Source organism: Cajanus cajan, chromosome 4 (assembly GCF_000230855.2).
Source record: "Cajanus cajan strain Asha chromosome 4, NIPB_CcT2T_4, whole genome shotgun sequence".
In the NCBI taxonomy this organism is placed as follows: Eukaryota; Viridiplantae; Streptophyta; class Magnoliopsida; order Fabales; family Fabaceae; genus Cajanus; species Cajanus cajan.
In genome coordinates this window covers 65399149-65543327 of record NC_138520.1, presented here as the reverse complement: position 1 = coordinate 65543327, position 144179 = coordinate 65399149, and the positions used below count along the sequence as shown (strand labels likewise).

General features: G+C 31.4%; 11 protein-coding genes, 1 non-coding gene and 1 pseudogene across 21 annotated transcripts in view; 10 read left to right on the top strand and 3 right to left on the bottom strand.

Annotated features, from left to right (window-relative positions):
- Positions 1 to 2603, bottom strand: part of LOC109815411 (protein trichome birefringence-like 3) — a 2883-nt gene extending 280 nt beyond the window's left edge. Inside the window, exons 1-6 of one of the 2 annotated variants that reach the window (XM_020380131.3) lie at positions 2247 to 2603; positions 1898 to 2162; positions 1600 to 1771; positions 994 to 1190; positions 566 to 724; positions 1 to 214 (exon numbers count right to left, since the gene is read on the bottom strand). The exon at positions 1 to 214 is cut by the window's left edge and continues 280 nt beyond it. In XM_020380131.3, the coding sequence (XP_020235720.1) occupies positions 1 to 214; positions 566 to 724; positions 994 to 1190; positions 1600 to 1771; positions 1898 to 2162; positions 2247 to 2427 (1188 nt within the window). In that variant the 5' untranslated portion in view covers positions 2428 to 2603. The remainder of the gene's footprint in view (positions 215 to 565; positions 725 to 993; positions 1191 to 1599; positions 1772 to 1897; positions 2163 to 2246) is intronic. The other variant, XM_020380132.3, reaches the window with a different exon arrangement.
- A 3995-nt stretch (positions 2604 to 6598) lies between these two features.
- On the top strand, positions 6599 to 11178 carry LOC109815400 (beta-glucosidase 11-like; annotated as a pseudogene). The gene is made up of 11 exons (XR_014433310.1): positions 6599 to 6892; positions 7062 to 7131; positions 7618 to 7689; positions 7779 to 7866; positions 7991 to 8246; positions 8363 to 8478; positions 8835 to 9054; positions 9943 to 9974; positions 10078 to 10165; positions 10554 to 10644; positions 10775 to 11178. The product of XR_014433310.1 is annotated as a beta-glucosidase 11-like (transcript).
- A 23117-nt stretch (positions 11179 to 34295) lies between these two features.
- On the top strand, positions 34296 to 42227 carry LOC109815391 (beta-glucosidase 11). The gene is made up of 13 exons (XM_020380105.3): positions 34296 to 34472; positions 34616 to 34685; positions 34806 to 34861; positions 35203 to 35278; positions 35457 to 35528; positions 35642 to 35729; positions 35859 to 36114; positions 36288 to 36403; positions 40407 to 40627; positions 41143 to 41171; positions 41386 to 41473; positions 41593 to 41683; positions 41812 to 42227. The coding sequence occupies exons 1-13, from the start codon at positions 34353 to 34355 to the stop codon at positions 42062 to 42064; spliced, it is 1536 nt and encodes a 511-aa protein (XP_020235694.1). The 5' UTR covers positions 34296 to 34352; the 3' UTR covers positions 42065 to 42227.
- A 4100-nt stretch (positions 42228 to 46327) lies between these two features.
- On the top strand, positions 46328 to 51667 carry LOC109815409 (beta-glucosidase 11). 3 transcript variants are annotated; one of them, XM_020380127.3, is made up of 13 exons: positions 46343 to 46807; positions 47092 to 47161; positions 47254 to 47309; positions 47432 to 47507; positions 47683 to 47754; positions 47868 to 47955; positions 48703 to 48958; positions 49143 to 49258; positions 49672 to 49892; positions 50549 to 50580; positions 50684 to 50771; positions 50910 to 51000; positions 51199 to 51339. In XM_020380127.3, the coding sequence occupies exons 1-13, from the start codon at positions 46673 to 46675 to the stop codon at positions 51203 to 51205; spliced, it is 1308 nt and encodes a 435-aa protein (XP_020235716.1). In that variant the 5' UTR covers positions 46343 to 46672; the 3' UTR covers positions 51206 to 51339. The 3 variants fall into 3 exon arrangements, with proteins under 3 accessions (XP_082928957.1, XP_020235716.1, XP_020235715.1); XM_020380126.3 differs by having other exon boundaries at positions 46363 to 46807; positions 51134 to 51667; XM_083072831.1 differs by lacking the exon at positions 51199 to 51339 and having other exon boundaries at positions 46328 to 46807; positions 50902 to 50993.
- Positions 51668 to 52873: 1206 nt separating this feature from the next.
- Positions 52874 to 64168, top strand: SAC8 (SAC domain-containing protein 8). Of its 2 annotated transcripts, XM_020380117.3 has the most exons (20): positions 52874 to 53177; positions 53657 to 53731; positions 54335 to 54462; positions 54566 to 54657; positions 54857 to 54914; positions 55320 to 55376; positions 55567 to 55600; positions 55773 to 55853; positions 55938 to 56044; positions 60263 to 60349; positions 60460 to 60540; positions 60958 to 61022; positions 61121 to 61219; positions 61310 to 61409; positions 61551 to 61659; positions 61739 to 61811; positions 61894 to 61987; positions 63107 to 63193; positions 63755 to 63821; positions 63926 to 64168. In XM_020380117.3, the coding sequence occupies exons 1-20, from the start codon at positions 53018 to 53020 to the stop codon at positions 64051 to 64053; spliced, it is 1782 nt and encodes a 593-aa protein (XP_020235706.1). In that variant the 5' UTR covers positions 52874 to 53017; the 3' UTR covers positions 64054 to 64168. The 2 variants fall into 2 exon arrangements, with proteins under 2 accessions (XP_020235706.1, XP_020235707.1); XM_020380118.2 differs by lacking the exon at positions 52874 to 53177 and having other exon boundaries at positions 53657 to 53727.
- Positions 64169 to 70931: 6763 nt separating this feature from the next.
- On the top strand, positions 70932 to 72287 carry LOC109815415 (protein ZW2). The gene has a single exon (XM_083072830.1). It carries the CDS (start codon positions 71106 to 71108, stop codon positions 71805 to 71807), a length of 702 nt encoding a protein of 233 aa, XP_082928956.1. The 5' UTR covers positions 70932 to 71105; the 3' UTR covers positions 71808 to 72287.
- A 687-nt stretch (positions 72288 to 72974) lies between these two features.
- Positions 72975 to 77589, bottom strand: ACX4 (acyl-CoA oxidase 4). The gene is made up of 13 exons (XM_020380111.3): positions 77430 to 77589; positions 77101 to 77202; positions 76692 to 76798; positions 76246 to 76323; positions 76020 to 76143; positions 75830 to 75903; positions 75696 to 75755; positions 75457 to 75566; positions 74918 to 75077; positions 74265 to 74341; positions 74016 to 74187; positions 73763 to 73855; positions 72975 to 73266 (listed from the first exon to the last, which is right to left on the bottom strand). Exons 1-13 carry the CDS (start codon positions 77446 to 77448, stop codon positions 73141 to 73143), a joined length of 1302 nt encoding a protein of 433 aa, XP_020235700.1. The 5' UTR covers positions 77449 to 77589; the 3' UTR covers positions 72975 to 73140.
- Positions 77590 to 95912: 18323 nt separating this feature from the next.
- Positions 95913 to 95985, bottom strand: TRNAA-AGC (transfer RNA alanine (anticodon AGC)). The gene has a single exon. It is a non-coding gene; the product is annotated as a tRNA-Ala (tRNA).
- A 97-nt stretch (positions 95986 to 96082) lies between these two features.
- On the top strand, positions 96083 to 105302 carry LOC109815404 (uncharacterized). 4 transcript variants are annotated; one of them, XM_020380121.3, is made up of 24 exons: positions 96087 to 96271; positions 96378 to 96508; positions 97249 to 97333; positions 97472 to 97525; positions 97943 to 98034; positions 98171 to 98274; positions 98991 to 99066; positions 99678 to 100131; positions 100638 to 100976; positions 101070 to 101273; positions 101391 to 101489; positions 101579 to 101651; positions 101789 to 101916; positions 102028 to 102305; positions 102396 to 102648; positions 102738 to 102862; positions 103008 to 103125; positions 103302 to 103357; positions 103447 to 103540; positions 103629 to 103818; positions 103928 to 104008; positions 104206 to 104318; positions 104400 to 104462; positions 104957 to 105302. In XM_020380121.3, the coding sequence occupies exons 1-24, from the start codon at positions 96224 to 96226 to the stop codon at positions 105062 to 105064; spliced, it is 3366 nt and encodes a 1121-aa protein (XP_020235710.1). In that variant the 5' UTR covers positions 96087 to 96223; the 3' UTR covers positions 105065 to 105302. The 4 variants fall into 4 exon arrangements, with proteins under 4 accessions (XP_029130610.1, XP_020235710.1, XP_020235711.1 ...); XM_020380122.3 differs by having other exon boundaries at positions 96088 to 96271; positions 102028 to 102316; positions 102410 to 102648; XM_083072829.1 differs by lacking the exons at positions 96087 to 96271; positions 96378 to 96508; positions 97249 to 97333; positions 97472 to 97525 and having other exon boundaries at positions 98158 to 98274.
- A 4054-nt stretch (positions 105303 to 109356) lies between these two features.
- Positions 109357 to 112125, top strand: LOC109815393 (omega-3 fatty acid desaturase, chloroplastic). Its single transcript, XM_083072828.1, has 8 exons — positions 109357 to 110017; positions 110137 to 110226; positions 110516 to 110582; positions 110692 to 110784; positions 110886 to 111071; positions 111168 to 111248; positions 111482 to 111619; positions 111706 to 112125. The coding sequence occupies exons 1-8, from the start codon at positions 109509 to 109511 to the stop codon at positions 111889 to 111891; spliced, it is 1350 nt and encodes a 449-aa protein (XP_082928954.1). The 5' UTR covers positions 109357 to 109508; the 3' UTR covers positions 111892 to 112125.
- Positions 112126 to 124293: 12168 nt separating this feature from the next.
- Positions 124294 to 126228, top strand: LOC109791850 (uncharacterized). Its single transcript, XM_020351201.3, has 2 exons — positions 124294 to 125526; positions 125887 to 126228. Exons 1-2 carry the CDS (start codon positions 124647 to 124649, stop codon positions 126183 to 126185), a joined length of 1179 nt encoding a protein of 392 aa, XP_020206790.1. The 5' UTR covers positions 124294 to 124646; the 3' UTR covers positions 126186 to 126228.
- Positions 126229 to 127813: 1585 nt separating this feature from the next.
- LOC109791855 (uncharacterized) lies at positions 127814 to 130749 on the top strand. 2 transcript variants are annotated; one of them, XM_020351205.3, is made up of 2 exons: positions 127814 to 127983; positions 129730 to 130749. In XM_020351205.3, the coding sequence occupies exon 2, from the start codon at positions 129855 to 129857 to the stop codon at positions 130500 to 130502; it is 648 nt and encodes a 215-aa protein (XP_020206794.1). In that variant the 5' UTR covers positions 127814 to 127983; positions 129730 to 129854; the 3' UTR covers positions 130503 to 130749. The 2 variants fall into 2 exon arrangements, with proteins under 2 accessions (XP_020206794.1, XP_020206795.1); XM_020351206.3 differs by having other exon boundaries at positions 129715 to 130749.
- Positions 130750 to 131859: 1110 nt separating this feature from the next.
- LOC145957463 (uncharacterized) lies at positions 131860 to 133617 on the top strand. The gene is made up of 6 exons (XM_083073725.1): positions 131860 to 132171; positions 132343 to 132403; positions 132498 to 132696; positions 132780 to 132967; positions 133067 to 133453; positions 133538 to 133617. Exons 1-6 carry the CDS (start codon positions 131860 to 131862, stop codon positions 133615 to 133617), a joined length of 1227 nt encoding a protein of 408 aa, XP_082929851.1.
- The last annotated feature ends 10562 nt before the right edge of the window (positions 133618 to 144179 follow it).

The following is a 144179-nucleotide window of genomic DNA, read 5'->3' as shown; positions in this document are numbered from 1 at the left end:
AGTTTCAGTGTAAACTGAGGAGTGTCCATCAATTCTGTATTCTGATATCTGTGTTATGTTGATGAATGTCACTGGAACTTTCATTTTCTTCACCACTTTGGCCACCACACTCATTATTCTCTTGTCAGAGCCAGTTCCCCAGTGCTTCTTTTTCCTCACTGGCTTTGTCTCATTGAAGCATTTCACTCCTTCCATGTTGCCCCAGTCTTGGCTTCTGAAGAATAACACACTTCATTTGTTACAATCTTAACCATTTTAGTCTTTTAGCTCTCGTCAGATAAATTTCTCAATAAATACTTACAGGTCTTTTTCAGATAAACTTTTCATTAAAACTCACAGAAGAAGAAAATAAGAAGGTAAAATGAATTATGTTTCTCCCATAAGTAAAAAATTTAACTTATATAGAAGAAACTTAATTCTTATTTTCTTCTCATTTAAGTGCTTGTTGAGAAGTTTTATATGTGCAAACAAGGCCTTACTGACGTAAAACTACTTGACTTAGCTTATAGCTTAAGTTGTTGCTATAAAAAGTTGAACTTGATTGAAGTTTTCTTAAGCTGGAGACCTTGTGTGTGTTGGTGACATAGTGGTGAAAAAGACCCGGGTTTTGTTTGGATTGATGGTTGAGTCGATCCAGTTGGCCCACGTTTTGAAAGCCAACTTGTAAGCAATTGGGGTGTCAAATTCTTCATACCCTTCTTGTCCATTGGCAAATGAACCCCATCTGAAATTCATAAACTACAAGTTAAGCACTGTATTTTTGCTTCTGGTTTAAGATCAAATGCTGCAAGAGACCATTCAATATTTGTCATGAACAACAGAAGAAGATCAATGACACATTTTACGCTGATTTAGAGCCTATTTAAATACAAGTTTAAAAAAGTTTTTGATAGCTTTAATAGATAGAGTTTTTTCCTTCAGAAAATCTCTCAAAAGTTATTCTAAGCTTATAGCCAAACAAATTCTTAGTAATGAGTATCAGAGAAAGCTTACAGTGTTTTAATCCTAACACCACTCATCCACCATACGTATGTGTTGAAAACAAGGATGTCCACTCCAGTCCAGTTTTTGGCTCTTTCAGCTATAGCATCCACTTTTATTATCCTTTTCTTTACATCTATGATGTTAATGTCACTGTTGGACTCCACAAGATAGGGGGCCCAGTAGAATTCTATAGTAGCATTGTATTCCTGTGAAAGCACAGATACAAAAAGAATGAGTTCGAGTTTTCAAGTGGGCAGCTTGATGTCTAAGAGTTGGTGTTGGTGTGTTTATTTGAAACAATTCCTAATAATAATAGCTTTTATTGTGTGTTAATTACATAATTGAGAGTTAGAGGAGCCTCTAATCAAATTAAGCACAAAACTTAGATGCAATTTCATATGTGCTTTTGGTGTTATTCTATAATTAGAATTGGAGTTTTAACTCACTTTAAAATTTAATAAAATCATTTATTACATATATTATTGAGTCAAAACTCCAATGTTGATCAAAGAATAAAAAAAAAACACTTGAAATTGCATCTCTAGTCTTGTTCTTAAGTTAATAGCTGATTGAGTCGAGTCAACATCTTTGGCCATGTACTCAATGTATCAATACCTTGGCTTCGAAGACTGAATGAACTCTCCCTAGTCTCATAGATTTCTGCTTATGAGGTATGACCCATTGTACCAAGCAGACAAAAGATTCCCACTGGTTTCGTTGCAGTGAATCCCCCACAAATAGAAGCCTTTTCCCTTGAAGCTTTCTGAGGGCTAGCTCTGGGTTGAAACTGCAAAATATGGTCATTTTGGAATGTGGGTTACATAAACTAGTCATACATATCTATGACCTAAAAGTAGACACACGTAAAACAAGTTCTACAATTACAATTGGCATGATGGGGTGTGAAACTTACCGTGGTAAGGTGCAATCCTCTGGCTGCCACTCCCAATGGAGATAGTCAGAATCATTCCTCCCATTCGTAACACAAGAAAATTGTCTATCTACATAGGGGCAGCTTATATCAGAGTAGAGAGGCCTTATTGAATTGTTAAAAACCCATTTTCCATTGGCAACATTGCACTCCTCGGGGTCAAAATCAAACCTGTCATCAATCCATGATGATGCATTTGCATTTGCATTCACAACCACAACTTCCTCAGCTGCTTTTCTATCACCTGCTAGAACAATCGCGATATGATATATCATTGCATTAGAATATAACAAAGATGAGATAAGGCATATAGTTGTGGCACTTGACTTACTAGACTTTTGTTTGGTGGTTTTTCTAGGACATTGTTTGAACTTGAAAATGGACTTGGAAGAGAGGAAACTGAGTCTCTCTGCATACAAGATAGCCACAAAAACAAGAATACAGGTCGTGATGATAAGGATGGGGAGAGGAAGCTTTCCTCTGTGAGGCTTCATTATTCCTGAAGGGAGCATGGAGCTTAACGGTGGGAAGAAAGAGTTAATGCACAACAGAATGATGAGGACATTGTAGAAAGGGTTTAGAGGGGGAGGTTTTATGCATTTTTGAGTAGGAGTGAAGTTAAAGCATAGTATACTTTGGCATGACTAAATAATGCTAAAAGATACTGGAGGTTAAGGAATGAGTTGAAAGGCTAACATCTTTGGCACCTCATACTTTGGCCATGTAGAGTAAGCTATGAATTTAGCCACACATCATGCTTTCTAGTTTCTACATCATTCAGTAGACCCTGTAGAATATTCATTGGGTGGGAAATATACTATTATTGTCAAGTTTCTGTTGAATATTCAATAGATCTGTTTGCACCATCAGGTAGATGCTGGTCCCAATTGATTATTATACTAAATTGTGTCTTACTCCACTTTTTTGCACTACTTTTTCATGTACATAATAAGCACTGTGTATAGATCTATTGAGCAGGAGTTGATGAATCCAGTTCCCTTAGTAGTATTTGTAATGTACTTATTTTGTGCTACAAAATATCAGGATTCGTGAAAGTTAAAACTTGAACTAAGAAGGTCTGATGTGGTTAATAAGGGATTCCGACCCAGATCTATGTTAATAGAAGAATCTCTAATAGGAAAAACCTATTGGGTCTCAATATCTTGATAAATTAGTCTTTAATTTTTGACTATAGAATTCTCCGATCTATAAAAGTGACAACTTGAGTTAGATTTATAAAATAATTAGTTTTGAAATTTTGAATTTTTTCAAGTATTAAAAAAGAGTAATTATGCTGATATTTTATAAAAAGTCATTGTCTAAGATTTTATATTATTAATGACATTATATCAAGTCGTTAAGAGAAATTTGCGTAAATTATACACCTAATAAATCATGATTCTACATTACTCTCCATTTAAAACGAAGAATCATGTTCGGCAATTGAATGTTGTTCTCTAATCAAACAGCTACCAAACAGGAATGTTAAGATCACAAACCACGTTTGAATGGGATTCCTCTTTACCCAAACATGCCGTTCTCTCTAGCACAGAATAAGTCCAGCAATGTTGTTCTTCCTCAATACACACTATGTGTAATTTATGCAAGGTTGATTCCAATATTGAGTGGGACATGATATCTTCCAATATGTTATTATTTCAACATTTACCTTATCCTTTTCTTTTTGATAGCAACTATATATTAGTTGCATGGACAACTTTCTTTCTTTCTTTCTATCCTCCCTCCATGTCCATTTGTCATTTTGTGTTTCTAGAGGAATCTTGAAAAATTGTTCCTTCTCACTTTTTTGCCGTTGTACTAATTTCTTCCAAACCCTAGCAAGCTAGATTTGGACATCAACATATAAATGCTAGAAACTTCGGGTAGAAAAGGCCATGTGTTTGTTTTCTTGGAGTCAAAATTGATATTTATGTTACTCTAATTTTAGTATTGTATGATTTCTTAAGAACTTTTGCACTTATGCAAACAAAGGAGAGGAGATGGTTCAAGTGTACTTAATTGGTCCGATTTAAGACGAAGTGAGAAACAAAGAGAAAAGAGTATAAAAATAAAACAGAGAAGCAAAGTGGGAATTCAATTAATTAAGTCAAGTTCTAAAAAAGAAATAGATGGTTAAGGGTTGAATTGCGTATGAGACTGAAAGTAGGTGAGATACATGGTTTGAATGTACTTGAAACTTAGTATGAGAGGGAAACATAGCTGAATTTGATCGTACTAGAATAGGATTTTGTTTCTATACATGATTTAGTGATTTGTCAAATAACTCTCCTTGGATAATTTTTTTCACTTGAGGGTGAGGGATGACTAAATTATTTCACCATATCTAAAAATAATAATCAATTATCTTATTATATATCTTTATATTTTTTATGAGTACTCAATATTTACATATTTAATACTCAGACTCGATATTATTTATTGAGCTGGAACAGTCTTGTAATTTATATATTAAATTTTGATATTACAATGTATTTTTTTTTTCAATTATAAATAATACACCATACCCCATCATTTGTTTACATGTGCTAATCTTAGTAATTTCAACACGTGCCAAATCCAATTGAATATAAGGGTGAAGTCATTGGCAAGAAACATCAAACATGAACCCTTTTAATAAATGCCCTCCAACACATAAGCAGTAGTAATATGCATGCTAGCCAATTCTATAAGGCTAATAAAGCAAACACCACTAAGTAGTCACATACAAAATTATTAATTTTCAAGAGCAGGTAATTATGAAGATCATGGTTTAACAAAGTGGGGTGTGAAGGGTGAGCTGTTTTTGTGGGAAAGTTGGAGAGAAAAACTTGAGAATAACTTACAAAGAAGTAGCAATGCAGCAATGAACCAACCCTATTGGAGCCTCTAACAGATTCGGAATTAATTTCATATGGTGAAAGCCAACCATGATCTTGGCTTTGAAAAAGTTTCCAAATAAGAAATTGACATTACAACTTAATACAAACAGTGGTTGTACTAGCCTAATCAGACCGTACAACTGAAAATTGACCTCAGCAACATCCTTAAATTAATGACAATCAAAGTGTTGAATCAAATTATCATGTACAATCCTTAATCAACTCAACAAATCCTTAAGGGTGACCCTAGAGCATTGAAATTGAAAATACACCAAGCCAATCACTAATAATCATTAAGCAATAGAAACCTCCACTGTAATCCAGCATGTATCAACATCAAACTCATTACTAAAATTGGGTGTGATGGGAAAAAAAAATACACCACTTGCATTTCGAGGGAATTTTGATTAAGCTGTTGCTTGAAAAATGGATTTGACCTAAAGCCATTACGTCAATTTTCCAATTGTAGGTAACAAAAATTTCCCTCTAACTTTCTTTGCTTACAATCTTAATCTTATTTAGAAGGTAGAAAAATAGAAACATTTTTTTTTTGGTCAATGAAGAAGGTATAATAGTGAGTTTTCTTTTGGGAAGAAAAAATATTTATTTTTGTCAGATTCAGAAGAAGAAACTGAGTTGCCCACTTTTGTTCTTTTCTTGCTGGACCAATGTGAGCCTTGAACAAATTAAAACCCACTTGTAGGGCCCAAAAAGATTGGGTTTACGTTGCATTTATTTGTTCAAGAAAAAAAAAAAGTGGAACAAAAACTCATGGTAACTGGGTTATTTAGATTCGTCCAATGCATAGGTTTCACTTTTTTTTTAATTTCTCATTTATATTTTTTATATAGACCATATACATTCATCATAGGATACAAATATATTCTAATCGAATAGGATGAATAGCAATTTTTTTTCTGAATATTTAACTCAAATAACTTTTCTATGTCTACATTAGATAGACTATTTTGTATGCAAATATTTTTAGTAACTATTTTTGGACACGATTGTTTTTAGTTGATTTTCTTTGACAAGTGTGTGAAAGATTTTGTTTTAAAGTTTTTATCTCATCCAACTTACTTTTTTATATTTAATTTAAAATTAAAATTTAATATTTTAAAACTTATTAATAATTAAAAATGTTTATTACACGTGAATAATGATATGTAATAATAATCTAATATAATTGTTTAGATATAAAAATATAAAAAAATATTTTATGAATTTTATAAATTGTAAATAAATTTATTATTCTAGAGACTAAATTAAAAAAAAGATTAAATATTTAATTACTTTTTAATTTAAGAACTTAATTAAAATTTCTCAAAAATTTATAGATGAAATGATGTATTAAACTAATAACTTATAACTAATGGTATCATATACACCATTAATGAGCATTTACATTTGGAACACTACTAGATGTTTGTGAGAGTCCTTTGACCCATCATAGGCCAAAGTCATGTTTGGTGTTTAAATTTTTTTTTTGTTATTTTTCTTTTTTTAAAAGTGCTCAAGTTTATCTACATATTAGTCTTTTCAATTTCTTTAGATAGCCGTATCATCTTATCTCCACGTGACCTTGGAAAAAAAAAATTGTGGAACAGAATTTTACACAAGTGAATTTAAACAAAAAAAAAATATCAATAAAAGAATAATATAGTTCCATGTTTCAACATCCATCCAAACCTGTCTAGTCATTTCAAGATGTTGCGTCACACTCACACAATACCTAGTTTCAAATCCAACGTGTAAAATTTTTCAACTCACATTTTATTTCTTAATATGTAAACTTTATTTTTAATACATTTGTGCGATAGGAAATTCAACTGCAGCAGTCAGCAGAACCTACCCATGACACCTATCAATGTACTTTACCTGAATAAAATAAAGTAGTAGCATAAAGGAAAACACACAGATTGTTAAACCTTATATAGAATTGGCTAAAACAGAACACTGCAGAACTATGCTTTTAATGTTGAAGGTTTTTGGTCTTTTACAATTACTGTTAGTAGCATTCATCCCTTCTGTTAACACCTTGCACAGAGATGAGTTCCCTCCTGACTTTGTGTTTGGTGCCTCAACCTCAGCTTATCAGGTTCTCTCTCTCTCTCTCTCTCTCTCTCTCAATTCCCAATGCTTTTGCACTTCCTTTCTTTTCATGTGAGTATGACCATTCACTGATAAGCACTTCATTGTTCTATTCTTTTGTTTCTGTTTCTGATTAAGTCTTAAACCACATATATTGAAAATGGGGTGATGTAAAGGTTGAAGGTGCAGCAAATGTGGATGGCAGGAAGCCAAGTATATGGGATACCTTCGCCCATGCTGGAAATGGTACCATCCTCTACTCACTTTAATAATGTTTTATTTTTGGCTAAATTGCATCTTTTGCCGTGTTTCATTATTTGGCGAATTTTATCATTTACAAATTGCTTATTTTCCTAGCCAATTTTTACAACTTACCATATTTTGTCACATTGATCATTTGTTGTCATTAGTTAACAGTAAATGTGACATATTGATTGTTAGCTTGAATTGTTAATATAACATATAAATGATGATGTAATTTAATATGTCATATCATCAGCTAATGTACCATGTCAATAGTCAATGTGTTATATCAGCAAACAACATAATGTGTCAACAACTACCGAATAACATTAGACTATCTATCAAAAAACAGAATATGAAATTTTTTAAAAATTGAATGGCAAAATTTGTGAAATCTTGAAATATAGATGTAAAAAGGTATATGTATTAGACACACACTTGGTTTTATTACCATGCTTTACTGACCATCTTGTTATCATGTATTGCCAGATGGTAGAGGACAAGTGAATCCCAAGGGACAAAATTATTACAACAACCTTATCAATGAACTCATAAGCCATGGTTCTTGTGAAGACTAGATTAAAGTTTGATTGACACCTTAGAGAGGTTCTTCCAAGTCATATGCTGATATATATTTATTTCTGTTGTAGGAATCCAACCACATGTTACATTACACCATTTAGACTTACGACAACCACTGGAGGATGAATATGGAGGATGGGTTAGTCGAAAAATTGTGTATGGTTCCCAAATTTCAAGTCTCTTGTTGTGTTACTTGTGCTAGATTGGAGATCATAGGTAATGCATAAAATTGAGAAATTATTATATTTTGATTGGCATATTTTTATGTGATTGGTTGTAGGAAAGACTTCACATCATATGCCGACGTGTGCTTCAGAGAATTTGGTGACAGAGTGAAGTATTGGACCACAATGAATGAGGCGAATGTGTTTGCAGTGACAGGCTATGACTTTGGAGCAACACCACCTCAGAGGTGTTCTCCTTCCTATAAAACTAACTGTTCTAGGGGCAATTCCTCAACTGAGCCATATTTGGTAGACCATCACTTGTTGTTGGCACATGCCTCAGCTGTTAGATTGTACAGGAAGAAATACAAGGTAAAATGATTTATGAAGTAGAGTATACAAGTTGATCATGATGGTGTGATTTTGCTAGTTGATAGATTGATAGGCATTATTTAGTTTGTTCAGAAAACAATCTATGTCAAATGCAGGACATGCAGCATGGCTTTATTGGCTTTAATGTACTTACTTTTGGTCTTATTCCTTGGAGAAATACTAGTGAAGACATAAGTGCCACTCAAAGGGTTCTAGACTTCAGTATCGGATGGTGAGTAATAAGTTGGTGATGATATATCTTTGTAATGTTTATTGACAGTGCCTGATTTGGCATTCTTGGATTGGAACTGACCAACTCTACAAAAAAATTAAACTGTCAAGTGAAGACATATAAGTGGCACTCAAAGGGTTCTACTTGATTGCACAGCCAATCTGTTACACTAATCACTCAATTATTTCCTAACATATTAACGTAACAAATTGCATGTGCTGCAATCAAGAATAGAATCTGTTTGATACAAGTTAAAAGTGCTTTTGAAAACTTTTCTACTAAAAAGACTCTTTATTTTTAGTAGACCTTATTAGTTGGTGGTTTCCTATTGGTTTCTCAATGATTTGTTGTGACAGGTTTCTAAATCCCTTCAATTTTGGAGATTACCCTGATATAATGAAAAAAAATGCTGGCTCAAGGCTTCCTTCCTTCACCCAAAAGGAATCAAATCTTGTCAAGAGCTCAATTGACTTCTTAGGAATAAACTTTTACTTCACAATTATGTTAAGAACAATCCTGACAGCCTCCAGATAGAGGATAGACATTACTCCACAGATATGGCTGTGGAACTTGAAAGTATGTGAGACAATTCCTGCAGTTTTGATTATATAACCAATGCTTTGTTGAGCTTTAACATGTCTCTTATATATAAATGTCTCTTTACTTGTTGGACTGATTTTTTTAATGAAGAGACACTTCTTGTCCATGGTTAGGCTGATTTTTGTGCTATTTTACTTGATGCAACAGTGGCTTTAATGAGATTGTCGTTCAACATTTGTATTATTTGTTTTCTATTTTTAGGATCACAAAATTTATGGTTTTTAATTATTTAGCACATATGATTTAAATATTCAATGTATCTTGTCCTTGCTGACACTTGCAAGTTGCCTATACTTTCTATGGATCTTCTTTTGCATCTAATCTTGTTAATTTCAGACAAACATAAACGCCTATATACAAGTTTCACTTGTTCTTGATATTCACTTACCAAATTTTCTTTTCACTCCTCTGCTAGTTCTCATTTTCCTTTAAGAGCCTATTTGAGTAACTTCTCTAGAATAACTTTTAGGAGAGAAAATTAGGAAGAAAAAAATGAAATTGACTTTTTCATAAACTAAAATTAACTTATATATAAGTTAATCTTAGAGATTCTCTTATTAGTTTCTCCAAAATTTTATTTTTAACTTATGTATAAGTTAGTTTTAACTTATGGAAAAACTTATTTCAATTTTTTGTCCTACTTTTTTGTTTGTAGAAGTGATTCTAGAGAAATTTATCTAAACAGATCCTAATCCTTCTCATCAAATGTTACCAAATCCAGTCTAAATTTAAAACTCTGTCCTGTTATTAATGAAGACTTTAGTTAGTATACTCTTGCAGGTGAAATCAGTCTATGGTGTTTACCACCTTCCTCTAATAACATTAAGGTCTGAGACAGTTAAATATTGTTCTTGTTGGTTGTAGGACTCCATCAAAATGATACATCTACTTATGAGGTAACATAAAGCCTGAACAAGGAGCTGCTCCTCTTTTCTTTATTTATTTTTTGTCAATTTTTGGGAGCTTCACAGCTTTCAACTAACAACCTGGATGATTTAGTTCCCAATCACAACCTGGAGTTTGTTATGGGTGCTAAACTCATTGAAGAATGCCTATGGAAATATTCCAATTTACATACAAGAAAATGGTATGGCTCTCTCAATTTCATCTCCTTCAAACTAATATATGCAAACCTTTTATGATGACAGTTTATTTAGGTAAACTTATCTAAAAACACTTATATAAGAGAAGAAAAAAAAATGGAAATTTTTTTTTATAAGCTAAAATTAGCTTATGAATAAATTAATTTGTAGAAGTTTTCTCCTATTTATTTTTTCAAAATCTTATTTTTAACTTATGCATTCAATTTTAACTTATGGAAAAGCTTACATCAATTTTCTTTCCTATTTTTTTTCTCTTAAAAAAGTGCTTTTGTATCCCAACATGTTCGACATAATCTACATCTGCCCCTTAAATCTTCATTTGAATTCAACCTTCTATCATATAGTTGTATAGTAAGTCTCTGAGCTTTGCAGGGCAACAAACTCCTCGAAATTCATCATTAGATGACTGGCCAAGGGTGAAGTACTTGCATGCATATGTTGGGAGCATGCTTGATGCATTGAGGTACTATGATGTCACAACATGACACATCTCCACTTCATTTACAGTAGTTGTCAATTTTTTGTGATTTTAATTGATTTTTTATTTTGTTTCTCTCATTAAGTTCCTTTTTTTTCCCTTCCCATCTTTGGAGCGGATTTAATGTAAAAGGTTATTTTGTATGGTCCTTCTTGGATTTATTCGAGTTACTGAGTGGATACGAATTAAGTTTTGGCCTATATTACATTGACGTAAATGATCCAAGCTTAAGGAGACAGCCTAAACTTTCTGCTCAATGGTACTCAAATTTTCTGAATGGGAGGTCTATGGATCCAATGCTCACTTCAGAAATTGAGAAGAAAGCAACTGTGCTATCACCTGCTCCCTTACTGCATAATGCTGCATAAATTATTCCAGACAAGTTAAAATTCATGATATTTTTGTTTTATGTTCTTAATTTGTTCCATTGTTCCACCACATGGATGAATAAGGACATGTTTTATAATGTCAAATTATGAAACTTTGATGTCATAATATGAACAAGGACATATTCCGGAACTACGAGTTCTTTCCCTTGACTGGACTAGTTTTAGTAGTTTACATGTTTCAAAGTTCAACCTAGGTCACCATTTTTATGGAAGGAAAAATTTATTGCAGTTGGGTATAATGATAGCAGTATAAGTTCGGCAATTCCTGTAGTCACATAACCAAAGAACATAATTTCTTAAGTAATAAAAGCAAAAGTGGCAAACTTAACCATTCTAGAATAGATTTTGATATGACTTGAGACAAACATAATAAATTAGTAATTTTGAACTCTTTTATTGATTCAAATGTTTAATTAATCCCTTTTTCTCAAAAATAGGTATTAACCAAACATCAGAAGATGTTTCATAGATTTCTTTGCAGAAATTTGCTCTGAAGGTTCATTTGTGTGATATTCACGGAAAAAGAAATAGAGAAATAAGATTAATATTGACATATCCAAGTGTAATTTGTGTGTTAATCCCACTTGTGTAGACTAATATTGATATACTTTACCACCCTTTCTCCATCTTTTTCTAGCTTGTTTTTACTTATCGAAAAAAAAAACACTCATGTTGTGAGACCCGAAGCCCTTGTCTCATTGTTTCTTTTCTTTCCCTCTTCACTCTCATTTTTTCCTGAAGCTCCTTCATTGTGCTTTGCTTTCTCAAGGCTGAAGTGGTGGAGCTTAGGCTGTGAAGAAAGATTTTCTTCCTCCATCCTTTTCTTCCTCTCTGTTCTCTTCTTCTTCGTTCTTCTCTTCTTCTTCCTTGTGGAGCTTGAGATTGAGGTAATGGAAGCTAGAATTCGAATTTGTTACACATTTTGGGTTGCATGTAGTTGGATCTTCATCTAAGATGTGATTTAGGGGCTGATTAATTGAGCTGGGTTGGTTGCATGTTGAAAAGCTGAAACCTTGTGGTTGTTCTTGATGATCTCTTGAATCTTGGTGCATGCATGTTGTGATTCTTGATGTTTTTGGGTTGCATGTGGTTGATAGTGTTGCATTTGAGTTGTAGCATGGATTGGGTCTCTTTGGATTGCAGGTTCATGGAGGATTTGAGTGAAAACGAAGGTGAAATCCATGGAATTTTAGAAACTCAAAAACCCACAGCTATAGTTGTGGATTCACAGCTATAGCCTTGGAGGAAATATGAACTTTCAGAAACCCACAGCTATAACCATGGAGGAAAAATGAATTTTTAGAAACCCACAGCCATAGTCGTGGGAGGGAAAAACGTGATGATAGAGACTTGCAGCCATGGCTGTGATTTTGCAGCCATGACTGTGGGGGAGAAAAATTGGAGTGGCAGAAACTTGCAGCCATGGCCGTGGATTTGCAGCCATGACCGTGGAAAGGAAACTGAGCTGACAGAAATCTAAAGCTAAAGCGCTGAATTGAGCGCTGCAACGGTGAGTGTAGATGACATAATTTTGTCTTGAAGTATTCATGAAAGTTGTAGCCTTGGATGTTAACTTTCCAATGGAGCTGGAATCACCTAAAAAGGATGTCTAGAACTCCAGTTATAACCTTTTTAGTGAGCAAAGGTCAATCTGTCAGCATTTAGGAGAATGTTGCGGTTTTTACAATTTTTAACAAGGTAGGTGATGGAATTAGGACTGAGTGTCTTCATGAGAGTTGTAGGAAATCTTCTTATCTTTCATATGAGATAAGGATGAGCATGATAGGAGTATTATAACTCCCGATATGCTATTTTATGTGAAGGTTGTCATTTCACAAGGAGTGATTTGGTTAAGTTGAAAGTTGTTTTGGGTGCTTAAGTTGATTTATGTTGTTTATGTTGTGTAAGTTGGAATGATAGAGGAATTTTAAAAATGTTGATTCATTTGTATTGAATATTGAATATGTTGTATATTGTTGAAGTTGTTTATAAGGTTGTAATGTTGCTAAGTTGCCTAATAAAGATGAGTTGAGTAGTTGTTGGCGTAAGTTATTTACATGCTGTGTATTTGATGAAACTAAGTTGTTTACATGTTGTCTATTGTTGAATTATTAATAATTCGAGATGTATATGTTGAAGTAGTTTATTGTTGTAAAGTTGTTTAAAGTTGTTTAGTTGCATTTAGTTGATTTAAAGTTATCAAGATAACTATTATTGTAAAGCTGAATGAAGGATGTCTATAGTTGTGAAGTCGTAACGTGGATATTGGGATGACTTTGTTTATTCAAGTTGAGATTATGATGCCTATTATTGTAAAGTTGTGTAAAGATGTCTATTGTTGTAAAGTTGGAGACATATGGTGAAGATATATGTCCTATGTTGAGATACATAGTACTAAGGCGATAAGTTGAAAGTTGTTTTAAAATTGAATTTCCTAGTACTGTATGGACGACATGGAAGTAGTCGATCCATGTCATGGTTGAATGACTAATTTGAGTAAGGTATCTAGGTAGAGATGTAGTCTTTGACTAGGTACTAGAGGGTGCGTGGTACTTGGAGGACAGTGGGTGGGCTAACTCCATATATGAATTGATGATGCAAGCCAAGGCTGTGGTAGGCCCATACCCAAACCCTTTTGTCCTAACAGTAGTACTGGACCTCCGAGTCTGAGTGGCACACCTGAGCAATCGCCTATTATTGTTTATACTTGGTTCTCTTCGGAGTTCCTAACGATGCCCTATACCTGACCTGGTTAAGATAGGTCAACTGTTGGATTCGGTAGGGTTTATGCCACCTAGACTGCTTAACCACAATTGTTGGAGATCTTCTAGTTGTATATGCGTGACGACGCATTAGTTGATGTTGCATGTGTTGTTGCATTCAAGTTGCATATAATGTTATATGAATGAGTTGATAGTTGAATTATTGTGTTAAAAACTATGTGATTGTGTTGTGATGATAAATTGTTGATCACTAGGACTAGAGGAGAAGTTTTTGAAGTTACTCATTTCATTGTGCGGATTGAGATAGTAATGGTGCTATGAGAGCCCAATTTGTTGAAAAACCCTCATTGGAAAGTTGTCCCTTGGAGTGGATGATGTGTTGTTCTCCTCTAGGATTTAGTCAGTCCCGTGTGTGGGCAAGGTCGAGGCACACGTGTATGAAGCGACCATAGTATAGGGACCAGGCCGAGCTATACCGATTACAAATGGCCAATTTAAGTAAAGTACAATGTGTCGAAAATATTGTTGCTATTATGATGAGTGGTTTAGTAGTTTGCGTTGAGGTGTTCATACTGTGTTGATCAGTGTTGATGTGTTGAATAAAGTTTGAAATGATGTTCAAATGTGTAGATGATTATATAGTTGATTGTATTGCATGTTTAATTATTATGAGTTGTTTATTGTTTCTAGCTTACCGTTGCATGTTTTCATGTGATTTGGACTGCGATAATCATACAATGTATGGGAGCAGGGCAGGAATAGGTTGGAGATAGCTGCTAGAGGCCACAAGAGGTGCCTGGAGTGGATTTTTTTTGTAGGCTATCATATAGTAGCATATTTTGTTGTATATTGTTGGTTGTTGTTGGTTGGTTGCTTGACAACTTGTGTTGTAAATATTTTATTATACTATTTTAGTATATGTTCCAGTAGTGTGTAATGTTCTGTAGTGTAACAGCCATAGCGGGTCGTAAACATGTCTTTTCATTTGTTTTATATTGTATTTTAGATTTTAATAATAATATCACTCATTTATAATATATAATCTACCTATATCTATGATCTATAATATATATATATATATATATATATATATATATAGGAGGGTTCAAACGATACTAGTGTAACTTTTACTAAGTGTTACACCGCTCAATAACTTTATATTAAATGTGAATTTTACAAATCCAACCGTTAGATTGAAAGTTCATATCTCTTAGATCATATATACAAAATTTTATGGTAATTCAAGATTATTTGATACTTCATTTTTATAAAACAAAATTGACGTAATATATTTATTTCAAAATATACTAAAATATGAACACTTTGATTACCCTCAAGTTCAATTTTAATAAAATTTGACATACACATATAAATTGATATAAACTTTTAATTTAACGGTTAGATTTATAAAATTCATATTTAATATAAAGTTATTGAGCGGTGTAAGGTATCTAGTTAGAGATGTAGTCTTTGACTAGGTACTGGAAGGTGCGTGGTACTTGGAGGACAGTGGGTGGGCTAACTCCATATGTGGATTGGTGATGCTAGCCTGATAGTAGTACTGGACCTCCGAGTCTAAGTGGCAAACTTGAGCAATCGCCTATTGTTGTCTATACCTGGTTCTCTTCGGAGTTCCTAACGCTGTTCTATACCTGACCTGGTTGAGATAGGTCAAACGCTGGATTCGGTAGGGTTTATGCCACCTAGACTGCTCAACCTCAGTTGTTGGAGATCTCCCAATTGTATATGCGTGACGACGCATTAAATATTAAGTTGTATATTGTTGTTGTTGTTGTATTAAAGTTGCTTCTAAGTTGTATGAATGAGTTGAGGTTTTTATGTTGAACTGTATGGTCGTTTGTGATGATGATTGAATGAATGAGTAGTATAGTATTTTCCCTATACTTGTATGGTTGTTTATTAAACTCTAGCTTACCCTTCTGTTTCCATGTGGATGGACTGCTATGATCATACGATGTATGGGAGCAGATCATGGCTAGGTTGGAGCTATTGGATGAGTCCGCTGCTAGAAGTGGAATTTTTTTTTGTTCCTAGTGTCAGAGATACCACCTTGGATAACAGTTTTGTGCTTGACCGGCACTAGGAGATAATAGTTTTGGATAACTGTACAAATACCTAATACTTAAAAACTTGATGATTCTTATATATTTTTCATGTTTTTGTATTTATAAGTTATCCAATTTTATTATTTATCTTAGTTCACTATTTTTAGTGCGATTCCACTAAGTGTAGGGACCACGGCGGGTCGTTACAGACATCTAACTTAAAATGATAAACTTACAAATACGAAAAATATGTACTAGATTGCTTGCAAATAAAGATAAACAACTACATAAATATGTGTAATATATATAAATCCAGTAATTGGGTAAATGTAAACTATACCGGTCAAGTAACTACTATTGACCAAGCTCAAGATGAAGACTTTAGTGTTTAATATTTTAATCATTACAAAAAATGTCTCTCATGTTTTAAGAGAGTGCAAATTATATTGATGTGTGTTTATGATTTTTTAGGCATGTTTACTTTATGCATTATGAGTAACTTAGTCAAATATTTCTTGTTAGATGATGTTTGATGGTGAAAATGATTTTAAACTTGAAAATTTGAGAATTTGAGTCTATCACTCAAAATAATCGATTATCCACTTAAAATAATCAATTATTTACATTGTGTTTTTTGATTTTGAGAAGTTCACTATAATAATCAATTATCATTATGCAATAATCGATTATTTTAGAGATAGTTTTTTGTAATAATCAATTATTCTAGCAAATAATCGATTATAGTGTTCTTGACTGATTTTTAAATTCACCAAGAACAAAATAATCGATTATCTATGAAAATAATCAATTATTTCAGTCAGGGCCGGCCCAACATATTTTGAGACCTAAAACAAGTTTTGAAGTTGAGCCTTTTTTAAGATGAGAGAGTTTTGAAGTTAGGTCTTTTAAAGATGAGAGAGGGTGACAAAAAAATCAACAATCACTCATAAAAAAAGGAACTTTTAGCAAAAAGTTACAATACTAGGATTGAATCCCAATCCTTACAAAGCTAGGCTTAGATAATGACCAACAAGCCAAAATTAGTACTGATATAACCGATTCATTAAGTCCTATAAGTTAAAAAAATATTGTGGGGGCCTAAAGCTAGGGTTTGTGCAGCCTTATGCTTGGGCCGGTCCTGATTTCAGTTAAAGAGTTCTATATATCAATTTTTGAGCTTAGAACTAATCATTTTGAAAAGGATGTAACTTTGTGAAATCTATTGTGAAAAAGGCTCTTCGAAGTTATTTGTTTTCTCTGTGAAAGAATCCTTTGATCCTTTATGAGTAATTTCAAGAAAGGGTTCAAGACTCATCATCATCTAACTAAGAAAGAAAGGCTAAGCTACTTCGAATTTGATTCACCTTTTTAATTGATTCTGGTTCAAGATGCATTCATTCTATAACTTTTTTTATCATTGTTCTTGAGTAAGTTTCTCAAGATGAAAGGTTTTGTAGTGGGTGACTACAAGAAAGATTTCTTGAGGTTCAAGAAATTGGTTTATCTTTAGGATTCTAGAAGTTTATTACATGTTAGTGTGATTATAATACTCTGAATATAAAGATAGTGAAAAATCTCAATCAGATTTATTAAAGACTAGGTATAAGTCAAAGTGGTGGTTCCTGAACCAATATAAATCCTTATGTCATTTCTCTCTATCTCTATACTCTTTATTTGAGTTTTTGTCAACACATCCTATACTATCTAAATCAATAGACTTTTTCTGGAAAGATTTTAGAAAAGTTTTTGAAAATTTAAAGATCATAAAATAAACTTTAAATATCCAATTTACTTCCTATTAGATAAAGTCGTATTTTCTAACAATTGTCACTATCTATACAAATCTACCACCATCAGATAATCAACAAACATATCCATCTCCAATGCCATTGTATGGCACCCACCGCTACACTTCAGACCTATCCTTGCTGCTCTCATACCACATATGATCATCGCAGTCCAAACCATATGAAACATACAAGGGTAAGCTAGAGAAAAAAAATAACATAAGGATATCACATCATCATCTCATTTTCAACAACACAACACAAGACATCACATTATACAACACATATCATCACAACAACAACTTAGTTTCAACACAGGAACACAACTTAGTTTCAACACAACAACACATTTCATTACAAATCAACACATCATATGAACAAAACAATCATATCAACACAACTATACGCATCGTCACCTATTTTAACTAGGAGATTTCCTACAACACAAGATAAGGAATTTAAGTGACTTGACTTTATCAAATTGACAACACAAGGTGATTTTTTTGGGCTTATTAGATCAACAACAATTTGGATATATATCCACAACACAACAACTCAGTTTCTTGGATGTTGCCACTTAAATAAGGAAGCCTACCTTGACATTTAGATAGCTTAACCAAGCCTCCTATGAGATTAGCCCATAAAATACCCTCCAAATACTATACCCTTCCGATACTTAGTTAGGAACTAAGTTTTCGACTTCATACTTTACTTGATTGGTCACTTGTAATCAATATAGTTCAACCTAACCCATATACTATGGTCAGTTCATACACATGCACCTCAACCTTGCCCACAAACGGTACCAACAAAGTCCTAAAGGAGAAATAACACAATTATCCTCTTCAAGGTTTAACTTCTCAAGAAGGGTTTTCTACAAATTGGACTCTCGGAGCACCACAACACAATATCTATACAATAGGATATACAACTTTTGAAAACCTCTCCTTTAGTCCTAAGTGGTCAACACAACTCAACAACACGACAACTTTTACATATTCAACACAACAATGAAATCAACAAACTACTTTACATCTCACAACTCAATCATCACTACTCATATTCAACTTTTTAATCAACATATGCCTCAACATCACATCATGTATTCAACACAATTACACATTCAATATACAACTTTGTTGACAACACACAACTTACATCTCATATCTATTTCTCAACTAATGGCTCATAACACAATCATCACATGCTACTTTATCTCTACAACTCATTCATCATATTTTCACTTAGTACCTAAATCAACAAGTATTCACACACTCCATCAAATATAACATATTATTTTCTTCAACAACTAGCGCCCGATGCTACACACCCTCCTCCTGGTGCCATTCAAGTATGGAGTTCTTTACCTCACCCACATCTAATGCTACACAATCCGTGCTTGGCATGACTAAGGCATAGGTTCCTAAGACCTCGCACCTGGTGTGGTAAACTACCACGTCCGACCCCATCTTAGGTAAAGAGTTTTTACTTGGTTCTCGCTTTGCGTCACCACATCAGCAGTCGACAAAATCCAGATAGAGCTCTGAGTTGGTCACATTTGGCACCACTCAACCTTGGACCTAACATCACTAAGTCAGAGAGCTCTCAAGGTTCCCACGCTCAACACCATTCAAACCTCGCCCAACTATGCTAGCCTAAGACAAGTCTCTCTCCTCACTCTTAGTGCCACCAATCCTATACCTTGCGTGATTGAGACAGAAAGCCTTAAGTTAGAACAACGACTAGAGCCATGAAGACATGCTCAACGCTACATTAGAATTCTACATATGTAGAACCCGATCTTGAGCCACAACCTAAAATTTAACAAAGATTCAACACATGCAACATCAAAAAACACTTACATACATCACAACCAACACATATCTGCACTCAAAATCAACATGCAACCACAATCAATTCAAATTACCATATTCTTCCTCAAGAACACAACCCTAACTTTAGTCATGCAACCCACTCTAATTTAATCAACAACAACCGCAAATTGTAAGGAATTCACACAGCATTTAGCAACAAAATCATCCTACAACTCCAACATGTAGTAATGAGAACATAAATTCAATTTTCCTTACCTCGAGGTAACTCAAGACCAAGGTAGAAGAGAAGAAAGATTGAGTCTCCACACGAAATCAGTGAGTTGATTTAAGATTTCCACTACCTAAATCACAAATAACATAGCTTAGATAAGGATGTTAAGTCTCATTTCTACTTACTTTTTGATACAAATTATTGAGCAATTTTAACTCATTCATTCAATCTTGCAATATAATTGTTCTTTTTTAATTTAATTTTTGTGCAAATATAGCTAACCCAAAAATCATCTAACAATACCCTGATACACCTCATTTTTTTGTGCAGGTATTAAGTAGAAGAGTTAATGTTGAGGACCCATGGGATTGGAATCTTAAAGAGCTAAGGAGTAGGAAAAAAATAACTCACGCCCAACGCACAAGCACTTGCGCTAAGTGTGCTCAAGGCAGAGACTAACATTTTCTGTATTCCATTATTGTGCCGGGTGTGTAGGCATCTGTGTCAGGCGCTATTCGAGGTGGAGAACAATTACTCTCTGGAAGACATTACGTGGAGCGCGAAGTATAATGTGTCGGGCGTGTAAACCCTATCCTAACTCGTCTAGCTTGTATTTGAACACATTTTTTAGGTTTTCTTCCTCATTCACACATAGGGCGACTTTTGAGAGTTGTGGAAGGGATTCCCAGTGCTTAGGATCGTGCTGTGTGTGGGTCTTTCATTCAGTTCTTCCATCTCTATTTTTGATTTGCCCTCATTGTTTTGAGTGGTTATACCCATTTTTGTGGGGTTAGATGTAACCAACTAAACTCTTATGTATTACTTATCCTATCAATGATAAATACTTGTTTCATTCATTATTGTATTATGTTTCTATTCTTAATGCTTGCTTTGGATTGATCTCCCATTGTTTGATATAGGGTCCATTGGGTATTGGAAAATAACCATTGAAACTAGCTCTGAAACAAAATACCTAGTAGGAAATGTATCTAGGAATGGAGCTTGACCCATTAGTAGTCTCAAACCCTATCCATTAATGCAGGTTCATATATTAGATACTCAAGGGATTGATATTCTATATATATTCCTTGGCTCTTTCTATAAGGGATTAGGTTTAAGTATACTTGTGGGTTGACTAAACAATGTTTGCAATAAGAGAATAATTAATTCATAAGAGTGTAGTTCGGTGACATCTAACCCTTCACAATCTCACAATCTCACAATTCCACAATATCATTTCTCATCCCTTCCACACACAAAGACTATCTTCTAAATTTAGTTTTACAGTAGTTTATAACATTTACTTTTACATGCATCACAAATTACAATATGGAATTATTCTTTAGTCAATAATAGTCACTAAATGCTTATTTTACCTTATCTAGTCCATGTGGATACGATCTTTAATATATTACTTGTACGACTGGTATACCTGCCGTGTTTTGAGTTCGTGGTTAGAATTATAATTACATTTAACAAAAGGATAAACTAACCTCAAACGAAACATCAACAAAGGATTAGAGAAAGAATAAAAGAAGATTGAGAGAAAATAGCTCACAAGCTAAAAATCTTCTCTATATAATCCTCTCTATACTTTTGAGAAAAATGAGTTTTTGAGGCTTTATTCAAAATAGAAACCTTATATACCCTTTCCTCTTAGGGCCTAACTAGATCCTTGCCTAGAGAAACCCCCTCCCAACACCACTAAAACTCCTAAAGATCCTGAGACACTATAGTATCTCAACACTTATTAACAACTCACTCAACAATATAAAATAACTAAAAATAATCTAACATTATCACAACTTACATTGTTACATCAAACTTCATTCTTGAAAATATCGATTGAAGATTAAATATATGTGTCATTCGTGTTTGGAATGTATGAGCTCAATAATAATAAAAATATGTTATCGAATATGAAAATTATTCTTCACGATCAAAAGATAACAAGTATTATACTTTATATGCATTGTTGTCATCAATATTTTTAATGATATAATCAATTAAATATCAAATCACCTAACTTACAAAAAAAAAAAATCGTGCATTGCATGATGAATCTAGTAGTAATTGTTTCCCTCCAACATAAGGAGAACAATTTCTTCCCTCTAAAAATTGAGTAATTTCTATTTTTAAATTTTTTTCTTAAAAAATTTCTTTAGAATTGTATGTTAATTAAATCATATTCCTCCAAAATATTTATATTTTTATATATCTATTTTAAAATATATATGATTTCAAAAAATGTAAATAAGAAATTTTATATACAAATTATTATGAGTTTATATTCCAAAATACTATATTTACTATTTTTAACATGTAAATTATTATAGATTTATACAATAAATCAATATATTTACTATATTCGATATCATTTTTAAAAATGTAAAACGAATAATTTTGTTACATTTTTTTTTCTCACCATAACTTTCCGTGAAAACAAATAAAAATAAACATTTTATTCTAAAAAAGTAAATAACTAAAGAATTAGATAAAAAAAATATGCATTTAATATTTTTAAAGTAATTAAATATTAATGAATGTTACATTAGCGTTTCATTATTAATTACTAATTATACAAATTTATTAATCATTAATACTATTTGATTTAAAATTCTAATAAAAATTAAGTTTTAAAAAAAATGGAACCATAATAAAACTTTTTACAAAATTAACTATAAAACATGATGTGATATTAATAATAAAAATTTGAACAGAAAATACATAAATATTTTTTAATGTAATTCATTAGTAATGATTATTCCATTTAAATTCAAATAATAATATGATGAAATAAATATATACAATTTTTTGAAACTACTTTTCTCTAAATTTTCATAAAATATATAATCATAAAATAAAATAAAAATATTTTAAAAGTTACACACACAATATTTTAAAAGTTACACACACACACGCCAAATATGTAAATAATTTTTAATATAATTCATTATCGATCCATTTAAAATTCAAATAACAATATGATGTAATAAATATATAATGGGGGAAATTTTTAAAACTATTTTTTATAAAATTTTTCATCATAAAATTATATATAATTTATAAAATAAATTTTTTTTGCAAAATTATCTTTCAACTAAAAAAATAAAAATATTGAAGTAAAAAAAAACTCCACCAAATTTACATAAAAAAGTTATATATATATATATATATATATATATATATATATATATATATATATATATATAAGAAAGTTTTATAAGGTAATATTAACAATATTTATATAAAATATTAAAATTGTTAATAAAATTAATAATAATATTTTTTAATATAAATATTGTTATAATATTAAAAAAGGTTCACCCAAAAAAATGTTTTAATGACGTTTTGGTACCAGTTTTTATTACTTTTTTCATCTTCCTTAAATTAAGACTTAATTGTATTAAATTATAAAATAGGAGAGATTTAATGAGATTTTATTGCTCATTATTAATGTTTTATTGTAATCCTAAACTTTATTGTATTAAAGTATAAAATGGGGGAGATTTAATGAGATTTTATTGGTCATTATTAATGTTTTATTTTAATCCTAAACGTTGTAGAAAGATGAATCGATAAGGGGTATGAGTCATATGATTGTGTTAGCTGTTCCTAAAAAAAATTTTATTTAAAAGAGAAAGTTGATTGAATTTTCTTTGGTAATTTTTTCATATTTTTTTCAATTTACTTGGAAAGTGAGTGAGGGCACATGTTATTATTTTCTTTTCTTTTTCTTTTATCTTCTAATTCTTTTATGCTTTATGTAACGTAGTAAGTTAAAGGTTTAGTGAATACTAGAAGGAAGAGTATATATATAAAATTTTCTCTGAGAACAGAGTTTCATAAGCTCATTCTCAAAAAAACTTAGAGAGAAGTTTTAGAGAGAAGGACTTTGGTCCATGAGCTTCTTTCTCTCCCAAACTTCTCTGTTTGGTTCTTCTTCTTCTCTAGATCATTAATTTCTTCTATCTTCTCTTGAAATTTAGGCTAAGAAGCTTGTTTTGGAGGATTAAAGTCTATGGGTTGAGCTCTGGGGGAAAATCTTCTTCTTCTTCCTATTCTTGGCCATTTTGAGCCAATCTTCAAGTGAAGGAAGCTAGAATGTAGATTGTTTGATTGTATGTGAGTTTAGAAACTCAATTGGTGCAAGAATTGTGAGAATAAATAGTCAAATTGGATGATTCCTCATTTTTGGAGTTTTGAGAAACAATGGAGTTTTTGGGTGATTTTGATGTTTGAGTGATTGCATGTTGAGTATGAGCTTGTTTTTGAGTTGCATGGAACCTATGTACTTCATTTCATGGATTGCATGTGGTTGGATTTGCTGATTTTCAGGTTTTGAATGAATTTTTGAGGTTTTTGAAAGCTACTGCTTGAATTTGTGTCGGGCGCATGTTCTTAGCGCCGGACGTACATTCATTAAAGACCACCATTTCTAGATCACGTCGGGTGCAAAGTTGATCGCGCCAAACGCGATTTGAAATGGGAGTCTTTGGATGAATCACGTCGGATGTGATATCAGATAGTGGCCTTGAAGTTGGTTTACTGATGTGGCATCGGGCGCAATTGCGCAAGGTGGGTGCGCCGGGTGTGGAGACCCTTTTCAGGTTTTTGTCTGAGTTGGCGCCGGGAGCAAGATGGTTGCACCGGGCGTGGAGACTCTTGGGAGTCTCTGTTTGAATGATGCTGGGCACAAGTTGAATGCGTCGGGCGTGGGAGAGTCTTAGAAATCTCGAGTCAGGTTCAGGCCGGGCACGAACTGACTCGTGCCGGGCATGAGTATGTTTTATAAAATGTTGATAATTGTGTTGTGGAGTTGCATGATTATATTTGCCATAGTATATGAATAATGTTGATTAAGTTGTGAGATGTTGAGAGGCATGTTGATCACAGTGGTGTAAGCAAGTTGTGAAGTCAAGTAGTTGTATAGATATGATATATGAGTTGAAAAGTTGTGTGTCATCTGAGTTGTTGAGCTGAATTGAGCTGTGGTGTTGTTATTTCGAGTTGTTGAGTTGCATTGTGTTGTTGAGTTGTATGCTAATTGTGTTGTGATGATAAGTTGTTGATCACTAGGACTAGAGGAGAAGTTTTTGAAGTTGTTCATCCTATTGTGTGGATTGAGATAGTTGTGGTGCTCTAAGAGCCCAGTTTGTTGAAAACCCTCCTTGGAAAGTTGCCCATTGGAGTGGATTGTGTGTTCTTCTCTTCTAAGACTTAGTTGGTCCCGTGTGTGGGCAAGGTCGAGGCACACGTGTATGAAGCGACCACGGTATAGGGGCCAGGTCGAGTTATACCGATTACAAGTGGTCAAATTCGAGTAAAGTACGAAGTCGGGAACTTAGTTCCTAACCGACTATCGGAAGGTTGTAGCATTTGGAGGATAGTCAGTAGGTTAATCCCATAAGTGGCTTAGTTAAGCTAGCTAATGTCGTCGTAGGCCTAAACCCAACTATTCTGTCCTGACATAGTACTATACTTTCTTGTTTAAGTGGCAAAGTCTGAGAAACCGTTATCGTGTTGTGGATTGTTATCCAAATTTTTTGTTTACCTAGTAAGCCCAAAAAGGTTCTGTGTTGTCGGTTCGATAGGACCTAGCCACTTAGACTGCTCACCCATGTTGTAGGAGATCTTCAAGTTGAAATGAGTGACGACGCCTAAGTTTTTGATGAGTTGATTTTGTGTCGATGCAAGTTGAATATATGTTGTTGAGTTATGAAGTTGTGGTTTGAATTGTGTGTTGTTATGTGTTGTATGTCAAACTATTAAGGATGATGTTTCTGTTGTTGTGTTGTAAGTTATTTATATATATATATATATATATATATATATATATATGTTGATTATTTTCACTAGCTTATGTAATAGCCCAAAATCGCTAGGCCAGAGGCCCAATTGATTGCCCGGAACGGGCCGTTTCAAAAGTGAAACGGGTCGTTCCAGAATAAGAAAAATGCCCAAAATTGGAGAAGCAGAACAGGCCGTTCTGGTTGGGAGAACGGGCCGTTCTGCTAGTTTTGAGAACGGGCCGTTCTAGTTTTGGAACGGGTCGTTCTAGTTGAGAATTTTGCGTAGTTTCGAAGGGTCTAGAACGGCCGTTCCACTTTTGGAATGGGCCGTTCCGGTAAGTGAGTCTGAAATCCTATAAATAGCGCCCCTCACCTCTCATTTTCACACATTTTCTCGTTCTCTCTTCCTATTCTCTTCTATTCTCTCTTCTTTCCCTCTTCTTCTTCTCTCTAAAGACCAAGGGACACTTAGAGGAGGAGACCAAAAGATCCCTGTTTGAGTTCAACTGCTGTTTATCCAGGTACGGGGGAAAATGATATTATTTATATGTAAAGTTACATGAGGGAATTGGGTAGAGATAGAGCCCTTAGGATTACGAGTAATTTTATGATTATTTCTGTTTGAGGAATTAATGATACCATTAGATTTTGTATGTTTTGAGGATTAGAAATATATATTTAATTTGTAAGAATGATGATTTGGGAGAGAGAACGAAATTATAGAAAAGTGCCTATGAGTTAGATTTTGAAACAATTGGGGGTTTTACTATTTATGTTAAGATTATATTAAATGTGTAATTCTATTGATTATTATATTAATTGATAAAAATTGATGATCTAGATGTGAATTGCTTGAGGGATGTGTAAACCCTTATTTTGTTAGACTTATCTGTTGAGTATGTGATATGGAATCGTGATATGAGATGAGATGTTGTATGGACATGATTATGAATGTGATTGCGATGTGTTTCCTCACACTAATGACTAGGGATGGCACGGCTCCTGGGTAAGTGGTGCTACAGGGAAGGCGAGACCCTAGCATGGTGTGGGATGAGTGAGACAATTGACACGTATCACTTATGTCAAATATGACAGCCCTGACATAGGGTTAATTACAAGAGATTGTGTGGATTGTGATGTGATTGTGGTTCCTCACACTAATGACTAGGGATGACACGACCCCTGGGTAAGTGATGCTACAGGGAGGGCGTGACCCTGGTATGGTGTGGGTTGAGTGAGGCAATTAACCCGTATCACTTGTGTCAGATGTGGCGAGGTCTTGACATAGTGTTAATTGTAAGATTGGCGTGAATTATGGATGTGGAAATGATATTGTTAATTGTAAGATTTATGTGGATTGTGATAGATTGATGTGATTATGATTGTGATGTGATTGTGGTTCCTCACACTCATGCTTCAGGGACGAGCGTACTCCTGGATGATCAGGGATGATACGAACCCTAGGTAGGTGATGCTTCAGGGACGAGCGTACTCCTGGATGATCAGGGATGATACGAACCCTAGGTAGGTGATGCTTCAGGGACGAGCGTACTCCTGGATGATCAGGGATGATACGAACCCTGGGTAGGTGATGCTTCAGGGACGAGTGTACCCCTGGATGATTAGGGATGATACGAACCCTGGGTAGGTGATATTTCAGGGACGAGTGTACCCTTGGCATAGGGTGGGATGTGTGAGACAATTAATACTTATGTCGGGGGTGGCACGACCTTGAGTAGGAGATGCTATAGGCGTGACCTTGGCATAAGGTTGATTGCAAGATTTGTAATGATTGTTGTGATTGCGAATTGTGACGTGATGATGATGCGCAATTGATAAAATTATGATACATTGAAATGTTTATGAATATTTTGTTAAGTATCGAGTTATAATGAGATGACATGTTGTGTGTTTGTATGTACTTTACATATAGATGTTTTCTTTTCTCACCGTACAATTTTGTAGATGTTTTAGGTGAAGAAGATCCGACTGCGAGTGGCATCTTGAATGCCAACAGTTAAATTAGGGGTATGCTCTGATATTGTGACATCGGGGCAGAGGACTTTTAGGACAAAATTTTTATATGGATTTGAAATTGTAAATATCATTTTGAAAACAATTTGTAAACTCTTGTGTTTTATTTTCTAAATCTTTATTATTGTGGTTATTGAAGAACGACTTTTGAAGTTTCTCATGTGAACCCTTTTATTGAAATTTAAAACATTTGTATGCAAAGTTACAATATATCTGTTGGGGTAGTAAGGGTGTCACAGCTTACCCTTCTGTTTCCATGTGGTGTGGACTGCGATGATCATACTATGTATGGGAGCAGAGCAAAGATATGCTAGAGAGTAGCAATAAAGCCACAGGTGGTGCTCGGAGTTGGACTTAATTTTATTTTGTAGCTTACTGGCTGTTGTTAGATACTTTTGAAGTAGATATTTGTATATAGTTCCTGGACAAACAACATAATTGTACATATTCATGAGATGTAGAATGCTTATATTATACTACTACTTTAGTATATATATATTGCACAGCTAGTCGTGTGTTGCATAGTATGATAGTCATGGCAAGTCGTTACACTTATATATATATATATATATATATATATATATATATATATATATATATATATAATATATGATTTTTTTAAAAGAGTTCCCATGCTATAAAATTCAATTAATAGACAAGATACAAAAATCTTCTTTAACAAGTAAATATTTTTTGAGAAAGATGTAAGGTTTTGAATTTGAGGGTAAACTATGCTTGAAGCTATTCAAATAGCTTTCAAAATGATTTTATTTTTTTAATCAATTATCACAATTTTATGTACTTCTAGAAGAATAAAAAGTTAGGTTAAAATTATAATAAATATAAATATTTTTTATATATTAATTATTTACACATCTTTTTCATATTCTTTTAAATAAATTATAATGAAAACATAAATAACAATACGAACCTGTTGACGACAACATCCATCGCTAGGTTGGAGGCACCTCAAAGAGTACATCCATCGCTAGGTTGGAGGCACCTCAAAGGGTAAGATAGTTAACCCCAAGATTTAACGTGGCTGCATACACAAGACAGGATTCGAACGTCTGACCTTACTTAAGTGTGGATCAACCCCTATCGCTGAATCACACGCTTATAATTACACTTAAATTAAAAGATGTCAAAATTGAAACATTTTAATAATGAAACATATAAGTGAAGATTTTAGTAACAAAAGATAGGCTTGCAGTAAAAAAAAAAAAAAAACTTTCAAATTTAAATTAAGCGAATTAACTTATCAAGTATCACATACAATCTTTGCTCATCTATCAATTTTTCCTTAAGATTCTAAAAATAATCAAAGTGTAAAAGATAAAAATTAAATCCTCATCCTTTACCTACAATTATAAAACTTATTTATATACAAATAAATTTCTTAAAAGTCGAAATGAAAGTTAATATATATATATATATATAATAAAATCTAAATTGCACATATATATATTATAATTAAATAAAAACTATATTTACACACACTTATTATTACTTTAATATATTATTACTTTTAAAACTATATAATTTTTTAACTTATTTAAGATATATTTACTATTACTAAATAAAAAATAAATATATTATTAGTATTAATAATAATATTATTAATAAATTAGTATTAATAATATTATTGTGTATTTATAGACAAACTAATATATATATATATATATATATATTAGAAGAGAGTTTAGAAATATATGATATGAGCTTTTCAGAGAGAGAAATATATGACATAACCATAAATTTTAGTAACTAAAATATACAAATTATTATATATTCAAAACTTATATTGTATATTTATATTATTTTAAAGCATATTGATAAATAAAATATATTTATAAATGTAATTAGTATATATTAATATATTTTAAATAAAATATAAATATATAAATACTTTGAAAGAGTGCACCAAAATTTATTTCTCTAAATTTTCTCTAATTTTTCATAAGATATGATTTATACAGTTCACGTCTTAAAAAAAATTCTTATATATTTTTCTTTAAGCTGAGTCAACTTAATTTTAATGGAGACTAACTTAAAACCAACTTAATTCTCAAGAAACTTTCAACTCTAAAGTTTCAAAACACCAACAATTACAACAAATAACAATTAATCATATATAATATATAATTAATTAAAACACCATAAATATACTATGTTATGGTTCATTTTATTATAGGTAAGAAAAAATGAAAAATTATATAATAAAGAATTTATGAAAAAATTGTTTGGTATATTATAAGTAACATAAAATGTTAAGCTAATTAAATTTTTTTGTTGATATAACTTTTAAAATAATTATTATAAGAAAAATTTCATTCGCCTTTCATAAGGTCTATTTGAAAGACATACACCTACCCTCTAATTTCTAAAAATCATTTATAATATTATTAGTTAACTTGAGATAAAGAGACAAAATAAAAGTCTTATTGGTGTTGATTGTCTCAATTTGGGCTCCGTGCTTGACTATAGTGGTGATCTTTTCTATGACTGTTTCTTTGGACAAATTGTTTGATTCGGATGAGTTCTTTAATTTTATAACAAAGTGTCTGTTATGTGACTGATGGTCTTGTGGTATTGGTAGTTCTTGCTTCAATTGAAATTCATATTTTATTAATTATATACATGTCAATAATTTGTTTCTAAATTATGTATAATGTTTAATATTTTCTTTATGAAAATTTTTATTGTTTTTCAATTTTTAAAATAATAATTTTTCAGCTTGTTTTTTGAAATTATTCCTTAAAATTAGTAAATTTTTTAAATTACAACACACATAATATTATAACATGGAAGTTAAAATTAAGTAAAAGATGAAGCTTCATTTCATTATTTACACTTGCATTTGCTCTCTCTTAGTAGTGTACAAATAAATGAAATAATGTTATCTTATATTAAGTATTATATGTATCATTTAAATAAATAAATAAATAAAAAAGATTGATATTCACTTAATAATTAAAGAAGAGATGTGTGTCATTTAAAAAAACATCATAGAGATCGATATAATTTTCCACTATTATATCAATTAAACAAGTTTATCATGCATATTATTTTATAATTAAATAATTAATATTCTAAAAGTATTTTATATTATAAAATAAATACTATATATATATATTAAATAAGTTAAGAGTTTAAGAATTATGTATCATTAATATAAATGTTTTTGTACAATACTTAATAAAAATATTATTAATATAATCTTATAATAATTATTATTAAAATCAATAAATTTAATAATTTGTTACTGTACAGAGTTTTTTTTTCTGGTAAGTTATGTTCACCTCTGAACATAGTGCACGTAGGTGTTTAAATCCCACCTACTACAATAAATTAGATGGCTATATCATGGCCACCTTGTCTTAAAAAAAAAAAAAAAGTCTAGAATAAATTTTTAATTAGATTATTTTAATAATCAATTATAATCAGAATAAATTTTTCTTGGTTAAATTTGTTGAAAGATATTAAAAGTTATCAATACAAATGTTTTGATATTTGTATTTTTTAATAAAAAATTTGGATTTGATTTCTTTTTTAAATATGAAATTAGAATTGAAAATATTACTTTCTTTTATAAGCACGAATGTGATGATATATATATATATATATATATATATATATATATTTTTTTTTTTTAAAGTAATGTTGAGATATTTAATTTTATTTGGTACAATAAAAAATTAGTTTTTACGTGCTAAATTAATTTTAGAGAAAAAACCATGTAAAAAATAATTATAAAATTCAAATTTTCAGATTTTTGAAAATAACTTATTTTTCAAAAAAAAAAACACTACTAATACATTTAATTTAAATTATAATTTTTCAAACATATAATTAAAAATAACTTTTTCCATGAAAACAATTGAAAATATAAGAAATCATATTTTCCAAACATGCACTAAATTAAGTTAACTCTTTGTTTGAGAAAGATGATTTAAGAGAAATTTGAAAAGAAAAAAAATGAATTAACCTATGTTTGGTAAAGGTGATTTAATAGGGAAATGAATGAGTTAAAGTAAATTTAAAAAAGAAAACTGTGTTTAATAAAAGGTATTGAAGGAGAATTTTGAGAAATTAGAAGTGAGTCTCATATATTTTATATATTTTTTATATCTTCTCAAATGAGAAGAATTGTGTGAAATTTTAATACTTACATATTTAATTACAAATTCAACCCCCACTCACAAGTATAGTATGATTTTTCTGTCCAAACTGGGAGACATAGTGGACTGTGGTTCTGTGTCAAAGTAACCATATCAGATTATTGTATGTCTCTAAATATTTGTAAAATACAATTATGAAATTTGGATGGCTTTTCCGTCTACAAGAAATTGCTTGTCAATGTTGTACTTGCCCACAAATAAAGGTCCACATTATTTATAGCATCTACATTGTTGTTTCCATGCATATAAACACTTACTACAATGTGCAAATATAAATATAAGAGTAAATTAATAATTAATATATATATATATATATATATTATATTTTAATAAAAATTAAATTATAAAATATAATTTTAAATATATATATTTTTATTTAATTCTACTCTATTAAATAATTATTAATTTTTAAATTTTTTTTTTGATTAAATTAGTACAGGACGGTTCGAACACCCGCCCAAACATGTCTGGTCCATAAAAGTGGCATGTATTTTCCAATTCAACATTTTGCATTACACAACGACATGTTTGGTAAGCTGTCGATGTCGGAAACTTACATCGCATTTTAATATAATAATTCTGCTATTAAATTATTTTTACATATAAAAAATTAATAAATAAACAGATAACAATAAAGATTATAAAAAATTAATTTTATTATTAAATTTTTTACTAGAAATTGATAACATAATAATTACTTTTTAAAAATATTATAAAAAATAATTAGTATTATACTAAAATAATAGAGGAAACAAAAGGTCAAACAATGAGATACATTTTAAATATGTGGGACTAAATTGCTTTCATTAATTAAAATGAGACTAAATTGACACTATTAAAAAATATAAGGGACAAAAAATGTATTTTTACCTTTTTTTAATTAATCCTAAACCCTAAAGGAAAAATAATTTTTACCATGAATATTATAATTCCATGTATATAATACATATATATATATATAATTAAAGTGATAAAAAATATTATAATTTCATCATGAATTTCAAATGATGTTTTAACATAATACTTAAGAAAATCCAAAACATAATTCACATATATAAAATATATAATTTGTTAATATATCACCAAATATTTGTTAGTGCATATAATTTTTTTTATATTAGCTAGATATAATTAAAAGATATTAAATAATTAGTTTTTAGGTTAAATAGTATAGTAGTATAATTTAACTAATTGAAATCTAATTATACAGTATAATTAATTGTCATTAAATGTGAATTTAATACCAATTAAGATATAACTGGTGTTCTTGTAATCAAATTTTATCGAATCAATTAAGCGTGATTGGTTGTATTAATTATGTAACATTAGTTTGAATTTGTTACAAATATGTTAGATAAAAAAATTAAAGCCATAAAAAATATTATAATTTCACCATAGATTTCAAATGATAAATTTTAATATACTACTTAAAAAACAAAAATAATACTCAATTCACATATAAAAAAGTATAAATAATTTATTAACATATCACTCATTATTTTTGCAATATAAGAGACATATATGGGTACTAAAAAATGATTCTTTCCTCCCTCTTTAACCTTTAAACCATTTTATGCTGACATTTTTTATGTGGTTGTGATAACATATAAGAATAATAAATCAGATAATTAATGAAAAAGAAGAAAGAATGTCATCTTGATAATTTAATTTTTTTAAAATAATAAAAAAAATATAAATTATCTTTAATTTATAATGAGAATCATGAAGATGGGAAATCCAATTTAGATTTTCACGAGAGAAAGAAAATTAATACTACGTGCAAGAGTGATTAAAATTATAACAATAGATAAAAACTGTAATTCAAAGCATTCATGAAAAGGAAGAACCAATATCATCTTTGACAATTTAATTTTTTAAAATAATAAAAATAATGAAAATTATCTTTAATTTTTTTTTTTATGAGAATTGCATCATAAGAATTGCGATTTAGAATTAAAAATGAATAAAAATAAAAAAATTAGACAAAAACAATAACACTTGTTATCCATTTAATTTTCCTCTCTTGTAACATTAGATGAGAATTAGAGTTTAAAGTTAAAAATGGAGAAAAATGAAGAATTAGAGAAAAACAATAACACATGCTATCCCTTCAGTTTTTCTCTCTTTTATTTTATTAGTTGATGTTTTGGGATTTTCAAACTAAAATTATATTTTACTTTTATAACAATTTTTTGATTTCTTCAATAAATTATATATTTTGCTTTCATGATAATTTTTTTTTCCTTATATGCAAATAAAATGATGGAAGGAAATAGATAAACAAATAAACAGAAAATAAAATTATGCATAAGAATAAAAAAAAGATAATTATAAAGTAAGAATGAAATATCTATTAGTTATAGAATTTACATTAGAATATAAATAGATAAGAATAAGTTAACAAAAGCAAATACAGTGATATAACGTGTAAGATTAGTTTAGGTTTTTAGTGAAACGACTAATTCCTAGATACCCCTATTCCATTTTAAATGAATATATGTATTTGTTCTAAATATTTAAATAACATATTTTTGTCTTTATTAAAAAAAACGAAAAAGTCTTATCCGAATCTACGCGAAATTGGTAGGCCAGTTTTTATATTATAAATAGATGATACGTAGAGACACATGCACAACCGTTGAATTTGATTGTGGCAGAGACAAAGACTGAGTTTAATGCTGAAGTTTGGTCTTTTTCAATTACTGTTGGTAGCACTCATCTCTTCTTCTCATGCCTTGAGCAAAGATGAGTTTCCTCCTGAGTTTTTGTTTGGTGCATCAACTTCAGCTTACCAGGTTCTTCTCTCTCTCTAAACTCCCACAATTCAGTTCTTGTAGTTTCTAGCTTTTCAATAATATGATACAATTCACTGTTCTGTTCTTTTGTTTCTGTTTCTGACTAAGTCTTAAAATATATTGGAAACGGGGTGATGTGAAAGGTTGAAGGTGCAGCAAACGAGGATGGAAGGAAGCCAAGCATATGGGATACCTTCGCACATAATGGAAATGGTACTATCCTCTACTTACTTTATGATATACTTCATTATTAGGCATGAAGTTTTTTTCGTTTTTTAAAGGTTTAGTGTTGTTATTTTGTTAAAAGAATTGAATTCCAAATTATATTTTCAGGGAATAGGTATGAAGGGAATGGAGATGTTGCTTGTGATCAATATCACAAATATAAGGTTTGGGCCTTAAGTATATATATAGAGAACAAAAAGAAATTGTTGTATATTATATATGGATTAAACTTACATTCAATACCATAGGTAGTGTTCGTACTATTCTCTGATTAGATTCGGAGTTTCTTCTTGATAGTATATGTAATAAATGATGATATTACTTATATAAAAATTCAATTCTAATCGAAGAATATTTGTCTTTAGCATTGTATCTAAGTTTTGTCCATTATATATATATATATATGCATTAATGCAAACAAGATGCATGTTATATACTCCTTTGGCTTTAGATTGATGATTTTGCAGTTTGTTCTGAAAAAATATCAAACCTTGATTTCCTGCAGGAAGATGTCCAGCTCATGGCCAACATGGGGTTAGACGTCTATAGATTTTCCATATCATGGTCAAGGCTAATTCCAGGTAAGACCACCAAAATGTTGTTAGGGATATTCTTAAATCAATGTCTAAAATAATGTGAAAAGTAATTTGTATTAGACACACATTTGGTTTGATTTAGGTGCAATGAATCTCTGGTTCCAGTTTAATATAGTTGCCTAGATCAAACTGTTCTGACCATCTTGTTACCATGTATTATCAGATGGAAGAGGACAAGTGAATTCCAAGGGACTGCAGTATTACAACAACCTAATCAATGAACTCATAAGCCATGGTTCTTGTGCAGACTATATTTTCCTCTTGAAATTTGATTAATATCCAAGAAAGGTTCTTCCGAGTTACATGCTAGTATATATTTAATTTTGTTGATGATTCCTTGTCTTGTAGGAATCCAACCACATGTTACATTATACCATTGGGACCTACCCCAAACACTTGACGATAAATATGGAGGATGGGTTAGTCGAAGAATTGTGTATGGTTTCCCGTTTCCAAGCTTCTGTTGCCATCTTTTCATAGATAAGAAATCATAGTAAATGCACCCTGCACAAATTTGTGAAATGATTTTATCGTGAGTAACTGATTTTATTATGAATGCTTGTAGGAAAGACTTCACAGCATACGCGGATGTGTGTTTTAGAGAATTTGGTGACAGAGTTAAGTATTGGACCACTGTGAATGAGGCCAATGCGTGTGCACTAGGAGGCTATGAACAAGGATCCTTGCCACCTCAGAGGTGTTCTCCTTCCTTTAAAAATAACTGCTCCAGGGGAAATTCCTCAACTGAACCATATTTGGCAGCACATCATATGTTATTAGCTCATGCATCAGCTTTTAGATTGTATGAGAAAAAATACAAGGTAAAATAATGTATGGCATATGCACCACTATATGTTGTCAGTTGTTAGACTTTCCATTTGCATTTGGTAACGTAGTTATGCTGGATAGCATATAAGTTGACCATGATGGTGTCATTTTGATTGGCGATAGGTAATTTTTAATTTGTTTAGAAAACAATCCATCTTAAATGCAGGACATGCAGCATGGCTTTATTGGGTTTAATCTTATTACTTATGGTCTTCTTCCTCTATCAAATACTAGTGAAGACATAAGTGCCACTAAAAGGGCCCAAGAGTTTTATATTGGATGGTAAGTAATGATCTGGTGATGATATCTCTATTGACAATACACTGATTGACATTCTGAGATTGCAAAGGACCAACTAAAATTTCTACATTTTGTTTGTTACATCAAAAGACATTTACAAATCGTCCTTGCCTTTTTGCTAAAGATATGATTGTTAGATTTTTCCAAGTTGTCCACTGTCTTTGATGAGATGGCTTGATGCCACATAGGAAAAGATGTTTCATAACTTGGCAAAATCTAACACTTAGTAAATGGTAGGGATCTATTTGTTAACATTTTATCCATGTAGAGACCAAAATATAGAGTTTTTCATGTAGGGATAGGGACCAAATATAATTTAACCTTGTAACTTTAAATTGTCCTTATATACTAGAGTCCCTTTGAACTTGAAGCATGAACAACAAACAGGATACTTCCCCTTGAAAGTAAGTTAAATTAAACAGAACTAGATATAGACCCGCCCGATCCGCATATAAAAAAAAAATATTTAAATTGGAAAATATATTATTTTATTAGTTAATAATATAATTTTTTAATTATATAATATAAAACTTTTATTGATTTTTTTTACAAAAAATAAATTTACTATTGTCTGTAAAGAAAAAATATTATTACAAATATTTTTGGTATTTATATTTATAAAATTTATATAAATAATCTATCATTAATCTCATTAAAATTTATTTTAAAATGAATATTAAAAAATTTATACATTAATACTAAAATTAAAAAAATATAATAACAATAATAAGATTAAATGAGTAAGAAAAATAATAAATCTATATTTACTATTCAGAGTAAAAAAATAATACTAAAATTAGTTAATTTGACTTATTTGTGGCAGAAAATATATTAGTTCCATGATAGATTTTTTAACACTTACTTTTAGTAGTTTGTGGTATAATCTTAATTAGAAAAAAAATTTATTTCTCTTTTTTTTTTTTATGTGAATTTGTTTGTAAATATATCTATATTTATGTAATTCAGAATAAGAAAAATTTAACTCAATAAAATATTAAAAATAAAAAATTCATACTTGAATAAATGAGTTCATTTAACACAACTTTTTTCTCTAATTTTTTACTTGTTGTGTGATTATACATTTATTATTACTAAAACTATATATATATATATATATATATATATATATATATATATTAATGTATTTGTCAATCATCATTATGCATTGCGAATTAACTTTTTTTTATCATTTGTAAATCAAATTTAAAGATGTATTATATGTTATCATATTTTAGCTACATATGCAAAATATTGTAATGCAATTTTATTTAATTTTTTAAAATGTTTTGTTTGACTATTTCACTGAAATAATAGATTATTATATGCCCCATATTTTTTTTTTAATATTTATTGAAAAGGTAGAGTTACACCAAAAATCAAAATGAAATGGATAAAATGAGAAGAAAAAAAATTGTATAAATTAAGTACTGTCTTATAATTTTAAACAAAATATTATTTGAAATTATTGTATTGTTTTGTAATATATTAATAATAATTGGAATGAAATCTTTCATAATTTAATTTTAAATTATAAACTTTTATTTCCATCCTTTTTTTGTTAGATTCAAATTCAAAATTACAAGAATTAGGTAAATAAATCTTTTTAAAGAAGTTAATAGCTAAAGATAATATATTCAAATAAATATTTTTTATAACTAAATTATAAAACACTGTTTTAATATTTTATCAAATTAATAAATTGTCAATAAAGAATATATATATATATATATATATATATATATATATATATATATATATATATATATATATATGAGGAGGGTTCAAACGACACCGGTGTAACTTTTACTAAGTGTTACACTGCTCAATAACTTTATATTAAATGTAAATTTTGAAAATCCAACCGTTAGATTGAAAGTTCATATCTCTTAGATCATATATGTCAAATTTTGTTAAAATTGAACAACAACTTGAAGGTAATCAAAGTGTTCATATTTTAGTATATTTTGAAATGTATATATTACGTTAATTTTGTTTTATAAGAATGAAGTATCAAATCATCTTAGATTAATGTAAAATTTGATATATATGATCTAAGAGATATGAACTTTCAATTTAACGGTTGGATTTACAAAATTCACATTTAATATAAAGTTATTGAGCGGTGTAATACTTAGTTAAAGTTACATCGGTGTCGTTTGAACCCCCGTATATATATATATATATATATATATATATATATATATATATATATATATTATTTTCAAATATGTAACTCCTTATATACAAATTTAATTTTTAAGAGAATATTGTTTCTAAAAAATATTCTTTATTGTTATTTAAAATTAATATTAATAAAAAAATTATTATTTTTCTGATTAATGAACATAAATGTCAATCAATAATAAGTTAAAAGTATCAGTTACTCTATATTAATTATAACAATATTATAGTATTTTAATTTATAATTATTAGGTTTCAACAAAAGCAATTTTTTTAATGATGATTTATAATTAACACTAATATTAATATTAATTACTATAATATTTTATTTTATTTTTAAATGAATCATCTAATTAAATTAAATTTCTTAAATAGTAAATTAATGATCGAATATTTTAATCTATAACTAATATTAATTAATATTACTTCATTGTTATTTATAATTAATATTAAATTATTTGCAGCTGAAAATGTAACAAAATTTAATCTATTAATTAATAAAATCATTAATTTATATATAAGGTAATTTTAAATCATTATACATTATAGTTTTGACGACAAAAAAAATTATGTTGCTCATAATTAATAATAATTGCATATTTTTTTATATTTTATTTTATTTGTTACTGAATACAAATTGTGACTATATTTTATACTTTATTACAATTATTAATATTCATTGGTAATAATATAGAAGGAAAATAAAACTAAGTTGATTTATTTAGTTAAGAAATTTAAAATGTATTATCCCTTGAAGAGAAAAAAGTGAGAGACATGAGAAGTAAATAGAAGAAAAATAAAAAAATAAAAAAATAAAATTCACAAAAATATTGAATGATTTGATATAGAAGGATAATAAAAATAATATTATAGAAAGTGCTATATAAATAATATATCATTGTCACTTTTAATTTTTAATAAAAATAAAATAAATAAATAAATTATATTAAGTCATTGACAATGAACATACAAGTGATGATCCACAATTTTAAAATATTTAATTTATGATTCTTCCTCTTCCGTAAGACTGTGTATCAAATCTCATATTATGTATGATAAATTGCAAATAGTAAAAAAAAAAAGGTGAAAAACATTGTACCTTGTATTTCCGACAAAAATTGTCATGTAAGATGAAAATTAAACAAAGATAATATGAGATAAATGAGATAAAATGTAAATATGTAATATAGAGGGTAGAGGAGAAAAAAAAGGAAGAAAAAGTAGTATTTTTCATTTCTGATAAAGATTGGCATATAAGATGAAAATTAAACAAAGAGAATGAGAGATGAATTAGATAGAACGTAAATGTGTAATATAAAGAGTAGAGGAGAAAGAGAAAAAAGTAGTACCTTTTTTGATGATGATGATTGTAGTGATATAAAAATTAAACAATAGAAAAATGAGAATTAGATTAAATAGAATGTGGAGAGATATAATATATAGAAGGTAAAAGAAAAATATGATAGAAGATAGAAACTTAGAAAATTTATTACAGACAAATATGCTAACATGACTACATATAAAATTAGTTTTAGAATCACATGTCAACGTAATAGAGTGTAACCCAGCTTTTATATTATAAATAGATTGGTGTGTTGATAATGATCAAATTCTTTATACTTGATGTTTTAACCAATACCATATTGATGAAAGTTGGAGAATGATATTATAGCTCTAATTCTGCTCCAGTACAGGATATTGTCATAAGAATCAAACACTATTCATTCAGTCAAATAAACGGAGTTATCTTTGAATTATGATTTATAAATTAATTACTGCTCTTGTTTTGTGATTTTCTTTGTAGGTTTCTAAATCCTTTTACTTTTGGAGATTACCCGGATATAATGAAAAAGAATGCTGGCTGGAGGCTTCCTTCCTTCACTCAAAAGGATTCAAATCTTGTCAAGGGCTCAATTGACTTCGTAGGAATAAATTTTTACTACACACATTATGTTAAGAACAGTCCTGGCAGCCTGGGGATGGAGGATGCGAGTTTCTCGACAGATATGGCGGCAGAACTTCTAAGTATGTTATAAGACATTTCCTATGGTTTTTATTACATAACCAATTTTATATTGAGCGTTAACAAGTTACTCATATAAATTTCTCTTTATTCTGTGATATCTTTTCCCCTCAGCTTATGATTCTTAGATACTTCTTGTACTTGATGAGATCATGACTTAACATTTGCGGTTTTTGTGTCCTTTTCTTAGGATCATGAAATTATGATTTTTAGTTTTATGTAAATTTTCTAGTTCTTGGAGACACCACATCTGATTTTGACAATCAATGTTTCTTGCCCTTGCTGACACGTGCTAATACTCTGTTTTAATTTCTTGCCATTATGTGTTCACATCTTCCTCTAATCCATGTCACCCTATGTTACCAAATCCTGTCTTAATTTTACAATGGTATCCTGTCATTGCTGAAGACTTGATTAGTTGCTAAACTCTAATTGGTGATATCAGTCTTTGGTGTCATCCACCTTCCTTCAATTTTGAGGATCTGAGACAGCTAATTAATGTTCATTCTGTTTATAGGCTTCCCTCTAAATGATACATATACCGAGGTAAGAGCAAAGTAAGAGTTTGTTTGAATACAAACTTAAAAATGTTTTTTGAGAGCTTTTTTACTAAAAACAAAACTTATTTCCAATAGAGATGTTCTCAAAAGTACTTTTAAGATTGTATCCAAATATGCTCTAAGAACATGTTGTTCTTCTTTTCTTTCATTTTTTGGTGTTGGAGCTTCAATGCTTTCAACTAACCTGCTGGATGGTTTAGATCCCAATTACAACATGGAGTTTGCAAGCGGTGTTAGACTTGTTGGAGAATTCTTATGGAAATATTCCAATTTTCATACACGAAAATGGTATGGCTCTTAGCCCCTTGCCTCCCTTTAAATTACATGATCTATGCATCTCCCTAGAATCATCATTTCAATTCAACCTTCTATTATACAGTTGTATAGTAAGTCTTTGAACTTTACAGGGCAAAAAACACCTCAAAATTCATCATTAGAGGACTGGCCAAGGGTGAAGTACTTGCATGCATATGTTGGGAGCATGCTTGATGCATTGAGGTACTATGATATCTTAACATGACACTTCTTCACTTTTTGTCAATTGATTCTTTTGTTTTTCTCTTTTTTCTCATTCCTTTATTTTCTAATCCTTCATATCTTTTGCTATATTTATGACACATATAAAGGAGTGGATCACATGTAAAAGGTTATTTTGTATGGTCCTTATTGGATTCATTCGAGTTACTGAGCGGATATGAATCAACTTTTGGCCTATATCACGTAGATATGAATGATCCAAGTTTGAGGAGACAACCTAAACTTTCTGCTCAATGGTACTCAAATTTTCTGAACGGGAGGTCTTTGGATCCAATGGTCACCACAGAAATTGAGATAAAACCAATGTTATCACACACTCGCTTGCTGCATCATGCTGCTTAAGGTAATATGGACAAGTAGAACTTTCAGATCTTGGACTTTTGGGGGGTGACAATTTTTGCTAATTTGTGTTGGTGTATTACAGAATAAAAATGACAAGGTTTGTGGTGTTTATTGGATTATGGGCTATGCTATGCTATGGAAATAAATTCGCAATTATATCAAATCTCACAAGTAATTTAATAATGAGTATGAGTATCGTCTTGTAAGAAACTTGCGTAATGCTTGACAAATATTACTAATTGTACTAAACTAAATTATCAAGAATGAAATTTTTTATTAATTGTGAAAATAAAGAAAGTGCATAAATAAAGATAAATATTATAAAAAAATCTTTTTGTTATTTTTACGAATACTTAGAATACAAAAACTAATTTTAAAACAATAATGAAATATGCTGGGGATTAATTTTACTAAACCATCTTTTAAATGCTTACAATAAACTTTAATTTAGTTACAAATTCATAAATTATCATTCAATTTACAAATATATTCAAACCTTAAATCCTTACAAGTTAGAGTTTAAAGTTCTTAACTAAGTTATTAATTATTGCATGACTTAACAATAATCCAACTTTAAAAACAATAATCTATGAATGATTAATAGTATTTACTTCATTCTTAGAGACAAACACTATTAGTTATTCTACTTCAATTCAAAGGTTCACAAGTGTTTTTTATTCACTTTAAACTCAAAAAATAAAGTTAAAGGAGGTCAAACCATAACAAACATTAAGGGAAGAAGAGAACAATAATATTGAATAATAATAAAGATTAATAACTTAGAATATGAACATGAGAATAGGTATAATTACATCAAATCTCAACAAGGGTGAACTTAGTTATATATATGGAACATAAAAAAAATGATGAAGAAATGAAGAAATTTGATCTTGAAGTCATGAGAGCTCTTTTAACAACACATACTTTGAGAAATGTTCTTTAATGACGTGTCTTCTAATCCATCAATTTTAGGTCATAAACCCTTCTCTCTTCTCATTGATGACAAATCAATATTTTGGCTCTAAGGATGAAATAGTAAAAATTGACTATAAAACTATGGTGATAAGGATGAAATTCCATGCTTAGCATGGAAAAACGAATCACTCTTTGGAAGGTTGGCAATAAGTGTGGGATGTCATGGTCAATGCCAAAACAACAATTTTTTTTTCTTTTTTGATGCTACACCAAGCCTTTCACTTGCTTTTTCAATCTTTTCCATCATTTTCCTTATCATCTACAAATTAATATTAAAATGCTAGTAAATTATCTAAAAGATTAAGTTATAAACTTGATCTTGAAGTCATGAGAGCTCTTTTAACTGCAACATGAGAAATGTTCCTTAATGATAAATCTCCGAATCCTTCAATTTTAGGTCATAAACCTTTGTCTCTTCTCATTAATAACAAATCAACATTTTAACGTTAAGCATGAAATTTTACGTTTATCGTGAGATAGATAATAGAAAAAATTGACTCTAGAGTTAAGACAATAAGTATGAAATTTCACGTTTAATGTGACAAAACAAATCACTATGTAGAGTGTGGGAAGTCATGATTAGTGTTAAAACATAATTAAATTTATTTTCCTCTTTTTATGCTATACCAAGCCTTCCATTTACTTCTTTCAATATTTTCCATCCTTTTTCTTCTTATATGTAAATTAACATTAAAAAACTAGTAAATTATCTAAAAGCTTAAATTATAAAGTAAAGTTAACTTTCTACAAATTAAAATAAATTTGGATCAAATCAAAAATTAAGATAATTATTTCAATTTATACTATAAAATGAAAGCAAATATGACACTCATCACATGTTAACAACATTAAATTTTCTCCCATGACTACACCATCAATGGTGCTAATATGTTGACTCTTCGTTCAATTCCTTATGTTTTCTTAGCCACGCTACCAAATGTTTAGTGCATTTGATAGAGTTGTTACCCGTTGAGTGTAATAGTTTCAATATGTATCATTTCAATTTTTCTAGCTTTTTACATTCTTTTGACTTTTGAGCAAAGGTGGGTAGATTGTTACATTCTTTTGACTCTTGATTAAAGGGGGGTACATGGACTGAATCGGTTTGTAACCCAACATACCTCAAAGATAATGGAATTTTAAAAAAAATATGTATAATAATGTTTAATTTTTGAACTTCGATCGGTAAAATTTATAGATCTTGTAAACTTAATCTACAAGTTTACGGGCTAGTCCACATATTTTATTAATTAATTTTTCATATATTAAGATCGTAATATTTGGTTGTGTATTTAAACTTTTAAATTATCATGACATTAAAATTATATTTAATTTATGTGTATTTGTCATAATGTTATTTGAATTATTTTTAAAATATTTTGATATTTTTATCATTGAAAATTTGATACTAATGTATAATAAGTATTAGTAATGTTTTCACTCTTAAAAATTGTAATATTTAACTTTTAAGAACATTATAAATATTGATAAATTTTAGTGTGATAGATTTTAACTTAAAAATAAAAAATATTTTTTGTTCTTTTAATTTTGTGTATTTTTTATTTTTAAAATATTTTTTAAAATAATTATTTAGACTCGTGGATCAGTCAATTTATTTATGAATTTTGGCAAATTAAATACAAACTTGAAAAAAAAATCTATTTATTTTATAGACCAGATTTATTTGAATTTTATAAATTGTAAATTTTGTGGATTAGAGCTTAAATGGATCACATATTCATATGCCTACACTCACTTTTGAGTAATTAAAATCAACAAAATGAATCCATTCTAATAATATTTATTTGTCTTTATTATAATATTTCTTTTTCTAATAATAAACAAATATGACATCTTATATTATTTACACCGATAGCACTATTTTTTCTCTCTCAAAAACTCACTTCCAGTTCCCAGGACCTTACTTCCCTCTTGATTTTTTTTTCTCCAACCTGTTAACTTGACTTAAGGGTTTTAATTTTTTTTCTTCATTTTTCTGATTTTAAAAATTAACAATGATTCATTATCAATTATTTATATTTATTTTATGAATTAATTAGCAGTAAGTTACTACTTTGAATAAAAGTGGAATGTACAAATATTAATTAAAATAGTTAAATTTTATTAATTGAAAAAATATAACCAAAGTATGGTTAATTATTATCCGTAGTGGTGCCTAGTTTCCATTGATGACCGAAAAGAAAACACAGTGATAAATGATTATTGAACACGAAATTTTTGTTAAGTTAATTATCTTCACAACATGAGAATGTAAGGGTCAGATATTATATTTAATTTAATTCTTTCTTAAAATATATGATATAATTAGTTTCTCTTAATAAAGATTTGATCCTACGAAGATATGTTAAATATCTATCGAATGAAAAAGTTTATTTTCTCTTGTTATCTTTTTGTTTATGTAAATGAAATAAAAACACGTAATCAATTGAAAGATACATTTTAACAGGAAATACACAATCAACATCAACGATCAGCAGTCTAATTTTTTCCTCATTTTTTTTTTGAGCAAATTATTTTTCTCATTGATTACACTAAACGACAAATGGTATAAATAAACTATCTACAAATTATTCAATATTTTTTTATTATTAATTAAAATTTATAAGAGACTCGTCTTTACTAGAATGAAATCCGTTAAACAATAATTGAGACACATATTATTCAATAAACTTAAATGTACTCAAAGAGTTATTAAAACAATGTAAGTAAAACACTAGATTTTTTTTTGGTAAAGAAAACACTAGATTTAAAGACCGTGTAGAAATGTAGGAGAAAAGAAGAGAAATATATTTTATTTTGATAACATAAACCAAAGATAACAAAAATTGAAAATTTCTTTTTCAACCAATATTTACCATATCTTCTTAATATCAAATCCTTATCAAAAGAAACTAATTATATCACATTCTTATTGAAAGGAATCAAATTAAATATAATAAATGATGAATATTTTTTTCTTGTATGTCCTATTCGTTGTACTAGAGTGAGGTGTTGGATTTATGTCGTTCCAATAGTTTTTTTTTTAGTTATAATTCTCTTCGTCTGATATAGAGTGTTATATTTAAAAATTAAAATAAAATAAATGTTATATTAATTTTTTAATATAATATTAATTACATCATTTTTTATTTATATCTCTTATAATATTTCTTAAAAAAAATTATTATGTTCATTATTTCTAAGAAATTATAAAATTAATTTTATAGAATAATTATTTTTTATTTATAATAAATACTTTAAAACAACTGTTGTTATGAGATGAGACAAAAGAATATAGTAAACGACCAAAGTTAATAGCGAGAGTATCTTGAGAGGGAACAAAAAGTGGCTTGGGATATATAAATATCAAAAGCGGCCTTAATTTTAGACTTTGGAGTCACCGTTTTAACTACGATCTTCCTCACATGAAGACACTTTTGATTAATTAATTAATTAAATCCTCTGTGCCTTTTCGATGGACCCAACATCAATTATTTTACTTGTCAAAGTTGAATAATCTAGACACCTATGTTCTTCCACGCATCAAAAACAACAAAGAAAGTAACAACATGTGTTATAAGGTTGATTGTCTAAACTTACAATAGAACACAGGAGAAAGAAGGAGCACAGGGTATGCTTTCTTTGATGTTAAAGGTTTTTGCAGTTATAGAATTAGTATTGGTGATACTTCACCATGGTGCTCATGCCTTGAGCAGAGATGATTTCCCTCCTGAATTTGTGTTTGGTGCATCAACCGCAGCTTACCAGGTTCTCTCTCTCTCAATTTCTATTATTCTACTCCTTTTTCTTCCTTTTCAAACCAGGATAGAAAAGTAGGATTAGTTTATAAAAAATTAAAAATAAGATTTTTAAAAGTGATAGAAATTTACAAATCAACTCTGTACAAACTAATTTTAATTTATGGAGAATCTCATTTTATTTTTTCTTTTTATTTTTCTGTCCTAAATATGCTTATGATAAGTTTACCTGAACATGTTTTAATTCTTAAAACCATATTATATTATAAATTTGTAATTGGGGTGGTGTGAAAGGTTGAAGGTGCAGCAAATGAAGATGGCAGGAAGCCAAGCATATGGGATACCTTCTCCCTTGCTGGAAATGGTACTATCTCAGTTTTATAATATATTCCAATTTTTATAAGGTTTAATGTCATTATTTTGTTAAAATGTCTGAATGCCAAAATATGGTTTCAGGGAATATGTATAAAGGTGATGGAAATGTAGCATGTGATCAATATCACAAATATAAGGTCTGTGGCCCAGGAGTATACATGCATGTGCACAAGATGCATCATCTTATATACGCCACTGGCTTTAAATTGATGATTTTAAAGTTTGTTCTGAGCAAATGTCAGTCCTTGATTTCCTGCAGGAAGATGTCCAGCTCATGGCCAACATGGGCTTAGAAGCCTATAGATTTTCCATATCATGGTCAAGGCTTATTCCAGGTGAGATAACCAAAATTGTTGGGGAGATTCTTAAATCAATGTCTAAAATAATGTCAAAAGTTATATGTATCAGACACACACTTGGTTTGATTTAGGCACAGCAATCTCGGACTCCAATTGAATATAGTTGAGTACATCAAACTGTTCTGACCATCTTGTTACCATGTATTACCAGATGGAAGAGGACAAGTGAATCCCAAGGGACTACAGTACTATGACAACCTTATCAATGAACTCATAAGCCATGGTTCTTGTGAAAACTAGATTTCCCTCTTGAAGTTTGATTAACACCTAAGAGAGGTTATGTTAAGTTATATGCTGATATATATTTCTTTTTGTTGATGATTCCTCGTCTTGTAGGAATCCAACCACATGTTACATTACACCATTGGGACATACCACAAACACTAGAGGATGAATATGGAGGATGGGTTAGTCGAACAGTTGTGTATGGTTCCCATACTTAAGAGTCTTTAACTGTGTTACCATATTATCCTAGATTGAGATCATATTAATTACATTTGGCATAAAATTGAGAAATGGTATCTGTTGTGATTAACATATTTTTCGAAAAACAATTCAAATTTTCAAATTCAAGTCTTTAAAATACTGTTTAGATTTTAAAAAATATTGATTTTTTTAAGATATTATTTAGAATTGAAATATATTATTTATTTGTATATATTTTAGATATTTGTTTTCTCTTTTAAGATTAAAATATTAGGTCAATAAATAGAAATTTTTAAGATAAGAAAAATCACTTAACCTGTAATGGGGTCACTGCCTTAATGAAAGAATAAGTCATATGAAAGAAGCTTTCCAAGTTTCGTTAGAAAAATTGTAAGTGAGGGATTTCCAAGTTTCTCATAAAACTTGTGAGAAAAGGGTTTCTAAGTTTCATCCATAGAACTTGTGAGGGAGGGATTTCTAAGTTTCACCCATAAAATTTATTTAAAAGGTTTTCAAGTTTCACCCACAAAACTTGAAGGAGAATTTTTCAGGAACATACATATAATACATTTTGAGATAATAAACATCCTTGTGGACGTAAGCATGAAGAGTCGAATCACCGTTAAATAAATTTTGTGATTTCATATCTATTTATGGTCTTATTTTTAATATGTTTCTCATCATTGTTACACGTAAAAGAAGTTGTTTTTTTGTTTTCAAGACATTTATATATATGTGCTTGTAGGAAAGACTTCACAGCGTTTGCGGATGTGTGTTTTAGAGAATTTGGTGACAGGGTCAAGTATTGGACCACTATTAATGAGGCCAATGTGCAAGCAATTTTTGGCTATGATATAGGAATGTTACCACCTCAACGATGCTCTCCGGGGCCTTTAATTAATTGCACCAGAGGAAATTCCTCAACTGAGGCATATTTGGCGACCCATTATATGCTGTTGGCACATGCTTCAGCTGCTAGGTTGTATAGGAAGAAATATCAGGTAAAAATTATCTAACAAATGCACCACTCTATTATGTCATTCATTAGGTCTTCTATTTGCATTTTGAACCATAATCTGGTAGGATAGCATTAGAGGTGTTGCCTTGTTGTTCATCATGATTATATCATTTTGAAATGGTGATAATCAATTGATTTGTTCAGAAAACAATCACTTTTGGATGCAGGGCATTCAGCATGGCTTAATTGGTTTTAATCTCCTTCCTTTTGGTCTTCTTCCACTAACAAATTCGATTGATGATGTAAGGGCCACTCAAAGGGCCCAAGACTTCTTAATTGGGTGGTAAGTAACAATCTAGGGTGATGATATATCCTTATAATTCCTGTTGATATTTAACAAATTTGCATCTTGGAATGGCAAAGGACCAAATCTTCAAAAAATAAATAAACTGTTATGCGAAGAAACAATATTTTCATATATCTACTGACTCATGTGTTCCTTCATTTAAGAGCCCTTGATGCTTAAAGCATGACAATGCACACACCACTGTACCTTGCAAGTTAGTTAAATTATAAAGAATGTGATGACACTTTACAATGTCGTGAATGATTTTATATCTCATACAACCTTTTAGTAAAGGATTTTCATAAAAATCCAAGTGTCCAACATTATTTTCCTAATAAAATAAATAATATAACTTTCAATTACACATCAATTACTACAGTGTGCTTTTTGTCTAAGATTTGTTATTGCAGGTTTATGAATCCCTTTACATTTGGAGATTACCCTGATGTAATGAAAAAGAATGCTGGCTCAAGGCTTCCTTCCTTTACTCAAAAGGAATCAAATATGGTCAGGGGCTCAATAGACTTCATAGGAATAAACTTTTACTACTCATTTTATGTTAAGAACAGTCATAGCAGCCTGCACAAGGAGAATGGTGATTACATAACAGATATGTCTGTGGAAATGCAAAGTACGTTATAAACTGTTTCCCTGACCTTTTCTTATTGCATAACCAATTCTATATGGAGGTTCAACAAGTTACTTTTTATTGTGAGAGGTCTCTTCCTTTACCTTATTAATCAATATACTTCTTATGCATGGAATTTGACTTATTTACTTACTATTTTATTTCAGCAGATGTACCTTTAAAGGGATCATGTCTCAATTTGTGATTTTTGTTAAACTTTGGATCATGGAATTTATGTTTTTAATTAAATATTTAAATTTTTTAATTCTTTGGGACAGAAAATCTGATTCACGATCATTGTCTCTTGCTGTTGATGACATTTGTTAATACTTTTTATAGACCTTTTGTGGCTCCATTGCACATCCTGATGGAATTTCTTCTATATGCAATCTTGTCTCACACAAACACAAATATATATATATATATATATGATCCACAACATTTTCTTTTCTTACCTATATCAATTCAAGTCTTCTTCTAAACTACCATAATACATGTCATTAAACACTAACAAATCCCGTCTAAATTTTACCATTCTGTCTGCCATTGCTAAAGGCTTGTTTAGTTGGTAAACTCCAGTAGGTGAAATCAGTCTGGTTTGTTCCACTCTTCAATTTTGTAGATCTGAAACAGCTAATTAATGTTATTTCTGGTTGTAGGATATACTTCAAATGATAATTCTACATATCAGGTAACATAGCAGGAACATGGTGCTATTTCTGTCTATAAATCTGTTTTTTTAAGGATGGACCTTCAATACTTTCCAGTTTCCACTAAGTAGTTGGTTGTTTTAGGTTCCAATTACTCCCGAGATTTTCCTAGGGATGCTTGACTCACTAAAGAAAGCTTACGGAAATATTCCAATTTACATACACGAAAACGGTTTGTCTCTTTTCCATGTCATGACATGATCATTATATCTCCCTTGAAATGGACATTCAATAGTCCCATGATACATTTTTTCAAGATATCCAATGTCATATTATTTTGTTGTGTGGTAAAGTCTTTTTAGTTTTGCAGGCCAACAAACACCTCATAATTCATCATTAGATGACTGGCCGAGGGTAAAGTACTTGCAAGAATACATTAGATGCTTGGCTGATGCACTGAGGTACTTCTACTTTGATTTTCATTTTCAAGTGGTGAAGTTAAAGGGTGTATAATGTCTTCAACATGACACCTCAATTTTTTCATTAAAGCTGAATTTTGTTTATTCTGTTTTTTTCTTGTTGGCACATTGAAAGGAGTGGAGCAAATGTAAAAGGTTATTTTGTATGGTCCTTCATGGATGTATTTGAGTTACTTGTAGGATATGAATCAAGTTTTGGCCTATATTACGTAGATAGGAATGATCCAAGCTTAAGGAGGCAGCCTAAGCTCTCTGCTGAATGGTACTCGAATTTTCTAAAAGGGAAGTCTATGGATCCAAAGATCACCAAGGAAATTGAGAAGAATGCAACTGTGCTTTCACAGAATCCCTCACTGCATAATGCCACATAAAATAATTAGGACAAGTTAAAATAAAGGACATTGGTTTATGATGTCAAATATTATGAAACTTTCTTCATTTTGGTCAATGTAACTACCTGTCCTTTTACAGAAAGCAAATGTTATGGAGTATTAATTCATGATTGAAAATCAGACTAGTTTTGGCTCTTACCACCGTTGGTGGAATAAATAGAAAGTACCTCTCAATATTCGCTACCAATTCAAGATGGAATGAATAATGTATAAAGACTAAATTTGTGATTTATTTATTTATTTTTGTCAATTAAGAAGGTATAACTTTTTTCCATTGTGTTAATATTTCCATCTTAAAGAACACAAGTATGATCTAACAACTTTTAATTTTCTCTAAAAGCTTGAACTTTAAAAGAAAAAGAGACTGCATATTTTTTTCTAAATTAAATTAAACTAATAATACTATCATTTTTCTCTTGCCTCTTATTTCGTACATTTTGCTTCATGCAACTGTTACTAAAAAGTGCCATTCTTTACTGTTTTTTTATCTGCATGTTACTTCGTAAATTTTATGGGACAAAATTAAGTTCTTAAGATTTGTTTATTTCCTAGTTTTGAGAATTTTTTTTTATTTTAAAAAACAAAAAATCATTTTTTAAGAAATCAGTAGAACAGAGAGTCACGTCCTATAATTTTTGTTTTGAAATTTTATCACAGTTTAACTAAATTTCTAAATCCTAAGCTTTTAAAATTGTTTTTTTTGGTGAATTTTAAAATTGATTCAATGCAAATTAATATAGTTCTTTTGAATTTCAAATAACAATTATTATCATTATTATATTTTAAATGTGGGAGATATATAAGGACTAATTCAATGCAAATTTAAATAATTTTTAACTTTACACACCATATTAATTATATTACTCTCTTATATTAATGAAAATTTAAATAAATTGTCAAACCTTATGGAATATAATAAGGGAGTAGAATTAATGCAAATGATGATAAATAATGCCATAAGATTTCTTAAATTATAAATTAAACATGCTTGTATACATATGTAGAAAAATGAGGTCACAAAAGTTATCATGAGAGTTATGATTTTATAAGTAGAAAATTGAATTTATTTATACATTGAAAATTAAATTAAATAGAATTACCTTGCACATTATTTTTGTGGTGTACTGTATGAAAATTATTAATTTTAATGGTTTGAAACTGCATTAAATTAATTTTTAAGACCTACTTTTTTAATTTAAGAACCCAATTAAAATATAATTTAAAAAGCATTTAAAAGCTGTTAAATAATTAAAGAACTTATTTAATTGATTTCATTTGTAGATAAAATAAATCAAACACTTATAATGTTTGACTAGAAAAATTATATTTTGTTAAAATAAATTAATACTTAGTCGTCAATTTTTGAAATACTTATGTCTACACATTTTGTTGATTTGGTTTATAAATAAGAGAGGGTACTATCGTAACTTCCTTCAGAAAGTCACTGATGTTGTGCTTCGCTGTCTGGCTGGCTGGGTTGGATGTTCGTTCCTTAAGACTTTCTCGTTATTAATGTGATATAAAAAAATAAAAATAAAAAAATTGCGTCTTAATGTTGTCCTGTTAAATTCCTTCGAGGGTTGTTTTGTTTTTGCAATTATTTGATAATGGATGCTGAACCCCCTTCGAGTTCACCTCAAAGATTCAAGCTTTACGATGAGCTGGAGCTGCAAGAGTTTAAGGACAAGTTCGTGATCAAATCCCATCAATCCCCCAACCATGGCTTTTGGATTAACCGTCTCGATGGAAAATTCAATCTACTTGATGGTAATCTTCTTTTCTGAATTTTGGTTTCTTCATTTCGTGAATGGTTGCACTTGCGTAGAGAATGTTCTGTCAAATTTGTAACTTGTTAAAAAGAGAAAATAAAGTTGAAAAGTTCATTTATTTACTAAGTGGGAATACTTTTCGGGGGGTCTTAGAGTTTTAAGAATAGATCGTTCAGTTGTGGATATGATGTTTTATTTAGTGATGATGTTGGCTTTGGCTGGTTGTTATTATGGGGATAAAGGGAGATCGTCTGTAATGTTATATACTGAGTATTTCCATTTACACATTATGAATCAGTTATAGCTGAAGGTTACTGTTTATTACATTTTGAGGTTTGGTTGGATCTTACTTGGTTATTTAGCTTCTATTCTATATATGTTAGACTAAATTGTTAATTATGAATAAGTCTTTGAAATTGACCATTTCATTGTAAATTTGTAATTATCTCCTTATGTGTTTTTTTTTTTTTTTTTCAGATGACACATTCTCTGGAAGTCCGTTGAAGACATCTACAATTTATGGTGTGGTGGGAACAATAAGATTGATTGTAGGTAGATATGCTTTATATATCTTAAGTTGTCTACATATATAATAAAACTATCCATGGCAACAAATTATCCTGCGCGATGGCACTGCAGTAAATTTTTTGCAAAACATGGTTTTGAATTGGAGATCGTATTTTGTCTTTTGCGTGCATTTACATAGGTTACCAAGTCTAATTATTATATACTTGCATATGCATTTTTTCATATTGACTCATTTGTTTGTTTGGATATGAACATGCTAGATTGGATGGTATTAACATCTAATCTTGTCTTGATCCTGATCCTACTTGAGGATCTTCGTTTGGTTGAGATGTTTGTTGGCCAGTGAAGAAGTAAATCTAATCCTGTTGACACGTCAATATTTGTGCATACTAAATGGTCATGGTTTTTGGGTAAATCATGGCATTGACTAATTGTACAATTATTATTCTTTCTCCTTTCCTAAGGATGTATGCCTAATATGTTGACTGTGTCTGCTTTAGCATAAAGAAGTTGAGCAAGCTAAAAGAATTGAAATGAACTCAATTTTTTTTCTTAAATAACCACCTAGTCTAACGACATAACTTCCTTTATACTCATTAAGGCTCAATGTTGTGTGCGTGGGCATAGGAACTTATGCTATTGTAATAACCTCTCGGAAGGAAGTTGGGAGTTTCCTTGGCTTTCCAGTATATCGCTTGATGTCCATGAGAGTACTTGCATGTAATGAAGCTTTGAAGTTTTCAACTGCTCAAGAAGTAAGGATTTATATAGCCAACAGTCATTCAGGCCTCATTAAAATGCTATACATGTGATCCACATTTAATTTAATACATTTCTGTGTACTATATATTTTTGTAGAAAAAGGATGAGGCTTACTTCATGAACCTATTAAAAGTAGTGGAGTCGATGCCAGGCTTGTACTATTCATATGAAACAGATATTACATTAAAGTAAGACTAAATTTCTGGTTTATTATCATCTTAGAGTTTGTTTGGATCAAGTTATAAGTGTTTTTGAGAACTCCTCTACCGAAAATAAAAGAGTTATTTCCAGTAAAAAAACTCTTAAAAACACTTGTAAGCTTGTATCCAAACAAATTCTTAGCCTTCTGAGGTTGATATTCATAAATGTAATTCATCATGTCCTCAGCTTGCAGAGAAGAAGCAAGTTAGTAGAAGGGTGGATGAGTAAGCCAATTTGGAAGCAGGTTAGTGGTCATAATTATTGATCTTCTGGGAATAATTATCGTCAAATCTGATCATTAAGTGATTTGAAATTTACTTCATACCTCCATTGAAATTGGAGCTTTCCTTCACCAGCATTCTGCTCATGCATAATTGAATAGTTTCTTATGTTACAGCTAAAATTTCGGGTATATCTTGTTTCATTCTACTTATGTTTCTTCATTTTGATTATTTTATTGATTAGTTCTGTCATAATGCTATAGAAATGAAATATATTATGTCCTTTTTGGGCCATTTCTATGATGCATTTAATTGCAGAATGGGAAAAATAAAATAAAGGTTTCTTGATCCCATTGGCACCATTTAATGCTATTATCAATAAAAATTTGATGAAAGCTTTAGGTTTCCTTTTTCTGTTTGTATTTCAGGCTGACCCTCGATTTGTGTGGAACAAACATCTTTTGGAGGAGCTAATTGAGTTTAAGGTTAGATCATTTGGCAGTTCTTCCTGCTTGCTGAAGTAAAAGAGCTTTTTGTTTCACTAATAAAAGGAATATTAGTTTAGGGAAAAAAATGGTTCAAAGTTTGAATGAACTCCATCTTGTCATTCTTCTTAGTTCTTAGTATGATCATAAAGGTTGTCACCTTAACTAACAACTATCTTTATGTTGGCAGCTTGACAGATTCATTGTGCCTTTAGTACAAGGGAATATCCTGAACTTTAAAATCCCTTTTTCCCCGCCCCACCCCCCTCCCTGCATTTTTTTGTTTGTGTGTGTGCATGCTCTCCACATAATGTCAGTACAAAGAAAATGATGAAAATGAAGTAAGTATGTTGTCACTTTAAGAAGCCACTTATGTTCTCCCTTAACTGGGCTTAAGCTTCCAAGTAGCAGAGCTGAAGCTAAAAGACTCAAATGCTACAGTAACATTATTTTCAAGGAGATGTACGCGGCGTTTAGGTACAATCTCCGAAAATGCTTCTTAGCATTATAAATTTATATGCCTGCAATAGCTCATTATAATATGGCAATATAATGACATAGGAACAAGAATGTGGAGAAGAGGAGCTAACCTTGAAGGTGATGTTGCTAATTTCATTGAAACTGAACAGTTGCTTGAAACTGGAGAATTCAAGTTCTCCCTTTTGCAGGTATTATTTTACATTAATTAGTACCAACTTCCAGTCATTCCTTTCAATAATTTCTCCACTCTATATTGGTTACTAGCTTGCTGTCCATGTTTCTGAGAATTGGTACTGTTGTCAAACATGCTGAAGGGCTTTGATTGCTGTATTTTCCCAAGGTTTCAAAATTTTGAATACAGATAATATAATGCAGAATATATAGGATTCACTATTTTATTTGAGGTACAAACTGAGTTTTGTGTATTTGGAGATTTTTTTAATTTTCTTAGTTTCAACTAGAAGTAATTATTCCCTACTTCTTCTAGGTATTGTTATCCAATGGAATTTAATGTCAAGGAAATGCTGGAATTTAACAATGTTTTTGTTTACTTACCAGTTGAAGTAAAGAAATTTTATATATATAGCAGCTAGTTCTGAAAATGCCATAGCAGGAAGCAGGATGGATGTTATTTCTAATATTATAACTAGATATTGTAACATCCTTTACCCCGTATGCATAGTATAATAATTATAAAAAAGAAAATATTGTACTTGAATAACCTCAAACAAAGGTAAAGAGTATCACATTCAAAATTCAAATAAACTAAACCAATGCCTAACTATTACAAACTTTAAGGAAAGTACGTTTTAAGGAAAGTAAACTATAATTCCTAAAACAAAAAACATGAAACATAATTCAATATCCTGTTAGCACAGGTATCAAAGCTCTCCTTTCAATCAACTAGACTCCTTCAAAAAGGAAGTCTCCTGCAACCACATAGACATCCACAAGGAAAAATAGGGAGTGAGAACATATCCCAGTCCGGCTACTAATGTAGAATAAGGTCAGATAGCACACACAAACATTATATATAAAACCAATAATTAAATTCCTCATCAATTTATACAATAATTTCAACTGAATTTATATCTCATTCCATCACGATATCAATCAAAATACGGTTTAAACACAAGCAAAATGTCATGATCTTACATAGACTAGACTAGACTAGACTCTCCTAATCTATATGCTTGTGATGCCAATAAAAACACTTTTCCTTGTCCAAAGGCTGAGTAGTCTGCGAATACATATCAGGTCAAGTCATCACAACACTCTCACCAGAAGAATATATTACTAAGGTCTTATCGGGATAGCTGAGTCGTGCAAGATACGTCACATGCACACAATGGAGGAGATTGGGGCTTCTCAAGTCAAACTATCCCCAAGGACTAATCTCCAAGCTTTTACACAAGGGGACTTTTCCTAACGGTGTATTCCGCATCATACCCATCACAAAACACAAATGCATGTTATGCATGACATTCAAAACTCAATGCATTATTACACAAATTCACTTACCACATATCATTCATAACACATCACGTTTTATCACTTATCACTTATCACTTCGCAATTCACCGCATATCACTTTCACTTATATACACAAACCACCCACACATACATGTATATAAGAAGTAGGTTTAAACAAAGAATTGTGCTTGGCAAAACACACCCTACGCTCGATGCGTGCAAGGCCGTGAGCCTTTGGAAGGAAATCATGCTCGATGTGATCCTCCTGCATCCGACGAGATGCAACTAGAGGATCTTTGGAGCTTTTGTGCTTGGCATAACTACCCTTACGCTTGGTGTTAATAGTGCTACAAGTATTTTGAACTTTCACAGCCGACGAGGCCAAGCCCATGGTTGACATGATTGAGGTTGCAAGCATTCTAGTTTACCCATGCCTGGAGAGACCAAGTTGTTGCCTGACACGACATCAATAAAACTTAATCTGCATAATTCACAATTTTTTTTTCAATATGTAGCTTCTATGATATCTACGATTTTAATTTGTTAAAGCGATTTTCATAGTCTAATTAATTCACATTTTAGTCATGCAATTTACAATTATTATGAATTAGCTCCAATCTAAGGGTTTAGATACATCCTTAAGATTCTCCAGAAACCCACAAGCACTCATAAATTCATGATTACATACAATTCTTATAACCAATACATCAATACACACATCTATCATATACAAAACATTCAATTTCATACAAGTTCACAAAAAGCTTCTCCAATATACATACACATCTAGGGATTGGGGTTAATCCTGCTAACCAACAATTATCCTACACCCCAGAGTGAGGTTCTCACTCCTCCTTACGTTAGCTCTACTCTCTAAGTTCCTTTCTGGTTGCTAGTTCGCTTTCGTCTTCAGATCACAATGTACGGTTAGATCACATGTGTGGTAGATCTAACATTACTAATGTTTTTAAACAAAACCCTAACTCTCACCGCACGCGTAGCCCATCAGTAAAAAGTTTAGGTAGTTAACCTCACATATTTGAATTTAAATAGATAATTAACAACTCAATATTAATTGTAACATTATATAATATAATTGATATTAATTACTACACAGGTTAATTAATTTTTAAAATTCAAAATAATAAAAAGGTGTATATCTTAACCCTCAAACGGAAATGAAATATACAAAATACAAGTGTCGCGAGGAGAAAAAAAAAAGATAAAATAAGAAATTGAAGAAAAAAAGAGAAGGAAGAAAAAATAATGACTAATATGATATATTGATAAAGACAAACAAAATATTATTGAAAGTGTTGTATATGAGTGACATATAAAAGAGAAGAGAAAAAATATTTACAAATATGAATGATACAAAAAGAGAAGAAAAAAAAAGAAAAATATAGATTAATAAAATAATGGTTATGAATTAAAAGTATAACAACTCAAAAATAAAACATAACCATCGTTGGAGGTGAATGAACATTGGAGAGGAATGTTTTAAACTCTTTTATCTAAAATTGGATGAAACATATCAAGTTCTATTATATGTTATTACCTTTTTTAAAAGCCTAAAAAACATAACCAACAAAATTGAAGCAAAGCACAATAATTAAAACATATTTGTAGATTTTTATTTGAATTAAAATGGGCGTAATTTATAAAACTCAAGAACATATATGAACTTGCATAAGTTTACCAAAAAAAACATTAAAAAGTTCTAGATATCTTCTTCCATTTGGATAACTATTATTAGAAATATCCAACCGCAATATCCTTCTCACGATGTGATAAATTGAAATACTTGTTTCTCAATCCATTTAGTTATGTACTCCAACAGCCAACCCTTGATGTAAAGTTGGACTTAGCCTCATAGCAAATGAAATGATTAAAGAGTAAAAATAGAGAGAAAAAGAAGAAGTGATGAATAAAATGGAAGAGAAATGTATGGCTCACATGTGAGATGATTGGATAAGGAGAAAGAGATACGGGATAGAATATAGGAGGTGATTGGATAAAGAGAAAAACTATTCATTGAATACTATAAATAGTTTTAATGAGAGTTTAATAACGAATAAAACACATTCATTTCCATTGTTTTTGAAAAGTATTAACCTCTATATAATAAAAAAAACAAGTGTAGTAAATTGTGAAATGAGAGAAACATTATAGCAACATTATATAGCCCGTGGCATAAGCAAAAATGCTTATGTGGAAGAACCTAAAATCTTTAGAAATCTGAGATGGCAACATTATAACCTGCAATTGAGTCTTTATATAATAAATAGATATGAACTAAATAATTTATACTACACATAAATACTCAAACATTTAAAAAGAAAGAAGTTCATAATATATAATTTTTGAAAAGGAAGTTCGTAATAAATAATAAGTCACAGCTTACGCGCACAATCACCAAAATCTAAGAGCATAGTAATAAGTTCAAAAATGAAAGATGTGGGTAAGTTAATAAAAAAAAGAACATAACATATTTGATAAAGATTAGCAGAATGTGAACTAGGAAGTCTACGAGAAGAAAGACCAGAATACAAGAAAAAAGATAGTCCAGGAAAAGAGTTTGAAACATAGGAAGTCTACGAGAAGAAAGACCAGAATGTCAAGAAAGAAGGGTTTCAAATCCTATAATGTTGTTGAAGCAAAAAGTTCATCAGAAAATGGGAGTAAAGTCACAAGTTTACCCAAAAAAATCCCAAAACGATGCTATTTCAAGGCAAAGAATGGATTTTGAAGCCTACACCATGGTAGCACCACTATAGCGTGCTGTTGACTACTATTATATATTCATATATATACAAAGAGATAATAGTTAATGAGCATTAGGCATCCTAGTAGCATAGAACATCTTTTATGTGCAAATGTCAATATTTTGGTCTGCCGATTTGTGATTTGTACTCCAATTGGTTTTTTAACAGGTTCGAGGTTCAATTCCTCTTCTATGGGAGCAGATTGTTGATCTAAGCTATAAACCGCACCTTAGGGTTATTAGTCATGAGGAAACAGTATACTTCTATGATTCTATCTCTCAATTCTGCCTGCACTTTAATGGTATTATCATGAGATTCATATTAATCCATGTTTCTTTTGTTTTTCCCCCCGACTCCTATACCAGCCCAAAATTGTGGAGCGTCATTTCCATGACCTCATTCAAAGATACGGAGAGATAGTAGTAGCACTTGATCTTACTGATAAAGTATGGCTTCTTTCTCCTCTCTTTCAACTTTAAGCAATTAATTTGTCACAAATTTATTTTTAAGATTTATTGCAAGTCCAAATGTATATAGCATCTTCTTGATGCTTTGGAGGCAAGGATATTCATGAATCATGATTGAGTAAAAATGTGTTTGGTTTTCAGTTTGGCCTCATGTGACCAGATGCAATAGGGACTTTTTGCATTTTATCATATTAAGGATATTTTTCTTTTTCAGCATCCTTTTTCTAATCCCCAGAATTTTAAGTGGGGAAATTGAGCCTATGGTTGAGTTTGGTTAGCATGTCCTCGACGATATAATAATCATCAGCTGGTCTCCACTGCCAATGTTCCCTTTTAAGTGCTTGTTACTTTGTGTGTATTATTTTAAGCAATTTCTTTTAAATTTTACTGTTGTAGCATGGTGAAGAAGGACAATTAAGTGCAGCATATGCTGCGGAAATGCAAAATCAGCAAAATGGGAGGTGATAATTTAAACATTTTTTCTTTATGCACTTATTTTACATCAATATAATTATGAAGTTTTGGTTTGGCTGTATTATATGACAATGGATTACGGCAGATATGTGCCTTTTGATTTTCATCACCACTGTGGGAGCTCAAACTTTGATAATCTGGAAATCCTATATGATCAAATCTCAGAGGATTTTGAAAAACAAAGGTAATGAAAATAATTTGTTGCCACAATCCAGGTATACTGGCTAAAATCTATAATTCAGATATTTTAATTATTGCTATTTCAGTGGAGCAGATACTTCTTGATAGATAGACAAGGAAATGTACTAGAGGAGCAGAGAGGACTTATGAGAGCAAACTGCATTGATTCCCTTGATCGAACAAATGTTACTCAGGTTTGTTTGATATGGGATTAATTGAATGCTAGTACTTCTTTTTTTTTTTTTTTTTTCTTAATCCTTGTCTTGTTGTCCTCCTGTTTTGAAATGCGTAACATGACGATTTTTATGAGAGGGCTATCTTTATGTTTTTTGTAGTGTTATCTGGCCCAGAAGTCATTAAATCTGCAGTTGCAGAGGATTGGAGTTCTGACTTCCTCTGAGTGCATTTCAATGTTCGGAGAGGAATATGGAAAATTTAGAATATGTATGCAATTTCTGGATAATTCCTTCCATTTTTTATGAATTTTTTCCCTGCTTATTTGAGCTCTATTTATGTTATTTAGCATGGGCAGAGCAAGGGGATGAGTTAAGCCTCGAGTATGCCGGCACTCATGCCCTCAAAGGAGACTTAGTTAGGTAAGAAATCTTTTATCCTGAAAGTCCTGTGTTGATATGTTTCCCTTCTGTGGTACTGTTACAATTTGGAAATATGGTGCAGATATGGGAAACAAACACTAACTGGAATGATTAAAGATGGGGTTAGTGCACTTTCCCGATATTACTTGAATAACTTCCATGATGGAATTCGGCAGGCAAGTTCATCTATATGCATTATTCTTACCCCTCACTTAAATAAGGATAAAATACTTTTTTTGTTCGTATAATTTTGTTGAGAAATTACGCAAAATTTCTTATAATTAGATTTGCAAAAAACAAAATAAATGTGGAATAATAACACACAATATTAATAACGGAGTTCAGCTAATTGTGCCTACGTCCGAGCTATGGCAAATATATTATTGAAAAAGAAGAAAATATAAACTGTTTACAAACATTCAACTCACAACCCAAAACACCCAAAAATTAAAATATTTTCTAAGTTTTTTATTTTCTCTCTTTTTCTTTCTCGTAGTAGGAATGATTGTTTCATAGCTATAGCATGATGTTATTTATAATGTATGCAAAGTTTCATTTATTTTTCCTTTTTTTATGCATTCTTTTATTTTATTGGTTTTCCTCATTTTTCTCTTTAAGTAAAATAACACCCTACGCTCCTTTTATTTGGTGTTGTTGTTGACCATTTCCAACAAGTTTCACTTACTTTACCTTTTAGTTCCTATAGTTTAAAATAGATCTTTTAAATCTCTATATTTATCTTTTTTAATCCTTTTAGTACCACTACCTGTAGTTTAAGATATAGATCTTTTTAATCCTTGTCGTTATTTTTTTTTTTTAAGACAGTCTCTTTTGTGCTGACGTGACAAAGATATTAATTAAACTTTGGGTGTCTTACATCAAGTTTAATTTGTTGGAGTTATTCTAAATTAGGTCTTTGGATGTCTTATATCAAGTTTATTTTGTACCCCCATATGCAACCGTCATTGTTGAGACACCTTTTTTAACTTTCACAAAATTGAAGATTTTTATCATGTCAACACAAAACACACAACGTTACAACAAAAAAAAAAAAAAAGTTAAGAATGAGGACTAAAAAGATTAAAAGCTGTAAGTATAGAGACTACAAAGATCTATATGAAACTATGGAGACTAAAAATGATTAAAAAAAGATAAGAATAAGAACTAAAAAAGCCTATTTTAAACTATAGGGACTAAAAGATAAAGTGAAACTATAGGGATTAAAAAAATATTTTAACCTTAAAATAAAGAGCACTCAATTTTAAAGTATTTATTAACTTTCGTGTCTTTTTCAGGATGCCCTGGATCTGATAAGTGGTCACTATAATGTCAGCAGAAACGTTCCTTCTCCTTTCCAGTCGAATAACTTCGAACCTCTAACAGTAAGTAGCTTCCGGGCCTCGTCTTTCTATTTTCTTCCTCCCCCAATCCTGAAAAGTTGTAATGCATTGAAATATGAAATGAACCACCCCCAATTGATCAATGAATCCTATCATATCAATTAGATAAGACATTGTTATCTAGAATGTCCAAGTTAATCTATCCTTGTACCCAAATGAAGTAGGGGATGGAATAATGTAGAAGTTGTTTGTTTCTGGATGTCACGGTTGCCTTAAATGGATTGCACATCATTTGATCCAGCAGCTGCTTCTACCTAGTTAAAAAAGACATGTTTATTGTTGTAGTATTTGTATGGTTGGCATAAATGGGATGCTCATATGTATACCCTAGGACCAGTCCTGATTTGATGACAATATAAGTTGTTACATTATGCATTCTGGTGTATGATTAAGAATACACAACCAATTCTTGACTAGCCACACATGTAAATTTAAATTCTTTTTGTGGACATAGATAATTGCATTAAACTTCATCTTTTAAAACCGCTTATGAAACAAATTCAGTGGTGTTGACATGTTTTATGAAAAACTGTAAACATGCAGTATCTCCCTGTGGCGTCTGCTTTGATAATTGGTGGTTTGACAGCAACAACTTTCACTATACAGCAAGGTATATGATTCTGTGTTTCTTCCATCTGAATAAAAGGTCCTTGATGTTTTACTTTTCTCTTTTTTTTTTCCTCATTTTTTCTAGTTTTCTTGTTTATTTTATAGCTGGCAAAAATACGCAACACTATGTGTCTTCTGTACTCTGTGCTGGGGTAACTGCTGGCCTCATGGCAATTGTGAAAGCTAATGGAAGACAATTCTGTTCAAGACCTCGTTTGTGTGGTCTCTTGTGATACAATTCACTATCCATTTGAACTAGACGTAAAAAAAATAAAATAAAATTGTGCGGTCTCATTCTAGAGATTGTAAAAATGATGCTTTTGTTGTTCAATATTTTTTTTTCTATTATGTAGTTGTTATCTATGAACTTGATGAGTTTGTGCATATGACCACTCAGCTATCTATTGAATTGTTCAACTGTTATTTAAAATTAACAAATAATGGGGGTAGAGAAGTCTTTGATTGGCTAGAACCAAAAACAAAATTATAGTTTTTCAAGTTGCAAAATTCAAAGGAGTGTAATGAAAAGTGACATTTAATTGATGGTGAAAAACTTACTATCAACTCACTTTATGCCATAGTAATGATCAAATTGTACAAAATTATGGTTTCTCAAAGTTGTAAAATTCAAAAGAGTGCATGAAAAGTAGTATTTAATTGATGGTAAAAAAATTATTATCAACTTGATTAATTGATGTCATAGTAATGATCAAATGTTACGGACGAGACGTTAATGTGATCGACTACATTTTGTATATCCAGTTTTGTACCGAGTGTAAAATAAATTTAATTTTAATTTTTTTCTCAAATAACTATACCCAAATTTATATAGGTAATTGGAAGGGTAAAATGGGAAAAGGACTTTCATTTGACGTTATTTTCCAGCTAATATTCAACATTAATTGCCGACAGGCAGTCAGACAGTCAAAAAGTGTGTTGACGCGTCAACGGAGAACACAGCCACTGACATAGAATAATAAGCCTTAAACCCTCGTATCTTTGAAATGTCCAATGAATAATCTTTATATCCTCGTATCTCCGAAATGTCCAATGACTTTAATCACAGGTGCACGTGCACAACTTTGTAATTTTAACATGTTTCGATTTTGTCGCTTCTTACATAAGTAATAGCCAAATGTTATAACCCTATTTCTTATTATTCTCGTCCCTCACATTCGGGTATTGGCTTGAATTCTGTCTTGCATTCGAGTAACTTTCTCTACTTATTGGTTTAAATTCTGCGTGCTTGAATTCAAGTGACTTTTCTTCTTATTGGCGTAAATTCTGTGTGCTTGTAATCGAGTGACTTCTCTTCTTATTGGCTTGAATTCTGCATGTATCTTATAGCAGCATGTTACTTCAAATTCTGTGTATCGTATTCGTATAGGCGCATATTTCTTCAAATTCTACCGTGATGACTTGTTCCATTGGTTAGAATTTTGCAGTTTGATAGATCGTTAACTGGTGGAATCAATCTCAAACAAATATGATAGAATTTACAGTAAAGAAATCAATGTCGAAAGTCATTCACCTATCCCTACGGCCATACATGGTGTTAGTACTGCAACAGTCCTAAAAATGTTTTTTTTTAATTGAAGCTACAAAATTAATATTACTTAAAAATTATTTATTTTATTCCTTTAAATGAAAACAATTATTTTATGTTTTTATTTGTTTATTATTTGGTTTTATTTTTAATCACTTTTTAATAAACAAATTTTATTATTCTAAAAAATATATTATTGTTATTTATCTTTATTAAATTGACAATATTGAATTCTTACTAAAGATTAAAATAAATCAAGTTGTTTGACAAGAACTTGATTATAATTTAGTTCAAATCAAGCCTAACATTTATAAATAAAAAAAATAGGTTGATCGAGATTTTTATTAAAGTCTATTTAGTTAAAAAGATTAAGTTTTAGATCATTTAGAAAATTTATTATATTTACTAGACTGATCTTTTTAAATAAATTAAATAAATATTTATTGTTGTTATATCAAATTTATTATAGTGTAACATAGTCATATATTAATTTATCTTAAAAAATATTAAACATATTAAGTTATGTAAAACTAAAAATTTATAAATTTATTCATAGATAAGTTTATGTGATGTTTTTGAAATTTTGTTACAAAACATGTTTTAATATATTATATATTAAAAATATATCATGAATTTCATATTATACCTTAAAAATATGTTTATATCATATTAAAAAATTTAGATCCAATTTTATAAAACTTTAACAAAATAAACTTAAGTTATTAAATTATTACAAAATAAGATATTGAATAAACTATATTCAACAAGTTTGTTAGTCAGATCAAACTTTTATGCAGGCTAAATTGAGACCTTTGAAAAACCTAAGTTTAAAAGTTCAGTCCCAAGTCATATATTCAACTAAGATCAGGTCGAGACATAGTAAAGCTAAGTTTGGCCTAGTCTACTTTCAGCCTTAACCCTTATATTTCCTTTGTTCCTTATAAAAAAATATTATAAGTTGATATATAATATCTTTTAGTTGTTTAACTATTTTTTTTATGGGTAGGAAATATAATGTTAGTAAGATGGTCTGAACTTAAAATTCTATACATACTATCCCAATCCTTCAATTATTTTGTTATTTAAAAGGGTTCTTGCAATAATCAAATATAAATAAAATCTAAATGATTTCATCATGTGTTCAAATATTTAGTAAAACTTTTATAATAACTAAATAAAAAGGAGATTCAAATGGTTATCACTAATAATATAAAATATAAAAAAGATATAAAATATCTATTATCTTTATTAATATTTTTAAATATTTATATTTTAATAAGATCTTCATAATAATTAAATAAGAAGATCCCATTGATTATTACTATCAACCTTATTTATAAATATTATTATTAAAAATATTTGATATTTTAATAAGTTCTTCACAATAATCAAATAACAATAAAATAATATTTAACATTTAACATTTAATCAATTAGGAAGACTGTCCCCATTTTATCACAACCAAATAGTAAGAATATTCAAATGATTATAACAGTATAACTATACTATTTTAAAAAATATATAATTAAAAATAAAATATTTATAATTTATAAAAAGAAAAAACATTAATAAGACATGATATTTTTTAGATAAAAGAAAATATAATTTTCTAGGCTTAGGATCTCTTCCTTATATAAGGAAAGAAGAAGATGCATGAATTAATTTTATGTAATGTGAAACTTTTCAAGTGAAAGGAAAAAGAGAAATAAAGCATGTGGGACTTTAATTTTTTTTTTTTTTCATGATCAAATGACATAGTTTAAGGTTGATTTATTTCAAGATATAAATTGATTTTGATTTTTGAGGTGCAAGGACCTAGAAACTTTAAATAGTAAAAACAATGTTTATTCATATATTTATAATATTAAAAATATTACATATCACTTTAAAAAGGATAAATATCTATTATAATCATTTTCTACAACCTTAAATAACAATTACTACATCTAGAAGTGAAAATAAACTAGATTAGATTGGTTAATTATACTAGATTTTAATAGACTTGAGTCAAACCTTTGTTATAAATATATGATCAAAGTCTAACTTATTTATTTGTCATAAATAGTTTTTAAATGTTTGGTTAGAGTTATAAAATTATTTTGTATTAATTAGCACTAAAAAAATGTGAAAATAAATGTTAAATTTTATAAAATATATAAACATGTTTTTTATTATCTAATATATAATTTAAGATGTAACTTATTTAAAAACGTATTTTATAATAAAAATTTCAAATAATCTAACACTCTTTACTATTCATATTTTTCTTTTATATCAACATATGCAATAAATAGAAAATATAAAAAGTACATATGTATTCTACAAATTTCATTTTATTAAAATTTGATTTTTTAATAAATATATTATATTATATACACAAGATCATTAATATATTAATATATATATATATATATAATAATTAAATTTTAAAGAATTTCTTTTTATTTATTAAGGATCATTTTCCATTAAATATGAGAACTAATCTCTTTTAAAATTTTGATACACTAAATATTTCTCCTTTGAACTTTAATATTTTACATATGATAAATTAACTTTAAGCACATGTAAATTTATTTTATCAAAATATAATTTTTATTTTTTAAAACATACTATTTCTCTTTTATTATTATTTTTAGATAAAAAAAAATATTTATATGATACATAAAATTATAAAATGTTAGTGGGAAAAATGTCCACACTGTATTGCATATAGATCCGAAGATGAGCATAGGCATAGGTTGTGTAGATTTCCATCAAGTTTTTCAATGTTGCGAAGATCACTTTCAAAAACACACACATAATATAATATAATATAACTGAAAATATCACATTATATTTTTTTTATAAGGTTGAACACATAAATATAATTTTTCTACCATAATCAAATAAACCATTTTAGATTTAATTTAATTGAGATAGAAAGTAATTTTGGTACTTGAGTTGTAGACTCAAGTTGTAGATTTTTCATAAATCTTTTAATGTCTCAAAGAATACCTCAAATAAATAATTGCAACTAAAGATATGACATTCTCCTTTTATGAGGTTCAACAAAAAAAAAAACATCACAATCAAAATAGCTTATTTTCAAACTAATTTTTATTAAGTTGTAGTTGCAACTAATTTTTACCAAATTTGTAACTGTACAAAGAATACTTGTATAACTCAAGATATGACATTATAAATTTAGTGTTCAAAGATATAAAAACTTCAAAATATTATTAATATTTTTCCCTAAGTTATATACTCAAATAAGAGTTTTCATAAATATCATTATTATTTTATCTTATTTTATTATTTTTCCTTTTTCATTTTCATTTTATATTATATTAAAATTTTGGCTTAATTGGATTTTTATCTTCAAATTTTGTAATTTTGGTCCCAAAATTTTAATTGAGTAATTTTAGTCTATCAAATATTATACTTGTGTGATTTTGATCATCCAAATTTTAATTGAATAATTTTAATCTATCAAATATTGTAATTGTACGATTTTAGTCCATCTTATTTAAAATTTAATAATTTTAAAAATTATAATATAAAATATATATATATATATAATGTTTTAAAATTATTAAATATATATTATAAATTTTATTCACGTTGGAAGTAATATATATTTATTATTACATACTAAATAAATAAATTTAATGTCCATAGTATTATTATTATATTTATAAATAAATTAAAATTTTATAAATATAAATTGGTATATTAATATAATTTTACAAAAATGTAAATATATTAGATAAAACAAGTATTAGAATAATTTTAATTAAAAATATTGATATACCATATCACCAATAAGTATTACATTAACAAAAAAAATTATTAAATTTTTTAAAAGAGAATAAAATTACAAAATTGTAATATTTGAGAAGCTAAAATTATGCTCAATTAAAAATTGAAGAATAAAAATCTCATATTGTAATACTTGAAAAAATAAAATTTAAAAATTAAAATCACACAACTGAAATATTTGAGAACCAAATTAATCCAAAAATGAATTTACTAATATTTTTTATTATATTTTTTGTATTATATTTTTAATTGCCTGGACCAAATTGAATATCGATCGAAAATATCCATAGATTATTTTTTCTGAAAAATATTCCTAAATTCTGAAAGCATGTAAATATTTGGTTTCAAAAATTAAACATCAAAAGTCTATTTGCGTATTTCGAAATTAATTTTTTGAAAGTTTATATGTTGCACATTCTGATCGAATTAAGCTTTCAAAAGTTTATTTGTATATATTACAGAATTAAACTTTTGAAATTTTATTTGTGCCACGTTCTGTAGTGAACTATTTGTTGCAGAATTAAACCTCTAAAATTAGTTAATCAACTGAATTAGGTACAAATAGAGTTTCGAAATTTAGATTCTTAAGAAATGAAATTAATTTTGTGAACAGAAAATAAATTAAAAAAGCAATGACCTGAAACTCTACAGCACCAACTTGAAACCCCACTTCACCGCAGAAGCACTCCAAGTCTTGAAATGTTAAGTTTTTTTTACCGTTCTGCTGCAAAAGCAACGTATCGATGTGGGAGTTGTTGGATTCTTTTAAAATGGTAATAATAACTAGGCGTTAACTACAATGAGAAAGAGAAAATGAGGGGACACCGCCTATATCAATGCATAGCCCTTGAGAAAAGTACACCACAGACTTTCTGCAGAGAATCTGAATTGATTAGATGGTCCTTCTAATTAAAGGGTGCCTGTAGAGTTGGCAAACATGCAGAGGTTTTACCATTATAGAATTTACTTTTCAAAAACTCTAGTAACTATTTTCATGTCTCACCACCGTCAAGGAAATAAAAATAGCTAGTAATGTAACTTTATCTGAACGTCAGATTATGAATAACAGTAACAACAAATGGTATTACATATCATCAAAGACATAGTATTTATTATTGATGTGCACTAACAACATGCATGACATTACATTTTAAGATATTACCTTTTCATCCTAATCTTGGATCCTTTTTTTTATTTATAGAATACTACTGTAATATTTTGCCATTATAATAGTCTCGTGATGCATTTTTCATAAGGAAAATATCTGACTAGGTTAGTGGTATACTGGTATAGTAGCATAGGATGCATTGTTCACCACACGACATGGCAGATCGAAAATCTGTGTCACTTCTCTATCTTACTTGGCTTCATTTCTGCACTTCTCTGTCTTACTTGGCACGAAACAATAGTATACTATGACGGCACATTAAGGTTGCATGGCCTTTGCATGTATCACCGTGTCAACCGATTGCTACCACACCAAGTATGAATCCAAAACTCAAATCCCAAATACCAATACACCATAATTGATCACCTTCACATGAATAACCAACCCCACAACTCATCAAAATCCTCAACCCTCTTCCCTCCATTATCACCACAATTTTTAGCATTAACACCTGCCTCCAAAACCATGCAAGTAACGACAAATCGCACCGCAAACAGTCTCCACACCGCTATTTCTACCGTCTAAGCCTAACTGAACACCACTCACTCTCTTTGGCTACAAATGACTCTGTTTTTAGCATCAGGCTTCCCTTCCAAGCACCATGCCAGCACTACTTTTACTCTAAGCAAGCCAACAATTTCCCACAACCAATTGCAAGAACCACGCTTTCCCAAAAACTCCTTCAAAGCACATTATATAAACACCACAAGAAGCCATATTCTGCATTCCACCCTCCATCTCTCTCTTTGTATCACTCAACCCTGAATACATAGATGGATGCATCAGACATTGCTTTATTTGAGGCATTTCTCCAAGGGTGGATGGAGAGACAAAGAGACTACCTTGATGAGCTTATAACAGCTCAACGACACTATCATGAGCTGCAAGAGGATGAGATAAAGCAGTTGATCAACAGGGTCCTCAATCACTACGGGCAATACTTTGAAGAGAAATCAAAGATTGCCCAACAGGATATTATCCTTGTTTTCTCCCCACCATGGTTCAGTTCACTGGAAAAAGGCTTCTACTGGGTGGGGGGGTTCAAGCCTGGAATGTCCTTTCAGTTGGTGAACAGTGCTGTGCCGGACTTGTCAGAAACGCAAAAGGGAAGGCTGACTTATCTCAAGCAAGTAACCAAGGTGAAGGAGAGAGGTATCAATGATGACTTGGCCAAGCTTCATGAGGGTTGGGGAGCTCCACCGCTCCTGGAGATGGTCAGGAGCCATGGCAGGATGTGTGTCACCAACTCCTTCCACTTCAGAGCAGCGGATGGAACAGTTCCAAGCAGTTACAAAGAAAAGCTGGAGAAGATGGTGGCAAGTGCAGATGCTTTGAGGACCAACACAGCTTTGAAGGTTGTGCAGATACTGACACCTCCTCAGATTCTCGCTTTCTTGGTCGGTGTGGCTCAGTTTCAGATCAGGGTCAGGACTTTTGGCATGGACAAGGATGCCCAGGATGCAGGCAAAGTGTGAAATCAAATCAATCATGGGAGTTGTAAGCTTTATGTGTAAGTTGGTTTATGTTTCTGTCTTTTTCTGTAAGTTGTGGGATACACAGGCCTTAGCCGTTTAGCATGGATGATGCGCATTGGGCAGTGTGCATGTTCAGCATTTGATGGCGAGGTCGTTGTTGTTGTTGTTGTTGTGTGTCCCAAGTACTGTTTTTCTGTACCTAATAAGTTTCTGTGGTGAGCATGGAACAGTGATGAATAAAATAAGGCCATGCAATGCATGACTTATCTAGTGGTTAAGGTATCATAGTAGTAGATCAGAACCACTGAGAAAGAGGCAAGCACTCCAGGGTTTCCCTCGAGCAGCTACCCCAGAATTCAATTGGTTGCTGTATTTACCCTAGTAGATGCCTACGAATAATGTATTTTTCTTCTGTGATATTAAGACATGTTTTTGTGTTAAGAACTTGGATGTATAAGATGTGGATCCTTGTCTTTTCAATATCGCACGCATGCACTTCGACATTGCATCAAAGTAGGTTTCTCACTACGGGGCCTTTTGGTTCCTTCCCTCAATGCACACGGTTCATTCACACAGCAAGAGCAGGAAAATGACTTAATGTTGCTTTGGATAACCAGATAAGTAGATATTTAAAATAAAAATAAAAAATTGGATTGCAAGCACACTAAAAAATACTGGATATTTAAGATTTTTTGGATTGAAAAAAGTAAAAGAAAAGTGATAGAGAAATCTAAATTGAATTTTATTTTCGATCCCTTCTTCTATATTAAAAAGAAGAAAAAAAAAAGAATAACCTTTTTTTTAAAAGACAAATTTGTTCTTGACCCATAACCCATAAAATAACTAGAAAAATAGTAATATGATTAAAATAGTAATTTTGTATAGGTCTTATATTTTTAAGTTTTTTCTTCCTTTTCTTCTCATATTATAAGATATTTCTTTTAAAAGTGAGTAACATTGTATACGATTTTTTTTCTCCTCTAAGCCTCTCCTTAAACAAACAACGTAAAATAACTTAACTTTTTTCTCACTCGCACCAAACACAAACAAAGGGTAAAGCAGCAGTGTCAATAGCAATCTATGTTATCCAAAGTGGAGAACAGCTGATCCAACAGCCTATTACGCATAACAATAGCAATCTCCCCTACAAAAGAAAAAGAGCGTATGTGGACTGGAAAAATATCTCAAGATCATTATTTTTCATTTTACTGCGTTGTTGTCTACACAAACATTTGTATAATTATTGAATGCTTCTGGATTGTTAATTAATTATAAACACAAACCAATGGAGTCGATCTGATAGTCTATATATAGAGGGACACATTTTACACTTTCACAATCTACTTCTTTGAGCAACTGGTTTAAAGCTGGCAAAACCAGTAACTTCCCTGCCTGTAACCAAGGTGTTGATGTCATACGTGCCTTCGTAGGTATAGATAGGTTCTAAGTCACAGAATGCCTGCAAAATTAGAAAAGAAAAGCATAAAACGTGTGAGAAAGCATAATGATCCAAACTAAGCTCAATTAGTATAGTGCTAATAATAGGATGTCTAGAAATAACTATTTTCTGCAAGCTTTTTATTTATGGTGTGAAGGACTTTAATACTTTGTACAAAATGTTGTGATATTGTAAGGCAGTTTGCATTAAGTCATGACTTTTTGTGGACAGGGGCGGCCATTTGCTTGAGGCATGATTTAAACCTTGGTATTTGTATCGTACCAAAAAATAAATGAAGAATAATTTGCCCTTGCATTTCCATTTCCATCCAACATCCACAATTATTGTATTAGATTTCATGCTGGGCCTTGATTTAATTTTTTTTTCCTTTTTTGGTGAGGGATTTGGAAATATATTATGTGGTAAAAATCAATTCTAAAATTAACCCATTTTAATCTATATCCAATTGGAGGTTCAACAAAATAAATTTAAAAAAAAAGGAATCAGGCGTGAGAACCTTCGCCACTAGAAAATCAGACAAAATTCCATTGCCACCAAGCAACTCTCGCCCCAAGGCAGCTGTTTCTCTTGCCCTCAAGGTGATCCAAGACTGAAAATGATTGACAATTTACTATCAATTACCAATCACAATTAATAACAAAAACAACGTAGACCACATAATTGTACCAAAAAAACAAACTAGTCCACATGATGGTTTTATTACTTGGTGAGATTTTCTTTTATTTTGTGAATAGTTGGTGAGGAATTACCTTCCCCAAGCTAGCACGACCTGGAGTCAGTTTGCCACTCTCATACAACTTGCACAGGCGCCAACCAACAAGAATCATTGCTTGAACGTTACTGAGCATTTGAACAAGTTTCTGTTGACTGATTTGGAAAGCTGCTAATGGTGCTCCAAATTGTTTCCTCTCCTTTAGATACCTTTTAATCACACAATTCAGAATGATTTGCACTGAAAGCTTTTGTTGAAGTATATTAGCAGGATATTGAAAAAATACCTATGACACATATCATAGATGCCCATTGATATACCAATAGGTTGCCAAGCAACCATTACACGCGAAACAGCAAGTACCTGTTTTGAAATAGCCAAAACAATAAGCAACATGTAAACTAATACGCATAAAATACAAAATTACGACAACAGAGTTAATTTATGTGTCTGACCAGTCCAATATACGTGTCAAAACTTAACCATGCATATATTCTACAATTATTTAATTTGGAGCCAGAATTTGGGGGAGTAGAGAATAATAAACTAATACAAGGAGATGGAAAAAGAAAATCAGACTGTAATTGTTTTCAAAAGAAAATATGACAATGTTTACCAAAAAAATGTGCTCCTAAAGGAAAATCAGGTAAAAGTAACTTGCATTAAGCAGCATATTCAATAGAATGGAACTACATTTGCTTTCTAATGCACTGGCCACAAATGGGTAGTCGTAGAACCAGACAAATGCTGATCTTGTTCACAACCTAGACATGCAGAATCCAACAAAGGCACAGGAACCAAGACTGCTAAATGCTCTACGACTTTATCAGGTAATAAAAGTTATATAAACAGAAAGACTTGTACCATCATTTATTTTATCATTGAAATGATGAAATCACATTATTGAAATAACAGCCATGAATACAATACTAACTTTACCTTGTTTGTGTCTTGAAAAGAATTGACTCCTTCTATTCTGTCATCATCAGGGACAAAAACTTTCCTCAAAACTATGTCTCCATTTTGAACGATCCTAAGTCCAATTTTATTCTCTATTTTTGTGACTGTTAAACCAGGCGCATCCTTTTTGACAATATATCTGAAATAATAGGTACCGAAATAATGTAAATAAAAGAGAGTACTTGTGAAACAGGACACGAGCAGCAAGAAAACATAAAGCATGAGACAAAATGCCCATGGAAAATAATCTGGAATTTTAAATATCTTATTATAATGTTTCTTAGCCTATATTCTTCATTTTCATAAGGTGTTATTGATGTTAATATTTGCATTCATTACCTCTTTTCTATTTTCTTTTAGGGTGCAAGGAAAGAGTATAAGACAGTCCATGAATTTTCATGGATGTTTGGATCTCCATGGCCTTTAGACGAGACGGAATGCTTTTAGTTCATTTATAGGCATATATTATAGATATAAGGATTTTAACAATGACAAGACTAAGAACACATATCGCTTACCCATTTATTTGATTAGTTGTGGTATTCCTTGCAAAGATAACCAACAAATCAGCAAATGTACTGTTTCCTATCCACCGCTTTTGGCCCTCAATGATCCAACCACCATCAACCTGATATTTTCAATGCAAAGCAGGAATACATTATTGAACATTGGAACAATTGAGCACAGTGAAATATGTCTGATTAAAAGGATAAATGAGTCAAATGCAACTGGTAGATAAGATGCATAAGGCACGGACCTTTGTTGCTGTTGTCTTCAAAGCACTGGCATCGCTTCCATATTCAGGTTCAGTCAAAGCCTAATGAAAAGAAAATAAACTCATTGAAAAGTGGTACTTCAGCAAAATGATACAAATCCAAGAAAGTAACTTACCCAACATGCTATAGTTTGTAATTGAGCCAAAGAAGGTAGATACTTTTGCTTCTGAGCTTCAGACCCACACAATGCTATACTTGATGGCCAATCAAAGTTATAAAAATTCAGGAACTATGAATATTATTGAATAACTATTACCAAAACGATTAGCATTCAGAGATTTATTATTAACAAAGAAAAATATTACCAATAGTGAGCATTGCCAAGGAAGAATGGACCAAAATGAAAGTTGAACAGCTTGCATCAACTCTAGCAACTTCTGCTGCAGCAACAGCATTTCCAGTTATGGAAAAACCAGGACAACCATAACCCTGAGAATCAATCAGGGTTAGCTAAGAACTCCTTTTTCCGTGTCCTACACGTAACTTAAGAGTCTAAGAAGAAATATGAGGAAATATATGTAAATAGAGAACCTTAATTGTGCCACCAGCAATACGCAGGGCAGCAAGCTTTGGGATGACTTGAAATGGGAATTCAGCCTTCTCCCAGTACTGATAAAAAAAAAATGAGATCGAGTGTCAGGAGAATTTAAAAAAAAAAAAAAAAAAAAAAAAAAAAAAGTAGATAACCTCATTATAGAATCTTTTCAAACTATATTCTAAAATAAAAAACAAAAAAAACAGAGCAAACATCAAATTTAGTCATCTGAAAGTACAATTATCATCAATTTACGTAAATGTTTGGATAATCATTGCAACCCTTCCAAAAGTACATTCAGAATGAAAGATATAACATCTATCACTTTCCAAAACTACGCTTAGAATGGTTATTCAAACATGCACTAAAAACATAAAGAAATTATATACAAGTCTTATTTTCTTCTTTTTTTTAAGGCAATAAGCAAGAAAGAGAAACATACCTGGGTCATTATGGGAGCAATTTCTTTTTCCATACACTCTCTCACTTTGTTCCTAACTGCCTGCTCCTCCGGTTTCAATAAGTCGTTGAGATGAAAATAATCTGAAACTGAACTCCACAGGAATATCCAACACATACAAAAACATATCTTGTTAATAACAACAAGGATAAAACATATATTAGTGTTCAATCAAAATTGAAATTTTATATTAGAAATATGTGTAATAAATGATGTCATTAAATGTCAACTCAACACATTACAGAAGTAAAACTCCAATCTTTATCAGAGACTAGTATTTATATTGTTGTATCAAAGTTTTGTCGTGATAGTAAAATAAAGATCGATTGAAAACTTATAGTTCTTATTATAAATAAATAAATAAATGCCAACTTCAAGTAATGTAAGTTACCACAAGGAGGAAAAGTGGAGGCTGGAGTGGCCTGTGGAAATGCCACAGAAACATCAAGAGGTGGCAAATCAAAATACGAAGGCATCTTCCTATTCGCATTATCTGCGACAAGAGAACCAAATGAAAGCATTAATCGGTGATTACTGATTAGAAATAAAGTGCGGCAACGTTTTCATTTTCGAAATCACGCAATAATATATGATGGTACTAGAACTACGAAACAGCGTAAAAACCGAAACTACACATGAAATCATAGATTATGGTTACACGGATCACAAAGAAATGAAAGGAAAAAAGAAAAAAGGAATTTCCGATGGAAGAGAAGAGACCTTGATCGGCGCGACTCATGGTGGAATGGAAGCGAAAGGGAGAAAGAAAAGTGAAGTGGTTGTTTGGGTTGGAAGAGTTGAAAATTGAATATTTAAAGGAAGTTGATAGGAAAACGGAAAGTGCCTCGGAATTTATATCCTCCACGTTATCAATATTTGTTTTCTAGATAATCCTTACAATCATCTCATCAAATTTATCATTTGGTTTTATTAAGGTTTTGTTCCTTTGGACTAAAATATTGTTTCTTTTTTGTGAAAAGAGGTACCGATTTTTGTAAGAAAAGAGATTTTCATTTTCCTTGCAAATGTGTATTTTATTTAAAAAAATAAATATAAAATAAAAGATAAAAATATGTAATATAAATTAGGTTAAATTAGTCTTTTATAATATTAAATTCATAATTTTAATTTTTTAATTTTTAATTATATAATTTTTATCTCTTAATTTTATAAGACATGTAATTTTGATCTCTTTGTTACATGTTCATCCGTTAATTGTTAAAATTGTAATGTTTGTTGCGATTTAATATTATAAAAATGATACTATAATTAATATTTGATAATATTTAGGTTGAATTTAACTGTTAATTTTTATTCTTATCGTATTTTCATCTTATTTTATATTTTTATGAGATAAAAATAAGAATTAAAAATATAATTTAACTTAAATATTATTTAATATTAATTATCATATCATCTATCTAATGTTAGGTTATAACAAACATGTTATAATTTTAACAAATAAACATCTAGTAAAAGGATCAAAATTAAAGATGTTATAAAATTGAGGATTAAAATTGTAAAAAAAATGAAAGATTAAAATTATATATTTGATATTATAAAGAATTAAAAAGATAATTTAATTAGTAAAAAGGATATTTACGTGTCTATAACATTATTTACGTGACTATAACATGATTTACGTGGCATACAAAATTATAATTAAACATTTTATTATGACTTGAGTTAGTTATAAGGAAAAATAGGACATTTTTCTTCATTACATTTAATAGTGTTCATTTATTATACTTGATTTGATTGCAGGTATATATGTTTGTGGGGGCAGTTGCCCCCACTAACTTTTCAGATTTTCTTTTTAATATATATGATATGATATTATTTTTATTTAAAATTTAAAAATAAAAATTAAAAATTAAAAAGTTATAAAATTATAGTTGAATTTGAGTCTTGTTACAATTATTTTTGTGTGAGAAGAAATATTTAAAAAATATATTTTAATATATTATAAAAATTAACAACAAATTATATGTTTCAAAAGAAAAAAAGTTATGCATTTAAATTGTAAATCAAGATAAAAAAAATTATAAATTAATCATATATGTATTTTAAGTAAAAAAAAAATTATACGTTATTATTAACCTCTTTTTGGATATTTTATATTTTTTTTATTTTATTTTACTTTTTTCATTTTTATTCATATTTTGAGATTCTCATCTACCTCTAACACATTTTAAAGTGTAGAAGAGTGAAATTGGAAGAAGAAAAAAAATTTCTTCCATCTCTACTCCTTCATATTTTAATAGTTAAACTATACATTTAAAGTGATCTTTGAGGTTAGTGTATTTAAAATTATTATTTTTATATTACTTTATTTGAATTATTTTTTATTTTTAATGAGAAATTCAGTATTTTAAATTTTATTTACTCATTCTATTTTTATGTTTAGAGGAAACATTGTATGTTATAAACATTACATTAATTAAAATTATATTTTCAAGTTGAATTATTTTTTCAAGTGATTGATCAACAACTTCAAGAATTAAACAACTGTTTCACATAAACAAATATTGAGTTGTTTCTTTGTGTAGCATGTTTAAATCCAAGAGATTCATTTTCTGCATTTGATAAGGAGAAGTTGATTCGTTTTGCTCAATTTTATTCTTCTGAATTTTCTTCAGTTGAACTTTTGGCATTAAATAATCAACTTGAAAATTATTTCATAGATGTATGCTTTGACAGTGCTTTTTCAAAATTAGAAGGGATTGTTTAATGATTGTTTAGTTACTTATATATAGAGAGAGGTTTTTGATAGTATTGAAAATGAGCAAATCATTCAATGTTTTCAAACTGTGAAAACTCATAGAGAACAATTATGATATGTATTTATTTTTATAGAAATTTTATTTTATATTTTGACAAATTCATGTCTTTAAATATTTCTCCCACTACTTAAATTTTCTGGATCCGTCACTGCTTGATTGGTGTCAAAAAAAACAAAAATATAGAGAAATGCTTCATTTAATTGTGAAGGTTTATTTGTGAAACCTTGAATTTGTTCAAAATGGAAATATAGAGAAATATTTCAAAGCGAAACACAATATTTATTATATTAATCAATAGAAAAATTAAAATAGTAATATGTAAATAATTGGTTTGTTTGAACTTCAAAAGTGGGAGTCTTATATATGAATCAATCAATATCAAATTTCAATTGATTTGGTTTAGATAACAAAAAATCTAAACAAATTTAATTAGTTTAGTTTAAATATGAACTTTGTTGGATTATTTTGAACCAATTGTGACATATTTCTATCCAAACATTTTTAAAATAATTAATATTAATTTATGTTAATTAAGTAATAAAAATTTATGATATTTGGATAAAATGTTCACATCTATTCTTTTTTTTTCCTAAATAAAACAATTCATATGAGGTTTGAAAATAAAGAGACATTAAAATGTAATTACAAAGTTAACTTGACTAGTCTCAAATAAATAATAACTCAATAAAATATGTCTAAAACTATAAAACATAGACTGAATTAATAATTCATTGTCTTGATGTCACAACTTATCAGAGCAAATCCATGTGAAAGCTATGAAGCCTAAATTTTGCCACATACATCCTTATATTGCTCAATGAAGTCATGCTCACTTGTATTAGCAATTAGTCCACACAAGAAACAACAAACAACCAAAAAGAGAAGTGGAGATATATCTCACGTGTTCAAAAACACATACAAAAAGGTCGAGTAGATCTAAAACACTTACAAACATCATAACATTTCACACACAACCCCAACACAAAATAATTGACTCATAAGTGGACTCATGTTGATAGCTTTATATGCATGTGGTACCATTATTTTTGCATAAAGCACTCGTAAGTATAAGGTACCATAGGAGTACATGGATTAGATCACCACACACTAGGTGACCCTCTCAATCCACTCTCAACTAGGAAGAACATATATCAAAAGTCAGTTGGGGTTCTATAGTTGCGTATGGTTTCCCCTCATCCCCACTCATAGATGAGAGGTTTCCAACCATAACACCCTTGAGGCTAATGTATAAGATCATAGAGACTCTCCCACGTAGACTCACAACCACCCCTAAACAAAATATACATGATATGGATGGACTCAATCACATCATCACAACACACAAATGTGTATCGTACTACTAGACCTCTATCTAAACTTCACCTTACTAGATCTCTCTGTCTAAACTTTCACACTACAAGATTTCTATCTAGACTTCTCAAATAATCAAGCACAAACTTGAAATTTCTACCTACTAAGCATAGCTTAGACTCCAGAACACATAGTTCACATATACAACAACTCAAACACAACATCTTGTTCATATAACTTTAGCACTCTCAATTGTCAGTCATATTTTACTCCTTAAAATCTCGTATATTCTTCTATAACTTGTTTATTAAACATCAACAGTAACTCAATTCATTTCCAAGATTATAACAAAAGATATCACTTAGATATTCACATTTTAAACTCATACTCATTATTTATACTTAAATAAATTATAATACTTATTTGACTACATGGGATGTAAACATTATATCCCTAATTATAATTATGACATCCAATTAATTATTATATCATTAGGAAGTTAAGAAAATTATATACAACTTTTATGTTGATCTCAAGTGCTAGTTTTACCATCTATCATACTTAAAAATTACTAAATTGTGATATTTTGCATACAACTTGACATTTACTCACTAATTTGATTATATCTTAAGTTCACAACATCCATTTTGAGTGATTACAAAACCATTGGTTAGCTAACATCTAGAGTTAAAATTATTATGAATATCACAAAGGTTAATTTTGTCACATATCGCGCCCAACACAACATCTATCATGCCTAACATTGATAGGACAAAAAACTCTCTGGATTTTTGCATCTGGCAACCAATTTACATAAAAACAATGTCAAATGGCACCTGATGTTGAGCGAACATAAAGCTCTTGAGAATTCTTACACCTAGCATAAGATTCTATGTTTGACGTGATCATGAAGTTTGCACTTATGTAGAAATATGATTTGTGTGAATTGGAGGCTTCCCATGGTTTCTGTTATGACCTCCAATTGCTCAATACCACTCATTCAACACCAGATACATACTAAAATGCTTATAATATTTGTAAACATCAAAGTTATATACATCAACTCTTAAATCATACAAATTACACAATTTTTATGATTTAAGGCATATATGAACCCTAAAACACCAAAATAGAATAGAAACTCAAATTACACACAAGCAATCATTTTATAAACACAATTACACAAATAAACATAAATCATGTTATCAACAATTGTTTTGCGGTGTTCAAAACCCCTATAGCCATACAATAGAAACTTTTAAGCGAGCATTTGATACGGTAGAATTTTTTTCATACTTAGGTATCCTGATTCCTGGAATTGCAAATCTTGAGAATCATGATTCTTGAAAATAACTAAAATATGTTTGGTTACTCATAAAAGTTATTGAGAATATTTATATATGATTCTTAAGAATTAAAGATTTTCATCTTTAGGTATAATAGTATATTCTTGGGTTTATAAATATTTTTTTACAAAAATATCTTTTATTAAAATAAACTCATTATATATATATATATATATATATATATATATATATATATACACATACATACTTAAATCTTATCACAAATATGATATTAAACTATTTTAAAAAGTTGAAAACTTATTAAAATTATTTAAATACAAAATTCAACAAAATAATAATAAATAAAAATGTTACATTATAATTAAGAAGAATAAAAATATTTTATTTTATTTCATTCAAATGAAAAAAAAATGTTAACAAATACCATTAAAATGTAGAAACGAAATAAATTTTAATAATATTATTAAAATTGAAAAGATCAATAAATAATTAAATACAAGAAAGTGTGAGAGAGAAATAAAGATATGGGAGGGAGACAGAGAAAGGAGGGGGAGAGGGAGAGAGGAAAAGAGAGGGGGAGTGAGAATACGAGAAATATTTTTTGTTTTAAAAAGGGGTACTATGATTTTTTTATATACATAAAAAAAAAATTCCCTTGACTCGAGAAAATTGGATTCCCACCTCCTTATGTGGATGTTTTTGTAAGAAAGTGGGATAAAAATGGTTCCTAGTAAATTATATTTTGGGAATTTCTTTTAAAATAGTTATCAAACATGAAAAACTAATATTTTTATTTTAAGATTCTTAGGAATATAAAAACATTCCACGTATCAAACACCTCCAAAGAGGCTTAGGTTGTGGTGGTGGGTATTGTTGGCGGTAGATAGTGGTGATTGTGAAGGTAGTAATAATAATATTAGTTTAATAGACAAGTATCTATAATTAAGTTTTAGTCTCAATCATAAATTTTTTTTATCAATAAATTAATGACTATTATTTAGTCCTTTCATCTCTCATAATAATGCATTTCTCTTATAAGGTATCCATATATCATATATGATATATGTGTGTTTGTTAGAGAGGGAGAGAAAAAAAAATGTTATTTTTACATGAGAATGAGAATGTTCAATCTCAACTCTTAAAATTAAAATAAATGACTTATATTAAAAATATTACAAATAAACCTACCATGTATTGTTGTCATTGTAATTCCCTTTATTGTTGTCACACTTATCACTACCATTACAACCATCATCACCACCGTTGATGTCACCTCCACTATCATGATAGAGACAACGACAATGACATGACAACCACGATAGTAAAAACCATAAAAGTAATGATATATGAAAGCTTTACTATTAATCTTTTAATTTAAGTTATTTATTTTAATCTAAGAGTTATTAATTGTTCTTATATAATTATTCTCACTAAAATTACCCCACATAATATAATTATACTTGAATTTCCAAACCTTAAAATCCAATTACATTATTTTCTTGTTTAGAGACTTAATTAAAAACTTGCAAACAAAAATGTTAAAAAAACATAATAATATATTAAACCCGAAAAACTTCAACATCACGTATTGTAGTATATTTACAAGATTTTAGCAAAAAAATATTTCATTAGTCAAACTAATTTTTAAATTTAAACAAGTTAATATATATATTATCAATATTATCCTAACTTTATTTGGTGAGCAATTAACACAAACAAAATAATATTAATTTTACTATCTTTTTTAAAAAAAATTTATTAATTATCTTAATAAAAATCATAATTATGATAGTAATAGTAATAATAACAACAATAATAATAACACAAATATTAATATTAATAATAATAAAAATATTAACATTATTAATTGTGATAGTGGTGTTAAGAGACAAAATGATAATAAATCACAATAACAACAATATTACGTGACAATGATAATGGTAGATGAAAATAATATTACGTGACAATAATAATGATAAACGATTATAATAAAAGACGAAACATTAATAATAATGATGAATAATAACATAAACGATAATAAAGAGTGATGTGATGACTGTAACACATCAACAATAGTGATGCATTTTTTAATCTTTTGAGTATTTTACGCTTAGGACAATTTCTTTTTTTTTTTTAGAAAGATAAAAAAGTTATCCTATTATTTATTAGTAAAAAAAATAAAAATTTTATTTTTCTTCATTTAATTTGTACTATCTTACAATTTTTTATTCTACTTATATTTAATGATTTATGATTTTTTTTGTCAAATCAAACATATGTCGAATATACTCTGAATCAGTGTTGTAAAAATCGGATTGAACCGGCTGGTCGAATTGGTTGAACCGGGAATCGATAGTTCAGCCGGTTCGAACCTTAAGTTGGATCGGTTATGCATTTGACTCGTTTCAAACCGGATTGAACCGATCAATTTTCCGGTTCAACTAGTGAACCGATGAGCTAAATCGATTCAACCACAATTTTAAAAATTTTTTTTTTAAGGGACCACAAATCACAAAAATAACAATGAGAATTGAATCTTTTAATAGTAGAACAAAGAGTCTTATTAAAACATAACAATGACTACTTGTTTTAATGTATTTATTTGTAATATATGCAACTTAAATAACTTTTATAGCATATTATTAATTTTAAATTATATATTTAATAATATAATATCTATGTAGATATTACATATTTTATTTTGTGATATCAATTGCAAACATATTATATATGTACATATTATTTATATTTTTAATTTGTATTAATATATAGTTTAACATGTAATTTTTTTTATGTATTTCTTTATAAAAAATAAAAATAAAGATAATTTTAAATAAGAAGAAAATTGAAATTTAAAATAGGATATAAATTTATTAAAATTTATAAGTATAAAATATATTTAACATGAATATTTTTTTAAAAAAATTAATAAAAATCGAGTCATGCGATTCAATTAATGACCTATCAGTTCAATCTTTGACCTACTAATCTAATATCCTAACCCCAGTCCAATTAGTGACCTACCAGTTCAATTTTTAATATTATGCTCTGAATGACACTAAGCAACTAAAAAAAACAAATGTACCACACTGTCCACACATTTATAATTTCGGGTCATTAACGTACGTCTTGTACGTTGATTGCATTTGCATATTAGAGGTTATATACTAACAAAAACAATATGAATGTGACTGATAAAAGTTATATCGACCTTGTTCTTGCACTGTTACTTGTAGTTGTAGGGTAGGGTGTTCAATATCAAACGAGTCAAAAATTGTAAATTGATTAAAAAAATTAATAAAAAAATTATAAATTGATAGTTTGGTGTAATTTTAAAAATTCTAAAATTACTTTTGAATTGAAATGTGAAATCTCTTTGAATTAAATTGTACCGGAAGGTCCCTATCGGTCACGTTGACCAACACGTGCCATTTCGTCAGACACCCATGCATAGCCACGTACAAGCATCATCATCAACATCGGCTCGGCATGAGGCCGAGAACCGACATCAGTCTGGTTAATGCAAATATGGACCATCATCATTCATCGAGTCGGCTCGGTCAGGTGCCGTGCCGACATAGAACATACCGGAAGTATACAGGCTGCCGTGTACGGACTGGACGGTTCGGTCATTTGCCGCTCCGACTAGTATTGATTAGACGGCTCGGCCTCTTGCCGAAGGGTTAGGCGAGTCATAACAAGTAATCACAGTCAAGAAAGGTAAGTACATGATTAAAGCCTAAACGACCAATTAGTACCGTATTACCTAATTTGGTAAACATCTGATAGGGCCCATCACGCTCAGGCCCATGTCAGATGCTATAAATAGGTCACACGTAACAAGGTATGTCACTGTTCATTTTTAACCTAGATACTCGCGCATATACTGACTTGAGCGTCGGAGTACCTTTTGCAGGTACCTCCCCCCCCTTTTGAAGACATCGTTGGAGCTCTTATTCGGTCCCCTTTCACCAGGAAGAACAGGAGTGTGCCCTCAGACAGGTACATTTTGGCGCCCACCGTGGGGCCGAACCGAGAGCAAATTCGAGATTTATTGTTAGAAGAAAGCATGGTGAAAACGAGGAAGAATAACGTGGAAGAACACCAGTCCGAAGACGAGCATCAGTCAGGGGCCGAGACGACAGAAGAAACAAACTTGAATAGTATGGTGCGACAGATGAAGGAGGAGATGGCCGCCATGAAGCAACAACGGGAGAGAGACGCGGCCGAAATGGCTGCACTACGGGCGGAAAACATCGCCCTCAAGAACCAGTACCGTGATCCTACGTGGAAGCCCTCCGAGACAACCCATACTCAAGGATCGTTCCATTCGCATGGCCAGCACACCTCGGTCCCTTACACCTCTGTTGCCCCTGCCGCCCATGCCTCGGCTAGCCGACCGTTACAGCCCATGCCGACAGCATCCCACCGGCACCCCTTTACACCCAATATCATGCAATCCGCCCTCCTTGACAACTGGAAGTCCTTGTCTCTCGACAAGTACGATGGAACCACCGATCCAGATGAACACGTTGACGTGTTCCTGACTCAGGTCACCTTAAACACCACCGACGACGCCGCCCTGTGCCGAATCTTCCCGACGTCGCTGAAAGGACGAGCGTTGAGCTGGTTCACCCGGCTCCCGGCCAACTCGATCGACTCGTTTGGCACCCTAGCTTCCCAGTTTACCATCCAGTTCGCTACAAGTCGACCACACCAGTTGACTTCTCTATCACTGGTTAGTATCCGTCAGGAGAGGAAGGAATCACTTCGGGCGTTCATGACCCGTTTCAACAAAGCAGCACTGGAAATTCGCGATCTGAACCCTGCGGTTGCTCTTCATCATCTAACTACTGCCCTAAAACCAGGCCCCTTTGCCAATAGCATCTGTAAAAAACCGCCGACAGACATGGATGACTTGCGCCGACGCGCTGACAAATATATGCAAATGGAAGAATTGGCGGAATTCCGAAGCCAAGCCCGAGCGGAAACGTCAGCAAAACCTGAGAAAACGACCGAGACGACCTTTCGAAGCCGTCCTAAAGAACCTCTTCCTCGTGAGAAACATCCCCGAGGGCCGAGGTACTCCCAGTATACACCGCTCAATACGAGCAGGACAGCTGTGTTGGAACAAGCACTCGCTTCGGAAATACTCACAGTTCCGAAACGGGCGTCCACCCCCCCGAGGGCCGATACGACCAAATCCTGCAGATACCATCGCAACAGAGGACATTCGACAGAGGAGTGTGCAGCCTTGAGAGATAAGATCGAGGATTTAATCAAACAGGGGCAACTCCAAGGGTTCGTAGGCCAACCCAACTCGACCAGGCATGTTGATCGTCCTAGGCAGTATGAACAATCCAGCCAAAGGAGGGCCGAAACACGTTCGTACCGCGAACGTAGCCGGTCTAGGGAACGGAGAGAGCGAAGAGAGGAAGAACCCTCGACACAGCCTAGACGGGTAATCAATACCATAGCTGGTGGTTTCGCAGGCGGAGGCTCCACCTCATCGGCGCGACGCAGACATCTACGAGCCGTTCGGCATGTACACTCGGTTGAGACATCCCGACCCCACCTACCAACTATCACTTTCACAAAAGATGATTTTAAAGGTATTGATCCAGACCAGGATGATCCAATGGTCATTAGCGTTGAAATTCACAACTGTATTGTACGTAAAACGCTAGTGGACCAGGGCAGTTCAGCCGACATTCTTTATTGGAATACATTCAAGCAGTTGGGGATTCCGGAATCCGAGCTGTTCCCCTATGACGAACCTCTGGTTGGGTTCTCTGGCGAACGAGTACACACGAAGGGATACATCAAGCTGACAACACGGTTCGGGTTTGATGGGGATGAGTACAGTGATATCCCGGTTAAATATGTGGTGGTGCATGCCAATACATCATATAACATCCTGCTTGGTAGGCCGTCACTGAACCGACTCGGCGCAATTGTATCCACACCACATCTGGCAATGAAATTCCCAGGCCGGTCCGGACAAATAGTCACCATCCATGCCGATCAAAAAACCGCCCGAGAATGTTACTTTACCAGCTTACGTTTGCCAAAAATACAGGAAGAAGAGTCAAAGGAGCCGAGAAGAGTGCATTCGGTCTCGCAGCAATCGGTTATGGACCTCGACCCCCGAATCAACCAGGATGAAAGGGTAGAGCCCACGGAAGAAAAGCAACCATTTCGAGTCGGCACATCTGATCTTCAAGTCACTTACCTAGGCGCCAACCTGTCTCACAAGGTGCAGCTTGCCATTAAACAAGTGGTCTTGGAAAACAATGACTTATTCGCATGGCAGCCATCCGACATGCCTGGCATCGACCCCAATTTCCTGTGCCACAAACTATCCGTCAGTAAGGAAGCTAGACCGATTGCTCAGCGGCGTCGAAAAACTGGTGAAGAGCGTAAAGCAGCTATCGAAGAGGAGGTGTCAAAATTACTTGATGCTCGGTTCATCCGAGAAGTGCACTATACAACATGGTTAGCCAATGTTGTTATGGTCCGCAAGCCGAATGGGAAGTGGCGCATGTGTACCGACTACACTAACCTGAATAAAGCCTGCCCAAAAGATGCCTACCCACTGCCAAACATTGACCGACTTGTTGATGGAGCGTCGGGACACCAGTTCTTGTCTTTCTTAGACGCATACTCCGGATATAATCAAATCCGGATGCACCCCCAAGATGAAGACAAGACGGCCTTCATCACTGAATCGGCCAATTATTGCTACCGGGTCATGCCGTTCGGGTTGAAAAATGCCGGAGCCACTTATCAACGTTTGATGAATAAAGTTTTTCATGACCAGATTGGTCGAAGCATGGAGGTGTATGTCGATGACATGGTGGTAAAATCAAGTACCGTGTCGGCACATACCCAAGATCTGACCGACGTTTTTAGAGCCCTTCGGCATCATCAAATGCGATTGAACCCCGAAAAATGTGTATTTGGGGTCTCAGGCGGCAAATTTTTAGGGTTCATGCTGTCCAGTCGAGGCATTGAAGCAAACCCCGACAAGTGCCAAGCCATTTTGAATATGAAGAGCCCAAGCACTTTAAAGGATGTACAAAAATTAGCCGGCCGCCTCACCTCCCTGTCCCGGTTCCTTCCATGTATGGCCGAAATAGCCAAGCCTATTCTCGTTTTGCTCAAAAAGACTGAAAAATTTAAATGGACTCAGGAGTGTGAGGAGTCATTCCAGCAGTTCAAGACACGCCTTGGGGCTCCTCCAATCTTGTCTAAACCAATCGGTCAACTAGATATGATTGTGTATTTGGCTATCTCGAGTAGTTCCATCAGTGCCGTTCTGGTACAAGAAAATCAGGAGCAGCAACAGCTGGTATATTTTATCAGTCGGACTCTTCAGGATGCCGAACGACGCTACCAGCTGATAGAAAAGGTAGCCCTGGGCCTCATCTACACGGCTCGTCGACTTCGGCAATATTTTCAGAGCCACAAGATCATTATCCGAACCGACTGCCTAGTAGCCAGAATCTTACGCAAACCAGAGATCGCCGGCCGAATGGTAGCATGGTCGGTCGAACTCTCAGAGTTTGATTTGTCCTTCGAACCGAGAGGTCCCGTCAAATCACAGCATCTGGCAGATTTTGTTAACGAGCTTACCCCCCCAGGACATTTTGAAGATGAGCCGTGGACTATGCACGTCGACGGCTCCTCTAATGCTCAAGGTAGTGGAGCAGGGATAATTCTGGCTAGTCTGTCGGGCATCACAGTCGAACAGTCTCTTCGGTTCGGTTTTCGGGCCTCTAATAACCAAGCAGAGTACGAAGCGTTGCTGGCCGGAATGCGGTTGGCAACCGAAATGGGCATAAAAAGAATTATATGCTGCACTGATTCAAAGATTGTGGCCGAGCAAGTTAATGACAATTTTCAAGTCAAGGACTCAAACCTACTGCAATATTACTATCTATTTCAAAGGCTAAAAGACAACTTCAGCGAAGTACAGGTTCGACATATCTTGCGCAATAATAATGAACGAGCTGATCAGTTGGCTCGACTCGCCAGTAGCCGAAAACCGGGACAATTGCGAACCACCATTCACCTTGAGGTTCCTTCCCCAAGTGTAACCACCGAATGCATGACAGTAGATGAAGCACCCTCATGGATCACACCCATTCGGAAATACATCACTCACGGCGAATTACCAACCGACCCGGTGGAAGCAAAGAAGTTGCGCATTCGCGCGGCTAGATACTCCATGATTGCCGAGGATCTCTACAGGCGAGGTTTCTCATCCCCGATGCTCAAATGTATAGATAGCCACCAAGCTGACTATGTAATGCGAGAAATCCACGAGGGCATTTGTGGATCTCATTCCGGAGGACGAACGCTAGCAGTCAAGGTTCTGCGTGCAGGTTACTTCTGGCCGACCCTGAAGGGGGATTGTGCAGATTTTGCAAAAAAATGCATTCAATGTCAGAAGTATGGGAACCTCATTCATGCATCGGCCACCGAGCTGCACACCATCAGCTCTCCTTGGCCGTTTGCCATATGGGGAATTGACGTATTGGGACCATTTCCGGTTGCAAAGGGGCAAGTTAAGTTCCTCCTCGTAGCAGTAGACTATTTCACAAAGTGGATAGAGGCTGAGCCGCTTGCTTGCATCTCTGCTGCCAACGTCCAGAAGTTCGTCTGGAAAAACATGGTTACTCGGTTCGGCATTCCATATGCCATAATCTCCGACAACGGTTTACAGTTCACGGATAAAAAATTCAACTCTTTCCTGCAAAACCTTGGCATTCGGCACAGATTCACATCAGTTGAACATCCTCAGTCGAATGGACAGGCCGAAGCTGCTAACAAAGTCATACTCACAGAATTGAAGAAACGACTCGGATCAGCAAAGGGAGCGTGGGCTGAAGAGTTGCCGGAAGTTTTGTGGGCATATCGGTGCACACCTCAGTCTACTACTAAAGAAACCCCTTTTCGCCTAACATACGGTGCCGACGCAATGATACCAGTTGAAATAGGGGAACCATCATTCAGACGGCAACATTTTCAGGAGGACTTCAATGACACATCTCTTCGGGCTGAACTAGATGTTCTTGATGAGGTGCGGGACAAGTCGCAGGTAGTAGTCGAAGCATGCAAGCAACGCATGAGTCGGCGCTTCAATTCTAACCTCAAACCAAGAATATTTCATGAAGGAGACCTTGTATGGAGAGCAACCGGATCGGCAAGGCGCAAACCGTCTGAAGGCAAACTGGCAGCTAATTGGGACGACCCGTTTCGAGTACGACACGCTCTAGACAACGGAGCATATAAGTTGGAAGAGCTATCCGGCAAAGTTCTCCCGCGAACATGGAACTCTACACACTTGAAGACTTACTATAGCTAGTTGTCTATTTCACAAATTTGTAAACGTTTTAAGGGTGCACTCTTTTCCTTGAACTGGTCTTTTTCCCTCTTAAAAAATAGTGAAAAGAGGTTTTGGCCGGCAAGGTTTTTAACGAGGCATCCATTTATCAATGACAACACGATTCAATCATACTTTATTTTTACAATCATGCTTTAAATTATTCAAGTCTTCCCTCCCGAGATGTCTCTCGGCTAAGGATGTGACTTCCAATTATTTAACAAGTCTTCCCTCCCGAGATGTCTCTCGGCTAAGGATGTGACTTCCAATTATTTAACAAGTCTTCCCTCCCGAGATGTCTCTCGGCTAAGGATGTGACTTCCAATTATTTAACAAGTCTTCCCTCCCGAGATGTCTCTCGGCTAAGGATGTGACTTCCAATTATTTAACAAGTCTTCCCTCCCGAGATGTCTCTCGGCTAAGGATGTGACCTCCAATTATTTAACAAGTCTTCCCTCCCGAGATGTCTCTCGGCTAAGGATGTGACCTCCAATTATTTAACAAGTCTTCCCTCCCGAGATGTCTCTCGGCTAAGGATGTGACTTCCAATTATTTAACAAGTCTCCCTTCCCGAGACACCTCTCGGTCTGGGACAACAAATTTTATCAATTCAATAGTACACAAGATAAATTGGAAAATTAAAAGATGATTTCATTCAGGCGCTATCGGCCTCAGAAAGTACATTCATTGGAGGGCACTACTGGCCCATTCATACAACAAAAACATTCAAAGAAAATCCTACTAGCCCATCATTCAAGATTGCACCTCAACCTCCCCCTGCACTGGACCATCTTCCGGGGCACCTTCCTCGCACACCGTCTCCTCGTTCGGTCCGGCAACCCGTGCTGGGGCCTCCTCATCCGGTTGCTGGTCCGGGGGGATGGCAGTCATGTCCACTAACTTCCCCTCAAAGAAATCCTTGGACATATCTAGGTGGAAGTCAGGAGGAAAATCGCCGAAGTAGCAGGCTTGACGAGCACATTGGGCGAAACCGGCCTGATGCTGACTGAGAACCTTGGCACGTGCCTTTTCCTGATAAGCTCCAAAGGCAATCTTCTCAGCTTCCAGCTCCTTGCGCAGAACTGTCACCTTCTCAGTCTCGCCCTTTAGAGCAAGTTCGAGACGCTGTACCTTTAAAGCCAAGTCATCGGCGGTCCATCTCGGCCTGGTACTTACTGTTAGCCGTTTGGGCGTCAGTCAAAGCAGCCAATGTCTCTTGAAGAGACTTTTCCTGATCAGCTAGCTGTTTGCGCAGCTCATCAGCCTCACCGTTTGGCTGCATGACAATGCTTTGTGCCATGGCCACAGCACGCACTTGGAACTCACAAAAGAAGCTCCATTTTTGCGCCGAACTCATCCGGCTCAGCAGCCCCTGGCCTGCCTCAGAGGTCAGGTCTTGACTCAGGAAATCCTGAGCGTTCACATTGCCAGCCAAGAAACTTGGTGCCGACAAGCTTTCGGGAACAGGGAGGCTGGCCACTCGGCGCTGTTTCGCCCGGCGACTCTCCTCCTCGGCCCTAGAATCAGGCCTTCTTTTTTCTGGTTGGGGCCGGGTGGTCTTCTTTGGCCGAGGCGCAGGCCCGACCCCGCTACCTTGACCAGCTGGATTCACGGGCGCGGCGGGCGTAGGCCTATTCGCGGTATTCGACGCCAAGTGGTTTCGAAGCAAATTGCGAATATCCAAATCATCATGACCCGCCATTATACCTGCACATCATTAGTCAAAATCAATGATAACACTTGAATTCAAACAAGTAGGAAAAATACCATACCAATTAATTCTTCGACTACGTCAGCCGAATCAAACAATCGGACAAGAGGACGGCATGGGAGAGGCCGAGGCAACTTGTCTAAAAATTCAAGACTTCGTCTCTCCTCCGGAGACAGGCGTGATTTGGAAACCGTGTCATATTTGCGCGGCTTCCGGGTCCAGTAGAAGGGAAACAGTGGATTCCCCTCAGTGTCAAAAAAATATTTCTTTCCTGGTTCCGGCCGAATCATCACCTTCATAAATCCCACTTTAAATTTTTTGTAGGAAGTGGTAAAAGGTTGTAGCAGACAGTCACTGTGGCGAATCAAAGACAGCCACTTGGCCTTCCTTGTCGGCCGAGAAGTGTAGAAACGCAAAAATAGATGTGGAGTGGGAGAAAGGCCGAGACCCAGACACAAATGCCTGAACCCTTGCATAGCGGCCCAGGTGTTCGGATGAAGTTGACTTGGCGCCACATTCAGAAGCCGAAGTATACCCATGAAGTAATCGTCAAACGGGAGAGATATCTTCAAATCCCGGAACATATAATCATAAACATAGAAAAAGGGGTACTTAGAAGTCCCCTGACCCAAATAAACAAAGTCTGGATTTGACACCCCGTCGCCTCGGCACGGTTGAAAGAAGATGGCAGAAGGTTCCTCATCTTCAGGAAAATCTAAAAACTTCACAGCTGATACAAAATCCACAAGAGATTTCTTACTCGTATACCGAGAGTATACACTGCCAACCTCACCATGCACCCATGAGTACCCCGGAGTTGATATGGACGGGAACGTTCTTGACGATTCTCCACCCCGGCTCGGCTGCTCATCAGAACCTACAGCCGATGCAGAACCACTCCCACTTTGAGAATGACCGGACCCAGAAGCCGACCCCACGGAGTTGTCCCCATTAGATGCCGAAGCCGAAGGCATATCCTGGTTCGGCGTCGCCCTTAACCTAGATTCCCCTTCGTCCCCAGAAGAGTCAATGTTAACAACGTCTAAATTAGCCATTACGTACCTGATGGTTGAGCTTGACCTATCGTTGAGAACACTCGCAAACAGCTTCGGCTCAGAGCAACTAATAAACTTGCACGAAAAAACCCTCCTCTTTGCACCTATTTATAGGCGCCTTTAATAAGCACCTGAAACGACACCCCCTTGTGCATACCGTTGGATCATTTAAATCCAACGGTCCAAAGATATGAAACTCTTCGCATGCGTCAATAAAGCCCAACGGATACAACTTTTCGTGTTCCACACCTCCTAGCATGCGCCATTAAACGCATAATGATGGCAACCCTTCACATCCCATCAGCAGTTGTAACCCCTCACGCGTAATTAATGTGTCAGTTATGCACCAGAGCAATCAATGCTTACCAGCTACGCCTCAGAGAGGCACTTTAATCATAACCCTACACATTCCTGAGTCTTTCGTTGTACCCCATTCAGATCAATTAACCCTTTGCGTCGCTTCCCTCCTCAAGGCTGGGGGGCTTGTGTACCGGAAGGTCCCTATCGGTCACGTTGACCAACACGTGCCATTTCGTCAGACACCCATGCATAGCCACGTACAAGCATCATCATCAACATCGGCTCGGCATGAGGCCGAGAACCGACATCAGTCTGGTTAATGCAAATATGGACCATCATCATTCATCGAGTCGGCTCGGTCAGGTGCCGTGCCGACATAGAACATACCGGAAGTATACAGGCTGCCGTGTACGGACTGGACGGTTCGGTCATTTGCCGCTCCGACTAGTATTGATTAGACGGCTCGGCCTCTTGCCGAAGGGTTAGGCGAGTCATAACAAGTAATCACAGTCAAGAAAGGTAAGTACATGATTAAAGCCTAAACGACCAATTAGTACCGTATTACCTAATTTGGTAAACATCTGATAGGGCCCATCACGCTCAGGCCCATGTCAGATGCTATAAATAGGTCACACGTAACAAGGTATGTCACTGTTCATTTTTAACCTAGATACTCGCGCATATACTGACTTGAGCGTCGGAGTACCTTTTGCAGGTACCTCCCCCCCCTTTTGAAGACATCGTTGGAGCTCTTATTCGGTCCCCTTTCACCAGGAAGAACAGGAGTGTGCCCTCAGACAGGTACATAAATCAAACTAAACTTATTTATAAATATATTTTTTTCTTAAATGCATGGTACAAATATATAAAATTGAAAAATAACGTTTTATAAATTTATAAATTATTAAATTGATTTTTAAAATAAAAATTATAAATTATTTATAACATTTGAAAATTTTTTAAGTGACAAATTATATCTATATTAACTAGAGGAACCGAGGCACTTTGTATCTCTAATAGTTACACACAGACAAATATTATAAATTATGGATAGTTATTTAAAAAAAATATAAAAAGATTTTTTTTATATATTTAAGAGCTATAATCATCTACTAAAAAGTGGAGATCAAATGGGTGATTACCAAAATATATTCCCTTTATAATATAGAATAGATAGATAGATATATTAAGGGGATACTCTTAATTTTTTTATTAACTTTTTTATTTTATCTTTAATAAAAGTATAATGTCCTCAATTTTACTAGTATATAAAAAAAAAGAATATAATATGATAATTAAAATTATCTTAAAGTTTTATTATAAAATAACCAATTATTTGTAAGTGTTATGGAGATGCGGGGTATCGATCCCCGTACCTCTCGCATGCTAAGCGAGCGCTCTACCATCTGAGCTACATCCCCTTGTTGCTTAAGGATATGTAATAACTTACTTAAACTATTGAATTAAAAATTTATGACTAAAATTAAAATAAAAAAGGTGTGTAACAACTATTAGATTGACCAGACCAGCAGATGAGCTAAAAGATTAAAAAGCATTGATTTTTGATCAAAACAGAAAATAAAAGCATTGGAATGATCATCAGTTCAACAAAGCGAATCATACTGTTGAAGACAACCTAAGCCAACAACATCGGCATCCATGTTTGCCAAGAGGCTGTTGCACAAGGCTGTGCTGCACCATTCCAATGTAAATTAAAAATCCAAAATCAATTTTCTTTTCTGGGTTTGCTTTATTTTTTCATTATGGTCTTTCAAAATTTGATTTTTTCTGACTTTGGGTGGTTTTTGTTCAGAACAAGTTGCAGCATGGTAGTTTGCAGGGAAGTGAGTTGGATCCCAGAATTGTGATTCACTATGGCATTCCATCTACTGCTTCAGTTCTCGCCTTTGACCCCATTCAGCGACTTTTGGCTATTGGGACTTTGTTAGTACATTCACTTCTCTCTCTCTCTGGTTTTATTGTTGATTGTTATTGTTTTTGATTAATTGGGTATGTAACAGTACTTGAGTTACAATAATGTTTATCATTTTTTTCATTTAATATTTATTATAGTTCTATAGTTGTTTTGTAACTGCAGTCTGCTTTGCTACTATTGTATGACCAGTGTATAAAAGGAAAATGGGTTCAAGAGTTTAGAAAAATTCAATCAGGGGGTTTTCTTATTATATGATCACTGATTTTTTTTTTTCCATCATTTATTCTATAGTTGTTTAAGACAAATGTTATTTGGTTTAGATGAATTCAGATATTTTGTGGGAAAAAATCTTGGTGGGGTACTGGGTTATTCTGACTATCCTTGATAAGTAGGTTAATTCTTTCAATTTTGAGGAGGCTTTATTTTTGTTGGTGGGCAAGGGAGGGTGGGTGATGTCTAAATTTGCCTTTTCTTTTAACTTTTAGTTTGGTTCTTTTGGTTAAAAGCATGCATATGATAATTATGAGAAAAAGGTTAAGAGAAAGTATAACTGATATAATTAATGTACAGGTTTAGCCAGCAAATGTAGTGTGACATAACCCTTTTATTATCATTAGATTCGTAGTGGATAATGCATTATTCTTCTAATGTAGTGATTCATGGATATGAGGCATATACCATGATTTATATAGCCAGCTAATGGATATTTTGGGTTCTTTATTGCTTATATTAGATAGCTTAATGGCAGGGACGGAAGACTTAAGGTGATTGGTGGTGATAATATAGAAGGACTTTTGGTTTCTCCTAAGCAATTGCCTTACAAATACCTGGAGGTAAGTGGCATTGGACTTCTCATATTGATATACAGTTAGATCTTGTTGGATTTTCTATCGTGCAAAATTATCAAAGTTTTAGCTATCTAAGCTTATGTGAGCGGCATATTGATGTTTGGATTCTTATGGCACTTGCAGTTCCTGCAAAACCACGGGCATTTATTTGGGGTCCTAAATGACAATGATATCCAGGTAAATTTCCTTTTCTACATTTCACTTTCTGATTGTGTTGATACATTTTTCTAACAAAGGCACTTCTGAGCAATTATATATCAAAAAAATTTGACTGCCTCTCCTGTTCTCTTTCCCCCCTTAATAGCCTATATATTGTGGCTTCCATCAGTCCTTAACTTTGACATATCATTGATACCTCTGAGTTGTGTGATTGCCTTCCTGGCTTCTTTTCTTACCATTCATCATGAATTGTTGAATGAAAAGTAATGTGTGATTATTTGTGAACAAGCATTTTAGCATGTCAGGTTATGGTTTATCAAAGTAAGGTGGTTGACTGTGTTCCTTGCTTATTATAGGTATTATGGTTTAGAATGTTGGCTAAGTGGAGCCCATTTAGTTAGTATTTTGTTTTTATTTTCTTAACAATTTTGGCAGGTTTGGAATCTTGAGAGCCGAAGTCTTGTTTGTTCTTTACAATGGGAGTCCAATATTACTGCTTTTTCTGTAATCAGCGGTTCACATTTCATGTATGTTAGTGAAATACTTTTATTTTATGCAGTAAATCTGTATATTTTTCCTCTTGTTGGCAGTAATAGCTAGCTGCAAACATTGTGATAACATGACACTTGATTAATAACATGACTACTTAGTTATAATGTGCAGTTACATCGGAGATCAGCATGGCTTATTTTCTGTGATAAAGTTTGAAGCTGAGGAAGGACAACTTTTGAAGTCATCATATAATTTGTCCGCTAAATTTCTGAGGGGTATCTTATTTTTATTATTTTGGTCTCCTGTTTTTGATGATTGATAGATAATACATATATTGCATTTTCAGAAGCATACATGCAATCTGTCAATCTTCTGTGTTAATCATAACATAAATTATCAAGTCTTCTCTATGATAAGATCTGAAATTCCCCAGGTAGTATTTATATAACAAAAAGGGAGCTTACCTCCTTTTAACTGAGAAAAGTCCTCAGGAAAGCTCAGAAACAGTGGTAAAATCAATAAAAAAAAAAAAAAACTATACCTATCGGCTGCAATGACAATTAATGCCCAGGCCAATAGCCGCCAACCTTCTCTCAAAACTCTGTTCTCCTCATGACCCTCACCCTCCCTACACATATTCATCAATCTACCTCTAATCATACCAGGATTTTCATCTCCATTAACTTCAGAGCCCATCCATGATTTGGGCTCACGATTAAATATTCTTTAATTACTTTGTTTCATTTCTCCCGCCATGGATCCCTTACTCTCCCCCTTACACTCTTATTTTCCACACGGAAATTATGTTGTGCCCCTTGGACAAAGGAAATATGGTCAGCATTAATATAAATAATGTTGAGCCATGATTCAATATAATCTGACATAACTGCTATATTCAAATGTCCTTTTCAGATGATTCATACTGTAAACATCTTTGATTTTCTTTGATTTTAAGAATTTCTCATTGTCATTGTTTTATTCCCTTTGATAGAAGCTGCGGGCTTTCCAGATCCAAGTGAGCAACCAATCGTTGGAGTTCTTTTGCAACCTTCTTTTTCTGGAAACAGGCAAGATATAAGTAATTCACACAGCATTTTATCCTTCTGTCTGACAAATTTGTAAATAGGAATTTTTACTTCTTGGTTACATATTGATTTACCAACCAATGCCAATTGAAAAATAGGATTTTGTAAAATTAGAGAATACCTTCCTAGTATAACATTCATATTTTTAATTTTCTCACTGTCTATTTCATTTCAAATAATTTCTCAGGTTTTCAAAATTACTACAAACATTTGACGAACTTGCAGGGCCAACATTCAAAGCAGTTTGTGCAGTTTCTCATGGCTGAATATGCTTAGAAACAGCACTGTATTATTTCATTAGGAGCCTGTGTTTTCTACCATATTTGTTTCTTAATCTTTGAACTCTGACTGAAATGATGGCAAAACATATTTCAAGCCAGCAAATGTTTCCATCAGTATTTGACATGGTTGTGTTTGTATCTTATGAGTTGGGTTTATTTGCTTGATGTCTTGTGAATAAATCATGATAATTATGTTTTATCATTATTATATATCATCTGAATCCTGATTAGCTTAATTCCATATACTTGTCTGAGGTCTGATATTACGTAATTGAGTAAAAAAAAGTATACTCATTATGTTCAATTTTGCAGACTCTTGATTGCATTTCAGGATGGCCTGCTTATTCTTTGGGATGTTTCAGAAGCTAGAATTGTGTTCCTTGGTGGCGGAAAAGATCTCCAATTGAAGGATGAAGATGGTAATTCTTCTACTGAAATGGGCGCCAATCTTCCAGCTGATGTTATGGAACAAAATCTGGGTGACAAAGAGATAACTGCTCTTTGCTGGGCATCTTCCACTGGGTCCATTCTTGCTGTGGGATACTTAGATGGGGATATCCTTCTGTGGAACTTGTCATCTGCTGCACCTTCTAAAGGTCAACAGACTTCTTCTAAAAATGTTGTTAAGCTACAACTTTCAACTGCAGAAAGAAGACTCCCAGTCATTGTCTTACAATGGTCCAACAGCTATAAATCCCAAAGTGAAGGTGCTGGGCAGTTGTTTGTCTATGGTGGCGATGAAATTGGATCTGAAGAAGTTTTGACTGTGAGTTATTTGTTTATCATTTCATTTTAAATTGATTTTTATTGGCAGTTGCTTCTGAATTCTTACTAAAATATTTCATAACGTTCAAAATTGGTACAAAGTTGTGATTCAAACCCTCTTATATGTTTCATCATACTCATACCTAAAATTAAAATCTCAAATGTATTGAAGAAATATTTTACTTAGACTTTGCAGGATATGATTCCTTATTATGTTGTTAATTTGGTTGAGCACCATCCTGGCTTTATAAACATTAAAAAACATGGATTACTAAATTTAGGATTTTTCCCCATATGTTTTCATTATTTTCTTCCCAAATCTTCAGTTAGTTTAAATGGTGAAGTTTAAGCTCTTGGTGAACAAATATAATATTGTGGACTTTGTTGTTGGGATTTCTGGTTACTTGTTACTTTTGCTTTGATAGACAGTGTTTCTGCTTGTTAAAATGTTTTCTAAGCATGCCTGTAATGTTCCCTTAATCTCTATTGTTTCTCTCTTCATCACAGGTTTTAACTCTTGAATGGTCAGCTGGGATGGAGTCTGTGAGTTGCACTAATCGTGTAGACCTTACACTTAGTGGCTCTTTTGCAGACTTGATTTTACTGCCAAGTCCTGGAACAACGGGGTTGAGCAGCAAAGATGGACTTTTTGTACTAACAAACCCTGGACAACTGCATCTTTATGATAACGATTGCCTATCCACATTAACATCTCAGCAGAAGAGGACACCGTCTGTTTCTGCAGTCGAGTTTCCAGTGCTAGTACCTTTGGCTGATCCATCTTTGACTGCTGCAAAATTTATCAGGTTGCCCAGTAAGTCAAATTCATCAAAAATTTTCACCGAGGTAATCTGTTTGTCTGCCTGTAATTTCTGTCAAACCTTGCAGCTAATCCATGTTTATTATATTTTTTTCATCTACTTATTTCATATATCTTAGGTAGCCTCAGCTTTGAAAACTGGCTCGAGACCTGGATCAGCTCCTTCAAATTGGCCCTTGACTGGAGGTGTTCCCAGTCAGTTATCCACAACTAAAGGTGCTGAGGTTGAGAGAGTTTATTTTGCGGGTTATTCTGATGGATCTGTCCTTGTTTGTGATGCCACACAAACAGTCTTATCTTATATTTGCTACGTAGAGGGAGAGGTAAGCATTCCACAACTATTTTGTCCCAAAATAAATACACATAAAAACAATGTCTTTACATTCCCACATATAAAAAATGTGTTTTTTTGTCACTCAAATCTCCTGTGTGTTTGATAGGTGAATGGTATAAAAGTGGCTGGTTCAGATGCTCAAGTGACAAAATTGAACTTCTGCTCTGTTTCCTTGCTGTTGGCTGTGGGCAATGAATGTGGTCTTGTCAGATATCTTTCTTAATATGTCATTCTATCTGACACAGTGCAAGATTTGTTCTGTACTTAACTCCTTTGCTGTGATGACTTTAATAGGTTCGCATTTATGACCTCAAAGGCCACTCTGATGGGGGAAATTTCCATTTCATCACAGAAACAAAAAGTGAAGGTGATATCATGGAAGGCTACCTTCTTTGTTTGAGTTTTTTTTCCCATATGTGCTGTTTGTGTGCCAAACTATGATATCTATATGCAGAAAAAAGAAAGTGTTAACCCTTGACTTGTGTTGTTAAACATGTATTGCAGTCCTGGATGCTCCACAAGGAAAAGGACCTCATTGTAGTGCTGTTTTTTCTCTTCTGGATTCTCCTGTACAAGCATTATCATTTGCAAATTCTGGAACCAAACTTGCTATTGGATTTTTAAATGGTCGTGTGTGTATCATCTGACTACTTGTTAATTCACCTTGCCTTTCTTGTTACTTTTTTGATCAGAAGTAGAAGTGAGATCTCTTAATACATATTGGATAAATTGCTTTTTTCCAGGTTGCAGTCTGTAATATGTCTTCATTGTCAGTTTTGTTCATGATCGATGGTGTACCTAGCTCTAGCTCTCCAATTACTTCATTGGTTTGGAAACAAGAAGCATGTTTTCAAAGTGATGTGAATAGTTTAAAGCAATCAGAAACAGCTTCAGGCAACTCTCTTGAAGAAATACTATTTGTGTTATCCCAGAATGGAAAAATTAATATAGTTGATGGTGATACTGGTAAAATGATATCTAGTCGGCCATTAGACGTGAAGGAATCAACTGCAATTTCAATGTATGTTATAGGCAAGTACAAGCTTCATCAAGAATACAAAGCATATTTTCAGTTTTATTGCCCTTGGTATATCATTTGAAGTTCTAACAGATTTTGTATCCCAGAGGGTAGCATATCAACCTTTGAAGCATCAAATGACAAGCTGCAAGAAGAACCCATGAAAAATACCGCTGATGCTAGCCCTGATGAGGAGGAAGAACCCTCATCAGCTAGGGTAAATTCACCAGAGGCTGATCTTTGCTCTTCAGAAACCTCATACTCTGGAGATTTACTGTTCGATCCACTTGTTCTGCTATGCTGCGAGAATTCATTGCGCTTATTCTCTGCAAAATCTTTGATACAGGTTCTTTAGTTCATTATCACATTACATTAGCCTTCACACGCTGTAAGTCTATGAAAATGAAACTGACATATATGGTATATTCTTTACAGGGACATAAGAAACCAATTCATAAAGTGAAACATTCTAAATCTAGTTATTGGACTACAATTTTTAAGAAAGATGACAAAGTTTATGGCCTTATATCATTGCTTCAGACTGGAACATTAGAAATCAGGTGAAAGCACTAGTAATTTGTTCTATTTTTTAAGGAGTGTGTATTTTAAACAAAAACAAGATGACAAGGATTTTTGCAAATTAAATTTGCTCCGCAATACTAAATTCTTGGGGTTGTCCATTGTTTTGCACTTGCCTTTGGACAGGTCTTTACCAGATTTGGACTTAGTTGCAGAAAGCTCTTTATTGTCAATTTTAAGATGGAATTATAAAGTGAATATGAATAGAACAATGTGTTCTGATGATTATGGACAAATAGTGCTGGTACAATACTCTACAACTTTCAATTTCTCAGGAATTCCATTTCTGCTTGTGCTCCCTATTTTTTTACTGGTTAATGTAAAAGATATTTGAGTATTCTGGCAAAAAACATTCAGTTAAATTCAAAGTCTGCAATTTTTTGGTCTTCAAAGCACCCTTCTTATATTCATTACTTACAGGCTAACAGTTCTGAATTGGCCTTCATCTCATTACTACCTGGCAAAAATGAATTCAGGTATCTTTGTTATCTTGTAATGAAGAGATAACTTTGTGGACTTCTGGTTAAGGAAGAAAAACTTGAATACCATTTCTATTCTGTTTCAGTAATCCAGAGAATCTGCCTAGTCTTCACGATAAAGTTCTTGCTGCTGCTGCTGATGCTGCCTATAGATTCTCTTCAAATCAGAAGAAAAAACAGGTACTTGGTTCTCGGATTTGTGTTAATTTGGAATCTAATGTTCCCTCCATTAAAAAGCTGTTTGATTAGCTTAACCATTTCGGCACAGGCTACCGTGCCAGGAATTCTAGGTGGTATTGTCAAAGGATTTAAAGGAGGAAAAAATTCTCCAACAGCTGTGACTAAAATTCCAACCTCCAATTTTGGTCATTTGGAAGACATTTTCTTTAAGCCCCCCTTATCTGATTCCCTTCCAACAGTGGCAGTCACAGATAATGAAGAAGTGGAGCTTGATATAGGTTTACATTTTTCTTTGAACTTGTGTTTTTGAATTTTTATAAATTGAATACTTTCACACTTTTAAACAGTCAAAAGCAAAACCTCAAAACATGTTCTGTTATGCCACAGATGACATTGAAATAGATGAACCCAATCGGCCCATAACTAAGGCTTCTACTTCATCTCCTGATGTTAAACACAAACAGAAAGGTAAATCACTTTGAAAACTTACATAATATTTTAACTTGTGGAAGGAAAAAACGTTGTTGGGAGGGAAAACTCCATTAAAGATGGTCAGTCGGGTTGTTTAACAGAGATTGTAGATACATCGCATCGATATCAGTTACCCAAAAAATATAATATTTTAACTGCAAATATTGGTGAAGGTTTCTTCCTTTTACCTGCAGATAAGTTGCATCAAGATAGAGAGAAATTATTTGAAGGCGGGACCAATAATGATGATATAAAGCCAAGACTTAGAACACCTGAAGAAATTATGGCTACTTATAGAAAAACTGGGGTAATATTAAGCTATCCATCTTTTCTGTCTTTTGACACTATTGATTTCAATGACTATATATTAATCAATGCCTGATTTCAGGATGCTTCTTCAGTTGCTGCACAAGCAAAAAACAAGCTTATGGAGAGGCAGGAAAAATTGGAGGTAGAAATTTATCTGATCTCATCATGCCAACTTACATAACTTATTCAACAAAATTTTGTTGTTAATTCTTCGAAACAAGCATGGAAAGCACCGTCGTTGGTTCTTAAATATCTTAAAAATACAACCTTCATTATATAAAGCTTATTTGTGTTTAATATTTTACACAAGCGAATAATTTAGTAAGAAAAAGTGTGGTTTTAATCCCTATGTAGGATTAAAAGCATGTGGTTTTTGTAATTTTTAGGAACTAAAGCAAATAAAAATTTTGTAATAACTAAAAAATGTCATTTTCAAGGACTAAAAACATATTGAAACTCTTCACTACATTGATATAAAAATTGCCATTTGTCTTCTTCTCAAATATTTTTTAAATATAAAATCTTTGTCTCTCTCTTCTTTGGTACCTAAGGTCATAATTTTCTTATATCGAAAGTATCATTATCATGATTCATGAATGGTGCCAAAATGAATTTTTGCTGTTCAATTTTATTCAGAGAATCAGCCAACGTACTGCTGAACTGCAAAGTGGAGCTGAAGATTTTGCATCATTAGCAAATGAGCTTGTCAAGACCATGGAAAGGAGGAAATGGTGGCAAATATAGACAAAAGTACAAATTATCTGAGTGAATTTTATGTATTTATTGTCTTGTATATTATATATATTTGTGGTGGTTGGCGTTGGTTTTTTTGTTGCATAGAACTAACAAAAAGGAAAATGCAGAACATCAGCAGAGTTTGCTGATATAAAATGCAAGCCAAAAGGTGGTTAGTGATTCTTTATAACTAGACTCGTGTCATATCAATTTCAATTTCATGTTAATTTTCTTATGATTTGAGATATTTAAATATTTCAAATTTGTATTGTGTAATAGTGATATATATATTCAGAATATAATAAGAAAAAAATTGTAATCTTAAAATATATAAGGTGGTATGTTTTCTAAATGAGTAATATATCATTGTTAGAAAATGTAAATGACTTTAATATAGATGCTTGAAAATACTTGAACAAAGATTGAGTTCTTATGTTCAAATAAGTGATCTCCAATGCTATATTCATATATAGTTGCTTAAATGACCTTTTTGGTGGATCCTACACACCTCATCGTACTTAAGAACTTTTATTATTTTTTCCCTATTGATGAGTTGTTTTGCTCTCTGTGTGGGTCTTATTTATGTCTCTTTCTCCAACTTTTTCTATCAATTTTATTATTAAAAAATGGTTAAGCAACTATATAAGCAACTCACTCTTACGAGAAATGTCACAGCATTTGCTCCAATGACAAAAAAACAACGTAAGCTTAGAGTTAAGCAACTTCATAAGTTATCGTGCAACTCCACATGCAACCGTGGTAGTTCTCTAAGTATCTAAATTTTCCTCGAATAAACTTATAAACTAATCAAATAATAAGCCGACTGAAATTGTTATTTTTATATAATAACAATATATAGATATAATAAATTATATCATATTATATTAGATGTTTTAATTCATTCCCTACTGGAGCGTGGAATTGTGGGGGAAGTAAATTCAGGTAGGAAAAAAAAACAAATAATTAATTAATAATAAAAAAAACTTAATTTATTGTATTATTTTGGAAATATAACATAGCAATTAGAGAACCTTTATAACTTTTTCTAAAAATTTAAATTGATTTAAATATGTTTTTAGTTATTAAAAAATGAACAAATTTTGATTTTGATCCTTAAAAAAAAATTCTTTGTTTTATCCTTAAAAAATTTAGACTATTTTTTGATTCCATATTATTATATAATAATTTTAAACTTATTTGTTTATTAAAAAGATAAATGACTATTCTAAGTATTATTTATAACTGTTAGCGATATTATATCAGTATAAGACATCTTGATGGAGGACTATCCATGAAGATACACATTAGGTCTATTATAAAATTCATGGTTAGGAGCACTCTGGATTAAGCTAGCACATAGATTGTTGGGTCCAAACTTCTTCTTTCTTAGGTTACTTCATGAAACCTATATTATTTCATATTATATTAGCAGAGTATGTTATAAACATTATATTTGTGACCTTGTATTTTTGACCTTCTAGATTAGAATTTCGGACTTTAAGTTTTAATGGGCGAATTTTTAGGTTTATTGGGCCTTAGACTTTATATGGCCAATATTAGTCTTGTTTTGTTGGGGATTTTCTTTTTTAGAGTTTATTGTATAGGATTTATAGGCCTTGTATACATAGGCCATCATCTAGTATAGGATTTTGAAGGTTTATATAAGTTACATTTGAAGTTAAATGTAATTTAGAGCTTATTTACATTACATTTGAGTCATGCGCCCAAAGCAGGCTCAAATCAAATGTAAATGAACTCTAAATCACATTTAGGATGCATAAGAAGCTAGAAGCATGTGTGATCCCTCCTTGAAAATTTCGGCCAAACTCAAATTGGTTTTGGCTTCAACTTTCAAATTTGACCCACCATGTCTCCTACTTTTCTATATAAGTCTTCTCCCTTGTAGGTACTCTCACTTTTGATATATGAGAATTAGAATTCAAAAACCTCTCTAAATTCTCTTAATTCTCTTAAAAATCTCATTGGAAAAACTTTCTTCTTAAGAACTTTCCACATGGAAACCTCCCTTGTGGATTAGGGATTTTGCTTCATCTCCTTGAAGTTTTTGGCACACCACCTTCTACTCCTTCTACTCTTATTTTCTTTTATTTTGTTCAATGGAAATCATTCTTAAAGCTCAAGGAAGAAGATCAAGGTTTTAGGAATTCATTGGAGAAGGAATCATGCTTCATCCTTCAACTAGCTTCTATCACACCTCTTTTTTTTATTTATAAGATTTTAAAATAAATGTTATTTATCTATCTTAAAATCTTCATTAGGGACAAAAAATAGTGATTTGGATTTTAGAAGGACTAAGATTAAAGAAAAATATTTTACAAGGATTAGAACCAAAATTTACTTATTTTATAAGAACCATAAATAATGTTTATAAATTAAAAAAAGGATAAAAACAAAAAAGTTATAAAAACCAAAATCAAAACTTGTTTATTTTACATGAACTAAAAACATATTTTAAACCCTTTAAATTTCTAGAAAGCATTTATAAAATTATTGAATAATAAAAATTAATAAATTTGAAAATTGTCAAAAAAAATTATTATTTTTATTTTTATATATTTTCATGCTTTTATTATCACAAAATGAGTTAGGTAAAAAGATTTTTCATCGTGTGAGAATAACATTATGAGGACATATGGTAAAAAATAATTTTTTTCATTATATCCCACAATCATAAATCTCAATAATCATTATTTTTGAAATGAATAAAATATGTTTAAATAGTCATAAATATTTCCAAAAATATTTGTATGCTACTTAGAAATTAAATATATTTTTTTTATCACATTAAACTAGTAATATTTTTTTTAGTGTAATAAAGCTTTTATTTTAATTCACCTTAGATTGTTACCTTAGAACAATTTTGTAAAAAATCTATGTAAAATATATTTTGAAACACACACATGCACTCATTAAAAACTAAAGCCTCTTACTCAATGAACATGTAAATAAATTAGTATGTGATTTTTTTTAACTTAATGTGATCTTAAGTTTGAGTTTTGAGTTTGTAATTGTATTAGATATATTTGAAGAAAAAACTTTGTTATCTATAATGATTCTACTTAATTCAAACAAAAATATCTTTGGAAAAGAAGATAAATGTAGAAAAAACCTCCTAATCGATATTTATTCAATCTCATTAACATAAGTAGTACTAAGAAAATAATAAATAGATAAAATTTTTTTTTTTTTATAAAATTAACCTTATTATTAATTTAAAAAAAAAAAGATGTAACATAATAATATTTTCTAAAAAATATTACAAAAATATAAATAAAAAATATAACTAATATTACATTATACAAAATGTTAACGTAACATTTATTTTAAAACTAATTTTTTCTTAAAATAGAACGGTTATTATTATGAAAGAAATTTTCTTTTGGAATATAAGAACTTTGTAGTGCTATGCTACTATCCCTTCCCTAATAAAGTGGAGTGTGTAAGTGTCCCGGAAAATTTTCAGCCACATGTTTTTATTCCGACCAATATTTGTAAAATGCAAAAGTAACAGTGTAACTGTAAACAAACCACACATACTCCTTTGTATTAATTCATTCCGACCAAAGTTTGTGAAAAGCAAATTACTGATAAAAGCATAAACAAATCTCATAAATCTCACGTGTGGCACATGGATGTATGCCTCATGAAAAGCCCATTCACATTCATACAAGAATATGATAATTGATAATACCCCACCGACCCATGAACGAAGGAACACCGGTTTTCATTCCCAAATCTAGTGACCCTCCATTTTGTGCCATCAAATCAAGAAAAATAAAATATTAAATATTAATAATTTAATAATAAGCAATAGGGGCATAAACCATAAAATATGATCCTCCATCGTAATAGGTCAAATACACGGCAAGAATGAATTATGAAACGAATTCAATTCCATTTTCCGCAAAGTCTACACATGAAAATCGTTATAGTAAAAGTAAACACGTATTTGTTTGGTCTCTTCCACACTAAAATATAATTGTGAATGACTAAATTGCCCCTGCAAAATCCACAAACCCCTTCTTCTGCTTCACCCTCTTGTATATAAGTTCCATCTCCGATTCCCAGAATCATTACCTAGCAACCAAGGTACCATCTTTGAGCCTCCCTTCAACACCCTTTTGGCCCTTTATTCTTCAACGGCATAAAGGGTTTAAATTCTGTGTTGTTGTTGTTGGAGGTTGAAACACAAGTTACTACTAAGTTATAATCTTAAATTTCACAGAGCAAGAGTATTATATGACCAAATATTTTAATATTTTAGGACTAGATATTTTGCTACTCTTAGCAATTTTTCTCTTCTCCTTCTGGTTCTCATCTTTTGTGTTCTTCTTTGTGTCTTCTCTCTCTGAGGAGTTTTCTATTCTAGTTCCTGGAAGCACCAGGAACCTGACCCAACAAACCCTTGTCTAAAGCTTCATTTTTGAGTCCCATGGCAACTAGGGTGTTATCAGAATGTGGCTTGAAGCCTCTTGCTCCAGTATTTCCCAGGCCCAGAACTGGGGTTGTTTTGTCTAGCACCTCAAAGGTTGGATTTTTGGACACAAACAATATTCAGTTTCAACCTTTGAGGTGTGGCCTTAGGGAGAGAAATTGGGGGTTGAAAGTGAGTACCCCTTTGAGGATTGCACCTATTGAAGAGGAGCAAAATAATGTTGGTGTGTTGAATGAGACTAGTGGCGTTGAGCACGAGAAGCTTCTTCCAGAATTTGACCCTGGTGCTCCACCACCTTTCAACTTGGCTGATATTAGGGCAGCAATTCCAAAGCATTGCTGGGTGAAGGACCCTTGGAGGTCCATGAGCTATGTGGTGAGGGATGTCATTGCTGTCTTTGGTTTGGCAGCTGCTGCTGCTTATCTCAATAATTGGTTGGTTTGGCCTCTCTATTGGGCTGCTCAAGGCACTATGTTTTGGGCTCTGTTTGTTCTGGGTCATGATTGGTAATAACAACTTTTATGTTTTGTTTTGTTCTGATTTTGATTTTGCTGTGTTTTGGGGTGCTAAATTAGGTTTCAAAATTGTTACTTGATGAGTTTAATTCTTGTTTTGGATTTTTCAGTGGTCATGGAAGCTTTTCAAACAACCCCAAATTGAACAGTGTTGTTGGGCATCTGCTGCATTCTTCAATTCTAGTGCCATATCATGGATGGTATGCCAAAGCTTATGATGGAATTGCCTTTATTTTTTTTAGAATAAAATGTTTTTTGTCCTTTTAACAATTTAAGATGTTTTAAGTCTACTTTTTAATAGAAATACATGTTTTTAGTGGCTAATATACTTGAACCATGTCGCTTTCAGAAAATAAAGAGACTAAACACGTAAATTTTTTTGTAGAGATTAAAATTAAATTTCGAAATATTTTGAGGAAAAAAAATGTAATCTTATTTTTATTTTTGTATAGTTTTGAGTTCCTGTTAGTAACTGGTATTTTTATACAGGAGAATCAGTCATAGGACTCATCACCAAAATCACGGCCACGTTGAGAATGATGAATCTTGGCAACCGGTGAGATGACAATCATTTTTGTGGTTTTTAAGAGATAAAGTTTCTCTCTCTCTCTCTCTTCTATGTCATCAAAGTTTCTGACATAAGAGGTACTTTGATAATCTTACAGTTGCCTGAGAAATTATTCAGGAGTTTGGACACTGTAACACGTACGTTAAGATTCACAGCTCCTTTTCCGCTGCTTGCATACCCTGTCTACCTTGTAAGTTTCTGTGCCTACATGTTTGGACCATAATTAGAATATTAATTACTCTTAGTCTTGGTAGAAGAATTGACATGGTGGTTGTTGATGTTTAAATTCAGTTTGGTAGGAGTCCTGGGAAGACTGGTTCTCACTTTGACCCTAACAGTGACTTATTTGTTCCCAAAGAAAGAAAAGATGTGATTACTTCCACGGCTTGTTGGGTTGCTATGTTGGCATTGCTTGTTGGATTGGGGTTTGTAATGGGTCCAATTCAACTTCTTAAGCTCTATGGTGTTCCCTATGTGGTAACCTTCTTCTCCTTTTGCATCTTTTGAATGGTTTTTTTCTTTTTGAATCAAGAATTAATGAAGTTCTCATTTGACTTTTCTTGGAAAATGAAGGTCTTCGTTATGTGGTTGGATTTGGTGACTTATTTGCACCATCATGGTCATGAAGACAAATTACCTTGGTATCGTGGAAAGGTACCTTCTCTTTTCCTATGAAAAGGATTGGTCTACTTGTGCCTTGGCACATTTTTGTTCCGTTCGAGTTTAATTTTTATATACTATCAGCTTAAATTTTACATCGTTAATTAATCAAAGATACTTTTGTGATTTAATGAAGTCTATACTCTATATGCTATATGTTTATTGGTGTGTTGTGTTTTTGATAATACACTTCAGTTACTTACATATTTATCCTTCATGTTGAGCAGGAATGGAGCTACCTTAGGGGTGGTCTAACTACTCTTGATCGTGATTATGGATGGATCAATAACATTCATCATGACATTGGAACTCATGTGATTCATCACCTATTTCCTCAAATTCCACACTATCACTTAGTTGAGGCTGTGAGTGACTCTCTACTACTTTGAAACAATGAATAGTGATTTTCACAAGATGTTGAGATTGAATGTTATGTTTGCTTCTTTTGCAGACTGAGGCAGCTAAACCAGTGATTGGAAAATATTATAGAGAACCAAAGAAATCATCTCCTCTTCCTTTTCACCTTATTGGGGAATTAATAAGGAGTTTGAGGACTGATCATTTTGTTAGTGACACAGGGGATGTTGTGTACTATGAAACCGACCATAAGATTAATGGCTCATCCAAATCAGAGTGAAGATTATTATTTTTTATAGAAAAGATCACAAAAGAGACTTATATACAATTTTTAAGAGTCTCTTGAGTTTCTACTTAAGTTACTGCACTTCTTAGAGTTGAATCCTTCATTAATAAAGGGATGAATGGATTATATATATTTTCATTGTAACTGCATGGTAAGATGTTTAGGCTATATGTAATTTATCCTTCTTGAATAGTGAATTCTCTGTATAAATTGATTATTTTTATTGAAGTTATACTTGAGTCTTGATCAGATTAAATAAATAAATAATGTATCAGAACAAACTGTACGACCTCGGTTAAATAGTAATGTAAACTAGATTTTTGTTTTGTAAAATTATACTTTTTTTTATTATTTTTATTATTATTTTTTTTTATACTTATCATCATTATGTTCCATACTCAAATTGTAATATTTTAATTTTTTAAGATCTTCTTCCATACTCAAATTTAAAAAAACACTTACCATGTTCAACTCTGATATATGTATATTTAACTAATTTTATCTTTAGTTATACTATATCCAAAACACTTATATTTAATTGAAATTTATTTACTACTATTTTTTATATCAAATTTTAATGAAAGTTATTATTACAGGATTTTGTTTAATTGAAATTAATAAAATAAAATTTTTATTTTTTTAAAGACAAATAGATATAATAGTGGTGAATCTATTCTCTAATTAGAATTATAGTTTTATATCGATAATACATGTTAACATTTTATAAAATCATTTATTATGCATACTATTAAAGTCAAATTTGTATTCTAATCGGAAAAACATACCAATAACACTAATGAGGTTTTTTATTCTACATATTACTAAAGTCAAACTTTCAATATAATTGGAAAAACATATCACCAATATTAATGATATGCATCAAGGTTTTGTCATTTCTTTTAATTAGTATATAAATTAATTAATTTTATTTATTTTTGAGTGTAGAAGAATACTTCCTGTTTAATCTGTTTAATTCGTGATTATTAGTTTAGTGTTTGTTGAAAACAAATAGAGGTGGACGTGACTTGGTCAATCGCATGAATCGGATTTTGTCCAAAGTTAATTTTTTTCGTATTCAAGTTGGAGAAATTGAATTTAGAATCTTTTTTAAGAAAGATTTCTTTAATTCTATTTTAGATTATCTCATTTTTTATGTTTTGTATTCTTTCGATAAGTACAATTTTTAATCAATCATGCCATAGTAATATTATTTATCTTTGAAATATATATTATAAAATATATCATAATTGAATCTTATACTTTTTTTAATTTAATTTAAACAATGTTAAAATTGATTTTTTATATCAACTTCCGAGTTGATCTAATACTGTTCTTCATCGCATCAAAATTGGACTTAAATAAAATAATTTTGTTAAAATTTCATGTTGAGTTGAGATAAAAACAAATTTGCCTCAATTTATTCTACAAACACTTATAAGGGAAATCTAAACAATTATTAATCGTTAATTTTTTAATTAACAATTATAAATATATTTTATTTTCTAAAATATACTTTATCTTTTTGGAAGAGCCAAATCTAAAACACAAGTGATCACATTCTAAGTGTGCATCTGCCTACATGTTACAACCCCGTTCAATGAGAATTAAAAGAAAAATTCGAGTGACTTTGAGTTTCAAGAAATATGAGAAAACGATGTTCATACAACAAAACAAACACCCAAAATCACGTTTAAGAATCAAGTGATCACATATTGAATAAGCTTTCCATGTTTTTCGTTGTCATAGTTTTTTAGCTTAGCTTCAAATTAAGAATAAGACAAATATTATGGTATGTTGTTTTCCAAGTTTTCGCATTGCCGTCTTTTCAATGTTTCTTTCATATTATAATAAGGTCATGGACATGAAAATTGAAGGTGATATGGTAACAATGTTAATTTGTCACTATCCTTGTACTGGTTTTTTGTTTGTATTCATCAATGCAAACAAAGAGAAGGCGTGGTTCAGATTTATGCACTTCCATGAAAGTCATATGGTGCTCCAAAGAATGACATTGACCATTTACCAACCAACACCCCAATGTAACCATATAGTCAACAAATAATCTACCCAAAATTTCCATCCTTAAATTTTAGATAGAAAAAGATTATAAAAAAAAAAAACCAACCCATATCAAATGACATTGTATAAAGTTCTTTTATGTTATGAAATAATTTATGAAAATAAATTAATTTATAAGCTATTGACTTTTATTTTTATTAATGTATTTGATGTTCCTAACACATGTAATTAAGTTAAAGTGATAGGGATGAATAATTATAAACTTTTCAACTATTTTTTTAAATCCAATTTAATTTTACAATGGATGAAATTAAAAGCTTAGGTGTGAATGACAGATGGATGATGATGACATTCAAAAGAAAAAATGCATGTTCAAAGCAAACTGGGATACCATGCTAAATAATAAAATTTAATATGCATGCAGCCATTGAGTATTTTTTTTAATATCTCTTTAATTAATGCTTAAAACGAGTTTAACGACTAAAATATTTAATGAAAATTCAATGACGGCTTCTAATCTTTGACCTGCACAAACGCCGTCGTCCTTTTCTCCCTTTCAGAATGTGAACACGACTCTATAACTATATCAGGCTTTCTCTTAATTGGATTTATATTTAACAAAAAAATAAATTGTATTTCATGTAAAATTTTTACAGAAAACCACTGCGTAAACAACGAAAATACCTGCACGAATTAATTTTTAAAAAATTTAATTTATATTATTTTTTAATAAAAATAATATTTAATAAAAAAATTATAAATTGTAGTATCTTATTTTAAATATTTGTTTCATAAATATAATGTAATTATTTATATTAATTTATAATTTTTCATATTTTTATTTTTTATAATCTATATTATAATACTTTGATACTTTTTATTATAAATGTAAACTTACTATTATTTATAGACATTGTTATATTTTTTTAAAATTTAAATATTATATTATATGTAATTTAGAATTTTACATATACACTGAATTTATAAAATTTTATTTTAATTTTTAGTATTATAAAATTATTATTATTATTATTATATTAATGCTAGTGAATCATTAAATTTTAAATTAATATTTAAATTGATTCAATTTTAAAAATATTATTATTTATTTATAGTTGTCCTATCCTATTCAATTAGAATTATCTGTTATGAAAAATATTTGTAGTGTTAAAAAAATTTATGTTTAGTTTAATTTCTTTTCTTGCATAAAAGTTACTTTTGGACTAAAGTTAGAAACAATTTGAAAACGAAATATAAAATGTTTGTTAGCTTCTATGATTTTTTATGTTAAAGGTTGTATGGTATTTTTTTTAAACTAGATATATTGTCCAAAGAAAAAAGTATATTTATAAAATTTAATAAAAGATATTGTGTAAAATTAATTTAATTTACATAAAATTATTATAGTGATAATAAAATAAATAAATAAAAGTACTAAAATAAAAATATTTCAAACTTTTAACTTTTAAAAAGGTAAAAAAAAATTATTTTAAAAAATGATTTAAGGAGGATTTGCAAAGAATATATATATATATATATATATATATATATATATATATATTTAAACAAAATAATAATAATATCAAATTACATTAAAAGAAATTAGTAAGTAAAAAACGACTAATGCATAAATGATGAACAACTAATAAATCAATGACTTTTATTTTCCATCAATATAATTTTGATTTGATTCCAAACTTTATTCATATATTGCACCAAAAGAAAAAGTTATATCCATGTAAGCATCATTTAATAATCTTATAGAATTATATGAACTCATTTTTTTTTATGGTAATTGAAAAGTTGAAATAAACCATCATTAATTATCACCATTCAATCTGTATTGCATTTTTAATATATTTTATATTTGAGAAGTTTTTTTTTCTTACGAAACACTTTTTTCTTACAAAAATTTAGGTGAGTTGAATTGCAAAGTTTCGTTATAGTTAAGATAAACCTCAAAGTTCTATGAAAAGTTAGAGAAGTACTTTTAGAACATTTAACTAGTTTTAAAACTTACAAAAATTTCAACTAAATAAAGATCAACTTTAAATTCACTAATAATGGAACAAAGAAGTAACAACTTTGAAATATTTATAAAAATATATATATATTCTAAACTTTAACAATATATATATATATATATATATATATATATATATATATATATATATATATATTTTGGGAGCATATTAAGTGAGAGAGAATTTATTATGAGAGATGAAAAGGTTAAAATATAACCCTTAGATTAATCAAGTGAGAGAAAATTTGGGATTTAGGGTTTAGATTAATCTAAGGGTTATATTTTAATCCTCTCATCTCTCATAATAAATTCTCTCTCACTTGATATGCTCCATATATATATATATATATATATATATATATATATATATACATTTACCACAAAAAAGTATAACTATATACAAATAAAGTGAGAGAGAATAACTTAAATGAGAACAATTGTTAACATGTTAACAACAAATAATAACTTTTAAATTAAAATAAATGACTTAGATAAAAAGATTAAAAATAAAGTTATCACATATGTCATCATAGTTTTCTCTATCATCTTTGTTGTTATCATCCTTATTGCCACTAACATCACTATCACCGACCACCATCATTTCATTCACCTCCACTGTTGCACAACTAGCTCTGTTGTCACCACCATTGGCACCACAACCCCCATTGTCATCATCAACCATGATAGTGACAATGAAAATAATAATAATGATGATGACAATATAATGATGGGGGTTGTTGTAGCAATAATAACAAGGATGGTGTCAACGATAGTGATAGTATTAACAACATTTATAATAATCGGATGATGGAGAGAAAGCATAATACCTCAACTTTTTAAATATATGCATATACATTATTAAGTAGTTTATTTTGAGTTTTAATTAAATAATAAAGTATTTCATAAGTTATGGAGAAAAAAAAACTATTTCATATGTACATGGACTGGAATTTGAGCATTTAAAAAATTAATGAGTTGATATATTTTGTTAAAAATAAGTATTAGGCTTGACCCAATTTGTTCACTATATTAGGGTTTTGACATTGTTCTTTCTCTAATACTCAACTATTTGGTTTGCCTCTTGGAATCTAGTGTTGTAAAACCTTTTTTGACAAAGTAAGGATTTTGAAGAGCAAAGCAATGCTACACCTTTACCTTGGAGGAAATACTTTTCAAGTAGGGGAGTGAGTTATCCCATTTAAGAGTGATCCAAAATGTGGGTAAAGGGGTTGACTCTCAACCTTTCACTCCTTTCTCTCTCTCGTATTTGAGATACCAAATACATACACATATTTTTACATTGGTAAGATATTGTCCGTTTTGGACCTAGCCCTCACGGTTTTGCTTTTGAATACCACCTAAAAGGTCTCTCTACTAATAGAGACAAAAACGTGTGTATATAAACACATGTCCATCCTCTTATTTGAACGATGTGGAACTTTGCTTGCATTCCAACAATATCATTTGCAAGTGATGATTAATTAAAGATTAGTGTTGAATATAAAACTTAAACCTCCATGCTTATTACTTTTGGGATTGTTTTGCTTTGATAAAACCTAACATTGAAGCAACAAGTTTTAGTTGTTAGGCTTTATTTTGAGATACTTATGTTATTTTATATTTAATTTACATATAAGACATTTGGTTTTAAAGACATTATGGATTTTGAAATGTGAAGATTTTAATTTAACGTTAAGTTTATTGTTAATTAAAGTTAAAACATTTGATGTGATAATGATTTGATGAAATAATGATGTAATAAATTTTTACGGCTGTTTGGAAAGTGTTTTTTTAAATGTTTCTTTTTCCTTTTATTTTTGCACACATAATATATTAATAAATATTTAATGGGTAGAAAATGTCACAAAATTATAAGGTATAATAAAATAGGATAAGCAAATCATATTCTATTGGTACATCAAATAATTAATTATGATATAACATTATCTATGATCTTAATTATAACCAACAAATTATATTTTTCTTTAATCCTAGTTATAAGCAACGATTATTATTTTTTAAAGTTACTAAGTGATAATTTTTTATACCCTTAATTTATTATTATCTTTATTTCATAAGTATTCATTAATTATAACTAACATTAAATATAATAATAATTAAAAGTAAAGAGCATCTTTGAAATAAAATTTAAATTTATGATAGAATTAATTAAAAATATTCAACTTAATTACTTTTCTTAATATTACTGATTTATCCTATATTATTTATAATTAACACAAAAAATAATACGATAATTATTCTACCTATTTTGTAAAACCCTAACACCCAAATAAGTCCTAACAATTTTAGGATCTGATTAAATAAATAATTTATTTAATAGGATTGTTACACAAAAACATGTCATACGCATTTAATTCCCTTTCTCCATATGTTTCAATTAACATGAACCTTAATAAAATAAACTACAAAGATCTTATTATAGAGTCATAACTCATAAGTTACTTCTATTCACCTTTGATGTTCAATAGAAGTTCTTCCCACATTCCTAACTAAATCTATCGGGTCTTCACTTGCTTCGCCACTAACTTGTATTATTAGGACGACCCAAACCACATGGACATGTACATTTTAAAGTGTGTGTTTATTTATTTATTTATTTTTTATTTTTAACGAATTTGTTAAAATTATTTAGAATTGATTAAACCCTAAACCCTAAACATTGAAACGTCTTTGGCAGTCCCACTAAAATTTTAAGAATCTTTCCTGTGCAAATATAACTAAAGCCATGATATTTTACCATTTGATAGCACATGAACACAATAACGACCCATTCTCAATTTACCGAACATTGATTTATTGAAACATGTTGAAAAAATCACATTAATTTTTTTTTAATATAAAAAAGTTATCCAAAGGACTTTTAAATTTGGTAAAGAATGAATTTAGAACTTATTATATAGTATTCAAAAGTTGAGACAAAATAAAGGATTGAGCGTAATTCAGTCCGTTCCAGTAACTTGATTAGATTCAATTAAAATTGAATTTGATGAGTTTAAAATTTGAAATTAAGCTCAATGCATTTTGAAGTCAAATTCAAATTATGCTTTCGGTCATCTTAGCTTAATTTATTGTCTTGTATTTATTTTAAAATATATAGTATAAAATATACTTTAACTTAAATTTTAGGTAAAATACTTAATTTGGTCTTTTATAATAATTAATAGTTTTAATTTCATCCCTCAATAATTTTTTGTTTCAATTTAGTCCTCAATAATTTAAAAAATGTCAATGTGAGACTTTCTGTCCAAATTCCACAAACGGCGTTAAAGGTGATGACATGGATGCCACGTAGATGCATAGGTGGCATGCCTCCTCTCCCCCTTCTTTAATGATCTGGAACGGCCCGTTCTAAAACCAGAACGGCCCCTTCCGCTTGCATTTCCTGTGTGTTAATTTTGCATATGGAACGGGCCATTCTAGATTAAAAAAAATACACAAAGAATGCAAGCGGAACAGGCCATTCTGGTTTCAGAACGGGCCATTCCAGATCCAAGGAATGTTCTTGAATATCTTAGTTCTCTCCATATTGAAATTTTAACTGGGACAAATTATGAACCAGGATTGATTTTCTTTAAACTTTTTAATATAAAGTATCGTCTCAATTTGGAGGAATTTAAAGGTATCTTTGGATTTCAAACCATAAGGGAAAAAAATCCAAGATCATTTAATTCATTCATGTTTTGGGGGTTTGTAACTGTAAGCCCCGACTTCGTTCTTTCTTTACTTTTCATTTCATCTTCTTGGCTGAAGCTAAATCCTTTTCTCCTCTCTTCTCGTTCTCTGAAGATTAAGCTGAAGAGAAACTGAATCTTGGTGCATGCATGTTGTGATTTTTGATGTTTTTGGGTTGCATGTGGTTGGTAGTGGTGCATTTGGGTTGTAGCATGGTTTGGGTCTCCTTGGGTTGCAGGTTCATGGAGGATTTGAGTGAAAACGAAGGTGAAATCCATGAAGTTTTGGAAGTTCAGAAACCCACAACTATATAGCCGTGGAGGAAAAATGCACTTGCAGAAACCCACAGCTATAGCTGTGGATTCACAACCATAGCCGTGGGAGGGGAAAAACATGAGGGCAGAGACTTGCAACCATGGCTGTGGTTTTGCAGCCATAGCTGTGGAAAAAAAATTAGAATGGTAGAAACTTGCAGCCATGGCCGTGGATTCACAATCATGGCCGTGGAAAGAAAATGAACTGGCAGAGAGTTGCAGCTAAAGCTCTGGATTGAGCGCTGCAGCGGTGGGGCTAGATGACCGAATTTGGTCTCAAGGTCTTCATGAAAGTTGTAGCCTTGGATGTTAGCTTTCCAATGGCATCGGAATCACCCAAAAAGGAGTTTTAGAACTCTAGATATTGTTGTTTTAGTGAATAGGGGTGAAGTTGTCAGTATTAGTTATAGCTGTTGCGGTTTTTAAAAGTTTTGACAAAGTAGATGATGGAATTAGGACTTTTTGTATTCATAGGAGTTGTAGGAAATCTTCTTATCTTTCATATGGGATAAGGAAGGGTATGATAGGAGTAGTATAACTCTTGATACACTGTTTTATGTGAAGGTTATCATTTCACAAGGAGTGATTTGGATAAGTTGATAGTTGTTTTGGGTGTTTAAATTATTCATGTTGTTATATATGATAAATTGTTGAAAAATGTTGAATATTGTGATATGATGAGCAGATGTAGTTGTGTGTTGAATCATAGTTGTGTATTTGTAAAGAAATACTATATGTATCATTTGGATAAGTTGCTTTGTTGCTAAAACATGTTGTTAAACACTGTTGAGAAGTTGTTGTGTTGTTGAATTGTGTTGTTAATTATCGAGTTGACTACGTTGTAAAGTTGAAAGTTGATTGAGATGATGAGTTGAAAAGTTGTGTGTTGTTTAAAGTTGTTGAGTTGAGCTGTGTTGTTGAGTTGAAAGCTGATTCAGTTGTGATGATGAGTTGTTGATCACTAGGACTAGGGGAGATATTTTCGAAGTTGCTCATCCCATTGTGTGGATTGAGAAAGATGTGGTGCTCAGAGAGCCCAATTTGTTGAAAACCCTCCTTGGGAAGTTGTCTCTTGGAGTGGACGTTATGTTGTTCTCCTCTAAGACTTAGTTGGTCCCCTGTGTGGGCAAGGTCGAGGCACACGTGTACAAAGCGACCACGGTATAGGGGTCAGGTCGAGCTTACCGATTACAAGCGGTCAATTCGAGTAAAGTAAGAAGTCGGGAACTTAGTTCCTAACCGAGTATCGGAGGGTTGTAGTATTTGGAGGATAGTCAGTAGGCTAATTCTATATGTTGCTTAGTTGAGCTAGCTAATGTCGTGGTAGGCCTAAACCCAGCTGTTCTATCCTGACAGAGTACTATACTTCCTTGTTTAAGTGGAAAAGTCTGAGAAATCGTTATCGTGTTGTGGATTGATATCCAAATTTGCTGTTTACCTAGCAAGCCCAAAAAGGTTCTGTGTTGTCAGTTCGGTAGGACCTAGCCACTTAGACTACTTACCCTGTGTTGTAGGAGATCTCCGAGTTGAAATGCGTGACGATACATAAGTTGTTGATGTGTTGACCTTGTGTTGATTGAGTTGTATATATATTGTGATGTTGTGAAGCTGTGATTGAGTTGGGTGTTGTTATGCGTTGAATGTTGAATTGTTGAAAATGTTGTTTTTGTTGTTGAGTTGTAAGTTGTTACATATATATGTTGATGTTTTTCACTAGCTTACCCTTGCGTGTTTCTATTTGGTTTGGACTGCCGTGATCATACTATGTATGGGAGCAAAGCAGGGATAGGCTGGAGAGTAGCAGTAAAGCCACATGTGGTACTTAGAGATGGATTTTATTTTGAAGCCTACTAGCTGATTTCAGATGTTTTGAGTAGATATTTATGTATATGGTTATACATAAACTGGAGATGTAGAATGCTTATATTATACTACTGCTTTAGTATATGTATATTGCATAGCTAGACGTGTGTTGCGTAGTGTGACGGCCATGGCGGGTCGTTACAGTAACAGGTCATACACAATGGGAGTCTAGTTAATGCAATTCATCTACATTCGTTATGATGCCATTAAAATTATGCATAAGTTTATTGCATCTTCTGTTCTAGGTCGTGGCGGCTCAGACGGTAAACTACGCCTAATTGATTTATTATTTATATGGGCAATGATGAAAAATAAGGATGAAAAGATCAACTCTGGTGCATATTTTAATATTTGAATTTATGTTATGTTATGAATTTTTTTTTTTCAATTTTTGAACCACATTGTTACATTTTGTTGAAATGTAACACTTAAATTTAAACATCAATCCTGGTTGGCGTTCTAGAACGACCCGTTCTGAATCCAGAACAGGTCGTTCTTAAACCAGAACGGACCATTCTGATTCACTTGTGTGTTATATTTGCATCTGGAACGGGTCATTTCAATTACAAAATTAACACACAACGAGTGGGATTAGAACGACCGGTTCTAGTTTCAGAACGGGTCATTCTAGGTTCATTAAAGAAGGACTATGGAAACTTGCCACGTATGTATCTACGTAGCATCGACGTCATCTACATTTGACACCGTTTGTAAAATTTGGACGGAAAGTCACACATTGACATTTTTTAAATTATTGGGGACCAAATTGAAACAATAAATTATAGAGGGACAAAATTGAAACTATTAATTATTATAAAGAACCAAATTAGGTGTTTTGCCAAAATTTTATATATACTTTTTTATTTTACAATTTAACCATGCATAATATTAAAATTGATATATTATATTAAAATTTAGATTAATCAAGTTTTATCCCATATGTTTTAAGTTGGATTTAAATTTAAATAAATAAATAAAAATTTTAATCGATTCATTCCAAGTCCAAACTTATTCTCACTCTCTTAGTCACCCCTGATCTATATAGTGCATGGACGGAAAATTGTTCTCAATAAGTAAAAAAGGAGCTACCCATGTAGTTTGAACACTATACTGTTGTTTTCTGAACAGCATGTTTACAATATCTACACGTGCACACAATAAAAACATTAAATGCATGGAATTGTCAAAACAATACACCTAGATGTGGACTTTGCTTGTTAGATATAATGACATATTTATTTATTTTAGACTAGTTTTTACTAGAGAAAAGTAAGATTATCTATAATAAAAGATATATGTGATTTAAAAAATAGTATAAACATAATTTTTAACATTGTCTTTTCCTTTTTATTTTTAGTATATTGAAAAGTGAAAACAATATGCCATATTCCACTCTTAGAACATGTACATTAAAATTATTCTTAGTATTGAATTGAACACGTGTTTACCTCCATCAACTTGAGTTTCCATTTTCCTATAGACTTAGCTAGAGAAATTCCATCGGGAGGAGTACTTTCACTAGTTGATCTATGCATGTGGATCATGGGGACTCGTATATTGAGTAGAATCCAATGGCCCCAAATTCTTTTGGAGGACCAAGAGCATGCATGATATATTATCTTTTCCACCATTGAGCCAACAATTCAATCTCATCAAAAGCCACTAGGAGTCAACAAAGTCGGTGCATGAAAACCATGGAATGAATACGACCCTATTGTCGAGAAACACGATATTCTCATCTTTGAATGAAGTCAGCAACTTCGGCAGCTTTGTCTTAAAATGGTAGAAACAACATTTACACTTACAAATTGATGCATACAAATTTTCCTTGCCAAGAGACACGGATCATACGTGTTAGGAAGATGAAGTAAAAGTTAAGGTCTAGTTTTCCTCAATTGTTCAATATAGTTTACCCTTTCAAAGAGCAATATACTAAATAAGTTTTAAAAATTATGATCATTAGTTTTTTTTTCTTCTTTTTATAATTATGTTGGTACGAAGTAATCGAAAATGGTAAATATGTATATAAAGTAAATATTTTCCTTCTAACATGTTTTATTTTATATTTAAAATTAATATTTAAATTTTAAATAAGAGTTAATCACTTATATATTATTAATCATATATTTTAAATTATTTTATTTTATTTTTATTTGATTAAATAAACAAATGATATGACACTATTAAAAGATATTATTAATTGTCAGTGTAAAGTTATACCGGCAGTGTATAGGTGATTAACTCTTTAAATAATTTGATTAAAAGATACAAATTAAAAAGTTAGCCTCTAAAATAAAAATATATATTAATTTAGTTATTAAAATTATTAAATTACAAATATTCTAGTTCATTATGTTACTAAATGATAGTCGTTGTAGTCTTTGAAATTGTGAAACTAAAAATGTCATGTCCTTTCGATTTAACTCAGCTAATTAAGCTGAGACATAAATTATGAGTTTGTGGGTTTAATCTACTGCTGTTTGATCTAAAGTCTTCACCTATCTCCTCTTCTTTCTTGTAAGGCAAACTATAAGTCTTCCCTTGATTCAAAATTAAAATTAAATTAACGATTAAAATAACCTGTTTGGTAATTTTAGAAACTAAAATGATATCTTTATGTGTGTTACTCTCCTTCTAGACATTCTACTTCTATCTTACAGCATTCCAAAATCTAATGTGAACTCAACCACCCTTTCACACCCTCCATTTTTTCTATTCATAAATAACCTTTTTCTTTATGGTTTCAACCATCTTCTCTACATTGCCACTTCCATCTCCTCAAACAGCGCTTTCTAACTTGTGTTTGTGTTTGGAAGAAAAGATTCATTGGTTATGTTATGGCTACACCAAGCAATGCAAAACCTGGTTGCTTCTATGACTTCTTTCACCTACTCTTTTGTGCTGAGAGTGGAAATAGTCCTCCAATAATGCACCCTTCTAACGACTTTACAGAACCACATGCAACAAATGTAGTGCACACAAACAAAGATGCAATAGCCAATCCAACTAAACCAGGAGTGGTGGCTAGGCTAATGGGGCTTGATTCACTTCCAAGTACCAACTTAGCACCAAGAGGAAACACAAACACCACAGATTCAGTTCCAAGAAGTAGGTCAGTGAACTTTGTGGATTACTTGCTCAAGTTTGATACCAACCAAAACCATCACCACCAAGTGAAGACCTCAGCATCATTCAGAGAGGTTCCTGAATTGTTTCAGGACAAGAATCATGACCTAGTTGTGCTCTACTTGGACACTGAAGACCAACAAGTTGGAACCTTATTGAGAAAGCAAGAAATGGGGATGGGAGAATCAAGACAGAGAAAGAAGCAGGGGAGCAAGAACAACAACAAGGAGATTGTTGATGTGAAGGGAAAAAAATTTTGCAAGTTTGAGAACGAGCCTAGAGTGGTCCCTTCTAAGCATAGGTCAAAGGTTCAAAATCACAATGAAGCTCAAGTTTTGGCATCAGTTTCAGCATGTTCTAAGCATTGTAGTAATAGAAAAAAAGTTGGTTGTGACACTAAAGGGTTAAGATCAATCTCCACATCGCCAAGTAAGCAGAAGAAAGTGTTATCTGAACCAAAACGCACGAGAAAAACAAGAAAACAAGAGTCAAAAAAGAGGATAGAGACTGACTGTAGCTCACAGAATTTGGGTCCAATTTCAGTCATAGATGAGTATGACTACTCATTTCTTAGTGGACCTGATTTTCCAGGTTCGTTTTCTGAATGCCCTTGTTGTTTCACTTGTTTATTAATGAATAAAATCATTAACCTTAGTTGCAATTTTTGTTTGCCTGATCCAATTAGGGATAGTTATGGTATGGTTATAACTGATGTGAATGGTGCTTAGTGTGAGTTGTTAAGCATTTGTTAATGCTGATTTCATAGTGAATATTCAAAATTATAGAAAACATAGGTAAAATAAAATATGGGCACCACTAAAAGTTTGTCTAGTATTAATTACTAATTAGTATTTAGTTCGTCACAAAGTGAGAAATTGCAGATTAATTTTTTGTTAGAAGTGTCTATATTAATTGCAGTTTAATTAATGAAATATACATTTATTATTGTAGATTACACAAACCCCTTAAAGTGGGAATGTTCAGAGCAATTGTTACTTGGTGATAAGAATGTTGGAGACAGAGCAAGCAAAGACAAAGGGTTTTCCTACCTTGACATTACCAGGAACACAGAGTATTTATCAGAATTAACTGTGAATCTTCGCAACTTAGTAGAAAATGATATAAGAGAATCAGATTTCACGGGAAAGCGCATGTGTGAGAGTGAAAGTTATAGGGAAACTTGTTTGGAGTATGAACATAAAATTTTTGACATTTTACTGCACGAGGTTGTCAATGAACTCCTGGAATAACATTGAGAATAATAAGAAAAAAAATAGTCTTTTTTTTTCTCCATTAATTTGAATAATTTTCTTGAACTGTATTTTACCCCCTTGTTTTGCGATGCTAATTTTTCAGTAGAATAATATTAATCAAATAAAAAATATTTTACTATATTAATTTATAAAAAAGAAATATGAAAAAAAATACATATAAAAGTTAGAATATTGTATGAGGAAAATCAATGTAAAACCATGAAAATGGATCTATTTAATAGATAAAACAAAACAATGTATAAACGGACAATATACAACAAAACTTCACATATTTTAGGCATCAACCATTGGTATTTTATTTGACTCTCATTTTTTTTAAATTTTCAATGCATTACTTTTTTTTAGGTTTTACTATTTTAAAGTTGTATAATTAATTTTAAAATCTTATTATTAATTTAAATATTTCTTTTTTATTTTTTCCTATTCTTCTTAAATTCGTGAGATAAATCTTTAGAAGAAAATAATTTTTTTAATACAAATTGTATTCAATTGTATTTCTACTTGAATGTATATAAAATTACTTGGAAAAAATTTAAACATCGAAATAAAATTAATCATAAATAAAATTATCTCATCTTTTTAAAGAAAGTACAAAAAATAAAATACTCATGAAAGAGAATCTATTGTATGGGGAAGAAATGGGAAATTATAAAAGATAACTTATATTCAATAAATAAAGAAAAAGCTACATGTATTATTTGCATATAAATGAACAATATGTTACAAAATTACAACATAATTAGTTCCGGTCATTAATTTTTCTACTTGTTTTAATTTAACTCTAATTCTTTTTTTTTTTTTCTGAATTTTTAATGCATTTCATTCTTTTTTATAGATTCTATGACTTTTAATTTGTAGATATAATTTAAAATGTTTGGAATTAATTTTAAAAAATAAAAATCTTAAAAAGAAAATGTAGTCTATAAATTTTATTTGACTTAAACTTAAAATATTATTATTAATTTAAAATTAAAATAATTTTGTATTATATTAGAGTACAATAAACTGAATAAAAGTAATTTAAAACTCTAATTAATAATTAATTTATTAAACTTATTTATCAACTAAATGAATTAAATTTAATAAATAAATAAGTTAAACTTGAGTTACATATAATTCAACTCATTTAATTTATGGATTGATTTCTCTTATAAACATATAATTCATATAATTAATTTTTTATTTAATATTAATTTATTAAAATTTAAAAATACTTTTAAAATTAAGTTAAAAGTTTAAAATAATAAAATAAATAAATATATAAAAAATTTATGATTATGAATTGAATTTTCTATTATTTTATATAAGATATATAAATTTTGATTGTAATTATTTTTCTTTAAAATCATGTCTATTAATCTTATAAAATTAATAAAATAAATTATATTTTATCTTTTTAAATAATTATTTAAATACATTATTAAATTAAAATATATAAGATTAAAAAAAATCTCACTAATAAATTATTAACAACTCGAACCAAATTGTATCTGTTGAATAAAAGTTGATGTGAAAGTTGAGTATTTTTAGTCCTATATATTATATTAACTTTTTAAATATATAATTTTATTGTGAATTAAAATACTTTTATTATAAAATTAATTTTCATTTTATATGATGTAATACCCACTGTCTGTGCCTCCAGCTTCGCGATCGTGCCACCGCGTGACATTGTCGTGCCACCACGCACCGCCTCCGGCCGCCGTGCCACTAGCCCCACACGCAACCGACCAGAGAATCCGTCACTTTCAGCGTTCCAATTTAAAGCCACAAGGTAAGTTTTAGTTGAGTTTAAGTTATGTCATTAATTTGAATATCATTGATTGAATGTTCTTATTTAATTTCTGGATTGGAACCGGTTTGTCTGTTTGGATTGCTGCTTCTATTGCGTTGAAGCACTTAGTTGTGCGATTCGGTTCAATCCCAGGGTTAAGCTGGCTGTGTTTCATGGCATATGTATGGTTCATGGCATGTTTGGATAAGCTTTTCTAGAAGCACTTCTAGGAGAGAAAAATGAGAAAACAAATCAAAATGTGTTTTTTCATAAGTTCAAACTAGTTTTTGCATGAGTTAAAAACAAAATTTTGAAAAAGCTACTTGCTAATAGAAGAGAATTTCTACCAAATAGCTTATGAAAATTTTAATTTATTTCATTTCCCTTCTTATTTTGATCTCTTATAAGTGTTTATGAAAAAGTTTACCTAAATAGACTTATTATATTTTAACTTATGGAGAAACTTTTTTATTTTCCTTCCTATTTTGATCTCTTAAAAGTTAGAAATGCTTCTTGAAAAGTTTTGTCAAGACTTAAGTACATAAGGAGAGTCCAATAAAAAAGACTAGTTCATTAGGAGGGAGGGTCTCAAAGCTTAATTAAGTACTACATTTAACTTCACATTCTACTCAATGTAACATTGCCACTCCATTAAGTGGGAGAGTCTCAAGGCTTAATTAAGTACCACATTGAACTTCACATTCTACTCACTGTAACATTGCCACCTCTTTTTAAGGACCAACGTAGAGTTTTCACTTTATTGACATTAACCTGGTTGTCACCCGTTCCTCTTTGAGGACTTCACTCATCTATCAAAATTCGGTTTGCACCTTAATTTAACTTATAGGTAGCCCTTTCTATAACTCAACTCTTAATGAAAGCACCAATTATTAGGATTTAAGTACATGAAAAGAGCCTAACCTAAAAGATTTGTCCATTAGGTGGGAAAGCCTCTAGGCTTAAGTACCTCATTGAACTTCATATTCTAGTCAATGTGGCACTTCTAACAAGTTTACTCAAACAAACTCTGATTATTTTTTTTTATTCTTTTGGATTAGAATCGATTTGCATGCTTTGGTGCTTTCATTGCGATGGTTGCAGGTGTAATCTTGCAAAGGCCTAGTACTACATTTGATAAAGATGAGGGCAATACTTGTTGCTCAAGTTAGGGATTTTGTGATGTTGGGGAAGATTATTATAATGCCTTGGGGTCGATTTGATTGGATTAAGATTAAGCAGGACGCTATATACTCACTGCTTATGGTTTTCTGCTATTTGGTATTTAAACATTCAAATGGTGAAAGCATAGTCCTAGCTAGAGCCTTCACATTCTATGCGTCTTAATTTTTATTCAACCTGTTATTAAACTCATTCAGTGTATGACTTCTTTGTTCTTATTATAAGTTAAACTTGAAACCATCTCAAACTTTTTTAAGGTGGCTTCTTGCTAAAAATTTTTTGTTTGACTAATAGTAGCTGGGAAAAAATAGATGCTAGAGGAACCAAATTGTTCCATCCACTACTTATAATTGATAATTGGTGGTTTGTTAGTTTTTTAATTGTGATTAAAGTTAATAAAGAAAAAAAGCCAGTTATGAGAATCATGGACTTGCTTTCAGTTTTAAGTTTTGGAGTGGTTTTGGTTTCACTATGGATAGACGAGTCTTAGTCCAAATTGATAATTCATTATTAAACATTATGTGTCTTAATTGTTCTTAACCTGTTATTAAGCATTCTATCTTGAAGCTTCCGCCAAACCTTTGGGTTTCTCGCATTGATCATAACCTGAAGTGAAGCCCATGGTGTAAGGATTCTAGCTATCCACAAAGATTCGGAAGTTCATTGATGCCAATTTTATCGAAAAGTATCCTATGAATCCTATGGAGGCAGCTCATGGTGCTCCTATTCCACCACCATCACCTCTAAGAGCACCAATTATGTCACCGATAGAGCAGCACTTAACTGCCCGCATGGATCATGTGCAGGACCTCTTTGTTGTAATTCGTCGGGCTCTTGAGAGCCTTAATGACTCTTTTTACAGGTTTACTCTACATCAGCACCAGCAGGACCCAAACCCATTTCAATGGCCCACTCCTGAAGCATTCTCAGCCCTTTGTGCTTGGCCTGAGAGCAGGCCTAACTTTCCAGCAGAGTGGCGCTTAACTGACCATATGGGTCATATGGAGGACTTCTTTGCTTCGATTCGTTGGGCTTTTGAGAGCCTTAATGACTATTTTTACAGGTTTACGCTGCATCAACACCAGCAGGACCCTAACCCATTAAATTGGCCCACTCCTGAAGCATTCTCTGCCCTTTGTGCTTGGCCAAAGGGCATAACTATCTTCCCAGAGGAGGAGGAGCATGTTGAGGTTGGAGCTGGTGTGGAAGCTGAAGGAGGAGAGCAAGAAGAGGAAGCGGTTGCTGGTGGAGCTGAGGAAGGCTCTGAGGAGGAAGTCAGTTCTGATGAGGAATATGGGAGTCAGGCTGAATCGATGGAAGAAGATGAGGGAGGACAGTGAAGAGGTTACCACCACCCATGGCCCTGACATTCATTTAGTGTTTTTCTTTGCATTCATTAAAATTCAACACTTTTATTTTTTTAGTTGGTTAATGTTAATAGTTTAGTTTAAAGATTACTTGTTTTGCACTATTTTGGGTATGCTGCACTCTAGGTTGCAGCGGTAGCTGGTATGAGTTATGTTTGAACTAGTTTGAATTTATGGTTTCACATGCACATTAGTATTGTATATGCCAGTTCTTTTGGAAGCATGTTGTTTCGTGTTAGTAACATGGTAGGAAGTATCGGAAGATTCGCGATTCGTATCATACGATACGATATGATTTCGTGGTTCCGCAATTCGAATTGCAGGTCATATCATTTTTGATTATGAATCGTGTTCGAATCGTGTGTATCGTGTTGTGAATCAGAAAATCGCGATTCAAGAAGAAATCGCACGATTTTGGAAGAAGCGGGTCACGTCCGAAACCGGGTCGGGTCATGCGCGACCCGGTTCTGAAAATCCTAAAAAAATATTTTTAAAAAAAAAAAAGCGAAAGTGAGACAAAAAGAGTCGATATTACTCCCTGTACATGACCCACTTAGTGGGTTTCACTTTTTGTGGTCCATTTGCTTCGTCCAAGTTCTTTGCTTCGTTTGGGTTGCTGTTTGGGTTTGCTGTTCATCATGGTCCAAGGGTAAGGGCTTCCCTTCTTGTTGTGTGGTCCATTCCTTCACTTGTTCTCTCTTTTTTTCTTTGTTATTCCCTCTACAACTTACTGGTCCTATCTCTTCACTTGGTAGGCCATTAACAAATGGGTCATTCAAAAAGAGAGTCCGATATCACTTGGAACTATTGTGATAGTATCCCTCCAAACAGACTTCAAGTAAAATGTAAGTTCTGTTTTCATGTTTGTTGGGGTGGTATTTCAAGGATGAAACATCATCTTGCTGGAACAAAGGAAAATGTGATTGCTTGCCCAAGTGTTCCTGATGATGTGAAGGAAATATTTGTGAAGCTCTTGGAAACTAAAGATAAAAAGAAAGAGGATTGCTTGGATGTAGAGAATGGGACAGTAAAAGGAAAAGAGGGAACATCTAAAATTTTCAAACAAAAGACTATTAATGAAGTTTGTAAAGATAAGGAATTTGTGATTCAAGAAATTTGTAAATGCATTTATGGTAATGCATTACCATTTAATTTGGTAAGGAGTCCTCTTTTTATTTAAATGTTGAAGGTTGTTGGAGAATATGGAAGAGGTTTGAAGCCACCAACTTATCATGAGGTGAGGGTTTCTTTTTTGAAGAAAGCTGTTGACAACATCCAAAAAAGCTTAGAGAAACGTAGAAGTGATTGGGAGAAATGAGGATGCACCTTGATGTGTGATGGTTGGACGGATGGGAAAGGAAGATCACTCACTAATTTTCTTGTTAACAGTCCAAGTGGGACTATTTTTTTGAAATCTATTGATACAAGTGATGTGATAAAGGATGAGAAAAAAATGTTTGAATTGTTAGACAACATTGTTGAAGAAATTGGGGAGGAGCATGTAGTCCAAGTTGTGACGGATGGGACATCTAATCTTGTGGCAGCTGGACAAATGTTAATGGAGAAGAGAACCAAATTATTTTGGTCCCCATGTGCAGCCCATTTCCTTGATCTAATCCTTGAGGACATTGGAGAGCTTCCGGTATTCTATAATACCATTGCTAATGCAAAGAAGATTACTACCTACATATATAAGCATACATGGATCCTTAATTTGTATAGACAATAATCCAATGGAGGGGAATTAGCAAGACCAGCTGTGACAAGATTTGCAACTTCTTATCTTACACTAAATTGCATTAAACAACAAAAGAATGCTCTTAGATCAATGTTTGCATCGGAGGAATGGGCTACTAGTCCACATGCTAGTAAAAGTAAGGCTAAGCAAGTCATGAACCTAGTGTTGAGTGGTGATAGATTTTGGAGATCAATCACATATTGGCTAAAGTGTGATTCCACTTGTGAAAGTGTTAAGGCTTGTAGATGGGCATTCAAAGCCAGCCTCACCATACATTTATGAAGCAATGGATAGGGCTAAAAAGAAAATTGCTAAAAACTTTCAAATGCAAGAGTCAAGGTATAAAAAAGTGTGGAAGATTATTGACACTAGGTGGAATCTGCAGCTTCATAGGCCTCTTCATGCAGCTTCCTATTATCTCAATCCTAGGTAAATTATTTGAAAATAATTGTCATTTTAAGGACTACTATTTTCTTTGTGCCTAGTAGCTAAGTTATTTCTTATTTGGTTAGGTATCATTATGACGAGAGCTTCAATCCAGATAGTGAAGTCTTAATTGGTTTATATGAAACCTTTCAAAGAATGGTTCCGGATATAAGGACAAGAGTTATAATAGATCAAAAACTTGAAAAGTTTAAGGGAGCTAAGGAGATCTTTGGAATGGACATGGCAATAGCTACTAGAGATAAGAAACAACCGGGTATCCCTTTAATTTTTACTTTATAAATATCATAAAGATAATACATAATAATTAAAAATAACTATATTTGTAAATTAAATACACTTTTTTTTTTTGTAGCTCTTTGGTGGGAGAGTTACGGTGGAAGAGGTAAAGAGTTACAAAAGGTGGCCATAAGAATTTTGAGTCTTACATGTAGTGCCACGGGATGTGAGAGAAATTGGAGTACATTTGACCAAGTGCATACTAAGAGAAGAAATCGATTGGAGCAACAAAGATTAAATGCACTTGTATATGTCAAATATAATCTTCAACTTGAGATGAGGCAAAATAGTAGAGAAGAGAATGGAGATACCTATGATCCCATATGTTTGTCAGATATTGAATCCAATGATGAGTGGATCACCGAAAAGGAGAATCCTTGCTTGCCTATTGATGCCTCATGGATGGATGTACATGAGTGCTTTGGTGTTGATGACGGAGCTCCAAAGAAGAAAAGAAAGAGAGGTAATTATTTATATTTAAAAGTTAGTTTAGAACTTGGAAGTTGGAATTAGAACTAGACCTTATTATTTTCTTTTGATTACATAGGTCCAAGAAACTTGAATGCCAAGATTGGTAAGGGAAAATCAATAATAGAAGATGAGGATGAAATTGAAGATAATGAATGATCTTGGATAGGGGCTTTTTGTATTTATTTTTTGAGGCTGTATGACTGAATTTGTGTGGCAGTACCACCACTTGTTGCTGAGTTTATGCAGCAACAACACTAATATTTTTTTTGGGTGGCTATATTGTTGATTAGAGTAGCAAACAGTCCCTGGTATATGCATATATTTAGCAACAATGATTTTTTTGGAGGCTTTGTTGTTGAATTGTGCAGTCATTTCTTTTGACTTTGAGACTATTATTATTTCTATAATTGTATCTTTGATTGTATTTTGAAGCTTATATATTACTATATATTTATATATGACTTCATTTTGTCTGTTTCTTTATATTAAAATGTGCTTAGAGTGCTTTTATATGTCTTGTATGCATATATATACACTATGTTTTTATTGATCATGAATCTTACGATTCAGGATACGATTCGATTCACGATTCAAAAAATAAGCTTTCCGATACATTATTTGTATCTGATTCAACTACCATGGTTAGTAATTCTTGAACTCTCATCTTGAATCAAACTCACCATAAGACGACTAGGGTAATTTTTTCAACTATTATCTATTTTTTAATGAACAAGGAACTAGGCATGGGAATCTAACCCGCCTCCTTAGGTATCCCCTCTAACTTGCCTCCGTGGGTACTCGCTCAAATCCGCCCCGATTTAGACGAGAAAAACCCGTGTTTACCGGGTTTGGATTTTTCCCGATTGATAAAATCAGGGGCAAGGGCAGGGAAGGTTTAAATTTGCGGGGGCGAGGGCGGGGAACATAAAACTTGCCCCCGCCCCGTCCCGTTGCCATGCCTACAAGGAACATAAAAAAATAATACATTAATTAGGATAATTTGACGTGTACGAGTCATGCAAACACTAGTTGAGTGTTATCACTGCATCTTTGTCGTTGATATTGCATGAGTCTCTAATTGTCGTTGTGCATGATGATTCATGGATATGATCAAGGTGTTATTCCTTTACAAATTCTTAAATCTTAACCAATGAGCCTTAAAAATTTTGAAAAAAATTCTTTATTTGACAAGCCTTGAGCCTTAAAAAGAAAAGCCAAGAATTCCTTTCCCTCACTTAGGGATCATGAGAGCATAAATGATTTGTGGATGAAATCTAGAATTGGGGAAGGATATATGGGGGGTTGAATTAGGGATTTGTGTAATTAGAACATTAAAAAAAAAATTCTCTCTTGTGCTAGGTGTAAATGTCTCCCTTTTTATTTTTAATAATAAAAAAAGAAAATGGAGAAAGAAAAGTGATTGTATGCATGTCTATATAGTTAGAAGAGAAAGAGAGTAATTTCTCCCTTCTATAAACAATCAGGGTTGTTTTTAAAGAAAAGGAAGATAATGGAAATTTGGTTTCATTTCAGAATTTGGAGCGGAGGAAGAAATTTGAAGTTGTACTGATTTGAAACATCATTTATGCTTTCTAAATCTTCGAGTGCTTTGATTGACTATCCAAAAAAAAAAGCATTATTCTTTTATAATCCAAGCCAAGTTACAAATCTACAAAGACCTTAGTAATCCATGTTGATTCGTGTATATTTGAGATGATAATCAATTTTGACTTCGATCTGGTGTGTGGATAGAGTGCAAGATTCACCCTGATTAGAGAGATACACTTTTGGAAAGGAAATCCTTGAGTGATTGCTTGACACTGAAATACCAATTACATTGATTCTTGTTGGTGTTTGACCTTGTGTGACTTTGGTATGTCTATGTTGTGGGCACCAAATTGAGTGAAAGAGAACATATTCCCTTCATTGTGAAAAAGAGTGGAGGATTGCATCCTAATGCTGGTCTTGATTTGCCTCAAATTTCATGTGTTGTGAAGTGTTTTATTTAGGTATAAGTATCAGGCTTAGATGACTTCATAGGAGCAAGCAAAGTTAGATTTGATAGAGTCGTTAGTTGTTATTTTTACTTGAATTCATGTATATTATTTTGTAAAATGGCATTCTTTCGCTTCTTTTATCTTTCACCCACAAAAGTTGACAAGATCTCTACCATCTGAATCTGGGAATTGACTGAGTCACAACCGTAAGTAGTTTTGAGATCTTTGCTTCTAACTACACTAGTATTTTTGTAGTGTATATTTGCTTATTTACAAAAGCATTTTTTTTAACTACAAAGTCAAGTGGAGTATTAGTAGCGACATAACTGCGTGAAGAAAGACTAGATTTTAAAGCGACTTGCATGCTCCATAAATCAACCTTGTTCAAGACATAAATTGGATAAATTAATAGCACATACAATATTAGTAGAACTTCCAATCTTATTTTCTACCTGTATGTCCTAATTATTAACTTATTATATTTAATATCAGACATAAGTAACCTTGTTGCATAGCCTGTGAAAGGTGCTTGTTACTTGTTATTGTGTAAATCTTGTAAAAGTTCTGCATTAATCTCTCGAATTCAAAGTATTCACTCATTAAAAAAATTTATATCATAAACTTGTTTGAATAATTCATGTGTTCTCTCTGTTTCCCATGAATTTATATATTTACATTCGGTTCATTTAGCACTGTTTATTAAAAATAATTTTTTTCAATGAGATTCACAAACAAGGAACCAAGCATAGTTGTTCACCTGTTCCCAGTTCGTTGCAATTTGCAAGGGAAAAAACTTTTGTATATTTTGGTTTTTTATGTTTTTTTCTCTCTCTCAGGCTATGATAATGGATTTTTTTTAATTTGCTTATATAATTACACAAACGGAGGTCGAAACCATTGTTAATCCAAATTAGGGGTGGGCAAACAAAATTGAACTGAACTGGTGGTGAACTGAACTGAATTGTACTATAAAAAACTGAACTGTTTGTAAAATAACTGAACTGAACTGTTTAAAAAAATTGAATTGAATTGAACTATTGGAAAGTTAAACTGTACTGAACTATAAAAACTGAATTGAATTATAAAAATTGAACTATTTTTATAAAAGGATAAAAATCAAATGTGTCTAACATGTTATGTCTTGATGGATTAGCTTGATAGTCTAATGACAAAAACTTTGGAAAAAAAAAAGTGATCCGAAAAAAAATTGTATTAATTTTGTCGAACTTAACGGATCAATTGATCTATGTTGGACATTTTTAGGCTTAAAATTCGCTGAGTTTGTTTAACTTAATTTTATTTTTTTTCCTTTGAAAAATTTAAATAAATAGAAAATAAAGTAAAGTTGGCAAATGTGTCCTATTTTGATAGATCAATGAGTCAAAATTGTTCAATTCAAAATATCAAAATAGTTCAGTGCAGTTTAAATTGTAGTTCAGTTCTGTAACGACCCACCCTAGGTCGTCACATCCAGAACCAACCAAAGATAAATAATATATATTAAAGAAAATAGAACAAGGGCCAGCTACGCTAGAGTGTAAATATACAATAACATATAAAATTGTTTCCAAAATATATAACCTATTTTTATAATAAAGTCATTATAGTAAGGTTATACAATAATACAAAAAGGTAATATAATTACAACGTCATGAAGACATCAAAATAAGACACCCTAGGTGCTGGTCAAGCTCTAAACCTAGCCACTTCTCAAAGCAGCTATCCAAAAGACTCCTTGTTATCCCAAGGCCTCATACCTGATCTGCTCCCCCACATAGTGAGATCATCACAGTCCATCATGGAAATATAAGGGTTAGCACATATAAAACCAATCATAATACATCATAATAAAATATCATTAAACAGATATTTATCCACAGTATTTATCCAGACCAACAAGTCATTTCCAAGCTAAATATAGACCAATCCAAAGTATAATGTATACACATCCATGCCAACGCATACATATTTTATGATAATAAAGAATCCATAACCAATGTATACAATCCATACGATATGTATACATATTCCACATCCAAAAACAAAGTCACACCACTGTATAATCCATGATGTAACCAACACATCCAAACCAAATATTGGCCTCAACACATCCAAATCAAGTGTTGATACGGTGAAACATGTCATCAACCCATGTCTCACGCCTAACCTCTCATGAAAAATATACGGTTGGATTACGTCGTCACGTAACCCTGGTGATCATGGCCACCTCATCCATCGGTATGAATCAGCCTGGACCCATACCGGTAGCAAATAGAATACTTAGAGGAGTACTTCAGAATCCACCTAACATCTGAAGTGGTTTATCATATAACCTTTGGAAAAGTTCTATATTGGAATCCTCACCATGGGATTCCCAAATTCCATATTTTTCCAAAGATTATATCCTGATCTCACCAAGAGATCTAATCCATACCATAACCTTACTCCTCTAAGTTCTATTAGCTTTCCAAACCATACACATATAGCATATTCCATAATTACATACAAACTTTTCCATAACCATGTCAAATCATTCAATATAATAACATAAATAATTAAACACCTAAAATAAGTATCAACTTAAACACATGACAATCTTCATATAAATAAAATAGCATATTAAAAGTTATACTACCCCTATCATGCTCACACATACTAGATTAAGTCTTATAAGTACTACCCTTACTTGGATAAATTTGAACTGAAACTCGGGCAGAAACTCCTCTCTCTTTCTTAAACAAGAACCGAAACTCGGGAAGAGCCTCCTCTACTGGATTCCTCTTCCTCTCTTTCCTCTTTTCTTTCCCCTCCTCTCCCTTTCTTTCTCTCTCTCTCCTCTTTCTCTCTCTAAGATCTCCTCTTCTCCAACTCTCCATTTTCCAACCCCCAACCCCCTATTTATAGAAGTCTGCCTCATCTACCCGGAACGGCCCGTTCCGAAAGCAGAACGCCCGTTCTGGGCACGAAAAATCTACGCAAATTTTTGAACTAGAACGGCCCGTTCCGAAACCAGAATGGCCCGTTCCGAGACTCATCCATAACGGTCCGTTCTTCTTCTAGAATGACCCGTTTCCAAAACTAGAACGGCCCGTTCTCCTAGTTGGAACGGCCCGTTCTGGGCCCGTTCCCAACTTAAAATTTAGTGTCTTTTTATTGCTTGGAACGGCCCGTTCCAATTTTGGAACAGTCCGTTCCAATTTTGGAACAGTCCGTTCCAAGCTACCCATTTACCCCTCAAACTTTAATAAAAATGCAAAAATGCCATTAATAAATAATAATTAAAAAAAATGGGTATTACAAGTTCAAGTTTATATAGTATAGTTCAACTCAGTTCAATGACACAAAAGAATAGTTCAGTTCAGTTCGTCTGAACTAATATTTAGTTTAGTCCAGTTCATGAGAACTATTTTTAAGTTTAGTATAGTTTTTATAAGTTCAGTTCAATTCAGTTCATTTTACCCATCTCTAATCCAAATCTTTTCAACAGCAAACCAAATCATGCCGAATTATGATAAACTATTTTTTTCGTGCAATTTTAATACTTCATACTAGTGCTTTTAATATTCTGTATTTTTTTTATAATTATGTTATTAATATGGAATATTCACTGACTTTATTGATGACTAAAATTTTTTGTCAAAAAATTTGGTTGTTTACTTTTAATGGAATTTCATTTTTCAATCACATTTTTTTCATACATGCTCGGATCCAAAATTTTACTTAAGTAAATTGAACTTGGTATTACTCAAACTAATGATTTGATGATTTAACTATATATATATATATATATATATATATATATATATAGGGGAATGTTAATATATTCTCACCTATTTTTGAGTGGAAGTATATTAGCAACCTACACCAAAATTTTAGGACAAAAAAATTTTAGAATGAAGTTAATAAAAGAGAAAAAATACTTTATTTTCATTTAAAATTAAATTAAATTACTATAATATCTTTTGTACGAATTAACTACAAATCAAAAGAAATAAATGGCTTTTTTGACCTAAAATTTTGATATAGATTGCTAACATATTCCCACTAAAAAATAGGTGGAACATTCTATATATATATATATATGTGTGTGAGAAACTCTTTTATCATTGGTAAAATAAAATTGCTAAAAAAATATAGGAGGTTCTCCAATCCGTTAAACGTTTTCATGTTATGCAATATTAACTGATCATGTTAATAGAGACTGGTATTAACATGTCCACTCTATTAAATTTAGTGAAGCAACTTGCACAACCCAAAATAAAAAAAGTGAAGATCCTAAATGGACAGAAAACTCCACGATGCGTAAGAATATATCTCAAGAGCCAAAAGAGATTTTTAAATGATAACTAATCATAACTTAAAAAAAGATATGATTGTCCACTCAGCAGGAAATATTTATCAATTTGATGTCTGTAAATTCTTTTATAGTGTGTTTGGATGACGAATTTTACAAATTCAAGGAATTTTAAATTCTTAGTATTTAAATTACTTTGATTTCAATTTCTATCATTTTTAAAATATTTTGTTTGGATGAGTCAATTCAAATTTCTTAAATTTTAAATTATTAGGTTGAATATGATAATTTAATTCTATCATAATAAAATTGATTTTAAAAATATATTTATATGTTGAGATTTTAAAATTAAATTTTATAAAATAAATATTAATCCATTTTTAAATTTTTAAAAATTTTAAAAATTAATATTAGATAATATTTAATAACTTTAAAAATATTTTTGAATATACAATAATTAAAAGAATGAAGAGATAAGATAAAATATATAGGTGAAATAAGAAAACAAATATGAGGATTTCAAATTCTCCCATTTTTGGGAGAATTTGAAATTCTACTATTTAAAGGAATTTCACAAATGCTTGGATTTCAAATTCTTTGTAAATTCTTCATCCAAACAAAGCATTTCACCTCAAGGAATTTAAAATTCTTCAAATAAATGAATTACCCTATATAAATTCTCCATCCAAACACATCATTAGAGAAATTATCTTTATATTCGATGAGAATACTCTTTAATAATAATAAAAAATTTAATTATAGCACAAGAATTAATTGATGTTATAAAAAAATATTTTAATTTGACTGGTAGTTTAAAATTTGAAATCTGAATATTTAATTACATTTAAGATTTTGGAAGAGAAATTTGCTTCTTTTAATGATTTTACCGGATCCCATTCAATCCATTAAAAGAGATATGTGACCTAGTTAGACAAAAAAAAAGATGCATTCATAATAATAATAAAAAAAAATTATTAAGGTACATTCTACTATAGTGGACTCCATCCATGCAGTGGGACTAATTCTACTTTTCAAAGGAAATATTCATCATATACAGTGCATCTAAAAAGATATCTAGCATGTATTTTACACATGGATTCAATCATAAAAACACAACCTTTCGGCTGGATACTTAAAAGTAGTATCCTACGTATTATTATCATAATAAATAAAATTACTATCTACCACCACTATTTTTTTATTATTATTATTGTATTACTTATATTAAAATTACTGTAATGATTATCATCTTAAATAATAATAATAATGTCAATAACATTACAAATTTAAAACTTTAGATCAGTGGGAGCAATTTATTTACAAAATAAAAAAATATTTATTATTATTATTATTATTATTAGTAGATGATGATAAAAGTTATGTGATTCCTTTGATAAAAGTGATGACAGGATTTCATTGGAGATAATATGACATTAGTGGTAGATGGTAACCTTATTTGTAATATATTAACTAAGTCTTTCATTTCAATTTTAAAGTTAAAACTGAATATTTCTCATTCTCACGTAAAATGATATTATCATAGATAATTAACAAACAACTTGAATTTAATTTTTCAACCAATTTTAGTGATTACATAATGGGTTGGTATACAAGCTCCATCTCACCCGTTTCTTGTTAATTTAATCAAGTTTACGATAATCAAACATAAAGTGCCAAGTGCTCATCATTATACCTCAAAATGACAGCACTGGGGTGAACAAACAGAAGAAAAGAAGAAAAGGACAACTAATGTCCTTGACTTAATTATTTGATCTCTTACCCATAAAAAGAGAAATTAAATTACCAATAAACTGAATTTTTAATGATATATTACTATTTTGTTTTACCAAAGGATAAATTACTATTTAAATCGGTCTTGTTATTATAATCAAATAATATTGGTAATTGTTTTTAGGCAGTTTTTTTTTTTTTTTTTTTGGCAATGCCATATTTAAATATTACTATTAAACTAATTTTCATCGAAGATTGTAACATGCAAAACAAGTTTTTTCCACTAAAAAAAGAAAGAAAAAAACATATACTAACAGTATAGTGCTAATTAGTTTTGTTAATCAAATTTTTCTTATTAAACTTAAACTATTAACATAGAATTTTAGTAACATATATCATTATTAGACAATACAATGTGTTATTACATTAATATAACTTGAAAATATCTATACAACTAGTTAATTATCATTGATGAGTAAAAGAATATACGTACCAATAGACATAATTTGAATACTCAATATAGTCGGTGATAATTTTTCTAAGTGGTCCCTTAAATTTTACATTTCAAAAAAATAAAAAAAAAATCTAAAGAAAGGAGATCCAAAATCTAAGTTATTGTCAATAACCTTATACTTTGTCAACTATTATATGTTAAAGTTTTGTTAACCGTTCAACCCCATGTTGATTGAAAGTTAACTCTTGTCCCATATAATATTCAAGCTCCACCATCTCCCAAATTGACTTTGCATAACGTGTTATTGCTGTAAACAACATTAATTGTGGGCAAAAAAACAGACACAATTGTTGTAGCATGTTGGAACTTGGAGCCTCCATGTTATGTTATTTACCTCTCAAAAGCTGAAACTATTGTGGGACTCAAAGGTCAGCATGTCATGAAGTGCCTCCCAAGTCCCAACAGTGCACAATCAAACGTAAAATATCAATTTCATGGTTCCAAAAGCAAAGCATATAGTTTAATAACCATTATGGGGAAGAAAAATGAAAAAGCATTAGCAAGAAAAAAAGAAAATTCAAAATGTGGGTCAGATTCTGATCTAGTTGATCACAAACTTTTTGCTTTTACTTTTTATTATTTTATTTAATTCAAGAATTTTCCCGAACCTCTCGTTTCTGAATTGGTTAACTATTTGAAAGATTGCAGAAGAATAACATGGCAATTTTTTTATTTTTATTAAAGAACTAAAATTTTACTTTTCTTTTTCACATGGGGTAGTCGGTGATAAATTTATATCGGTAAATGTTTTATGTCAAAAACGCGTTTGGGTTGAACTTTTTGAGCGTTTAAAATAAAAGAAAAGTCACAGACAAAGCAAAAACCAAATGAACTGGGAACAGCTTCTTAGGCACACATATCACAGACATCACATAACCCAAGTTATCATCATTTCTTTTTCTTCTTAGAACAAAGTATTCAATAATTTTATCCACAATCGTAAATAAATATAAACTAATTACTTTTAATTATATTTTTTTATTTAATATAACAATTTGTTGATAAAAGATATGATGGTGATGATGATTGTGGTGATAAATGTAATTAAGTTGAAATTAGCGTGTTGGAAGGGATGTGTTTGTGTCGGTGCGAATGTAGCACACTCCCACACATCCTTTTGTTCTAATCTATTATCTAAGCCACTCACATAAATGGAAATATGGAATATCATTCGCAATTGAGGTGAATTGTTCTTTTACAACCACATGATCCAAACACTGCCACAAAGAGCAATAATGGAAGTAAATAACACAACGAATAAAATGCTTGTACAAACTTATTATAGTCACAAAATTTTTGTCCACTTTCCTTTCCTCTTTCATAGTGTCAAATTTTGCGTATATATTTTATAATTTGTACTAGCACCATCTTTATATTTTTTTGTTAAAGTTTTTCTAAACAATATTGTGATGCAAGTAATTTAATCATACCTGATTAAACAGAAGAAACGTTCGTATAGTAATAAAAGAATACACACATTTTATTATTATTATTATTATTATATATATATATATATATATATATATATATATATATATATATCCTAAAATACTTACACTTATTATCTTAAAATACATAGTGTACTCTAACAAGAAAACATCAAGTGAATGTACGACAATAATTAAATGCAAGAATTTGCTAACATATGATTTTTTTTTTAATTTAAAATAAGGATTATTAATAACTATTCTTAAACTATAGATAAAAATAACTTGGTTGAAGTTAAAATTCAATTATAAACATATTCTTTAAACTTACTATATATAATCATCGTTGTCATAATTATTACTATTATTATCACTTATTATCTTTTCTTTTATTTTGATCAATATCATCACATAATTGATAGTGTTAAATGATAATACAATTATAATAATAATAATGTCAATTTATAATAGTAATGGTGGATAATAATAATGGTAATAATAATAATAATAACAATAATAATAATAACAACAATGATAGATAATAGTGATAGTTGTAATTATGAAAACTACGATAGTAATTATTTTATAGGAAGTATTTACAATTAGATTTTAATTTTATTTATTAATTTACTACAATAAATGTTACATATAGTGACATACAAAAAATGTCACTCTAAATATAATATATGTAGGTATATATCTATTTGGCATATAGCTACGCACAATTTTAGTGTTGATTTTGAATGAGATTTAAC

Excerpts from the sequence above, each read along its gene's own strand:
- SAC8 (XM_020380117.3), top strand. The coding sequence starts at position 53,018 with ATGGATGCTGAACCCCCTTCGAGTTCACCTCAAAGATTCAAGCTTTAC. Across the intron at positions 53,732-54,334 it reads AACAATAAGATTGATTGTAG|GAACTTATGCTATTGTAATA; the intron begins GTAGATATGCTT and ends GCGTGGGCATAG. Across the intron at positions 61,812-61,893 it reads CTCAAAGGAGACTTAGTTAG|ATATGGGAAACAAACACTAA; the intron begins GTAAGAAATCTT and ends AATATGGTGCAG.
- LOC145957463 (XM_083073725.1), top strand. The coding sequence starts at position 131,860 with ATGTGTGATGGTTGGACGGATGGGAAAGGAAGATCACTCACTAATTTT. Across the intron at positions 132,404-132,497 it reads TAGTCCACATGCTAGTAAAA|TGTTAAGGCTTGTAGATGGG; the intron begins GTAAGGCTAAGC and ends CACTTGTGAAAG. Across the intron at positions 132,968-133,066 it reads TAGAGATAAGAAACAACCGG|CTCTTTGGTGGGAGAGTTAC; the intron begins GTATCCCTTTAA and ends TTTTTTTTGTAG.
- LOC109815404 (XM_020380121.3), top strand. The coding sequence starts at position 96,224 with ATGTTTGCCAAGAGGCTGTTGCACAAGGCTGTGCTGCACCATTCCAAT. Across the intron at positions 96,509-97,248 it reads CTTTTGGCTATTGGGACTTT|GGACGGAAGACTTAAGGTGA; the intron begins GTTAGTACATTC and ends GCTTAATGGCAG. Across the intron at positions 97,334-97,471 it reads TGCCTTACAAATACCTGGAG|TTCCTGCAAAACCACGGGCA; the intron begins GTAAGTGGCATT and ends TGGCACTTGCAG.
- LOC109815393 (XM_083072828.1), top strand. The coding sequence starts at position 109,509 with ATGGCAACTAGGGTGTTATCAGAATGTGGCTTGAAGCCTCTTGCTCCA. Across the intron at positions 110,785-110,885 it reads TTGCATACCCTGTCTACCTT|TTTGGTAGGAGTCCTGGGAA; the intron begins GTAAGTTTCTGT and ends GTTTAAATTCAG. Across the intron at positions 111,620-111,705 it reads ACTATCACTTAGTTGAGGCT|ACTGAGGCAGCTAAACCAGT; the intron begins GTGAGTGACTCT and ends CTTCTTTTGCAG.
- LOC109791855 (XM_020351205.3), top strand. The coding sequence starts at position 129,855 with ATGAATCCTATGGAGGCAGCTCATGGTGCTCCTATTCCACCACCATCA.
- LOC109815409 (XM_020380126.3), top strand. The coding sequence starts at position 46,673 with ATGCTTTCTTTGATGTTAAAGGTTTTTGCAGTTATAGAATTAGTATTG. Across the intron at positions 47,508-47,682 it reads ATGGTCAAGGCTTATTCCAG|ATGGAAGAGGACAAGTGAAT; the intron begins GTGAGATAACCA and ends ATGTATTACCAG. Across the intron at positions 50,772-50,909 it reads AATTTACATACACGAAAACG|GCCAACAAACACCTCATAAT; the intron begins GTTTGTCTCTTT and ends TTAGTTTTGCAG.
- ACX4 (XM_020380111.3), bottom strand. Across the intron at positions 75,756-75,829 it reads TACAAACTATAGCATGTTGG|GCTTTGACTGAACCTGAATA; the intron begins GTAAGTTACTTT and ends TCTTTTCATTAG. Across the intron at positions 75,567-75,695 it reads TGAAGACAACAGCAACAAAG|GTTGATGGTGGTTGGATCAT; the intron begins GTCCGTGCCTTA and ends TGAAAATATCAG.
- LOC109791850 (XM_020351201.3), top strand. The coding sequence starts at position 124,647 with ATGGCTACACCAAGCAATGCAAAACCTGGTTGCTTCTATGACTTCTTT. Across the intron at positions 125,527-125,886 it reads TAGTGGACCTGATTTTCCAG|ATTACACAAACCCCTTAAAG; the intron begins GTTCGTTTTCTG and ends TTATTATTGTAG.
- LOC109815415 (XM_083072830.1), top strand. The coding sequence starts at position 71,106 with ATGGATGCATCAGACATTGCTTTATTTGAGGCATTTCTCCAAGGGTGG.
- LOC109815391 (XM_020380105.3), top strand. The coding sequence starts at position 34,353 with ATGCTGAAGTTTGGTCTTTTTCAATTACTGTTGGTAGCACTCATCTCT. Across the intron at positions 34,862-35,202 it reads ATCAATATCACAAATATAAG|GAAGATGTCCAGCTCATGGC; the intron begins GTTTGGGCCTTA and ends GATTTCCTGCAG. Across the intron at positions 35,529-35,641 it reads CAATGAACTCATAAGCCATG|GAATCCAACCACATGTTACA; the intron begins GTTCTTGTGCAG and ends CTTGTCTTGTAG.